Source organism: Mustelus asterias, chromosome 27 (genome assembly GCF_964213995.1).
Source record: "Mustelus asterias chromosome 27, sMusAst1.hap1.1, whole genome shotgun sequence".
Taxonomy (NCBI): Eukaryota; Metazoa; Chordata; class Chondrichthyes; order Carcharhiniformes; family Triakidae; genus Mustelus; species Mustelus asterias.
Genome location: NC_135827.1, coordinates 35,742,970 through 35,887,148, shown reverse-complemented (window position 1 = coordinate 35,887,148; position 144,179 = coordinate 35,742,970). Strand labels below are relative to the sequence as shown.

At 46.1% G+C, this 144,179-nt stretch overlaps 3 protein-coding genes and 1 non-coding gene across 4 annotated transcripts in view; 3 read left to right on the top strand and 1 right to left on the bottom strand.

Moving 5' to 3' along the window:
- Positions 1-3,084, top strand: part of ttc12 (tetratricopeptide repeat domain 12) — a 47,083-nt gene extending 43,999 nt beyond the window's left edge. The window contains exons 20-21 of the mRNA XM_078199022.1: positions 1-4; positions 1,754-3,084. The exon at positions 1-4 is cut by the window's left edge and continues 222 nt beyond it. Of these exons, the coding sequence (XP_078055148.1) occupies positions 1-4; positions 1,754-1,823 (74 nt within the window). The 3' untranslated portion in view covers positions 1,824-3,084. The remainder of the gene's footprint in view (positions 5-1,753) is intronic.
- Positions 3,085-27,121: 24,037 nt separating this feature from the next.
- LOC144480081 (U2 spliceosomal RNA) lies at positions 27,122-27,320 on the top strand. Its single transcript, XR_013495615.1, has one exon. It is a non-coding gene; the product is annotated as a U2 spliceosomal RNA (small nuclear RNA).
- A 2,625-nt stretch (positions 27,321-29,945) lies between these two features.
- On the top strand, positions 29,946-59,093 carry ankk1 (ankyrin repeat and kinase domain containing 1). The gene is made up of 8 exons (XM_078199020.1): positions 29,946-30,183; positions 31,477-31,768; positions 38,501-38,643; positions 40,974-41,023; positions 44,275-44,430; positions 48,522-48,637; positions 53,170-53,245; positions 55,756-59,093. The coding sequence occupies exons 1-8, from the start codon at positions 29,981-29,983 to the stop codon at positions 57,048-57,050; spliced, it is 2,331 nt and encodes a 776-aa protein (XP_078055146.1). The 5' UTR covers positions 29,946-29,980; the 3' UTR covers positions 57,051-59,093.
- A 2,645-nt stretch (positions 59,094-61,738) lies between these two features.
- On the bottom strand, positions 61,739-117,677 carry LOC144479944 (transmembrane protease serine 5-like). Its single transcript, XM_078199023.1, has 13 exons — positions 117,594-117,677; positions 108,267-108,654; positions 101,531-101,629; positions 84,482-84,598; positions 83,517-83,652; positions 79,499-79,612; positions 77,062-77,105; positions 74,270-74,432; positions 72,917-73,095; positions 69,038-69,136; positions 68,803-68,945; positions 65,471-65,623; positions 61,739-64,097 (listed from the first exon to the last, which is right to left on the bottom strand). The coding sequence occupies exons 1-13, from the start codon at positions 117,594-117,596 to the stop codon at positions 64,050-64,052; spliced, it is 1,686 nt and encodes a 561-aa protein (XP_078055149.1). The 5' UTR covers positions 117,597-117,677; the 3' UTR covers positions 61,739-64,049.
- Between the last annotated feature and the right edge of the window lie 26,502 nt (positions 117,678-144,179).

Genomic DNA, 144,179 nt, shown 5'->3' with positions numbered 1-144,179 from the left:
CCAGGTAAAGCTTAATATTAACTCTCCACATTCAGGGATTAGCACATCTACTCTATTCCCTTCATAATCTTACATGTTTCTGTAAGACCTCCCCTCATTCTTCTGAATTCCAATGAGTAGAAATCATTTCTATGATTTCTACTCATTGGAATTCAGAAGAATGAGGGGAGGTCTTACAGAAACATGTAAGATTATGAAGGGAATAGATAAGATAGAAGCAGGGAAGTTGTTTCCACTGGTAGGTGAAACTAGAACTAGGGGGCATGGCCTCAAAATAAGGGGGAGCAGTTTTAGGACTGAGTTGAGGAGGAACTTCTTCACACAAAGGGTTGTGAATCTGTGCAATTCCCTGCCCAGTGAAGCAGTTGAGGCTACATCATTGAATGTTTTTAAGGCAAGGATAGATACATTTTTGAACAGTAAAGGAATTAAGGGTTATGGTGAGCGGGCGGGTAAGTGGAGCTGAGTCCACAAAAAGATCAGCCATGATCTTATTTAATGGCGGAGCAGGCTCGAGGAGCCAGATGGCCTACTCCTGCTCCTAGTTCTTATGTTCTTATGTCTGAGTTTCATACGGACTGCAGTGTAAATGAAACTGATGGGATTCGACTTTTAAAAATTTCCATTTCATCATTGTGAACCATCTTCATAATCATGCAAATCATTTCAACTGACCATTTAATATTACCAGAGATCTAATCATGCTATTCACACTTTAACATTAATCTTTAGCCAACCTTTTGATGTGAAGTTCTTAAGGTGATTCATTACGAACATTACATCAAGTTGACTGTATGGAGCCAAGCCATTGGGCTCTATTCGGTTGTTCTGCTGTTATGATAAGTGGCAGAAGCTATAGAGGGGACATGAGGAAGAAGCTATAGAGGGGACATGAGGAAGAACTTTTTTACGCAAAGCGTGGTGGGTGTCTGGAATTTGCTGCCCAAGTTGATGGTGGATTCAGAGACCCTAAACTCTTTTAAGAAGAACCTGGATCCGCACCTTAAGTGCTGTAAGCACAGGGCCGGGAGCAGGAAGATGGAATTAGAAAGGGTACCTGGGTGTCCCTGGGCTAGCAAGGATAAGATGGGCCGAATGGCTTCCTTCTTTGCTGTAACTTTTCTATGGTTGTATGAGTCTCCACCCATCCCATCCATTCGTGTGAATAACTTCACAGGATCGGTGATAAATTGATTTGATTTGATTTATTATTGTCACATGTATTAACTCACAGTGAAAAGTATTGTTTCTTGCGCGCTTTACAGACAGAGCATACCGTTCATAGAGAAGGAAACGAGAGAGTGCAGAATGTAGTGTTACAGTCATAGCCTAAGGATCGCCAAATCTGTAAGAAGTTGAATTAAAGCATTGTTACAGAGTTTAAAAGAGTTAGAATAAAGTTTTAGAAGCATAGAACAAGAGTAAAAGATAGAATTAGAAGGTATGCTGGGCACAGCTTGCAAGAAGCCGCCTCACTCCAGCACTATTTTGAAAAAAACTGTCCCACATGTTCATGCTCACATCCCATGAATGAATAAAAATAAAATTCCCCTGGCTGGAGAGCACTAATGTCCGCAGAGCTGCTCAGATCAGGCACCATCTCAAGTTGGTACATTTGATATAACCATTGTCTTAAAGAGTGAAAACCTGCCAAAGATCCTGACTTTAATATTACATTTTGACAACAAACAGCTTTTGGTGAAATTGACAAATGAGTTTTCCTTCTGCCGAACATTTATCTTGCTGTGTGCAGGCACAGGGCTGAACTCCGGGAACTAAATGGATTGCAAATTCTGACGATCTGCATGAAGTACATAAAGTGAGGATGTAACGTTCGTTACCAGCTATGGCTCAGAGAGATTACCTATCTGAAGACAATGCCTCTTGGGGACTAACAAAAGAGACTGGTTACGTTTATGGACGTTTTGCAACGTGGATTAATTGCGGTCGAAGAGATTCAGCCTCAAGCTCGTTAATGTTTAATGCATTCTGACTTAATTTCATCAATATTGCTACGGACAATGCTCCTATAACTTTGCAGATTTATTCTTTCTAAGCTGTAAGATCAACATCTTGCAAAGTCCTGCTCACTGCATCACTCTGTGCTCTGACCAGGGTTCATTGTTACAATCCCTTTTCTCATTTATTCATGACCTCTAAAATTTGGAATGTTTTCCCTTGATTATCATCCCATCCAGCCAATTATCTACAATATTTTCAGTTCTAATCTTAGCTAGTGTTTCTTTTCGATTTGCCCAATCTGTGTTGTGTGTTTTCCAATCTTTATAATATCCTGAACACCACAGTGCCTAAACTGGGTTTCTCAATTTAAAAAATAAAATTAATCTTAATTTGTGATGATCTGTTTTATAATTTTAAAGATAATACATCAGTGTATCAAAGAAAAGACTGGTAAACCTTATAATCCTGTCTTGTTTTTAGATATTCTCACCTCATCTGCCATTATTCTTGCCCTATCCTCAATTTTTACTGTTTACAAAAATGCATTTACTTGTACATTGAATCAATTTACATTGTCTAGTTCAGAGGCAATTTATTCCACAGGTCCGCTGCTATTTGATTGTGAAATTTTGCAGTCTGAGCACTTGGTGCTATTTCACTCGAGCAGTTGATCCATTTAAAATATGATTTACATTTCCATTAAAACAGAGGATAAAAAGATCACACACAAATGCACGTTTGTAAGCTAAGATTTGCATAGAATAATTTTAAGGTTTTTTGTGGAACTGCAGTCCAGATTTGTATGTATTAATGACTCTCTGCTAGATGACTCCCACTGGTATTAAATCCTGTTCTTTCAGGGATTAACGCTGGATAATAGAGAATGCAAGCTTTTATTTGTATTGTAACTTGTTTGCGAACAGAGTCTTTGCAATTCTCAGCTCTCATCGCAGATGTTGGAAAGTTAGACCAGTGGAAGACTCATTTGAACTGTTGATGTCAGATTTTTCTGTTATCTCCATATATGGAACCAATCCTTCCATCTTTAGTGCAATTGTTACGACTGAAATTTAATTTTTTGTGTATAACTAGTTAACTCAATAAATATTAGGAACTAAGTACATTTCTGTTGTTCACGGCATTTTTATTTCAACAGCAGAGTCTAAACTTACCGCGATACTGTTCAAAGGTGTTTAAAAAGAAAGTCCCAAATGTTTCATAGCCATGATTACTTTTTTGAAAGCTTGTCACTATTATGCAGGCAAATGTGCCAACCAGTTTGCCTGCAGCTAAATCTCACAAAATAAGAAAAGGAGACGAACAACCACCAGTTAGTTCATTTTATGGTTGTGTCAGTTAGAACCCCTACCGTGTAGAAGGAGGCCATTCAGCCCATCGAGTCTGCACCAACTCTCCAACTGAGCATCTTACCCAGGCCCTATCCCCGTAATGTCATGTATTTATCCCGCTAATTTCCCTACCCTGCACATCTTTGCACACTAGGAGGTAATTTAAGAGGATGTTCCCGATGGTGGGGGAGTCCAGAACCAGGGGTCACAGTCTGAAGATTCAGGGTTAGACCATTCAGGACAGAGATGAGACATTTCTTCACCCAAAGAGTGGTGAGCCTGTGGAATTCATTACCACAGGAAGTAGTTGATTCCAAAACATTGAATGTATTCGAGAGGCGGCTGGATATAGCACTTGGGGCGAATGGGATCAAAGGTTACGAGGAGAAAGCAGGATTAGGCTGTTGAGTTGGATGATCAGCCATGATCGTAATGAATGGCGGAGCAGGCTCGAAGGACCAAATGGCCTCCTTCTGCTCCTATCTTTTATGTTTAGCATGGCCAATCAACCTAACCTACACACCTTTGGACTGTGGGAAGAAACTGGAGCACCTGGAGGGAACGCACACAGACACGGGGAGAATGTGCAAACTCCACATTGACAGTCACTCAAGGCTGGAATTGAACCCAGGTCCCTGGCGGTGTGAGGTCGCTAACTCTGCCACTGAGTTGCGGGAGTATTGTTGGAACAACAGGTGAACTCCTTTTTTCACATAGTGCCATGGGACTTTTTGCATTCACCTGGACACAGTGTTTGTTTGACATTGGATATGAAAGGCAGCACCTAGAATTAACATTCTCCACACATTCCCTAAGCTCAGGGACACTAAGATCAACCACCATTGAGCTCTGATCCGTTACTTTGATAACATGCCTGGGATCCAACTGCTCTGTCTGTCTCACTGGGCAGCTCACCTAACCAACTGAGCAAGTGTGGATGGTGGTGTCTCATCAACATCTGCACATCTGAAGGCACAGAAACGGGGTAAAAGCAAATTACTGCAGATGCTGGAATCTAAAACCAAAAGAGAAAATGCTGGAAAATCTCAGCAGGTCTGGCAGCATCTGTAAGGAGAGTAAAGAGCTGATGTTTCGAGTCCAGCTGACCCTTTGTCAGAGCTAAAAGGCATAGGAAGTGGGAGATATTTATACTGCAGGGGGAGGGAATGAAAGATGAGTCATAGCTACAGAAACCAGGGGAAAAGACTGCTAATGGCAGCCCACAGAGAGAATAAAGGGTGTGAATGGCCAAATGGCAGAGAAGCTGAAATGAAGATGTTGGGTGGTGGTGCGGGGGGAGGGGGGGGGGGGGAGGAATGGATGGGACAGATGTAAAACTTAGAAAAGGGGAAGCAAAGGGGGAGAAAAGGTGAGGGAAAGGGGATAAAGTCGGGGGAAAGAGTGGGGGGGGGGAAGAAAACTGAAGAAAGACAATAAAGAAATAAAAGGTAGAGAACAGTAAAACTTTAAACAAAATAGAATGGAAACAAAGGGGTGGAGGTGGAGTAGAGTTAATCATCTGAAGTTGTTGAATTCGATGTTGAGACGGGAAGGTTGTAAAGTGCCGAGCCGGAAGATGAGATGCTGTTCCTCCAGTCCCTCCAGAAACAGGGAGTGGAAGTTTCACTTTCAAAGATCAAGCTGCCTTTGGCTGTGACTGACAGTCTGCCAGCTTCAATTAACAAGTTTCTTGATTGTCTGTGAGATGCCTTGCTGCTGCTGAACACAAATCCACTAGTGATTGCTGCAAACATCACATCAGTTTACTTTCAGCAAAGCCTAAAGGCTTCGAATATTCAATTACAGGATTACTTGTTCTTAACTGATATCACGGCATAAGATAAAATCTGCAAATTCAAAGAACCTTTTGCGGTTATAACTTATGGCGAAAGAACTTCATCTTGTGAAGCTATTGCAGATTACTGAAAATTTGCAATGATAAGAGTGAAATAATTGAGTAATTTAATTAAGCAATGTAACTAACAGGAAACATCGGATTTTAATGCTAAAAGTAATTAGTTTATCAGATTATTTGTATCAACCAACTTTGGTTAGTAGACTGTATAAATGTTTAATGGAGAAAGTCATGGGCTTGTTGCTAGATATGATCAAGTAAACTGCTGTCATTCTCCATGAGAACTGTGTTCACTGTGGCTCAGAAGTTAGCACCTTAGCCTCCAAAGGCTGTAGCTTTGTGTCCATTCCAGAGACCAGAGTGTTAATTCATTCTGAAGCCAGATGGTGAAGTAGAAAGTCAGATGCAAATCTTTTATTTCATACCAGATTTATTTACAGAGTGGAACATTACATATGTCTGCCTCCTCCCCAACTAACACCCAGTGCCCTGGACACTTTGGCTGGAATTTTACCTCGGCCCATCGAGTCTGCACCAACTCTCCAACAGAGCATCTTACCCAGGCCCTATCCCCGTAACGTCACTGAAGAAAGACAATAAAGAAATAAAAGGTAGAGAATTGTAAAAAAAATTAGATAAGATAGAATGAAAACAAAGGGGGGACGGGGACGTGGGGTAGAGCAAATCATCAGAAGTTGTTGAATTCGATGTTGAGACGGGAAGGCTGTAAAGTGTCTAGCCGGAAGATGAGATGCTGTTCCTCCAGTCCCTCCAGAAACAGGGAGTGGAGGTTTCACTTGCAAAGATTTACCCCCACTAATTTCCCTAGCCCACACATCTTTGCACACTAGGAGGCAATTTAAGAGGATATTCCCGATGGTGGGGGGAGTCCAGAACCAGGGGTCACAGTCTGAGGATTTGGGTAGACCATTTAGGACGGAGGTGAGGAGACATTTCTTCACCCAAAGAGTGGTGAGCCTGTGGAATTCATTACCACAGGAAGTAGTTGATGCCAAAACATTGAATGTATTCAAGAGGCGGCTGGATATATATATATATATATTTTATATATATTTTACCTCACACGGGGTGTGCGAGGCTCGCAGAACAGCATTGTCTGTTGGTCTTGGGTGGGATTTTACGAGCCTCGGGTGGGCAAGGCGGTAAGATTCTGGCATCTGTGTCCATACTCCTTTGGAGAAAATCTGTGAGAAACAAAAACAAAATGCTGGAAAATCTCGAGTGGAGATAAACAACGCAAGTTTGCTTTTCCAATCGGTCACTGGGAGAAATCCAAGATGGAAGATTGACATTATTTGGCCTTGAATCTTTTAAGCACAGCTGAGCTAGAGAAAGTAAGAGTTTAGACTACTTTAGCTAGTACCTTGTTTGTTGGGATCACAGCCACTATTTAAAAAAAGTTTATTTATTTGTTAGTCACAAGTAGCCTTACATTAACATTGCAATGAAGTTACTGTGAAAATCCCCATGTCACCACACTCCAGCACCTGTTTGGGTACACTGAGGGAGAATTTAGCATGGCCAATGCACCCTAACCAGCACGTCTTTGAACTGTGGGAGGAAACCAGAGCATCCAGAGGAAACCCACACAGACACGGGGAGAATGTGCAAACTCCACACAGACAGTGACCCAAGCCGGGAATTGAACCCAGGTCCCTGGCGCTGTGAGGCAGCAGTGCTAACCACTGTGCCACCGTGCCACCCTCTGTCTAGCTCCCTTCTTAAATTGTTCCTGATCTGAAACTATCTTAGACAGATTTTGATCATAAACGTTGAGATCAACAGGAGGGTTACTATGCAGTGAGCAAACAAGACACAAGTAATTCCTTCACTGTTTTGTACTTGGACAGTGTAGAAGGAAATGCAAAGCACAATACCTCTGTGTCTAGTACGTTCTCTTCAGCAGTGACAAATACTTACGGTTTTAAAAGAAATCAATCAGTGTTGAGCAGTTCCAAAATAACAGCATGTTGACAGAAAGGCTGGCTTAATTAGCCTTATAAAACTCAAAACCACATGTCCATTCAGTGGCACACGGACTCTTCATTATTGTTGCCCTCTTGTTAATCCCTTAATGGAACTTTGCAACCGTCAGAAGGAGCAACGGACCCTTAAGATGCTAAAGGACTTTGCCGAATTGCAAAGCAACTTCATTCAATGTTTACAGACACCTCTGTGAATGATAAAGGAGACGTTCTGTCAGACAGGTCCAAGGGTGTTTCATAAGCTTATCTAATCAGGGGGCTGGATCCTTCGTAATGAGTCTAACTGTAGATAGCAACCACAGGAATCCTCTAAATGGAACAGGTGCAATGGCCAAATAAATTCCTGCAAATAAAGATTTTGACATTGAAGTGGAGATGCTCAGTAGAAACAGGTATTTCACACAATTTCTGAAGGGCCCCAGCCAAGGTGAGACTCTACAACCATCACAGGAGTACAGACTGGAAATGAGATAGAGAGTAGATAGAGATAGAGAATCTGGTGAACTGGTGCGGCAACAATAATCTCTCCCTCAATGTCAACAAAACGAAGGAGATTGTCATCGACTTCAGGGAGCGTAAAGGAGAACATGCCCCTGTCTACATCAACGGGCACGTCGTGGAAAGGGTCGAGAGCTTCAAGTTCTTCGGTGTCCAGATCACCAACAACCTGTCCTGGTTCCCCCCATGCTGACACTATAGTTAAGAAAGCTCACCAACACCTCTACTTTCTCAGAAGATTAAGGAAATTTGGCATGTCAGCTACGATTCTCACCAACGTTTACAGGTGCACCATAGAAGGCATTCTTTCTGGTTGTATCACAGCTTGGTCTGGCTCCTGCTCTGCCCAAGACTGCGAGGAACTACAAAAGGTCGTGAATGTAGCCCAATCCATCACCAAACCAGCCATTCACCCTGTCTACACTTCCCACTGCCCCGGAAAAGTAGCCAGCATAACTAAGGACCCCATGCAACCCGGACATACTCTCTTCCACCTTCTTCTGTTGGGAAAAAGATAAAGAGGTCTGAAGTCACACACCAACCGACTCAAGAACAGCTTCTTCCTTGCTGCCATCAGACTTTTGAATGGACCTACCCCACATTAAGTTGATCTTTCTCTACACCCTAGCTATGACTGTAACACTACATTCTGCAGTCTCTCATTTCCTTCTCTATGAACGGTATGCTCTGTCTGTATAGTGCGCGAGAAACAATACTTTTCACTGTATGTTAATACATGTGACAATAATAAATCAAATCAAATCAACCAGGCTGTGGGTAAACATGCCAGTGGGTGGATGAAGGACCAGGCAGTGAATCAAGTGATGGCAGTGTCGATGTTCAAAAACAGTGAATCGGTGGGGTCAACACACACAAAAAAAGGAGCTTCTTGGAGTTGGGAGAAAACATTGCTTAATAGGGCTAATAGCTACTTATCCAATATCTTTACTTCTGGTAGGAAAGAAAGATAGCTGTGGGAGCAGTGGGGGGATGGGGGTGTGGGAGTGGGGGGCGTTGGGCGGTGGGGGGAGGGGGATGGTCCACAGTGCCTGGAAGTTTAAAATTACCATCAATATATTCAAGGCCAACCGGAAATGGAAGTGTGAAGTTGACATCAATTAGCATTGGAGCAACAGACAAGTCAACGAGGAACATTGCACCAAGTGCCATAGAAACATAGAAGATAGGAGCAGGAGGAGGCCATTTGGATCTTCGAGCCTGCTCCGCCATTCATCACGGTCTTGACTGATCATCCAACTCAATAGCGTAATCCTGCTTTCTCCCCCTGACCTTTGATCCTGTTCACCCCAAGTGCTATATCCAGCCGCCTCTTGAATACATTCAACTTTTTGGCATCAACTACTTCCTGTGGTAATGAATTCCACGGGCTCACCACTCTTTGGGTGAAGAAATGTCTCCTCACCTCCGTCCTAAATGGTCTACCCTGAATCCTCAGATTGTGACCCCTGGTTCTGTTCTCCCAGTAAGAGTTTTAACAACACCAGGTTAAAGTCCAACAGGTTTATTTGGTAGCAAATGCCATTAGCTTTCGGATCGCTGCTCCTTTGTCAGAGGAGCAGCGCTGTGAAAGCTAATGGCATTTGCTACCAAATAAACCTGTTGGACATTAACGTGGTGTTGTTAAAACTCTTACTGTGTCCAACGCCGGCATCTCCACATCATGACTGTTCTCCCCCACCATCAGGAACATCCTCCCTGCATCTACCCTGTCTAGTCCTGTTAGAATTTTATAAGTCTGTATGAGATCCCCCCCTCCATTAATTAAGTTAGCTCATCCCAAAATGTTTTTAAGGCTCTGTCTTGCAGCTTTTGAGAAATACAATGACAGTGCCTCCTGAATCGCAAATCGTATCCTAAAGTACAGGCTGCAAGTACAGCACAGTCATTATCACTGTTCCACCCCAACAAGCATCAGCAAACTCATTGAAAACATCTTCAACTTCTGACATTGCCATTTTAAAAAGAACAAAGCAAAGGCTTTTTATCAAGATGGGCCCGAGAGACATTTTGCACTCGCTCAGCTATTATCAGCAGTGCGACAAAATATAATTCCAGGTACAAAATACATGTATGTCCTCCAATTCCTTCCCCTCGCTGTCACAGTGCACAATTCCATTATTTCGGAATCGGAGAATAATAGCCACTTAGCTTCACAACATTCGCTGCAATAAATTATTTTCACAATGCTGGAATATCTCAGAAAGGATCTCCAGCAATTATACAGATAAAACAAACCATCTGAAAAAACCTTCAGCACATTTATAAACTGGAAAGGACTTACTTTCAACGGCAGTATCATAGAATCCTACAGCGTAGAAGGATGCCATTCGGCCCATCGAGTCTGCACCGACCACAATCCCACCCAGGCCCTATCCCTATAACCCCATGCATTTACCCTTGCTAGTCCCCCTGACACTAAGGGGCAATCTAGCATGGCCAATCAACCTAACCCGCACATCTTTGGACTGTAGGAGGAAACCGGAGCACCCGGAGGAAACCCACGCAGACACGGGGAGAATGTGCAAACTCCACACAGGCAGTCACCCGCGGCTGGAATTGAACCAGGGTCCCTGGCACGGTGAGGCAGCAGTGCTAACCACTGTGCCACCGTGCTGCTTGATTCCATATAGTCAACTTTACGTAATTTTTGTAATGATACATCTGAAGAGCTCCACTCACTCTTTTCAAAAGGTTTGCTAAACATTAGTGTTAAAGTGCGGACAGCACCCAAGCCGGGAATTGAACCAGGGTCCCTGGCACGGTGAGGCACAGTAAGAAGTTTAACAACACCAGGTTAAAGTCCAACAGGTTTATTTGGTAGCAAAAGCCACACAAGCTTTCGAGGCTCTGAGCCCCTTCTTCACACTCACCTGAAGAAGGGGCTCAGAGCCTCGAAAGCTTGTGTGGCTTTTGCTACCAAATAAACCTGTTGGACTTTAACCTGGTGTTGTTAAACTTCTTACTGTGTTTACCCCAGTCCAACGCCGGCATCTCCACATCATGACGGTGAGGCAGCAGTGCTGACCATTGTGCCACGGTGCCACTCTTGTCCTTTATCATAGAAATCATAGAAATCATAGAAACCCTACAGTACAGAAAGAGGCCATTCGGCCCATCGAGTCTGCACCGACCACAATCCCACCCAGGTCCTACCCCCATATCCCTACATATTTTACCCACTAATCCCTCTAACCTATGCATCTCAGGACACTAAGGGGCAATTTTAGCATGGCCAATCAACCTAACCCGCACATCTTTGGACTGTGGACTGTGGACATCTATGGACAAGGGGGGAGAGCTAAATTGAAAACCTTGTAACCTTTTTCTTACTCTGTAATCAGTGTGGTTTTGGAAAGGAAGATGTATGTGATTTTTAGCCTCCGACATGTGTGGTCAATTTAAAAGTAACAGCAACAAGCTTTTGTGGGTTTAAATAAAGGGGTTATTTATTTACACATTCAACCTGAAATGCTAAACGCTACGTCAATCACTCCCAAGTACACAATCAGGATACAGTCAAAGAAAACATTATTCTTCTCCAAATTGTAAATAAGCAGAATAATAGAATAATTCACGGTTTACGTTTTGGGCCGATGGAAGGAGAACAGTTGATGAGGGCCCAATGGAAAAAGGAGTCTTTTTGCACTCATGAATTGGAGTTCAGATGGGTTTAAGTAGCTGAAGTTGGATATCAGGATTATTGCAGGATTCCCTCAAAGATATGAATGTTCAGTCGGTCACGAAACTGGCACTTGCGGTACCTGTACCAGTATGTCCAAATTCTTTACAGGTGGACCTGGAGTTTTGGAATCAGGCTGGGAGGCTCTTATAAGATGTAGATTCTTATAGGCAAATATGGCACCATCTTTTGCCATGATGTGGAGATGCCAGCGTTTGCCTGGGGTAAGCACAGTAAGAAGTTTCACAACACCAGGCTAAAGTCCAACAGGTTTATTTGGCAGCACAAGCTTTCGGAGTCTCGCTCCTTCTTCAGGTGAGTGAGGAGTTGTGTTCACAAACAGGGCACATACAGACACAAACTCAATTTACAAGATAACGGTTGGAATGCGAGCCTTTACAGGTAATCAAGTCTTAACGATACAGACAATGTGAGTGGAGAGAGGGTTAAGCACAGGTTAGAGAGATGTGTATTGTCTCCAGCCAGGACAGTTAGTGAGATTTTGCAAGCCCAGGCAAGTCGTGGGGGTTACAGATAGTGTGACATGAACCCAAGATCCCGGTTGAGGCCGTCCTCATGTGTGCGGAACGTGGCTATCAGTTTTTGCTCAGCGATTCTGCGTTGTCGTGTGTCGCGAAGGCCGCCTTGGAGAACTAAGGCAACCACAGCAATGTGGTTGACTCTCAACTGCCCTCTGAAATGGAGGGCAGGTACGGATGGGCACTATCCCGTAGAAATGAATGAATAAAAATCAGCATTCATTTATCACGCTGCAAAACAACCAATGCCACTGTCCAAGGCAGCTGGATGGATGTCTGTGAAAATGCTGCAATATGTGAAACATTCGACACTATCGGGGCAGCACTGTGGCTCAGTGGTTAGCACTGCTGCCTCACAGCAAGAGTTTTAACAACACCAGGTTAAAGTCCAACAGGTTTATTTGGTAGCAAATGCCATTAGCTTTCGGAGCGCTGCTCCTTCGTCAGATGGAGTGGAAATAATTCCACTCCATCTGACGAAGGGGCAGCGCTCCGAAAGCTAATGGCATTTGCTACCAAATAAACCTGTTGGACTTTAACCTGGTGTTGTTAAAACTCTTACTGTGTTTACCCCAGTCCAACGCCGGCATCTCCGCCTCACAGCACCAGGGGCCTGAGTTCAATTCCCGGTTTGGGTCACCATTTGGAGTTTGTATATTCTCCCCATGTCTGTGTGGGTTTCCTCCGGGTGCTCTGGTTTCTTCCCACAGTCCGAAAGATGCGCTGGTTAGTTGCATTGACCCGAACAGGCGCCAGAGTGTGGCGAATTTCACAGTAACTTCATTGCAGTGTTAATGTAAGCCTTACTTGTGAAACTAATATTAAACTTTAAACCATCATGGCTGTCCTCTTTAACACCAAATGATGCCTCTCAACTTCCGACAGCTTCTTATTTTTCACTTAATAAGCCCTGGAGTGTAACCAGAGCTCAACACGGCACAGACAGCATTGTACACCCCAAACACTTTTAAGTTGAATAAAACTGAAGAGGTAATGGAGGCAAAATGGGTTCTGAGTGCGCTTTGCCAAGTACTTACTGTAGTGAGGAAAACAGAAGTGGCTCGAGTGACCTCCAAACAACTGCTTTTCCAGAGAGATCAAGAGTAAATACAGGGTTTACACCAAAAGAGAATGAAGATAAAAGCACAAGGCATGACGATGATGTCAAACAGTAATTCCCTTGGTTGCCTGAGCACTAAATAACTATTCATAAAATTCATAGAAAAACATCTGTCCACTCTCCATGTGGGTCTATATGGTGATGTAGCTTCACAAACTGATACAACACCTTTCAAGAATCCTAAAACCCTGACCTAATCAACACCAAAGGAGAACACTCCTATAAATGCAGTGTTGTCCCAGTTAGATGTAAACTAACTTCTAGGTTTTCTTATGCACAGTAGCCAAACTTCTCCAAAACCAAGCAATACCACAGAGGAATCAAATGGGGCCACCTCTATTCAAAGAACTACACATTCCAATTTGAGAGGAACTGACAAAAAGTATGTGATGTTAATCATAGAATCCCTACGGTGCAGAAGGAGGCCATTTGGCCCATCGGGTCTGCACTGACTTTCCAACGACGCTTCCTACTTAGGTTCCATCCCTGTAACCCCACACATTTACCCGCTAATCCCCATAACCCACACATTTCGGGCCACTAAATGACAATTTAGCATAGCCAACCCACCTAACCCTCACATCGTGGGGCGGCACGGTAGCACAGTGGTTAGCACTGCTGCTTCACAGCTCCAGGGTCCTGGGTTCGATTCCCGGCTCGGGTCACTGTCTGTGTGGAGTTTGCACATTCTCGTCGTGTTTGCGTGGGTTTCCCCCGGGTGCTCCGGTTTCCTCCCATAGCCCAAAGATGTGCGGGTTAGGTTGATTGGCCAGGTTAAAATTGTCCCTGAGATGCGCAGGTTAGAGGGATTAGCGGGTAAATATGTGGGGGTAGGGCCTGGGTGGGATTGTGGTCGGTGCAGACTCGATGGGCCGAATGGCCTCCTTCTGCACTGTAGGGTTTCTATGATTTCTATGATCTTTTTGTTAGAATGTAACTGGTGACAATTTTGTATCGGACATAATATGACCGATGGTAACAAGCCGTAAGAGTCAGCTGACCCAGTAAACCAAGGTACCAATTACAAAATGATGTGATGGTCAGATGACCAGCTGACTCACTATAAATAAGAACCTGTTGGGAATTGTGGGAAGCTTGTATTGGTCCAGGGCGAGGCCCCATGTTTGGAGTAATGATGTTTCTTTATTAAACTATTTCTTTGATTTATTATTTGGAGTAAGTTTTGTTATATTTTTATTGTCTGCATTTGAAAAATTCCTTCCGACGAAGGACTTTGAACTGTGGGGGGGTGGGGGGGGGTGGGGGGGAACCAAAGCACCCGGAGGAAACCCACGCAGACACGGGGAGAATGTGCAAACTCCACACAGACAGTGACCGGAGGCTGGAATCAAACCCGGGTCCCTGGTGCTGTGCTAACCACTGTGCCACCATGCCACCCAGCTACAGCTGACACTCCAGAAATAGTGAATCATACAGATTTACACCTCCCCAGTAAATTGTATTTCTCTCACTTTATTGACAACAAGCATGCCCAAAAAGCCCAAAACTTAAGTTCTTGGATCCTGGGAGCAGCATTAACCATCCGGTTGAAGAAAGAGACATCTTGGAGGCAACGAGACTATGAATTCATGGCAGGGAGCATCCATGGAGAGAGGAACAGAGTTCATGGGTGGAATTTTCCCGTTCCACCCACCACGGGAATTGTAGCGGGCGGGGCAGGACCATGCAAGGGTCCGTTGACTTCAGGTGGGATTTTCCAGTCTTGGGGCGAACGCAACTGTCGTGCCTGTCCTGCCATCCTAGCTAAGATCAAGCCTGGTGATTAGCAGTGGAACCATCCTGTTCTGTGTGTTTCAGTGTAACCGTACTAGAGAGTTAACGTGGCGGTTTATGCTACTGAGTGTTTCGCTTCAGTTCGCAAAACTCGGAAAGGCAGGCAAAGGCGGAAAGGCAGGTGAATAGGTTGGTGAAAAAGGTATAAGGCACACTCGGTTTTATCAATTGGGGTACAGATTACAAAAGCAGAGAGGTCGTGATGGAGTTGTATAGAACTATGGTGAGGCCACAGCTGGAGTACTGTGTGCAGTTCTGGTCACCACATTATAGGAAGGATGGGATTGCACTGGAGGGGGTGCAGAGGAGATTCACCAGGATGCTGCCTGGGATGGAACATTTAAGTTATGAAGAGAGGTTGGATAGGCTTGGGTTGTTTTCGTTGGAGCAGAGAAGACTGAGGGCCGACCTGATTGAGGTGTTCAGGTTGATGAGGGGCATGGACAGGGTGGATAGGGAGCAGCTGGTCCCCTTAGTTAAAGGGTCAGTTATGAGGGGACACAAGTTAAAAGTGAGGAGTGGGGGGTTTGGGGGGATTTGAAGAAAAACTGTTTTACTCAGAGGGTGGTGACGGTCTGGAATGCGCTGCTGGGAGGGTGGTGGAGGCGGGATGCCTCACATCCTTTAAAAAGTACCTGGATGAGTACTTGGCACGCCATAACATTCAAGGCTACGGGCCAAGTGCTGGCAAGTGGGATTAAGTGGGCAGGTCAGGGCCTTTCATGTGTCGGTGCAGACTCGATGGGCCGAAGGGCCTCTTCTGCACTGTAGTATCCTGTGATTCCGTGATTCTTATGCCTCTTTGGCAATTCGGTACCCAGTTCAACAAGTGACTCTGCACAGAGTGAGTTTATTTTAGTTTATTTGATGGTTTGAGTTTATTCAAAGGAGATTCATGAGGATGTTGCTGGGAACTGGAAGTTTTAACTTTGAGGAAACAGGCTGGGATTGTTTTCTTTGATGAAGCTGAGAGGAGACAAGGTTAGGAGGCGATTTGGTTGTGCTGTTTGGTGGTTTCAATTGAATAAATACGGAAAAGCTACTTCCAGTGGCGGCAACAACCAGAGGTCACGGATTCAAGACAGATGATTGAGAAGATCAATCAATAGTGGTGTACCGCAAGGATCTGTTTTGGGGCCACTGCTGTTTGTCGTTTTTATTATTGACCTGGATGAGGGCGTAGAAGGATGGATTAGTAAATTTGCGGATGACACTAAAGTCGGTGGAGTTGTAGACAGTGTGGAGGGAAGTGGCAGGTTACAGAGGGATATAGATAAGCTGCAGAGCTGGGCTGAGAGGTGGCAAACGGAGTTTAATGTGGAAAAGTGCGAGGTGATTCACTTTGGAAGGAGTAACAGGAATACAGAGTACTGGGCTAATGGTAAGATACTTGGTAGTGTGGATGAACAGAGGGATCTGGGTGTCCATGTGCATAGATCCCTGAAAGTTGGCACCCAGGTTGATAGGGTTGTTAAGAAGGCGTACGGTGTGTTAGCTTTTATTGGTAGAGGGATTGAGTTTCGGAGCCATGAGGCCATGCTGCAACTGTACAAAACTCTGGTGCGGCCGCACTTGGAGTATTGCGTACAGTTCTGGTCGCCGCATTATAAGAAAGATGTGGAAGTGTTGGAAAGGGTGCAGAGGAGATTTACCAGGATGTTGCCTGGTATGGTGGGAAGATCGTATGAGGAAAGGCTGGGGGACTTGAGGTTGTTTTCGTTAGAGAGAAGAAGGTTAAGGGGTGACTTAATAGAGGCATACAAGATGATCAGAGGATTAGATAGGGTGGATAGTGAGAGCCTTTTTCCTCGGATGGTGATGGCTAACACGAGGGGACATAGCTTTAAATTGAGGGGTGAGAGATATAGGACAGATGTTAGAGGTAGGTTCTTTACTCAGAGAGTAGTAAGGGCGTGGAATGCCCTGCCTGCAGCAGTGGTGGACTCGCCAACATTAAGAGCATTCAAATGGTTATTGGATGATATTGGAATAGTGTAGGTTAGATGGACTTTAGATTGGTTTCACTGGTCGGCGCAACATCGAGGGCTGAAGGGCCTGTACTGCGCTGTAAAGTTCTATGTTCTATGTAAGAGAACCTGGAGGTACTTGAACAAACATTTTGTGAGGTAATTGTTCGTTAGGATCTGGACTGCGCTGCTTGAAAGGATGGTGGAAGCAGATTCATGGTGATGTTCAAAAGAGAATTGAATAAATACTTTGAGAAAACATAGAAACATAGAAACTAGAAACAGGAGGAGGCCATTCGGCCCTTCGAGCCTGCTCCGCCATTCATTTTCATCATGGCTAATCATCAAATTCAATATCCTGATCACGTCTTCCCCCCCCCCATAAGGGTGGCATGGTGGCTTTGCTAAAGCTTTGACAAAGGGTCATCTGGACTCGAAACGTCAGCTCTTTTCTCTCCTTACAGATGCTGCCAGACCTGCTGAGATTTTCCAGCTTTTTCTCTCTTGGTTTCAGATTCCAGCATCCGCTGTAATTTGCTATAATCCTAACTGACTTCATCTCTCCTCATATGACAGACCTGCCATCCCAGGACATCCTTCCTCAGATCAGGACACCAAAACTGTACACAATACTCCAACTGTGGCCTCACCAATACCCTATACAATTGCAGTAAAAAATGCCTAGTCCTGTACTCAAATCCAGTCGCTATGAAGACTAACGTACCATTTGCATTCTTTACAGCGCAGTACAGGCCCTTCAGCCCTCGATGTTGCGCTGACCAGTGAAACCAATCTAAAGTCCATCTAACCTACACTATCTGCATGCTTACTTTCAGTGACTAATGCGTGAGAACACTAAGGAATTGCTGAGTATCCACTTCCCTCAATTTACACCCATTCAAATAATAATCTGTCTTCCTATTATTGCTACCACAGTGTATAACCTCACATTTATCCACATTATACTGCATCAGAATATGGGGCGGCACGTTGGCACAGTGGTTAGCACCGCTGCCTCACAGGGACTTGGGTTCGATTCCTGACCCCAGGAACCCGGGTTCGATTCCCGACTTGGGTCACTGTCTGTGTGGAGCCTGCACGTTCTCCCCGTGTCTGCGTGGGTTTCCTCTGGGTGCTCCGGTTTCCTCCCACAGACTGAAAGACGTGCTGGTTAGGTGCATTGGCCATGCTAAATTCTCCCTCACTGTTCCTGAACAGGCGCCGGAGTGTGGCGACTAGGGGATTTTCGCAGTAACTTCATTGCAGTGTTAACATAAGCCTACTTGTGACACTAGTAAATAAACTTTAAAAACTTGACTATGAGCAAAGAGCAGGGGAGTGGGGCTGATTGGAATGTTCTACCAAGAAGCTGGCACAGGGACAATGGGCCGAATGGTCTCCTTTTGTGCTGTATCATGCTGATTGTCTATTTACCAACTGGTTTCTCTGCCTGTCAATCTTTACATGACCAACAGATGGCGATGTCCATCCATTTCTCTTTTCCCCTTGTGAACTCCGCCGAATTTAATCCACTCCCAGATAGAAACATAGAAACACTACAGCACAATACAGGCCCTTCAGCCCACAAAATTGTGCCGAACATGTCCCTACCTTAGCGATTACTAGGCTTACCTATAACCCTCTATCTTACTAAGTTCCATGTACTTATCTAAAAGTCTCTTAAAAGACCCTATCGAATCCGCCTCCACCACCGTTGCTGGCAGCCCATTCCACACACCCACCACCCTCTGAGTGAAAAACGTACCCCTGACATCTCCTCTGTACCTACTCCCCAGCACCTTAAACCTGTGTCCTCTTGTGGCAACCATTTCAGCCCTGGGAAAAAGCCTCTGACTATCCACTCGATCAATACCTCTCAACATCTTATACACCTCTATCAGCTCACCCCTCATCCTTCGTCTCTCCAAGGAGAAAAGTCCGAGCTCACTCAACCTATCCTCATAAGGCATGCTCCCCAACCCAGGCAACATCCTTGTAAATCTCCTCTGCACCCTTTCTATAGCTTCCACATCCTTCCTGTAATGAGGCGACCAGAACTGAGCACAGTACTCCAAGTGTGGTCTGATCAGGGTCTTATATAGCTGCAACATTATCTCATGACTCCTAAACTCAATTCCTCGATTGATGAAGGCCAGTACACCATACGCCTTCTTAACCACAGCCTCAACCTGCACAGCTGTTTTGAGCGTCCTATGAACAAGGACCCCAAGATCCTTCTGATCTTCCACTCTGCCAAGAGTCCTACCATTAATATTATATTCCACCATCCTATTTGACCTGCCAAAATGAACCACCTCACACTTATCTGGGTTGAACTCCATCTGCCACTTCTCCGCCCAGTCTTGCATCCTATCAATGTCTCGCTGCAACTTCTGACATCCCTCCACACTATCCACAACACCTCCAACCTTTGTGTCATCAGCAAACTTACCAACCCATCCCTCCACTTCCTCATCCAGGTCATTTATAAAAATCACAAAGAGTAAGGGTCCCAGAACAGATCCCTGGGGCACTCCACTGGTGACCGACCTCCATGCAGAATATGACCCATCTATAACCACTCTTTGCCTTCAGTGGGCAAGCCAGTTCTGGATCCACAAAGCAATGTCCCCTTGGATCCCATGCCCCCTCACTTTTTCAATAAGCCTTGCATGGGGCACCTTATCAAATGCCTTGCTGAAGTCCATATGTACTACATCTTCTGATCTTCCTTCATCAATGTGTTTAGTCACATCCTCAAAAAATTCAATCATTCTCGTAAGGCAAGATCTGCCTTGGACAAAGCCATGCTGACTATTCTTAATCATATTATACCTCTCCAAATGTTCATAAATCCTGCCTCTCAGGATCTTCTCCATCAACTTACCAACCACTGAGGTAAGACTCACTGGTCTATAATTTCCCGGGCTATCTCTACTCCCTTTCTTGAATAAAGGAACAACATCCGCAATCCTCCAATCCTCCAGATCCTCTCCCGTCTCCATTGATGATGCAAAGATCATCGCTAGAGGCTCAGCACTCTCTGCCCTCACCTCCCACAGTAGCCTGGGGTACATCTCATCCTGTCCCGGTGACTTATCTAACTTGATGCTTTTCAAAAGCTCCAACACATTCTCTTTCTTAATATCTACATGCTCAAGCTTTTCAGTCCGTTGCAAGTCTGCACTACAACCACCAAGATCCTTTTCCATAGTGAATACTGAAGTAAAGTATTCATTAAGTACCTCTGCTATTTCTTCTGGTTCCATCCAAACTTTCCCACCGTCACACTTGATAGGTCCTATTCTTTCATGTCTTATCCTCTTGCTCTTCACATACTTGTAGAATGCCTTGGGGCCTGCCAAGGCCTTCTCATGATCCCTTCTGGCTCTCCTAATTTCCTTCTTAAGATCCTTCCTATTAGCTGTATACTCTTCAAGATCTCTAACATTACCTAGCTCCCTGAACCTTTGTAAGCTTTTCTTTTCTTCTTGACTAGATTCATTACAACCTTTGTACACCACAGTTCCCGTAACCTAACATAACTTCCCTGTCTCATTGGAAATAATTTTATTAAATAAATATTATTTTGTAAATTGAGTTTGTGTCTTTATATGCCCTGTTTGTGAACAGAACTCCCACCTACCTGACGAAAGGGCAGCGCTCCGAAAGCTAGTGGCTTGTGCTACCAAATAAACCTGTTGGACTTTAACCTGGTGTTGTGAGACTTCTTACTGTGTTTACCCCAGTCCAATGCCGGCATCTCCACATCATGATTACAAAGGGAGGGAGTGCAGGCTCAGACAACCCTTGGAAAGACACAAGTGTGAGGGGGGAAATTCATGTGCAAATGGAATTTAAAGAGATTCACACAAGTAAAAGGTACAGCACAGAAAGTGGCCCTTTGGCCCATCACATTTGTACCAGCCATCAAGTACCTATTTATTCCAATCCCATTTTCCACCACTTGGGTCCATATGCTATGGTGTTTCAAGTGCTCATCTAAATTTTTTTTTGATACTTTTCCAATTCAATCAAATCAAATCCAATTCAGAGTCTCAACAAGTTGAGACATTTCAGATCCAGGCTGACAAGACAGGGCGAGCGACCAAAATCACCCTGTCCTGGGCCTGATCTACATGAGCCAAGCTGATTGGAGAAGGGGGAGGTTCCTCCTCCAAGACTTGAGCTAATTTGCATCTTAGCCAAAAGGCCGAGATGCCGCTTTTAAAAATTGCTTCATATGAAACATATAAAGCTTCAATGTAACCTAATGACCTCAACCAAGTGCAGCATCCTATCCATACTACACTTGATCTTAGCCAAAAGGCCGAGTGCTCATCTAAATGCTTCTTCAGTGTTGTGACACACTGCTACCGGTTTCGTGCGTGCCTTGATAATGTCTACCCCACAAACCACTGGCTTGTTCAGGTCCTCCAGGAAATGGTGACCACGCCAAATATGCAAATCTCCACCTCCGACAGCCAATCAGCAATGCCGTTCTGCTGCCCTCTGCTGGACAGCAGATGTGAGGCGATGCGAGGAAAACAGTTTTCACCCAGAGAGGGTGGTGGGAATCTGGAGCTCACCACCTGAAAGGGTGATAGAGGCAGGAACCCTCACAACACTGAAGAGGCATTTAGATGAACACTTGAAACACCATAGCATATGGACCCAAGTGCTGGAAAATGGGATTGGAATAAATAGGTGCTTGACGGCTGGCGCAAACATGATGGGCCGAAGGGCCACTTTCCGTGCGGATGGTTCCCTGAGCAGACTGCCAATGTTATCTGGCAGAATGCCTCATCACCAGAACTCACAAACAAGCACCAAGACCTGGCTTGGCTGGTGGTGAGAAGGGCACTCCCCATCAGATCCTTTATGCACCCTCGAGGTCTCAACCTCACCGCACGCTGCCCTCGAAGCGGCTGCGGGGGGTGATGAGACGGTCGCACACCTCCTTGTGGAATGTGCCTTTGCAAAGAAGGTCTGGAGTGAGATGCAGTGGTATTTGTCGCGGTTTGTCCCGAGCAGCTCGGTGACGCAGGGCTCTGTGCTCTCCGGGCTGTTCCCGGGGACGCACACCGAAACAAATATCAACTGCTGCTGGAGGGTCATCAACTCGGTGAAGGACGCGCTTTGGTCCGCCCGAAACTTGCTGATCTTCCAGCTAAAAGAATTGTCCTCGACCGAGTGTTGCAGACTGGCACATTCCAAGGTCCAGGACTACGTGCTCAGGGACGCGCTCAAGCTTGGGGCAGCCGCCGCCAAGGCACAATGGGGAAAGGCCACCGTGTAACGCGTCTCAACCGAGGCAGACCGAGGGCCGGGTAACTGCAGAATACCCTCAGCCTGCGTAACTGTGTGCCAACCTGAACAATAACAGCACACAGTAAACTCTGATGTATGTACACAGTTTTAAGTAATGAAACGTAATGATTGTCATGTTTTGTAAATAAGCACTGTATTGTACTGTAAAAATGATTCTTTTTTTGCACTGTTTGTAACTTTTGGATCTGTCATTTTGCAATGTTTTATTTGTGTGGTGAACCATCGTTGGTTCACCACTGGGGGTTGTTACTATGTTACTGTTGGGCTAGGGTGTTGTTACTGTGGGGGTTGTACAATGTTGTTGGGTTAGGGTGTTTACCTGTTATAAGAGTTATCATGGCACATTCCAGTGGGGTCCCGCCTCCGGTGGCGAGGTATAAGACCCCCTGCTCCGGCAGGACCCCTTCAGTCTGAACTGGTGTATTCGTGTTAGTAGTTCCATTGTTACTCTATTAAAGCCTTCAATACCGAAGCCTTGGTTCCATGTGCTTATTGTCGCGCATCAATTTAATAGAGTAAACAGAAAACTCACAGCTGTACAACAAGAAGAAAAAAAAAAACAGAGAGTATGGAACAGATTCTAAAACCGGATCGTCTGACACTGGACCCACGTGCGGTCGGTGCAGCTAACACATTCGACCATTGGTGGAAGTGCTTTGAGGACTACCTGGCAGCCTCGGTAGCTATCACTACAGACAGTGATAAACTCCAGGTCCTCTACGCAAGGGTAAGCGACACGATTTACCTAGCCATTCGTGCAGCTCCCACTTACCTGGGTGCCGTCGAGCTCCTAAAAAAAAGATACACTATGCCACCCAACGAGATACATGCTCGTTACCTCCTCGCTACACGACGTCAGCAGTCGGGCGAAACCATGGAGGACTATGCCAATGAGCTCCTGCAGCTTGCCAGGGGTTGCGATTGTAAGGACGTATCAGCCGAACAGTATATGTACGACCTCGCCCGAGACGCGTTCGTAGCAGGGGTAGGGTCCTCGTACATCAGGCTTAAATTGCTGGAAAAGGGGAAACTCAACTTGACCCAAGCAATGGAGATGGCCGTGAGGTTGGAGGCGGCGTCGAAGAGCTTGGCGCTGTACCCCGAGGACCACGTGCAGTCAACGTGGTTGGAGCAAGCTCAGCTCCCTCCTCGCCCCGCTAACCCGCGCTCCCAGATCGATTCGACGACGGCGGCAGCTCCAGGTGGCCAGCGATGCTATTTTTGTGGTGGGGCCAAGCATCCACGGCAACAGTGTCCGGCAAGAACGGCAATCTGCAGCCAGTGCGGTAAAAAAGGCCACTACGGCAAAGTCTGCAGGTCCAAACCTAAAAACGGCAGTGCAGCTTGTAACCCTCCAGAACGGAGACAATCTCCTTCGGCGTCGCAGTACCCACGAGGTCTGACCACGTGCGATCCCAGGACGGCGCCATCGTGGCTGACAGAGGAGGAGGAAGACCACCAGGAGTCGCTGCGCTTGGCGCCCTCGCCCACGTGCGATTCATGGGGGCGGCCATCATGGTCCACGACGACTAGGAGCGACCAGCAGGGGTCCTCAGCATCCACATCGGCAGCATGCAGTGACGCCCAGGGGCCAACGGTGGCGTCGATCTCCCTGGATCAGACCAGGCACTACAGACTGGAACATTCTATGATGGATGTAAAGGTTAGTGGTAGAACTGTGAATTGTCTGTTTGACAGTGGAAGCACCGAAAGTTTCATACACCCTGAAACTGCTAAAAGGTGTGGACTCCGGGTTCTCCCTGCCAAACAGACAATTTCCATGGCATCACGGTCCCGGTCTGTACCGATCCAAGGACGATGTATGGTAACTCTTGAGGTACAGGGCACAATTTACGAGCAATACAGGCTCCTTGTGTTACCTCACCTTTGCGCGCCAATTCTCCTCGGACTAAACTTTATGGTCCACATGAAGAGTGTGATCCTACAGTACGGTGGGCCACTCCCTTCACTGGCAGTAGGGAATCAGCCGCAGCCTCCAAATTGCCCAAAGCGCCCCGCATGCAATCTATCCACCCTGAAAATCACTACACCATCCCTTTTTAAAAATCTGGTACCTGGCTGCAAGCCCATCGCTACTAAAAGTAGGCGTTACAGCGCTGAGGACCGGATCTTTATTAGATCTGAGGTTCAGCGGCTCCTCAAGGAAGGGATCATACAGGCCAGTGCTAGTCCGTGGAGAGCGCAGGTTGTGGTAGTCAAAAGCGGGAACAAACCTCGGATGGTCATCGACTATAGTCAGACCATTAATCGTTATACGCAGCTGGATGCGTATCCTCTCCCGCGCATTTCTGATATGGTCAATCAGATTGCGCAGTACCGAGTGTTTTCTACCATAGACCTTAAGTCCGCCTACCATCAACTCCCCATCCGCCCAGAGGACCGACAATATACGGCTTTTGAGGCGGATGGTCGTCTATACCAATTCCTCAGGGTTCCATTTGGTGTCACCAATGGGGTCTCGGTCTTCCAGCGTGCTATGGACCGAATGGTGGACCAGAACGGGTTGCGGGCTACCTTCCCGTACCTGGATAACGTCACCATCTGCGGCCATGACCAGCAGGACCACGACACGAATCTCCAACACTTTCTGCGCACTGCATCTCGCCTGAATCTGACCTATAACAGGGAGAAGTGCGTATTCCGTACGCGTAGGTTAGCCATCCTCGGATACGTGGTGGAAAACGGGGTCATTGGCCCTGATCCAGACCGTATGCGCCCACTCACTGAACTTCCCTTGCCCGCTAGCACGAAAGCACTGAGGAGATGCCTCGGGTTCTTTTCGTATTATGCACAGTGGGTCCCCAACTACGCGGACAAAGCTCGTCCGCTCATTAAGTCCACGACCTTCCCACTTACGCCGGAGGCCCAATTGGCCTTCAAGGTTTTGAAGAGCGACATCTCGAAAGCCACGATGCACGCGGTGGATGAATCCATTCCTTTCCAGGTGGAGAGTGATGCATCTGACTTCGCCCTAGCCGCCACACTAAACCAGGCAGGCAGGCCCGTCGCGTTTTTTTCCCGCACCCTTCAAGGCCCAGAAATTCGTCACTCAGCAGTGGAGAAGGAGGCTCAGGCCATTGTGGAGGCAGTCAGACACTGGCGCCATTACCTGGCAGGGAAGCGGTTCACCCTGATCACGGATCAACGATCCGTGGCGTTTATGTTCAGTAACACGCAGAGGGGCAAGATCAAGAACGATAAGATCTTGCGGTGGAGAATTGAGCTCTCCACCTATAATTACGATATTATGTATCGTCCAGGGAAGCTCAATGAGCCCTCGGATGCCCTCTTGCGCGGAACATGCGCAATCATGCAGGAGGACCGCTTGAAGGCTCTCCACAATGATCTGTGTCATCCTGGAGTCACCAGACTCTACCACTTCGTCAAAGCCCGCAACCTGCCTTACTCGGTGGAGGATGTCAGGTCAGTGACTAGAAGCTGTCGGATTTGCGCAGAATGCAAACCACACTTTTATCGACCAGACCGGGCACAATTGGTCAAGGCCACTCGCCCTTTTGAGAGGCTGAGTGTGGATTTTAAGGGCCCCCTTCCCTCAACGGACCGGAATGTCTATTTCCTCAACATAATAGACGAGTATTCCCGGTTTCCGTTTGTTGTCCCCTGTGCAGACACGTCGACTGCCACCGTCATCAAGGTTTTCAGTGAACATTTTACCCTGTTCGGGTACCCCTGCTACATTCATAGCGACAGGGGCTCGTCGTTCATGAGCAACGACTTGAGGCAATTCCTGCTCTCATTCGGGATTGCCTCTAGTAGAACCACGAGCTACAACCCTAGGGGTAACGGACAGGTGGAAAGGGAGAATGCTACAGTCTGGAAGGCTGTCCTACTGGCACTGAAATCCAGGGGCCTTCCAGTCTCCCGTTGGCAGGAGGTCCTTCCAAATGCGCTCCATTCTATCCGCTCCCTCCTGTGTACGGCAACCAATGCTACTCCCCACGAGAGGATGTTCCCATTCCCTCGGAAGTCGTCCTCGGGAACCTCATTGCCAGCCTGGTTGACGTACCCAGGACCCGTCCTTCTGCGGCGACATGTGAGGGCTCGCAAGTCCGACCCCTTGGTCGAACCGGTCCAACTCCTCCACGCCAACCCTCAGTATGCCTATGTGGCATATCCTGACGGGCGAGAGGACACTGTCTCCATTAGAGACCTGGCGCCCGCAGGGGACGTAGCAACTCCTGTCGCTCCTATTCCCCCAGTCACGAATCCACTACTCCTCATTACTTCCCCAGACGTGGCGCGGTCAGCACCGGGACCAGTGCATAACACTTTTACTCCCATGTACAGCTTGCCTGAGACTCGGAGATCGGCGCCACCATCATCACCACCACCACTACCACCAAACGTTCCAGGATCCCCTGCACCATCGCCTCACCAGGGCCGGCCGGCCCGGGAGTCCTTGAGGGGACAGCCAGACGTTGCTTTGGAAAGGCCGCCACCACAAGCACCTGCTCCGGTTTCGCAACCGGTGTTGAGGAGATCGCAGCGTCGGTGCGGTCCTCCAGACCGTCTGGACTTGTGAATCCTGTGATTTGTCTGTTTATATGACCTGTTTTTCGTGCACCCCGCCACCTTTTGTTCTTAAAGGAGGGGTGAATGTGGTGAACCATCGTTGGTTCACCACTGGGGGTTGTTACTATGTTACTGTTGGGCTAGGGTGTTGTTACTGTGGGGGTTGTACAATGTTGTTGGGTTAGGGTGTTTACCTGTTATAAGAGTTATCATGGCACATTCCAGTGGGGTCCCGCCTCCGGTGGCGAGGTATAAGACCCCCTGCTCCGGCAGGACCCCTTCAGTCTGAACTGGTGTATTCGTGTTAGTAGTTCCATTGTTACTCTATTAAAGCCTTCAATACCGAAGCTTTGGTTCCATGTGCTTATTGTCGTGCATCAATTTGAGAGATTCTTTTATGAATAAAGTATATTTTTGAAATAAAAGAAAAGATGCTAAGAGGCTGGATCGCTTCTCGGCCTTTTGGCTAAGATCAAGTGTAGTATCGACATGTTGTGCTTGGTTGAGTCATTAGGTTACATTTAAGCTCCATTTGAAGCAATTTTTAAAAGCGGCATCTCGGCCTTTTGGCTAAGATGCAAATGAGATCAAGCCTTGGAGGAGGTGAGTCTGCACCTACTCCAATCAGCTTGGCTCATGTAGATCAGGCCCAAGACAGGAGTGGAGGCCCTGTCTTGTCAGCTTGGATCGGAAATGGCTCAACTTGTTGAGACTCTGAATTGGACTTGATTTGATTGAATTGGAAAAGTATATTAAAAAAAAGATGCTAAGAGGCTGCTGTGTGACTTGGACAGGCTGGTTGAGTGGGCAAATACTTGGCCAATGCAAAATAATGCGGATAAATGTGAGGTTATCCACTCTGGTGGCAAAAACAGGAAGGAAGATTATTATCTGAATGGTGGCAGTTTAGGAAAAGTGGAAGTGAAACGTGACCTGGGTGTCATGGTGGAACAGTCGCTGAAGGTTGGCACCCAGGTACAGCAGGTGGTGAGGAAAGCTGATGGCATGCTGACCTTCATAGCAAGAGGATTTGAGTATAGCAAGACATCCCTACTCCTATACTCAAATCCTCTTGCTATGAAGGCCAGCATGCCATTAGCTTTCCATATGTACAGTCACCCGAGGCCGGGATTGAACCCGGGTCCCTCATGCTGTGAGGCAGCAGTGCTAACCACTGTGCCACTGTGCTGCCTGTGAAGATTGATTCGGTTGGCAGATGCCAACAATTCAGTGAGGGACACGTTTGTTCTACAGGCACAGCCACTCACTCAGGGCGGTTAAGTATTCACAGTGCTCGTGGAGTAATCACACCTCATATCTCATCACATAAGGCAATCTTGTATTCCTGCTCCTACGAATGCCTAGAGAATTAATTATAAGATTAACACTGAATCCAGGTGTCAGGTTTGTGGTTTGTGTCAATTGGATGCATGTCTAGCAAGTTGTTCGCTGTGTGTAGCTCTGATGTCAGATAAGGGCTGATTCTAACCTGGTGCCATTTCCCCAACGTAGGTACAAGTGATAAGATCCCAGCCCGACACAATTTCATTTTCCAGCATTGCAAGTGTGTTATAAGCAGGAGGCAGTGTCACAGATTATATAACGGGGGCGATTCTCCCAGCGCAGCGGGCTGGGAGACATCAGTAGACAGCCCAAAGATGTGCGGGTTAGGTTGATTGGCCATGCTAAATTGCCCCTTAGTGTCAGGGGGTTAACAGGGTAAATAAATGTGGGGTTACTGGAATAAGGCCTGGGTGGTTGATTCAGAGTCAATGGGCCGAATGGCCTCCTTATTGGGGTATTGGGAGATTGGGACTGCCAGTGGGGGAGGCCAGGGATAGGAGGGCTGCATTGCGGGGTCGCGGGGCTAGCAAGCAATTGGGAGATCGGAGGCTGACAGATTGGCGCATGCTCAGTGGCCCACTCAGCGCTATGCTGCCAGCCTCTCCAGCAGGAATAGGCCTTGCCCACTGATTTTCAGTGTGATTCACGCTCCGGCTCTCGGTGATGCACAGAGTGTGGGAGATTCATTTTGAATTGCTGAAAAAAGCACTCTGATTTACTCCAGTTTTCATGCGAATTCGACACTTAGAATTGTTTTGGGAGAATTCATTTTAAGATCTGTTTGCTGCATTCAAAGTTTGCTTTGATCTAAAGCTCTGGCTCAATTCTATTGGTTCTGAGTCAGAAGGTTGCACCGCGGACATTCTCTCTTCCACCCTCGTCCATCGGGAAAAAGATACCAAAGTCTGAGGTCACGGACCAACAGATTCAAGAACAGCTTCTTCCCTGCTGCTGTCAGATTTTTGAATGGACTTACCTTGCATTAAGTTGATCTTTCTCTGCACCCTAGCTATGACTGTAACACTGCATTCTGCATTCTCTCGGTGGCACAGTGGTTAGCACTGCTGCCTCACAGCGCCAGGGACCCGGGTTCGATTCCTGGCTTGGGTCACTGTCTGTGTGGAGTTTGCACATTCTCCCCGTGTCTGTGTGGGTTTCCTCCGGGTGCTCCGGTTTCCTCCCACACTCCAAAGATGTGCTGGCTAGGTTGATTTCCGATGCTAAATTGCCCCTTAGTGTCAGAGGGATTAGCAGGGTAAAAACGTAGGGTTACAGGGATAGGGCATGAGTGAGATTATCGTCAGTGCAGGCTCGATGGGCCAAATGGCCTCCTTCGGGATTCTATGATGAACATCCTAATGATGACCGTGAAACCATTGTCGATTGTCAGAAAAACCCTTCTGGTTCACCAATGTCCTTTCGGGAAGGAAATCTGCCGTCCTTACCTGGTCTGGCGTACATGTGACTCCAGACCCACAGCAATGTGGTTGACTCTTAACTGCCTTGAGAAATGGCCTAGCAAGCCACTCAGTTGAAGTGTAACTTGGGAAGGACAACAAATGCTACATGTCTGCTTTCTATAAATTAATGTTTAAAAAGTAATACATTTTTGGGAATTAAGGAAATGGAGGTGAGGTAGAGCATCAGCCCTAACCAGAATGGCAGAGCACGCATGAAGGACTAAAGACCTGTTCCATCTCATGCTCTTGAAGGGGAAATTTCTCAGCAGTCCAGCTATGTAATTGTAGTAAATTAATGGGTTTTATTAATGGGAACAGTTTGGCAGCAAGTTGCCTGCCGTTGATGCTGCCACGCCCACCATAGTAATGACCTTGAGTTACAACATTCCTGTTTGACAGGCTGTACGCTTCGTGTTACACTGAATGCTCCACCCCGCAGCCTCCGGAGCAGGAAGTTCACCCGGCAACGAACTGTCCTCAGAGCTGTTTTCTCCCCTCGCAATGGCAGGTGAGAGAAAGAGCCCTTTCCTCCGGCAGCCTTGCGCTAACGTCAGGTATTTCACAGAGGATGACTTTCTGCCTTTCGACAGGATTGTGTCAGGAGGGTTTGCAAATGTCTTCAAAGCAAAACACAAGCTGTGGAGGCTGAGCCTGGCTGTGAAGTGCTCCCACTTGTTACGTGAGGAATCATCTTCATTTGAGAGGTAGGTGCCAGCGATTACAGCTAATGGTCTGATCCAGGCTCATAGACCGAGGCAATATGATCAAAAGAAGACCATAAGAAACTAAAGTTAAGTTAAGTTAAAGTTAAGTTAAGTTTATTTATTAGTCACAAGTAAGGCTTACATTAACACTGCAATGAAGTTACTGGGAAATTCCCATAGCTGCCACACTCCGGCTCCTGTTTGGGTCAATGCACCTAACCAGCACGTCTTTCAGATTGTGGGAGGAGGTTCTCAAGAATGATTACGGAATGAAGGGTTTGAAATATGAGGAGCGGTTGAGGAGCCTGGATCTATACTCGATGGAGTTTAGAAGGATGAGGGGGAATCTAATTGAAACTTAAAGAATGCTGAGAGGCCTGGATAGAGTGGATGTGGAGAGGAAGTTTTCACTAGTGGGAGAGACTAGAACTCGAGGGCACAACCTCAGAGTGAAGGGACGCTCCTTTAAAACTGAGATGAGGAGGAATTTCTTCAGCCAGGGGGTGGTGAATCGGTGGAAGTCATTGCCACAGAGGGCTGTGGAGGCCAGGTCATTGAGTGCCTTTAAGACAGAAATAGATAGGTTCTTGATCAATAAAGGGATCAAGGGTTATGGGGAGAAGGTAGGAGAATCACAGATCCCTACAGTGCAGAAGGAGGCCATTCGGCCCATCGAGTCTACACCGGCAACAATCTCATCCCTACCCATAACCCCACATATTTACCCCACTAATCCCTCTAACCTACGCATCCCGGGGCACTAAGGGGCAATTTAGCATGGCCAATCAACCTAACCCACATATCTTTGGAGTGTGGGAGGAAACCGGAACACCCGGAGGAAACCCACGCAGACATGGGGAGAACGTGCAGACTCCGCACAGACAGTGACCCAAGGCAGGAATCAAACCCAGGTGCCTGGCGCTGTGAGGCAGCAGTGCCAACCCACTGTGCCACCATTCGCAACTTTTGCTTTAATTATAATTTTATAATTAACTTGTGCGTGCATGTTTCTTATAACTTTAGCAAGAAATTCAGCATTCAGACTTGCTGGTCCTGATTTGATCAGTACAAACTAATGAAGTCCATTAAGCAGTTGCTAACAGCATCTTCCCAAGGGGAAGTAGAAGGAATAAATAAAAGCTGGTCTTCCTAGCAATGCTTTCCCTTCATGAATGACTATTTAAAAAGACCTAGGAGAGCTAATATTTCACGTATGGCAAAAGAGAGGTTTATGGCGGGATTGCGGCTGGGAATTGGTAATTACAGCTCTCTTTCCTCATTAACTTGTTCCAGGAACATGAGCCATCTGGTGGAGGAGGCCACAAAGGTGGTGGAAATTAAGTTCAAGCATATTTTGCCAATCTATGGGATTTGTACAAGGCCGGCTGGGATTGTGATGGAATACATGGAGAACGGTTCCCTGGATAAGCTGCTTGTCAGGTACACTTTAACCTGGCTGATGAAGTTCCGTATTATTCATGAGATGGCAATGGGAATGAACTTCCTGCACTGTATGGACCCACCTCTACTCCACCTGGATCTGAAACCTGGAAACGTACTCGTGGATGAGAACCTTCATGTCAAGGTTGCCGTATTAAATAGTCCGTCTGGCGTGTATTATATCTGATATTTTAAAGATATTCAGTGTGAAATAGGGGCCTGATAGAATCATAGAATCCCTACAGTGCAGAGGAAGGCCATTCGGCCCATCAAGCCTGCACTGTCAGCAATCCCACCCAGGCCCTATCCCCGTAACTGCTGGTCCCTCTGACACTAAGGGGCAATTTAGCATGGACAATCCACCTAATGTGGAGATGCCAGCGTTGGACTGGGGTAAACACAGTAAGAAGTTTAACAACACCAGGTTAAAGTCCAACAGGTTTATTTGGTAGCAAAAGCCACACAAGCTTTCGAAGCTCTAAGCCCCTTCTTCAGGTGAGTGGGAATTCTGTTCACAAACAGAGTTTATAAAGACACAGACTCAATTTACATGAATAATGGTTGGAATGCGAATACTTACAACTAATCAAGTCTTTAAGAAACAAAACAATGGGAGTGGAGAGAGCATCAAGACAGGCTAAAAAGATGTGTATTGTCTCCAGACAAGACAGCCAGTGAAACTCTGCAGGTCCACGCAACTGTGGGCGTTACAAATAGTGTGACATGAACCCAATATCCCGGTTGAGGCCGTCCTCGTGTGTGCGGAACTTGGCTATCAGTTTCTGCTCAGCAACTCTGCGCTGTCGTGTGTCGCGAAGGCCGCCTTGGAGAACGCTTACCCGAATATCAGAGGCCGAATGCCCGTGACCGCTGAAGTGCTCCCCAACAGGAAGAGAACAGTCTTGCCTGGTGATTGTCGAGCGGTGTTCATTCATCCGTTGTCGCAGCGTCTGCATAGTTTTCCCAATGTACCATGCCTCGGGACATCCTTTCTTGCAGCGTATCAGGTAGACAACGTTGGCCGAGTTGCAAGAGTATGTACCGTGTACCTGGTGGATGGTGTTCTCACGTGAGATGATGGCGTCTGTGTCGATGATCCGGCACGTCTTGCAGAGGTTGCTGTGGCAGGGTTGTGTGGTGTCTTGGTCACTGTTCTCCTGAAGGCTGGGTAGTTTGCTGCGGACAATGGGTAAGCGTTCTCCAAGGCGGCCTTCGCGACACACGACAGCGCAGAGTCGCTGAGCAGAAACTGATAGCCAAGTTCCGCACACACGCGGACGGCCTCAACCGGGATATTGGGTTCATGTCACACTATTTGTAACGCCCACAGTTGCGTGGACCTGCAGAGTTTCACTGGCTGTCTTGTCTGGAGACAATACACATCTTTTTAGCCTGTCTTGATGCTCTCTCCACTCCCATTGTTTTGTTTCTTAAAGACTTGATTAGTTGTAAGTATTCGCATTCCAACCATTATTCATGTAAATTGAGTCTGTGTCTTTATAAACTCTGTTTGTGAACAGAATTCCCACTCACCTGAAGAAGGGGCTTAGAGCTTCGAAAGCTTGTGTGGCTTTTGCTACCAAATAAACCTGTTGGACTTTAACCCAATCCACCTAAGCCACACATCTTTTCCCTCAGGTAGCTATAAAAGATCCAACGGCACTATTCAAGGGGAACAGGGCAGATCTCCCTAGGGTCCTGATAATATTTATCCCTCAATAAACACCATTTTCTTTTTATTTATTTGTGGGACATTGGCGTCGCTGGCTGGGCCAGCATTTATTGCCCATCCCAAGTTGCCCTTGGAGGGCAGTTAAGAGTCAACCACATTGCTGTGGTTCTGGAGTCACATGCAGGCCAGACCAGGTAAGGGCAGCAGATTTCCTTCCCTAAAGGACATTAGTGAACCAGATGGGTTTTTCCGACAATCGACGATGGTTTCCTGGTCATCAGTAGATTCTTAATTCCAGATTTCTAAAAAAATTATTGAACTCAAATTGCACCATCTGCTGTGATGGGATTCGAACCCGGGTCAGCTGAGTTTCTGGATTAATAGTCTAATATAATAACATTAAAACAAATTATCCATTCAGCATCACATTGTTGTTTGTGGGAGCTTGCTGTGCACAAATTGGCTGCTGCAGTTCCTACACGATAATTGCAGAGAAGTGCAGAGAAGGTTTACTAGACTGATTCCTGGGATGTGAGGAGAGACAAAGTCAGTTAGGATTATATTCATTGGAGTTTAGAATCATAGAATCCCTACAGGAGGCCAGTGGCCCATCGAGCCTGCACTGACAACAATTACATCCAGGCCCTATTCCCATAGCCCCTCATTTTGTTTTACCCTGCTAGCCTCCCTGACACTAATCCAGCATGGCCAATCTACCAAACCTGCACATCTTTGGAGTGTGTGAGGAAACCGAAGGAAACCCACATAGACATGGGGAGAACGTGCAAACTCCACACAGACAGTGACCAGAGGCCGGAATTGAACCCGAGTCCCTGGCGATATGAGGCAGCAGTGCTAACCACTGTGCAACTGTGCCGAGACTGAGAAGAGTGAGAGGGGATCTCATAGAAACTTATAAAATTCTAACAGGGTTAGACAGGGTAGATTCAGAAAGAATGTTCCCAATGGTGGGGAGAGTCCAGAACTGGGGGGGGGGGGGGGTCATAGTTTGAGGATAAGGGTTAAACCTTTTAGAACTGAGGTGCGGAGAAATTCCTTCACCCAGAGACTGATGAATGTGTGGAATTCACGACCACAGAATGTAATGGAGGCCAAAATGTTGTGTGATTTCAAGAAGAAATTAGCTCTTGGGGCTAAAGGGATAAGAACAGAAGAAATAGGAGCAGGAGTAGGCCATCTAGCCCCTCGAGCCTGCCCCGCCATTCAATAAGATCATGGCTGATCTGACGTGGATCAGTACCACTTACCCGCCTGATCCCCATAACCCTTAATTCCCTTACCGCTCAGGAATCCATCCATCCGCGCTTTAAACATATTCAGCGAGGTAGCCTCCACCACCTCAGTGGGCAGAGAATTCCAGAGATTCACCACCCTCTGGGAGAAGAAGTTCCTCCTCAACTCTGTCTTAAACCGACCCCCCTTTATTTTGAGGCTGTGTCCTCTAGTTTTAACTTCCTTACTAAGTGGAAAGAATCTCTCCGCCTCCACCCTATCCAGCCCCCGCATTATCTTATAAGTCTCCATAAGATCCCCCCTCATCCTTCTAAACTCCAACGAGTACAAACCCAATCTCCTCAGCCTCTCCTCATAATCCAAACCCCTCATCTCCGGTATCAACCTGGTGAACCTTCTCTGCACTCCCTCCAATGCCAATATATCCTTCCTCATATAAGGGGACCAATACTGCACACAGTATTCCAGCTGCGGCCTCACCAATGCCCTGTACAGGTGCATCAAGACATCCCTGCTTTTATATTCTATCCCCCTCGCAATATAGGCCAACATCCCATTTGCCTTCTTGATCACCTGTTGTACCTGCAGACTGGGCTTTTGCGTCTCATGCACAAGGACCCCCAGGTCCCTTTGCACGGTAGCATGTTTTAATTTGTTTCCATTGAGATAGTAATCCCATTTGTTATTATTTCCTCCAAAGTGTATAACCTCGCATTTCTCAACGTTATACTCCATTTGCCATATCATCGCCCACTCACTCAGCCTGTCCAAATCTCTCTGCAGATCTTCTCCGTCCTCCACACGATTCACTTTTCCACTTATCTTTGTGTCGTCTGCAAACTTCGTTACCCTACACTCTGTCCCCTCCTCCAGATCATCTATATAAATGGTAAATAGTTGCGGCCCGAGTACCGATCCCTGCGGCACGCCACTAGTTACCTTCCTCCAACCGGAAAAACACCCATTTATTCCGACTCTTTGCTTCCTGTCGGATAGCCAGTCCCCAATCCACTTTAACACACTACCCCCAACTCCGTGTGCCCTAATCTTCTTCAGTAGCCTTTTATGGGGCACCTTATCAAACGCCTTTTGGAAATCCAAAAACACCGCATCCACCGGTTCTCCTCCATCAACCGCCCTAGTCACATCTTCATAAAAATCCAACATGTTCTTCAAGCACGACTTTCCCCTCATGAATCCATGCTGCGTCTGATTGATCGAACCATTTCTATCTAGATGCCCTGCTATCTCCTCTTTAATAATGGATTCCAGCATTTTCCCTACTACAGACGTTAAGCTGACCGGCCTATAGTTACCCGCCTTTTGTCTCCTTCCTTTTTTAAACAGCGGCGTAACATTAGCCGTTTTCCAATCAACCGGCACTACCCCAGAATGCAACGAGTTTTGATAAATAATCACTAACGCATCCACTATTACCTCTGACATTTCTTTCAATACCCTGGGATGCATTCCATCCGGACCCGGGGACTTATCCACCTTCAGTCCCATTAGTCTACCCAGCACTGCCTCTCTGGTAACATTAATTGTATTAAGTATTTCTCCTGCTGCCAACCCTCTATCGTTAATATTTGGCAAACTATTTGTGTCCTCCACCGTGAAGACCGACACAAAAAACTTATTTAAAGACTCAGCCATATCCTCATTTCCCACTATTAACTCCCCCCTCTCGTCCTCCAAGGGTCCAACATTCACTCTAGCCACTCTATTCCTTTTTATATATTTATAAAAACTTTTACTATCATTTTTTATATTAATTGCTAGCCTAGCTTCATAGTCTATCCTTCCTTTCTTTATCGCTTTCTTAGTTTCTCTTTGTTGTTTCTTAAATTTTTCCCAATCACTTGTTTCTCCACTATTTTTGGCCACTCTGTACGCAGCTGTTTTTATTTTAATACTCTCCTTTATTTCCTTCGTTATCCACGGCTGGTTCTCCCTTTTCTTACAATCCTTGTTTTTTGCTGGAATATATTTTTGCTGAGAACTGAAAAGGATCTCCTTAAAAATCCTCCACTGTTCCTCAGCTATCCTACCTGCCAGCCTGCTCTCCCAGTCTACCTTAGCCAATTCATCCCTCATCCTATCATATTTCCCTCTGTTCAAACAGAGGACACTGGTTTGGGACCAAACTTTCTCCTCTTCCATCTGAATCAGAAATTCGACCATATTGTGGTCACTAGACCCAAGAGGGTCCTTCACAATAAGATCCTTAATTCTACCTACCTCGTTACACAATACCAGATCCAAAATAGCTCGTTCCCTCGTCGGTTCCGTAACATGCTGTTCAAGGAAACTATCCCGACAGCATTCTAAGAACTCTTCCTCCATTCCACCCTTACCGACTTGAGTCTGCCAGTCAATGTGCATGTTGAAGTCCCCCATGATTATTGCCGTTCCGTTTTTACACGCATCCCTTATCTGCTTGTTTATAGCCCTCCCTACCTCAACATTATTATTTGGGGGCCTATATACCACACCTACTAGTGTCTTTCTCCCTCTACTATTCCTCATCTCTACCCATAATGATTCCACGTTTTGTTCCTCAGAGCCTATGTCATCCCTCAGTACTACCCTGATATTATCTCTTATTAATAGCGCGACCCCACCACCTTTTCCTTCCTGTCTATTCTTCCTAAACGCCTGATACCCCTGGATATTCATCTCCCAGTCCTGGTCACCTTTCAGCCACGTTTCTGTAATGGCCACTAGATCGTACCCACTCGTGCTGATTTGCACCATCAACTCATTTACCTTGTTCCGAATGCTTCGTGCATTCAGGCAAAGTGTCCTTATTCCAGCTTTTATCTGGACCCGCTTTGATGAGTCGCGAACACCCTCTCTGACCTCGGATCAAGGGATATGGGGGGAAGGGGGATCAGGATATTGAATTTGATGATCAGCCATGATCAAACTGAATGGCGGAGCAGGCTCGAAGGGCCGACTGGCCTACTCCTGCTTCTATGTTTCTATTAGGTATAAGCTTTGGCTCACTGATCACACTCCCATCAGAAGGCTGTGGGTTTAAGTCCCACTGCAGACAATTGAGGATACGATGCTGGCTGGCACTCCAGTGCAGCAGTGAGGGAGTGCTGTTCGGTCACATATACTGCCTTCAAGGAGATTTGAAACTCAGCCTCAGCTGCAAGACCAGTTATATTTACAGGTTGACATCATGGAGAGATGTAGGAGGAAAGGTTTGTTTGGCGAACGTTGATTCTAGCGATTTCCCATGGCGTTAGCAGAATGGTGTTCTTCCATATCCAGTGATCGAAAGTGGTGCTGGGCTATTGCAAGAGATGAGATCAGCTGTTAAAATTGAAACTTTTACTTCAGTTTATCATGGCTTCCTTGGGGCTTTCGCATGCAGATCAGAATGTAGCTGTGAATTGAACTCAATAATTGAGAGGATTCGAATTCTGGCAAGTGGGGAGAGGCCACATCAGGTAGATGCATCAATACTGGTGCGATAAATGTGAAACCATCACTTAAAACTGCAGGTGAGCAAAGTGGCCTGTACAAAGAGGTCTGTACAGAGTGGCCTGTATAGAGTTACATGGAGATGAGATACAAACTTGCTGCTTGTTTCTCTGCACTTTTCTTAATGATAATCGCAAGAAATCCCACAACACCAGGTTAAAGTCCAACAGGTTTATTTGGAATCACGAGCTTTTGGAGTGCTGCCCCTTCATCACTCACCTGATGAAGGAGCAGCGCTCCGAAAGCTCGTGATTCCAAATAAACCTGTTGGACTTTAACCTGGTGTTGTGAGACTTCTTACTGTGCCCACCCCAGTCCAACGCCGGCATCTCCACATCATCTCTTTCTGATGTTGAAGCAATACATACCCACAGTAGAACAGAAATCAGGAGAGGTTTTTATTGTTGTGAGGACATTTCAGTTCAATATTTCGGTTAAAGGAATTATATCTTTTAGATTGCGGATTTTGGATTATCAAAGTGGGAAGATTGTTTGAGCAGTATGGAACAAGTTGAAAGGTCTGTGGTCAGAGGAACCATCAACTACTTGCCACCTGAACTACTGAACGGACCTTCTGGAGTCAAGCACGATGTTTACAGGTAAAAATTCAATCAGACACAGATGTTTTCAGGTTGTACTCCAGAGGTTTGAGCACATCAGTGCAGTACCGGGGGTGTGCTACACTGTTGGAGTGCTGTCTTCCAAATAAGACATTAAACCAATACCTTGTCTGCTCTCCGAGGTGGACGTAAAGGATCCAAAGGTACTATTCGACAGAGAGCAGGGGAGCTCTTGCTGATGTTCTGTCAAATATTTGTCTCTTAATTAACATTGAAACAGATTACCTGCGCAGTATCAAGTTGGGGATTTTCACAGTAACTTCATTACAGTTTGCTTGTGACTAATAATAAATAAACTTAAAACTGTATGTGGGAGCTTGCTGTGCACTTACTGGCTGTTACATTTCCCACAATACAACTGTGACTACATTTTAAAACTATTTCATTCAGTGTAAAGTGCTGGGAATGTCTTGAGGTTGTGAAAGGCACTTTACAAATGCAATTAGTTCTGTATGTCCTTAATTTCTCCATTAACTATTTGGTTTATATAAGTTTTGTTTACATTTCTCCATTGGCTTTAGCTCCACTAGCGAAGGGTAACTCCTAATTTTACATTTGTTTGGAGAGAGAGAGATGAAAGTCTGAAACCTACAGGCAACTGAATTCTATCAGTCATGCTAGTTAGAAACTAGAATCATTACCATTCACCATTTGTATTTTACAGCTACTGTCAATTATCAGTAGAGATTTAAACAGTTATTGTAGAGTTTGTTTATTAAGCTTACACTGCCTTCTATGTAATAAACACAGAATAGTGCAGAGGTATTAAACTCTCACCAAGCTCCATTCATTCATCACCCTTGTGCTCGTTGACTTACACTGGCTCACAGTGAAGAAATGTCTCAATTTTCAAACGTACATCTCTGTTTTCAAATGCCTGATGGCTTTAACTGCTCCCTATCTCTGTAATCTTGTCCAGACAACAACCCTCTGAGTTATTTCTACCTCTCCAATTATGTGCTTTTTGTGTAATTATAACCACTCCACCATTAGTGACCAGATCTTTATCTCTGGAATCCTCCGTCTACACCCCTCCACCTAAATATGTCTGCTTTAATCTTTAAATGACCTCGGATAAAGACTCTGGTTCCTGTTCCAATGTCTCTTAATCTGGCTTGATGTCAAACTTGTTTGATACTACTCCTTTGGAAGCATCTTGGAATATTGCATTATGCTTAATACGCTGCATGGATACAAGTTAGGGGAGGCAGAGGCATAATTGCTGGATTAGTAATCCAGAGATCCAGCGTATTTGGATTATTGTGATCAGTTTTGGGTCCCATACCTAAGGAAGGATGTGCTGGCCTTGAAAGGGGAGCAGAGGAACTTCACAAGAATGATCCCAGGAATTAAGGGTTTGTCATATGAGGTTGAGGAGTCTGGGTCTATACTTGACGGAGTTTAGAAGGAGGAGGGGAGATCTAATTGAAATTTACAGAATACTGAGAGGCCTAGATACAGTGGACGCGGAGAGAATGTTTCCATTAGTGAGAGAGATTAGAACTCGAGGGCACAACCTCAGAGTGAAGGGACACTCCTTTAAAACTAAGATGAGAAATTTCTTCAGCCAGAGAGTGGTGAATCTGTAGAACTCATTGCCACAGAGGACTGTGGAGGCCAGTCATTGAGTGTCTTTAAGACAGACATAGATAGGTTCTTGATCAACAAGGGGATCAAGAATTACGGGGGGAAGGCAGGACAATGGGGATGAGAATCATATCAGCCAAGATTGAATGGTGGACAAGACTCGATGTGCCGAATGGCCTAAATTTCCTCCTATATCTTATGGTCTTATGGTTTAATACTTTGCTAAAGCGGGTTTGAATCCCTCCACGGCAGATGATGGAATCTGATATTAAATGTCCGATGATAACCATTGCCGGTTGTTGTAAAAACCCAGACCCAGAAAATGCTGGAAAATCTCAGCAGGTCTGACAGCATCTGTGGGGAGGGAATACAGCCAATGTTTCGAGTCTGGATGAAACGTTGGTTCTATCCTCTCTCTATAGATGCTGTCAGACCTGCTGAGATTTTCCAGCATTTTCTGTTTTTGTTTCAGATTCCAGCATTCACAATATTTTTGCCTTTATCTTAGCTGTAAAAACTCATCTGGTTTGTGCTTTCGGGAAGGAAATCTGTCATCCTTACCTGGTCTGGCCTCCATGTGCAACGTCATTTAGGGATGGCCAAACCCCATGAAAGATTAAATAGAGGTTGTATTCAGAAAGGTCATTTGTTCATTCAATTTAAAATATCACAACTTGCCTTTCTGTCACAAAGAAGCTTACTGGAAACATTTATTTTTGCAGCTTTTCCATTGTCGTGTGGGAGATCCTGACGCAGCAGAAGTCCTATGCAGGTAGCACTGCCTCTGATACTTCATACACCCAGACCGCTCCAGTAAATGTGTTAACTGCTAATCCCTTTTTGGAATACTTAACAGACCTGGAGGAAGGTCAACTTTCCTTTCCCCTCACCATGGGATTATGGGTGTATTCATTATTGTCATGACATTTAGTCACAGCCACAAATTTTAATGTGTACAGTTTTGGTCTCCCTACTTAAGGAAAGATATGCTTACATTAGAAGAAATTCAGAGAAGGTTCGCTAGATGGGCAGCACAGTGGTTAGCACTGCTGCCTCACTATGCCAAGGACCCGGGTTCGATTCCCGACTTGGGTCACTGTCTGTGCAGAGTCTGTATGTTCTCTCCGTGTCTGCGTGGGTTTCCTCCGGGTGCTCCAGTTTCCTCCCACAGTCTGAAAGGCTGGGTGCATTGGCCATGCTAAATTCTCCCTCAGTGTATCTGAGCAGGTGCCAGAGTGTGGTGACTCGGGTATTTTCACAGTAACTTCATCTAAGCCTACTTATGACACTAATAAATTAACTTTAGACTGATTCCTGGGATGAAGTGGTTGTCTTGGGAGGAAAAGTTGAGCAGGTTTGACCTATATTCATTGGAGTTCAGAAGAATGAGTGGTTGTTTTATTGAAACGTGTAAGATGCTGAGGGAAGTGATAGGGTAGACACTGAGAGGATGTTTCTTCTCATTGGGGAATCTCGATCTTGGGGGCATAGTTTAAAAATAAGTGGCCTCCCTTTTAAGATTGAGATGAAGAGGAATTTATTCTCTCAGAAGCATTTAGTTTTCTTCTACAGAGAGCAGTGGAGGCTGTCTCATTGAGCATATTCAAGGCTGAGTTAGGGAGATGTTTGATTGATGACTCCAAGATATGGGGAACAGGCAGGAAATTGGAGTCAAGGCCTCAATCAGAGCAGTCAAGATCTTATCGAATAGCAGAGCAGGCTTGAGGGGCCGAGTGGCCTACCCCTGATCCTATTTCTTATGATCATGAGATCCTGTTGTAGAAGGTGGATGCGTTTGAATATGTCGGTCTCTTTGATTTGTGTAATCATCACAGTGGTACACAGTGACACCGGAAGAGGTTATGCACCAATGGTCCTTGGCAAAGCAATTGATGCTTTGTGATTCATGAGCCTTCAAGAGTTTTGTGAGGATTGGTTAATCCCCTTGTGCATGTACAATTCTAACACGCTCACTGAGATAAGTGGCTTAGTGGCTATGTTACAGAAATACTAAAAGAAATTATACACAAGTATGTTAACCAGCATGAGGCCACAACCATGAACCTCCACCATGGGTAAGATAAAGTAAGTATGTTAATGGAAGCTCAGCAATCCCTGGATTCCAGCCAGCACCTCAGTTATTGTTTCTTTGTCCCTGGTTCTTTAATTCATTGTGGAGAATTAATTGCTGCATTTCATAATCACTAAAGACATAGAAAGATTTACAATACAGAAGGAAGCCTTTCGGTCTATCCTGTCTGTGAATCCATAAAGAAACAAAGATTTGAGGTCACGTACCAACTGACTCAAGAACAGCTTCTTCCCTGATGCCATCAGACTTTTGAATGGACCTGCCTTGTATCAAGCTGATTTTTTTGGACACCCTAGCTATGACTGTGACACTACATTCTGCACTCTTTCCTTTCCTTCTCTGTGAACGGTATGCTTTGTCTGTATAGTGCACAAGAAACAATACTTTTCACTGTATGCCAATACAATTGGTGGCACGGTGGCACAATGGTTAGCACTTCTGCCTCACAGTGCTAGGGACACGGGTTCAATTCTCGGCTTGGGTCACCACCTGTGTGGAGTTTGCACGTTCTCCTCATGTCTGCGTGGGTTACCTCCGGGCACTCAGGTTTCCTCCCACATTCTGAAAGACGTGCATTGACCCGAACAGGAGCCAGAGTGTGGTGACTAGGGGAATTTCACAGTAACTTCATTGCAGCGTTAATGTAAGCCTTACTTGTGACTAATAAATACGTTTTAACTTTTACATGTGACAATAATAAATCAAATCAAATCAAATCAAAGAGCTATCGACCTAATCCCACCTTACAGGCTAAGGCACCTCAAGTGCATATCCAAGTCCTTTTTTTCAAAAAATGTAGCTCTTGCAAGCAGTCTGTCTTTATTTACAACTTAACATGTAGAATTTGATTTGATTTATTATTGTCACATGTATTAATATCCAGTGAAAAGTATTGTTTCTTGCGCGCTATACAGACAAAGCATACCATTCATAGAGAAGGAAAGACGAGATTGCAGAATGTAGTGTTACAGTCATAGCTAGGATGTAGAGAAAGATCAACTTAATGCAAGGTAGGTCCATTCAAAAGTCTGACAGCAGCAGGGAAGAAGCTGTTCTTGAATTGGTTGGTACGTGACCTCAGACTTTGTATCTTTTCCCGACGGAAGAAGGTGGAAGGAAGAATGTCTGGGGTGCATGGGGTCCTTAATTATGCTGGCTGCTTTTCCAAGGAAGTGGGAAGCGTAGACAGAGTCAATGGATGGGAGGCTGGTTTGCGTGATGGATTGGGCTACATTCATGACCTTTTCTGGTTTCTTGCGGTCTTGGGCAGAGCAGGAGCCATACCAAGCTGTGATACAATCAGAAAGAGCACTTTCTATGGTGCATCTGTAAAAGTTGGTGAGAGTCGTAGTTGACATGCCAAATTTCCTTAGTCTTCTGCGAAAGTAGAGGGGTTGGTGGGCTTTCTTAACTATAGTATCAGCATGGGGGGGACCAGGACAGGTTGTTGGTGACCTGGACACCTATGAATCAATTCCAGCCTCCCAGATTGCCTGCATTCACTACATCCGCAACAGGTCCACAGCAGACACCATCTCCCTGGCCCTACACTCAACCCTGAAGGTGCCTATTTGGTGAAAGGAGAAACCAGAACTAGCCTTTACTTTAATCACGGAATGAAATCTTACAACTATTTATTTCCTGATTCCATTCTATTCCTGTATTAGTAAGTGGCTCTTTAACTATCCAAGCAATGCCCTCCAATTCTATATACTTAACCTCAATTTTGCAATTAATAACAGGTATGTATGTGTGCATGTTTGGACATGTTTGTGTGCATGAAATGGTGTGTGTGAATGTACAATTATTTAGCTGGTACCGTACTTGTGTGTCTAAGCAATGGTAGAATCAACTCTGGCCTTAGTTTGCTTTAAGACAAAATTGATTTTTTCTTACATCTGAATCATCCTGATTGCTCCTTCTTATTCCAGGGATGAATGTGATGGCTGTGTTTGTTAAAGTGGTGGCAGGAGAGAGACCGTGCCTTAAACTCATTCCAGAGAATTCTCCACATGAATGTGCACAGATGGTTGACTTGATGAAGAGATGCTGGGATCAGGAGCTAGAACGCCGGCCTGCATTCTCAGGCATGAGATTGATTTATAATGCACCAAAGCATCTTGAAAAGTGTCTTGAGCCTGCAGATTAATGAACGTTTGTTACAGACAAAATATAGGTCAGGGGTTAGAGGGGTGTTTGGATCTGATGTGTCCAAGTTGCGCATGGGAGTTCTTAACATATAGTTCAGTGTATGTTCAAACCTTTGATAACCTGCCAACATATTCTTGGATTCCAGTCAACAATTCAACATCTGTTGCTAAACAAATTTCAAATAACTGTATTAAAGGTACCCTGTATTGAGTACCTGTTCCCAGTAGCTCTATCACTGCCCTTAGATCTATGGCCAACAACGTCCTTTACGACCCTGCAATATGCCAAGAAAATGTGCTTTTACAGGTGGTTCAACACTGTGCCAATGTCACTCAAGCGGAGAAGGAGATGTTAGGACAGGCAATCAAAATGTTGGGCAAAGCGGTAGGTTTTCTGGCATGTCTGAAAAGAGGAGATAGAAGGATAGAGAAGTAGAGAGAGAATTCCCGAATTGATGTCCTCGGTTGCTGAAGGCACAGCTGCCGATGGTGGGATGAAAGGATTGGAGAGATCAACGTGACTGGAGTCGGATGAGCACAGAGTCCTTGGCTTACTGGAGGAACTTGTGGGTGGGCGGGGGGAGGCACAGAGGGAGGAGACTATGGAAGGATTTGAGCATGAGGATGAGGATTTTTAAATCGAGCCATTGTCAGACTAGGAGTTGATGTAGGCCACTGACAACAGGGATGATGAATGAATGCTACTTAGTGGAAGTTAGAAACAAGGCAGCAGAGATTTGGACGAACCCTCAAACCACTCTGTCGGTAGGACAGAAGAACAAAAGAACTAGGAACAGGAGAAGGCCATATGGCCCCTCGAGCTTGCTCTGCCATTCAGTAAGATCATGGCTGATCTTTTCATGGACTCAGCTCCACTTACCCACCCACTCACCATAACCTAATTTTACTGTTCAAAAATGTATCTATCCTTGCCTTAAAAACATTCAACGAGATAGCCTCAATTACTTCACTGGGCAGGGAATTCCACAGATTCACAACCCTTTGGGTGAAGAAGTTCCTCCTCAACTCAGTCCTATATCTGCTCCCCCTTATTTTGAGGCCATGCCCCTAGTTCTAGTTTCACCTGCCAGTGGAAACAACCTCCCTGCTTGTATCCTATCTATTCTCTTCATAATTCTATATGTTTCTATAAGATTCCCTCTCATTCTTCTGAATCCCAATGAGTATAGTCCCAGTCTACTCAGTCTCTCCTCATAAACCAACCCTCTCAACTCCGGAATCAACCTAGTGAATCTCCTCTGCACCCCCTCCAGTGCCAGTATGTCCTTTCTCAAGAGACCAAAACTGTACACTGGAGTCCAGGTGTAAGCCTCACCAGCAACTTATACAGCTGCAATATAACCTCCCTATTTTTAAACTCCATCCCTCTCGCAATGAAAGACAAAATTCCATTTGCCTTCTTAATTACTTGCTGCACCTGCAAACCAATTTTTTGCGATCCGTGCACAAGGACACCCAGGTCCTTCTGCACAGCAGCATGCTGCAATTTTTTACCATTTAAATAATAGTCCATTTTGCTGTTATTCCTACCAAAATGGATGACCTCACATTTACCAACACTGTACTCCATCTGCCAGACCCTTGCCCACTCACTTAGACTATCTATATCCCTTTGCAGACCTTCAGTATCCTCTGCACACTTTGCTCTGCCACTCATCCTAGTGTCATCTGTGAACTTTGACACACTATACTCGGTCCCCAACTCCAAATCATCTATGCAAATTATAAACAATTGCGATCCCAACACTGATCCCTGAGGCACACCACTAGTCACTGATCGCCAACCAGAAAAGCACCCATTTACCCCTACTCTTTGCTTTCTGTTAGGTAACAAATCCTCTATCCATGCTAATACATTACCCGTAACACTGTGCACCTTTATCTTATGCAGCAGCCTTTTGTGTGGCAGCTTGTTAAGTGGCTTCCCTTAAAGCAACCGATGAGTTTAGGATCAGAAGAAATGCTTGAAATGGGTTTTTCTGCAGTCTAACGGCAGCTGTAATAAATCTCGTTGCGCTCCCATTTCTCATGTCAGTTTAAGAATTCTGCCATCAAAGTTTTACTGAACCAACCAGTTGACTGGCCAATAGAACATCTACTCACTTGACTGGTGGAGAAGTTGGCTGTTGGCCTGGTGTTTCAGGTCTTCTGCTACTTACCAAGCACATACCAGACCCTTCCCCATAGATAATGAGTAAGAGAGAGCGAGAGAGATGGACAGGCAAAAATCTGAGATCAATGGTTCAAGTAAGATAACAACTGGTTATATATAATATATATAGAAAAACTCCAATCAATGCACTGCTGGTTTTGTTGACTCCAACTGCTTAAGATGAGCCAGTGGCATTGGCAAAGTGTTAAACAACATTTAAAAACAGCTCATGGTGGCACATTAAAGGATCCTAAAGGATGTTATTTTCACTAAAGTAATATGATGAACAATAAGGGATATGGAGATAGTGGAGTTGAGGTAGAAAATAATTCTTGATCTAATGGAATCTTGGAGTGGGCCCAAGGGGCTGTATGACATGGTCCTTCCCCAATTACTGGGTCAGACTGTCCTCAATCTGACTCACACCGATGCTACGCTGCGATTGACATCAGCTTCCACTGCATTAGCTTTCCTGGGAATCTTAGCAGCCCCATCCGAGCACAAACCCAGCATTAAGCAAACGGAAATCAGAGTTAGCAACTGGTCCACGAGTGGATAGTCAGATGCTATTTCCTGGGGTAGAAAAGTCAAGTGCTAGGGGACATAGGTTTAAGGTGCTTGGGGAGAAGTTTAGAGGAGATGTGCGAGGCAAGTGTTTTACTCAGGGGGTGGTGAATGTCTGGAACGCGCTGCCTGGGGAGGTGGTGGGAGCAGGTACGATAGCGGCATTTAAGGGGCAACTAGACAAATACATGAATGGGATGGGAATGGAAGGATACGGACTCTGTAAGTGTATACGGTTTTAGTTTAGGCAGGCATCATGATCAATGCATGACGGAGGTTGAAGGGAGATCAGTGCGGGCTTGGAGGGCCGAAGGACCTGTTCCTGCGCTGTACTGTTCTTTGTTCTTTGTTCAGTGGAAAGCACAGAACAAGTATTATCCCTTTCTTTCAGTCCTTCTTTTACTTACAGGAGTTATGGAAATTAAAGCTTTTAACCGCTGAACCGTAATTAATGCACATTATTTATCAAGATGTAATTATGAAAGTGTTTTTGTTTGTAATGTAACAGATTGTGGTGCCATTAGAATATTTACAGGAGACCAGAAGGCAGATCTCAATAATGAAAGAAAATTTGCGAAACATTTGCGGTAAAATACCAGAAGTGGTGACTTTTGGGTGTGGTTGTGTTTAAGTTTATATCCGTACAGAACTGACGCAGACCCAGGAATCTCTCTGGTCTTCTATGCATGGGTGCACATGGGGGTGAAGAGCAATGTTTGTGATTTGAATAGAGCTCGGAAGGACATGATTTGGGAAACGTGCAAATGACTGAGGAAATTCATATACAGCAATGTTCTGCTGTAGAGCTAACACAAGCTAGTTATGTGTAAATTACCTGGGGAAAAGACATGGTACAGCTTTGCTCCATAGGACGGTAAGATATAGGAGCAGATTTGGACCATTTGGTCCATCGGGTCTGCTCCGCCATTTGGTCATTCAAATGATGTTTCGCATTCCCATTCTCCTGCCTTTTCCCCATAGCCTTTGATCCCCTTAACAATCAAGAACATATCTACCTCCGTCTTAGATACACTCAATGACCTGGCCTCCACAGCCTGCTGTGGCAATGAATTCCACAGATTCACCACCATCTGGCTGAAGAAATTCCTCCTCATCTTGATTCTAAAGAGTCATCCCTTTACACTGAGGCCTTGGATCCAAGCCTTTCAGTATTCTCTAGGTTTCAATGAGATACACCATTCTTATACTGAAAATTGCCAGGGAATTCAGGCTAATGAATCTGTCAGTCCTAAACTAATGAAAACTAATTTGCAAGTATTTTCTTCTTCAGAAATCGTTATGGAAACTGAAATGCTGTATGGCTTGTTAAAATTTCCAGATATTCAAATCAGCAGTTCAACAAAAATGCCAAAGTTGACTCCTCCATCGTCAAGTATCAGTGTCCAGGTATGATGATCTGTCTCTTATTATCATGATATGCAGATACTGGCATTGGACTGGGGTGGGCACAGTAAGAAGTCTCACATCACCAGGTAAAAGTCCAACAGGTTTATTTGGAATCACGAGCTTTCAGAGCGCTGTTCCTTCATCAGGTGAGTGGAGAAGTAGGTTTCACAAACACGGCATATATAGACAAAGCCACAATAACAAGATAATGGTTGGAATGAAAGTCTTTTCAGGTAATCAAGTCTTTACAGGTACAGACAATGCGAGTGGAGAGAGGGATAGTCACAGCTTAAAGAGGTGTGAATTGTCTCAAGCCAGGATGGTTAGTAGGATTTTGCAAGCCCAGGCCAAATGGTGGAGGTTACAGATAGTGTGACATGAATCCAAGATCCCGGTTGAGGCCGTCCTCATGTGTGCGGAACTTGGCTATCAGTTTCTGCTCGGCGATTCTGCATTGTCGTGTGTCTTGAGGGCCACCTTGGAGAACGCTTACCCCAAGATCGGAGACTGAATGCTCTTGACTGCTGAAGTGTTCCCCAACAGGAAGGGAACACTCCTGCCTGGTGATTGTTATGCAGTGTCCGTTCATCCATTGTTGTACCATCTGCATGGTCTCGCCAATGTACTATGCCTCGGGACATCCTTTCCTGCAGCGTATCAGCTAGACAACGTTGGCAGAGTTGCAAGAGTATGTACCATGTACCTGGTGGGTGGTGTTCTCACGTGTGATGGTGGTATCCGTGTCGATGATCCGACACATCTTGTAGAGGTTGCCGTGGCAGAGTTGTGTGGTGTCGTGGTCACTGTTCTCCTGAAGGCTGGGACGTTTGCTGCGAACACAGGTCTGTTTGAAGTACTTATTACTTTGGAAAGAGCTGTGCTTGAGTGGAGTGAGTTCTGTTGTTCTAATCAAAATAGATGCAGATAAGGTAAAGTGAAAAGGGTGCAGTGAGGCATAATGACTGGCACAGATCAGTGTGTTCCTGTGCTGTGAATTGGATGTAATTTTATGAACTAGCTTCATTCAGATTTAGTAGACAAGTAGCAGGGTATTTGCTTCCTCTGGGATGAGGAGTGACAACCAGAGGCCATAGATATAAAATGTTTGAAAAAAGGGGAAGTGAGAAAATTCTTCACACATCATTGTTAGGATTTGGAATGTGCTACCTGAAAAGTTTTAAGTTCAAGTTTAAAGTTTATTTATTCGTGTCACAAATAGGCTTACATTAACACCGCAATGAAGTTACTGTGAAAATTCCCTAGTCGCCACACTCTGGCGCCTGTTTGGGTACACTGAGGGAGAATTTAGCACGGCCAATGCACCTAACCAGCACCTCTTCCAGAAAAGGTGTGAGAAATAGATTCCAATGGAGTTTCCAAAAGGCAATTTGACATCCACTTGAAGAGGATTCACCTGCAGGGTTATAGGGAGAAACGTGGGCAATGGAATTAAACTGGACCGCTCTTTCAAAGAGCTGGCACAGGGGTGGCATGGTGGCACAGTGGTTAGCACTGCTGCCTCACAGCTCCAGGGACCCGGGTTCGATGCCAACCTTGGGTCACTGTCTGTGTGGAGTCTGCACGTTCTCCCCATGTCTACGTGGGTTTCCTCTGTGTGCTCCGGTTACCTCTCACAGTCCGAAAGAAGTGCAGATTAGGTGGACTGGCCATGCTAAATAGGTAATACGGTCATGTGGCTAAGTAGATGAGGTAACTGTGTAGGATGGGTGAGGAAGGTGAGTGGGAAGGTGGGTTGGGGTGGGAAGGTGGGTTGGGGTGGCACGGTAGCACAGTGGTTAGCACTGCTGCTTCATAGCTCCAGGGCCTGGGTTCGATTCCCGGCTTGGGTCACTGTCTGTGTGGAGTTTGCACGTTCTCCCCGTGTCTGCGTGGGTTTCCTCTGGGTGCTCCGGTTTCCTCCCACAGTCCAAAGATGTGCGGGTTAGGTTGATTGGCCATGCTAAAATTGCCCCTTAGTGTCCTGAGATGAGTAGGTTAGAGGGATTAGCAGGTAAAATATGTAGGGATATGGGGGTAGGGCCTGGGTGGGATTGTGGTCGGTGCAGACTCGATGGGCCAAATGGCCTCTTTCTGCACTGTAGGGTTTCTATGATTCTATGATTCTATGAATCATGGCAACTTGGGTAAATGGGGCAGTCAGGTATTCGGGATAGTTGGGTCTAGAGGTTGTGAGTGTAGAGTGGTCAGGAGGGTTGTGTGGTCTGGAGGGGTAGTCGGGTCAGGTTGGCTTTGGGCTGATCAGGGGCTTTGGGTGTGTAGTCAAGAGGTTATGGGGTGCAGTCGTGAGCTTCAGTGTGGGTGGTTGTGCATTCTGGTCTGTAGTTACCCAAGAGTTTGAAGAGGATTTTTCTGCCCAGCATTTCCTGGGCATCTATCAAGGTAGATATGTTGGAACTACCCAAAGTCTCTGACTCTGACTCAGAGGGTCCTGGGGGGCAGGGGTATTACCTATCTGAAGTTTAAACTCAGGGCAGCACGGTGACACAGTGGTTAGCACTGCTACCTCCCAGGGACCCGGGTTCGATTCCTGGCTTGGTAACTGTCTGTGTGGAGTTTGCACATTCTTCCCCTTTCTGCGTGGGTTTCCTCCAGATGCTCTGGTTTTCTCCCACAGTCCAAAGATGTGCGGCTTAGATGGAATGGCCATGCTAAATTGCCCCTTAGCGTCAGGGGGACTAGCTAGGGTAAATACAGAGGGTTATGGGTAAGGGCCTGGATGGGATTGTGGTCAGTGCAGACTCGATGGGCAGAATGGCCTCCTTTTGCACTGCAGGGTTCTCTGATTCCCCAGGTAATTCTCACACAGGTTGGGAAGTTCTGAAACTCGTCTTGTGTTTTACACCTGGTGTCCAATGATTTGGCGACCAGAAGATCGGGGCCGCTGTTCCTGGGATTTATTTTTCTGTTGCACCACGAGTGAGTTTGTGCTTTTATTTTTCTAACAGAGAGAGGGCTACATGGTGAGGGTATCGCTGCAGCCGCTGCGGTATCTGATAGTGTGATGCTTGTGTCTAATGTTTATGCTTTTGTGAAAGAACATTTTAGTTAAAAAGAAGCACTATCCAAAAACCTGCCTGTAGGGTGCACTAAAAACAAAGTCCCAGGCATACCCTTGTCAGAGGGAAAAGAATAAAGGAGCCTTTGGAAAGATCAGTTCAGGAGCAGATGTGTGTACTCTTAATCGATTAGAAGTGACAAAACACTTCCTATAGTGTAAGGACATAAGAAATAGGAGTGGGAATAATTCACACCTTCACTTGAGCCTGCTCTACCATTCAAAGAGATCACTGATAATCTTCTCTCTCAACTCCATTTTCTGGCCTCGATTCCTTTCAAAAATCTCCTCCTTTTCTTCTTTTTTCAGTTTCTCCTGTTTTCCTGGGATCGTCACAATGCTGGTTGGTCACCTTCTCCACCTCCTCCCATCAGTCATTCATTTCTTTTCCAATCCCACCGTATCCTTCTGTTTGGTCTTCATCCTCTCCTGCTAGACCCACCTCCATCATTCACCTCCCTACATGACCCTTCTCTCTCTCTCTCTCTGCAATGAATGACCATATCATTTTAATCTCTTCTCGGCTACTTTCTTCCATGCCCCTGCAATCTTCACTGACCCCCCCTGGTGTATTGGCTCCTGGGCTTGTTATCTCATTACTTCAAACATCCATCGCAGCATCTCAGTAGGATCCAGCTGTTGCTCCTGTCAGCATAGCCTTGAATATATTCAATGACTGAGCATCCACATCCTCGGAGGTAAAGGATTCCAAAGATTCACAACTTTCCAGGGAAATAAATCCTCCTCACCTCAGTTGAGACCAGGGAGAGGTCAGCCATGATCTGATTGAATGGTGGAGCAGGTTCCAAGAGTTGAATTTGCCTATGTCTGCTCTTAATTCCTATGTTTCTATGTCTTAAATGGCTGACCCCTTGCCTTCAGACTATGGCCCCTAATTCTGGACTCTACAACCAGAAGAAGTAACCTGTCAGCATCGACCTTATAAAGGCCACAAATTAATATTTGGGGGCAGAACAGTGGCACAGTGGTTAGCACTGCTGCCTCACAGCGCCAGGGACCCGGGTTCGATTCCAGCCTTGGTCTGTGTGGAGTTTGTACATTTTCCCTGTGTCTGTGTGGGTTTCCTCCGGGTGCTCCGGTTTCCTCCCACAGCCCAAAGATGTGTGGGTTAGGTTGATTGGCCATAATAAATTGACCCTAGGGATTAGCAGGGTAAATATGTGGGGTTCCGGGGATAGGGCCTGGGTGGGATTGTGGTCGGTGCAGACTCGATGGGCTGGGTGGCCTCTTTCTGCACTGTATGGATTCTATACCTTAAACTCGGGAAAGTGTTACACTTCTCAACACTGACGTTAGTCACCTTGGTATGTACGGTAGTTCAGGCAGTGTACACTCACAAGACAAACACCAATTTATTTAAGTGTTGCTGAAGCAAAAAAATAAGTTTGAGAATTTCCCTACAGTTGGTCAACATTTTATTTCTCCCTTCTTGCAGAACGGAACAATAATTGCAGAGATCGCAAATAGTGAACTGCAGAAGTTGAATCTGTTATCAGAGATTGACAGCAGTGGTGAGTATATGAGTCGAAAACTTGAAATAGAAGAATTTCTGGAAATACTCATCAAGTCTGGGCAGCATCTGTGGAGAAGGAAACAGAGTTAATTCTTCATGTTGAATATGATTTCTAGCATCTGCGGTGCTTAGAAAATAAGTTAAAGTTTATTTATTAGTCACGTGTAGGCTTAGAGGCGGGTACAATTTTGTCTTTTAAAAAGCATTTAGACAGTTACATGGGTAAGATAGGTATAGAGGGATATGGGCCAAATGCGGGCAATTGGGACTCGCTAAGTGGTAAAAACTGGCTGGCATGGACAAGTGGGCCAAAGGGCCCGTTTCCATGCTGTAAACCTCTGCATTAATCATACAAAATCATACTAACCCTACAGTGCAGAAGGAGGCCATTCAGCCCATCGAGTCCGCACCAACAACAATCCCACCTATGCTTGTAACCCCATATATGTACCCGCTAATTCTCTAACCTACGTATGCCAGGGCATTAAGGGGCAATTTAGCATGGCCAATGCACCTAACCTGCACATCTTTGGACTGTGGGAGGAAACCCAGAGACTGCAATGAAGTTACTATGAAAATCCCCGAGTCGCCACATTCCGGTGCCTGTTCGGGTCAATGCACCCTAACCCGCACGTCTTCCGGACTGTGGGAGGAAACCAGAGCACCTGGAGGAAACCCATGCAGACACAGGGGAGAACGTGCAGACTCCGCACAGTGACCCAAGCTGGGAATCGAACCCGGGTCCCTGGCGCTGTGAGGCAGCAATGCTAACCACTGTGCCACCGTGCCGCCCTGTGTTACTTCTGCGTTAGTGGATTTATTTTAAAATTCTTCATGGGCTGTGGACGTTACTGGCTGTTCCCCAGGATTTCCAGCACTTTCTGTTTTTGTTTCAGATTTCCAGCATCTGCAGCATTTTATTTTTATTTTGGTGTTAAAATCATGCAACGAATCACAAAAGGCTGGTATGGAGATACAGCGAGTATTTTGGAGAGCTATTAGAATGTTATCGGTTTTTTTTGCGAGGGAAATTGATTGCGAAAGTAGGGAGGTTTTGCTTCAGTTGTCCAGGGCATTAGTGAGACCACATCTAGAGTATTGTATACAGTATAAGTCTCCTTATTTAAGGAAAGACGTAAATGTGTTAGAAGCAGTTCAGCTGTTTAGACTAGTAGCAGAAAGTTTAGACTAGTAGCAGAAATAGATGGGTTGTCTTATGAGGAAAAGTTGGAGAGGTTAGAAGAGTAAGAGGTGACTTGATCGTACCCCTTCAGATTCTGAAGAGTGGAGCAGGTATGGAGTGGATGCTTTCCCTTGTCAGAGGATCTAGGACTAGGGGTCACTGTTTAAAAATAAGGGGCCACTAATTTAAGACACTGTTTCTCTCTCAGAGGGTCCTGAGTATCTGGAACTCTCTCCCTCAAAAGGCAGAGGTTGCAGAACCTCATTGCAGTGTTAATGGAAGCCTACTTCCTACTTCAGATAAAGCTCGGCACAACATCGTGGGCCGGAGGGCCTGTTCTGTGCTGTACTGTTCTATGTTCTACTTGTGATGAATAAATGATTTTACTTCACTTTGGCTATTTTTAAATCAGTGGTGGGCACCCTGAGGCTGGGGAGTGAGGGGGGGTGGGGGGTGGGGGGGGGGGGGGGGGGAGGTGGGGGGGGTGGGGGCACATGCATCCATCTGAGTTCTGAGTGCAGCTCACGAGACATTTTGTTGACCGTGGTCCGTGCGCAAGGTTGCCAGATTCCGCTGATTTCCCACTGGTGTGACTGAAGTGATTCGCATGCAAAGCAAGGGCAAACAAAGTGAGGTGTGTTGCTGACTGCTCACAACACTGACTGTGAGAGCCGTGCGCTCCCTCTGTGTCCAAAATGTCAATATTTCTTTTGTTTTTACCATTTGAAATTGATGACAGTTCTATAACTGATTAAGCATTTTCTATAACTCATCATGAAATATTTGGCGTGTATTATGTATATTTAATCTTATTCATGGGGTCATGGTTAGGGAACAAGTTGATTTCAATCTTGTGGCCCACAAGATGGACCTCATGCAGCCCACGCACCAGCTTAGCTGATTTAACTGAATGACAAAACAGGCTGGAGGGGTAGAATGGACTCTTCCTGTTCCTATGTTCTCTTGTAGTCTGTTCAATGCTTTCCACTATTCATATGTTAGTCTTTTCAGTCAGTCTGGATTTGAAAATTCAGATTTGTGCCACATTTACACTGAGTATTAATCCCAAATACCGACATGAGTTCATGGTGAACCAAAATCTTCACATATGGTTCAGATGATTTTCCCTATAAAACAGCACCCAGGGCCCAGCCAGTAAAACTGCTTGCTGCACTTTCATTTCTGAGTTTTGATAATCAGGCAGCGTGAAGATCAGATACAAAGGAGCAGGCTAATTTAGTGCAAATTTCAAATTAGTGATTCCAGCGATCGCAAGAACAGTGCACCATTCATCTACTTACACTAATGATGTTTTCTCACTGTAGATGAACTCTCCATAGAGTGTAGAAGAGAACTACTACAGCTCCTACTGGAAAACGACATCAGTAAGTTGAAGAAGAGGTTACGAAAGGAACATGTCGCCCTGAACTTTGTGGAGGACTACACTGTGTTGCACCTGGCTGTTTTCACTGGAGATGTGCAGTTTGTCAAACTTGTACTTGAGTACGGAGGCTCTGTGAATGCCCAGACATCCAGGGGGTTAACACCCCTGATTGTAGCCGTTCAGAACAGGTTTGCGGACTTGTCCCTGTTACTGATTGAAGAAGGAGCCGACGTGAATCAAACGGACGAGGACAACTGGTCGCCTCTTCATTTTGCATCTCAAAATGGGGATGATCGGATTGGCCGTCTGCTGTTGGACAATGATGCTCACGTCAACGTGAAGGAGCGCGATGGCTGGTCCCCTCTCCACCTGGCGTCTCAGAATGGCCATGAGAGTGTGGTCCGAGTTCTCTTCAGCCGCCGAGCCAATGTCAACCTCCAGGAGCGTGACAATCGTACCTCTCTTCATCTCGCGGCCTATCATGGCCAATACAATATCGCCAAGCTTCTGATTGGACAAGGAGCTAATTTAAATGAAATGCAGGTTGGGCTCAGGACCCCACTCCATTTGGCCGCTGAAAGGGGTTTCTTCCGAGTTGCGAGGCTACTGGTGAACAGTGGTGCTGATGTTGACTGTCTGGATGACTCCCATTTCACCCCTTTGCATTTGTCCGCTCTGAATGGTCACACGGGAATCTGTCGACACCTCCTGAAGCATGGGGCGAATATCAATCAAAAGACCTCACAGGATTGGACACCTCTGCACCTGGCCTCCATGAAGGGGCAAATAACAACTGTTCGCCTGCTAATTGAAAGTTTCTCTTACCTCGATGTTGCTGGAGATATGGAATGGACTCCTCTGCACCTGGCAACGTGTTACAACCATGAGGACGTTGTCTCGGAACTGCTGGACAGCGGCGCCAATCCCAACGTGACCGATGTGTCTGGCTGGACACCACTCCACCTTGCTGCCCACAGAGGCAGACTCTGTTGTCTAGTGAAGCTACTCGATCACAAAGCCAATGTTAATGCTGCCAATAGGTTCGGATGGACCTCACTGCACCTGGCAGCCCTGAACGACAATGCTGCTATTGTAAAGACGTTGATAAGGCACAATGCAAGTCTGCAAGCTGAAGACACGTATCAGAACACACCACTCCAGCTGGCCATGAAACACCAGAAACAAAGTGTGATCAGTGTACTTACAGGGGCAGAGTTCTCAAAGGCTGATTCATAGCCTTAATTCGTATGTTATCCACTCCACTATTTCTAAGCTCAATGACCTTAAATGCAACAACCGAAGAAGTGCATTGAAATATGCAATAGTTTTTTTTTTGGATCTGCGACCTAGGCTTCAGTTCAGACTGGACCATTAGATCGAAGCCCCCCTTATGTCAAATCAGCTTTGGGGATACATCAGCCCAGAGAACTCCCAGTAAACCTGTCACCCATCGAACCAAACTGTTCATTAGCAATGGGAGCTGGAAGCAGCCATACGCCCCTTCAAGCTTGCTCCACCATTCAATGAGATTATGCTGACAATCTGGGGGGGAGCGTGGGGGCACGGTGGCACAATGTTTAGCACTGCAACCTCACAGCGCCAGGGACTGGGGTACAATTTTGGCCTTATAGGTGACTGCCTGTGTGAAGTTTGCACGTTCTCCCCATGTCTGCGTGGGTTTCCTTCGGGTGTTCCGGTTTCCTCCCACAGTCCAAAGATCCCACATGTTAGGTGGATTTGCCACACTATATTGACCCTTATGCCGGAATTTTCCCGCCTCTCGCCCGCCCGCCATGGGAATTGGAGCGGGCGAGGGGTGGACAATGGGAAGGTTCGTTGACCTTGGGTGGGATTTTATGGTTTTGGGACGAGCGAGGCCGTAAATTCCCACCCGTAGTGTCAGGGGTAAATATGTGGGGTTATGAGGATAGGGTCTGGGTGGGATTGTTGTTGGTGCAGGCTCAATGGGCTGAATGGCCTCCTTCTGCACTGTCGGGATTCTATGATCTCTCACTCCACTATCCTGCACTTTTAAAATATTCATTGATGGGATGTTGTTGTCGCTGGATAGACCAGCATTTACTGCCCATTTCTAGTTGCCCTTGAGAAGGTGGTGGTGAGCTGCCTCCTTGAACCCACTGCAGTCCGAGGTATAGATGCATCCATAGTGCTGTTAGGGAGGGAATTCCAGGATTTTGACCCGGTGACAATGAAGGAATGGCAATATGGCCAAGTCAGGATGGTGAGCAACTTGGTGGAGAACCTCCACGCACTATCGCCACGCATCTCAATTTCCTTTGTACCCATAAAGCACTGCTTCATAATCTCACAGAAAGTAGCACTGAGGTTTGAGAGGTCCATCTCTCAGACTGAGCACAAAACTGTGAATTTTGTTAATGGGGATCATCTTGTCTTTGAAAAGTCTCTAATTTCTCACTTCCAGAGTTGGAGCAAAGATCCCTCAACTTCCTCCCCTTCCACCATTTTTCTCTCCCTCTCTCCTGTAACCCTGCAGGACTAATTCTCCCGCTGTCCCTATCCAGCCCGTCTGTGTGCTGAGAGTGTGGGAATGGTGATGATCGAGAGCAATAAAAAGAAAAACAGACACATGGGAGTGAAGCGAAGATGAATAAAAGAACAGTTTATTTAGAATAAACTTTGGTGCGGCACGGTGGCACAGTGGTTAGCACTGCTGCTTCACAGCTCCAGGGACCTGGGTTCGATTCCCGGCTTGGGCCACTGTCTGTGTGGAGTTTGCACATTCTCCCCGTGTCTGCGTGGGTTTCCTCCGGGTGCTCCGGTTTCCTCCCACAGTCCAAAGATGTGCGGGTTAGGTTGATTGGCCATGCTAAAAATTGCCCTTAGTGTCCTGAGATGTGTAGGTTAGAGGGATTAGTGGGTAAATATGTATGGATATGGGGGTAGGGCCTGGGTGGGATTGTGGTCGGTGCAGACTCGATGGGACGAATGGCCTCTTTCTGTGCTGTAGGGATTCTAAGATTCTAAGATTTATTTGTATTCCAAAGAGAAATGATAAACAATGAGAACATTCCAGTCAGCAAGGCACTCCTGGGGGAATGGAACGTAACAAAATTCTGCCCTTTCTGGGGAGAACTACATTGATTGCATGGGGGCTTTTTTGATATAAGGGGCAGAAGTCCTTTCAACACTTTTGTGGAAGAACCATATATTTTCAAATTTTGCAACTAATATCTTTAAATATTAATTCTGCACTTTTGTATTAATGAATTTTGTATTTCTTAATAATAATCTTTGTTTTCCCTCTGCCTGCAATAACTTGCATTTATATGGAATTGTGAAGTTATTGTGACCCGGAAGGAGACCATTTGGCCTATCGGGTCGTGCCAGTCAGTGCCATTCCTCCATAAGCCCTGCAAGTTTATTTGCCTCAAGGGCATAGTGGTTAGCACTGCTGCCTCACAGCATGACAGACCCAGGGTTCAATTCCGGCCTCGGGTGACTGTCTGTGTGGAATTTGCATATTCTCCCTGTGTCTGCGTGGGTTTCCTCCAGTTCCCTCCCACAGTTCAAAGATGTGCGGGTTAGGTCGATTGGCCAGGCTAAATTGACCCTAGTATCAGGGGGATTAGCAGGGTAAATATGTGGGGTTACGGGAATAGGGCCTGGATGGGATTGTGGGCGATGCGGACCCGATGGGCTGAATGGCCTCCTTCTGCACTGTAGGGATTCTATGATGATTCTATGAAGTCCTCATCTGACTTCCTTTGGAATTCATTAATTAACCCTGCTTCCAGCACCCTCATAGTTCAACAGGTTCCAGGCCAACACAAGTATAAATACATGTATATACCACTGTTAAAATGTGTTTAACATATTAGCGTAACCAGACAAAATCTGACACTGAGCCACAGAAAGCGTGATTAGGGTGGGAAGACCAAATACCTGGGCAAAGAGGTTTAAAGAGGCTTCCAAAAGGATGGTTAAGAGGTAGCGAGTGCATGCAAAGAAATCCTGAGTTTCAGGATCTCTGGAGCTGAAGATGAGGTTGCCAATTGGAGAGTGCTGAAAGTCAGTCTAGTAAACCTTCTCTGCAATTACTGTAGGAAACACGGCAGCCAATTTGTGCACAGCAAGCTCCCACAAACAACAATGTGATACTGAGCAGATTATTTGTTTTAACGTTGTTATATTAGACCATTGTTATACAGCTTTAATTTAAACATCTTCCAAGCATTCCAGTTTAATGAGACAAACAAGGACAGCAATTCAATTATTTCTTTATTTAACACTTCCAGTATCAACCCAAATATCAACAATTGCAACTCATTAACTCTTTACTGAACTTTAACTCTGAAACTACACTTTAACTGAACATCAACTTTAACTATTTAACTGAAAATAGATACTACTGAGTTTAGGAAAACCTTGGCCAAGAAATGACCTCGCTGTAGAATCTATCTTCATCTTTTCTGAAGTATTCTTCAGGGTACATGCTTTGTTGCGATGTTTGGTCTCTTCTGAGCTATCGCTGCCAAACAAAGAACTCACGTGTCTTTTATTCACAATTCTCTACTTGCTTCCAGAACATTCTCTGTCATCCAACAAATTGTGTCACCAGAAACTGATCACATGGCTCGAATATCCAGTGAAATTACTTTTGAACGACGCCATTAGCTCATTTTACATGTCCCGCACATAGCAGCCATAAAAATCAGAGCCACGCTGTTTCAGTCAATGTAAACAACTTCCCTGATCTGACCAACACAGGAAGCTTCAGATCACAGCTCCCAGACCACAGCCTCTTTATGACCTGCATCTGGTTTCAATCTATAAATTGACCAAAATTCCCAGCATGCTTAGCTCTCAGCCAGAATAGCCAATTTAAAGCCATTATTGCCATTATTGTTGTTAATGCAATTCTTTCTCCGTCCACACCATTAATCCAGAAACTCAGCTGACTCGAGTTTGAATCCCGCCACGGCAGATGGTGGAATTTGAATTCAATAATTTTTTTAAAAATCTGGATTTATGAATCTACTGATGTTCATGAAACCATTGTCGATTGTCGGAAAAACTCATCTGGGTCACTAATGTCCTTTAGGCAAGGAAATCTGCTGTCCTTACCTGATCTGGCCTACATGAGACTCCAGAGCCAAAGTATGTAGTTGACTTTCAACTGCCCTTGGGCAACGAGGGATGGTCGAAAATGCTGGCCAGCCAGCGACGCCCATGTCCCACAAATGAATTTAAACAAATAAAAAAATGTAAAAGAGGCCAGCATTGGAAAGAAAGAAAAGACTTGAATTTCACATCGCTTTTCACAATTACCTGACGCCCCCAAGTATTTTACAACCAATGAATCACTTTTGAAGTGTTATAATGTAGGAAACAGAACAACCAACTTGCACACAGTTAACCTGCATTCACTGCAATGCGACAGTGACGGGTTTTTCTGATATTGATTGGCCAGGTCAACACGGGAGAAATCCCCGTTCATCTTTGAAATATCACCATTCGATCTTTTGCATTCACCCGAGAGGGCAGGTGGGACCTTGCTTGGATGCCGCATCCAAAAGACAGCACCTCCCTCAGTGCTGCACTGGAGTGTGAAAAGAGCACAGACCTACTGGAACAGCACGGCCAGAGTAGGCAGTGCTCAGCTGAGATTATCAAAGCATGTTTTTTATTAATTCATTCGTGGGACATGGGCGTTGCTGGCTGGCCAGCATTTGTTACCCGTCCCTAGTTGCCCTTGAGAAGGAATGGCTTGCTAGGCCATTTCAGAGGGCAGTTGAGAGTCAACCACATTGCTGTGGCTCTGGAATCACATGTAGGCCAGACCGGGTAAGGACGGCGCTTTTCCTTCCGTAAAGGACACTAGTGAACCAGATGGGTTTTTCCGACAATGGTTTCATGGTCATCGGTAGATTCTTAATTCCACATTTTTAAAAATTGAATTCAGATACCACCACTTGCCATGATGGGATTTGAACCCGGGTCCTCAGAATATTAGCTGAGTTTGTGGATTAATAGTCTAGCGATAATACCACTAGGCCATTGCCTCCCCCAGGTCTCTATAGTACAGCAGGAATTTAGGACAATTGGCATCCGACACTTGGGATTATTCCAGATAAGTTCAAATCAAATTCTTTCTTGAACATTTTGACAGCTTTTGTAAACAACTAAACCTCATGACATTTTCCCTTTGGAATTTTTGATTTTAGAGATCAGTATCCAATGGAGGTAAACAGCACTAAATATTCACCTCCACTTTCCAATTCTTCTGTCATTGGAAACTCTGTATCGAAATGTAAAATTTAGTATTTCCAGATGCCACTGCTCACAGAAATGTTTGCCTCAAATTTTACTAAACTGTGATTTCTTGGTACTGGAGTTAATCAAAAATCTTTAGCCTGGTGAAATTCTTTGACCATAAGATATAGGAGCAGAATTAGGCCATTCGGCCCATTGAGTCTGTTCCCCATTCTCCTGCCTTTTCCCCCCTAACCTTTGATCCCTTAATCAATCAAGAACCTATCTACCTTTGTCTAAAATACATTCAATGACCTGGCCTCCACAGTCTTCTGTGGCAATGAATTCCACAAATTCACCACCCTCTGGTTGAGAAAATCCCCCCTCATCTCGGTTCTAAAGGATCGTCCCTTTACTCTGAGGCTGTGCCCCCAGCTCCTCGTCTCTCCGACTAATGGAAACATCTTCCCCACGTCCACTCTATTCAGGCCTTTCAGTATTAGGTAAGTTTCGTAGATCCCCCCTCATCCTTCTATTCTCCATCGAGTACAGACCCAGAGTCCTCAAACACTTCTCATACATCAAGCCTTTCATTCCTGGTTTCTTTGTTCTTTTGTTCAATGTATTACTACCACACTCTGATAAAAATTGTCTCTCACCTACAGGGTGTGTAAAGGCCAATGCTTTGGCACCACTCTCTCATCCTATTTCAACACTGAGGCCCACAGCAATACACGCGACCAAAGTGAGATTTATTTTATTATTTATTCGTGGGACATGGGCGCCGCTGTCTGGCCAACATTTATTGCCCACACCTAGTTGCCCTTGGGAAGATGGTGGTGAGCTGCCTTCTTGAATCGCTGCGGTCCATGTTCTGTGGGTTGACCCACAATGCCGTTAGGGTGGGAATTCCAGGATTTTGACCCAGTGACTGTGAAGGAGCGGCAATATATTTCCAAATCAGGATGGGCTTGGAGGGGAACTTGCAGGTGGTGGTGTTCCCATTTATCTACTGCCCTTGTCCTTCTAGATGGAAGTGGTCCTGGGTTTGGAAGGTGCTACCTAAGGATCTTTGGTGAATTGCTGCAGTGCATCTTGTAGATAGTACACACTGCTGCTACTGAGCGTTGGTGGTGGAGGGATTGAATGTTTGTAGATGTGGTGCCAATCAAGCGGGCTGCTTTGTCTTGGATCGTGTCAAGCTTCTTGAGTGTTGTTGGAGCTGCACCCATCCAGGCAAGTGGAGAGTATTCCATCACACTCCTGACTTGTGCCTTGTAGATGGTGGATAGGCTTTGGGGAGTTAGGAGGTGAGTTACTCGCCGCAGTATTCCTAGCCTCTGACCTGTTCTTGTAGCCACTGTGTTTATGTGGTGAGTCCAGTTGAGTTTCTGGTCAATGGTAACCCCAAGGATGTTGACAGTGGGGGATTCAGTGATGGCTACACCATTGAATGTCAAGGGGCGGAGGTTAGAGTGTCTCTTATTGGCTGCAATACCAATGTGCGTGATTTCACTTTTCCAGGTAGTTGCTTAAGGCAGCCACCCTGAGCAACGCCCTCCATCCCACAATATTCCGTCCAGTTTGTGCTGGAAATGGGAGACAGATTCTCAAACAGTGGATTTGGGAGTTGTGCAAAAACTCTTCTACATTTTGATGAGATAAATGTCAATATGCTCAGACACAAACAGCTAAAGAATATTGAACCCTGTTCACTTGGCGGGTTTTAGTTATGTGAAGGACAGTCTTGTGTAAGTGGAGCTTATTGTAGATCTGACTGCATCATCTACTCTAAATATCCCATTATGAGAAAACCAGATTACTGGGCTTTTTTTCTAAAAAAAAAACACACACAATTAATCTCACTCAGTGAGCCTGGGGTCCAAACAATAATGTTTTGACTTTCCTCATGCTGAGAAAATAACCCAGACAGATTTCCCAGGTCTAAACCTTCCAATCACTCCGAGTCACTGGCTGCCCCTGTTCCTTGCATCACATTTCTCACGGTCTTTCGAAGATTCTTTTCCAAGAAGCAGGAGTGTCTAAAGGCTGCGAGAGAACAAAATGCACAATCACGATTTGATTTCTTCTATTAGAAACCCAATGACAGCAGGAGGCCATGCAGCCAGCTCCAATCAAATCATTGTCCATCTACATCTCAACAAAAAAATTATCCTGCCTTAGTTCCATTGCCCTCCATTCCCCAATCAATTTGGTCATAGAATCATCGAATCCCTACACTGCAGAAGAGTCCAGAAGAGGCCTCAAGCCAGGCTTATAAAATCCCACCCGAGGCCAATGGAGAATTCCGTTCTGTGAACTTTGTAGTAAAATTCCAGCCCTAGAATCCCTACAGTGCAGAAGGAGGCCATTTGGCCCATCAAGCCTGCACCGACAACAATCCCATCCATGCCCTATCCCCATAACCTCATTGCATTTACCCTGCTAATCCCCTTGATACTAAGGGGCAATTTAGCATGGCCAATCAACCTAACCCACACATCTTTGGAATTGATTCGCTCAGAGGTGGAGAATCTTTGGAATTTTCTACGCGGAGGACTGTGAAGGCTTGAGCCTATTCAAAGATGGAGATCGATAGATTTCTAGATGTCAACGATATCAAGGAATATGGCAAAAGTCTGGAAAATGGCACTGAGGCGTTAGATCAGCCATGATCCAGCTGAATAGCAGAGAAGGCTCAAGGGGTTGTATGTCTTATTCCAATTTCCTATGTTCCTAACGTCCAATTTACACGAAACAAGTTTAGAGAAAAATGCTGTTATGACAATCCTAGTCATTGCCCTTGATGCTAAGCTTTTCATTTCAGATCTATGGAATTTCTCAGCTGTCATGGTGGAATTTGAACTCAGATCTCTAGCCTCCGTATCACAAGACCCAGCAACATAACCACTATGCCCCCATCTAGAATGATAGAATCAGAGAATCCCTACAGTGCAGAAGGAGGTCATTTGGCCCATCGGGTCTGCACCGACCACAATCCCACCTAGGCCCTGTTCAATCTACGAGAGTATAAGTACAGCTATAGCAGTTCCAGTGTTAATGAGATGTTATTCACTCAGATTTGTCCTTGCATTCACTGCATCTTAACAAGGAGCAAACCAATAAATAAGCCTAGCAACTTTTGCCCAAAATAAACACAGTTTTTAAGATTTAATAGCAATGTTGAAATTGCAAATGCGTAACAGTCAGTGTTACTTTATGACTGATAAAAACCACTGCTTCTTTTAAAGTGGAAGTTTTAAGTTACAGGAACAGTATTAAAAAACTGCCCATTATTCAGTCATTGCCCAGCTGAGTGAGAGACAGGTAGAGGTAACCTAGGCGTAACTGAGAATCTATTGCTAAAGAACAAGACTGATAGTATCATTCTTTAGTTCACCAGGAGTCAGCGAAATGCTTACCTCAATCACACTGTATATCCAGTCGAGGAACTCGGACACTTTTGTGTAAACTCCCGGGTGATTGGCTTCAGCACATCCAATGCCCCAACTCACCACTCCCGTCAGATGCCAGGCTTGGACATTCTCACATACCAAAGGGCCACCGCTGTCTCCCTGTAATGTACATTCACAGTCACTGTTCAATAGACATGCGAAACTGCCCACTATCAAATGCAAACTGTCAATCTCACTCAGACAGGTCGTAGAGGGAGGTCTTGTGACGCAGTGGGTAGCGTACCTGCCTCTGAGCTTAAAGTTCTGGGTTCTAGGCAGTGGCACAGTGGTTAGCACTGCTGCCTCACAGCACCAGGGATCTGGGTTCAATTCCAGCCTCGGGTGACTGTCTGTGTGGAGTTTGCATGTTCTCCCCGTGTCTGCGTGGGTTTCCTCCGTGTGCTCCGGTTTTCTCCCACAGTCCAAAGATGTGCGAGTTGGGTTGATTGGCTATGCTAAATTGACCCTAGTATCGGGGGATTAGCTAGGTTAAATATGTGGGGTTACGGAAATAGGACCTGGGTGGGATTGTGGTCGGTGTAGACTCAACGGGCGAATGGCCTCCTTCTGCACTGTAGAGATTCTATGATTTCAGGACTTGAAGGTCAAGGAGGGTGGGCTCATTATTTTGCTCCAGTTGTTATTCACCAATGTGCCTAGTAACCAAAGAACACAGATCTAATGTGCTGGGTAAAATATCCAGACAGGCCACGTAGCTGAGAGTAGAATCAGAATCCTACAGTGCAGAAGGAGACCATTCAGCCCATCGAGTTTGCACTGACCACAATCCCACCCAGGCCCTATTCCCGTAACCCTAGCTAGTGCCCCTGACACTAAGGGGCAATTTAGCATGACCAATCCGCCAAACCTACACATCTTTGGACAGTGGGAGGAAATCGGAGCACCCGGAGGAAACCCATGCAGACATGAGGAGAACGTGCAAACTTCACACACACAGTGACCCAAGCAGGCATCGAACCTGGGTCCCTGGCGCTGTGAGGCAGCAGTGCCAACCACTGTGCCTCAGTGCTGCCCCAAGGTGTGGGCAGTGGAAAATTCACTTTGGAATGCTAGAGGCAGTATTTTTCAGGCTAAGGTGAAAAACTACAGTGACCAGGCAGAGGGGGAGAACTCACCCTCTATCTCCCTCTTAGGTATCATGCTTTGTGTCTGTCGGCCCTATACCTAACCTGGAAGTGCTTCATGTTGCTGCCAAGGTGGAAAATATGTTACACCTCCCAATCCTGGGATCTTTTTCCTTCGACATCATATTAAAAAAGAATAATTTACATTTCTACACCTCATAAACTCAGATCATCACAAAGTGTTTTACTTCTGAAGTGAAGCTACTGTTGTAATGTAGGAGACGCAGGAGCTAATTTACACACAGCAAGATCCCAAGAACAGCATGTGGTTAACGGCCAGATAATCTGTCCTAATGATATCAAATGAGGGATAAGTATTGGCCTAGACACTTCACAGACCATAAAGTCAAAATGCTGCTGATGCTGGAATCTGAAACAAAAACAGAAAATGCTGGAAAATCTCAGCAGGTCTGACAGCATCTGTGGAGAGAGGATAAAGACAAGGTTTGACTTGAATCGATAGTGATTTGATTTGAAAGTCTGAGGTCACATACCAAACGACTCAAGAGCAGCTTCTTCCCTGTTGCCATCAGACTTTTGAATGGACCCACCTTGCATTAAGTTGATCTTTCTCTACACCCTAGCTATGACTGTAACACTGTATTCTGCACTTTCACCTTTCCTTCTCTATGAATGGTATGTTTTGTCTGTATAGTGCGCACGAAACAATACTTTTCACTGTATGTTAATACATGTGACAATAATAAATCAAATCAAATTGATCTTAGCTCTGACGAAGGGTCATCCAGACTCGAAACGTTGACTCTATTCTCTCTCCACAGATGCTGTCAGACCGGCTGAGATTTTCCAGCATTTTTCTGTTTTTGTTTCAGATTCCAGCATTCACAATATTTTTGCCTTTATCTTAGCTGTAAAAACTCATCTGGTTTGTGCTTTAGGGAAGGAAATCTGCCATCCTTACTTGGTCTGGCCACCATGTGCAATGTCATTCAGGGATGGGCAATTTTATTTTTGTTACCACAGAGGCCTTCTAAATGGAAAGAAATTACAACATGCTGCTGTGCAGAGGGACCTGGGGGTCCTTGTGCATGAGACGCAAAAACCCAGTCTGCAGGTGCAACAGGTGATCAAGAAGGCAAATGGGATGTTGGCCTATATCGCAAGGGGGATAGAATATAAAAGCAGAGATGTCTTGCTGCATCTGTACAGGGCATTGGTGAGGCCGCAGCTGGAATACTGTGTGCAGTATTGGTCCCCTTATTTGCGGAAGGATATATTGGCCTTGGAGGGAGTGTGGAGAAGGTTCACCAGGTTGATACCAGAGATGAGGGATGTTGATTATGAGGAGAGACTGAGCAGATTGGGTTTGTATTTGTTGGAATTTAGAAGGATGAGGGGGGATCTTATGGAGACTTATAAGATAATGCGGGGGCTGGATAGGGTGGAGGCGGAGAGATTCTTTCCACTTAGTAAGGAAGTTAAAACTAGAGGACACAGCCTCAAAATAAAGGGGGGTCGGTTTAAGACAGAGTTGAGGAGGAACTTCTTCTCCCAGAGGGTGGTGAATCTCTGGAATTCTCTGCCCACTGAAGTGGTGGAGGCTACCTCGTTGAATATGTTTAAATCACGGATAGATGGATTCCTGATCGGTAAGGGAATTAGGGGTTATAGGGATCAGGTGGGTAAGTGGAACTGATCCACTTCAGATCAGCCATGATCTTATTGAATGGCGGGGCAGGCTTGAGGGGCTGGATGGCCTACTCCTGCTCCTATTTCTTATGTTCTTAAAATGTTGCCATGGGATCTTTGATGTCCAACTGAAGGGGTAGAGAAGGCTCCGGCTTCTCACCACACGCAAAGACGTCACCTCAGAAAACGCAGTGTAGTGGAGTGGCTGAGATGAAGCGTCAGATCAGGCCTAGGATGGGGGTGCAGTGTCTCATCTTGTTGGCTTGGATCTTGCCTGTCCCTCTCATGGGGGCCATGAATTGGATTCAATTTCAATTTGGCTTTTTGGATGGAATAAAAGAAAGACAGTCCAGAATTTTGTGCTGCAATGGGACTTAAGAACTTCTAATTCAGTGGCAAGAATACTCCACACCCATACCGCAGTAAGTAACACAGAATTGGCTTATTAGAATGAGAAGCAAAGTCATTCCCAATCCAGATTCTTTTTCTCTGATCTCAGCTCACCTGGCAGGCATCAACTTTACCCTCCTTGTATCCTGCGCACAACATTCTCGGAGAGATGGCACCATTGTACATACAGCTGCTATTACATCTCTCCGTGCTTACTAAGGGGACAGACGCTTCCTTTAAAACATTTTCCACCTGATCTGGAACAAAAGAAAATTGAGAATGAATGAGTCAAATCCAAAGAGTTCACTGCTGTAGAAACAATCTTCATCGTGGTGTCTCTAATCCTTACAGGCATTTGCTTTTGCATGTCCCCAACCAGATATCCAACACTCTTTTCCCGGAGTAAACTGTTGATTGTACACTGGCAGGCAGACTGCCCTCACCGTATCTGTAAAACAGGAGATGGTGAAAAGACGCTACAAGTGTTAGGAATCTGAAATGAAAAGAGATGGTAATCAAAAAACCCAGCCTCTGCAAAAGGAAAATGTTGCTGGTGGAAATGCTACTAAAACATTTAGTGGAATTTTACCATTCCACCCGCCGCGGGAATTGAAACTGGCGGAACACGGACTATACAAATGTTCGTTGACCTTGGGGCAGGATTTTCCAGCCTTGGTGTGGAGGGTATTAGCTATGAGGAGAGATTGAATAAACTGGGATTGTTCTCCCTGGAAAGATGGAGGCTGAGGGGCGACCTGATCGAAGTTTATAAAATAATGAGAAGTGTAGATAGGGTGAACAGTTGGAAGCTTTTTCCCAGGGTTATTGTGGTCCCAATGACAAGGGGGCACAAGTTCAACACAAGGTGGGAAAGATTCAGTGAGGGACGTTTTCTACACAGAGGGTGGTGGGGGCCTGGAATGCACTGCCAAGTGAGGTGGTTGAGGCAGATACATTAGGTACGTTTAAAACTTATCTTGATAGGCTTATGAACAAATGGGGAATAGAGGGATATAAGCGTTTGGTTAGATAGGTAAATGTGATTGGCGCAGGTTTGGAGGGCCGAAGGGCCTGTTCCTGTGCTGTACTGTTCTTTGTTCTTTGGGCGAGCACTGCTGGAAACTCCCGCCCATTAACCTTTCTCTTCACTCATTACAAAAGCTGGAAGCCCTCCCATGCACTTCCTTCATTGTTTTATTCTTATGAAAGAAAGATTGTTTTGATATGATATTTTAATGCTTCTCTTGGATCTGTCTCCTCACCCAATAAATGACTTCGCAGTGTGTTCACTGCAGGAACATTTGGTGGCAGTTTTGTGCACACAAGATTGTCTCATAGATCGCAGTCAACAATTGCTAGTTTCTGTTTGTTAGAGTTAGTTGAAGGAGGAATATTGGCAGGGACATTCCGCTGTGAGGGATGCAATGGACATCATTGAAGGTGATGACTCCCAGAAACATAGGAACAGCAGGGGGCCATTCGGCCCCTCAGACCCATTCGACCTTCTAATTTCAAGATTTGCAAATGATACAGAACTTGGAAGTGTTGTAAACTGTGAAGAGGATAGTGTAGAACTTCAAAAGGACACAGAGAAGATGGTGGAATGGGTAGACAGATGGCAGATGAAGTTCAACACGGAGAAGTGTGAGGTGATTCCTTTTTTTAGGAAGAACATGGAGAGACAATATAAAATAAGGGGGAAAATTCATAGGGGGGTGCAGGAGCAGAGGGACCTGAGTGTATTAGTGCTTGGATCAATGAAGGTAGCAGGACAGGTGGAGAGAGCAGTTAATAAAGCAGAGACTATCCTGGACTTTATTAATAGGGGCATAGAGTATAAAAGCAAGGAGTTTATGCTGAACCCATACATCACGCTAGTCAGACCTTAGCTGCAGTATTGTGTGCTTATAAAATTCTAACAAGACTAGACAAGGTAGATGCAGGGAGGATGTTCCTGATGGTGGGAGTGTCTAGAACCAGGGGTCACAGTCTGAGGATTCGGAGTAGACCATTTAGGACGGAGAGGAGAAGACATTTCTTCACCCAAAGAGTGGTGAGCCTGTGGAATTCATTACCACAGGAAGTAGTTGATGCCAAAACATTGAATGTATTCAAGAGGCGGCTAGATATAGCACTTGGGGCGAACGGGATCAAAGATTATGGGGAGATAGCAGGATTAGGCTGTTGAGTTGGGACGATCAGCTATGATCGTGATGAATGGCGGAGCAGGCTCGAAGGGTCAAATGACCTCCTCCTGCTCCTATCTTCAATGTTTCTATATTTCTATGTACAGTTCTGGGCACCACACTATAGGAAGGATGTGAATGCATTAGAGAGATAGCAGAAGAGATTTACAAGAATGGTTCCAGTGATAAGAAACTTGAGCTATGAGGATAGATTGGAGAGGTTGAGACTGTTCTCCTTGGAGAGGAGAAGGCTGAGTGGAGATTTGATAGATATGTTCAAAATCATGAGGGGGCTGGACAGAGTAGATAGAGAGAAACTGTTCCCGCTTGTAAAAGGATCAGGAACGAGAGGGAACAGATTTAAAGTGATTTGCAAAAGAAGCAAATGTGATGTGAGTTTTTCTTTCACTGAACGAGTGGTTTGGGTCTGGAATGAACTGCCTGGAAGTGGGGTGAAGACAGGTTCACTCGAGGCATTCAAGAGGGCATTGGATGATTATTTGAATAGAAACAATGTGTAGGGGTACTGGGAAAAGGCAGGAGAATGGCACTAAGCCATGAGCCAGTGTAGACACGATGGGCCAAATGGCCTCCTTTTGCATCGTAACAATTCTATGATTAACTCATGGTGTTTTGCACCTCAACTCCCTAATTTAAGGTTGTCCAAGTTAAAGTTTTTTAAAGTTTATTTATTAGTCACAAGTAACAAGTAATTAGTCACACTGCAATGAAGTGACTGTGAAAGTTGTCCTGGAATCTCCAGGAATTAAAGATTAATCTTGTGGACAGGTGCTAAGAGTGATATCGGAGAATAATCACGTTGGTATTAAAGAAGTAATTACCTTTTCCTCAATTTATTTGAACACTTGCGTTATGAGTAATAAAAAGATTGGAGTGCGTGGTGGGGGCGGGGGGTTGGTGGTGGGGGGGGGGGGGGGTGGGGGGGGTGGGGGGTGGGGGGGATAAAGACTGGCTTTAGGGGTAGGACTGACCGAGGCAGGAGGTCATATAATGACTTCTCCAAGAATCTGCCCAATCAGAATTGGCACCATTACTTTTGCTCCAATCCCACGATACCCACACAGGATGAAAATCTATTGATCTCAGGTTGAAAAGTTTATTGCTTCCCAAAATCCATCGCATTCTGGGGAAGAGAGGGTTCCAAATTTCTGCAAACCTTTGCGTTCAAAAAATACTTCCTGATTTTACCCATAAATAACTTGGCTCTGATTTTAAAATTATTTCTCTGATTTCCCCTACCGGAGGAAATACTTTCTCTATATCTACCCTTTCAAACTGTTTTAACATTTCAAACACTTCCATCGGATCACCCCTCAATATCCTACACTCAGGGTGATATAAACACACTTTGTGCATTCACAACCCACCAACTATTTTACTTTTGTTTTATAACGTTATTTATTATTGTCACGACTAGGCTTACATTAACACGGCAATGAAGTTACTGTGAAAATCCCCTAGTTGCCACACTCCAGCGCCTGTTCGGGTACACTGAGGGAGAATTTAGCATGGCCAATGCACCCTAACCAGCACGTCTATCGGACTGTGGGAGGAAACCTTGCACTAAATTGATCATTCTCTGCACCCTAGCTATGACTAACACTGCATTCTGCACTCTCTCCTTTCCTTCTCTATGAACGGTATGCTTTGTCTGTATAGCGTGCAAGAAACAATATTTTTCACTGTATACTAATACATGTGACAATAATAAATCAAGTCAAAACTGAAGCACCTGGAATAAACCCACGCAGACACGGGGAGGACGTGAAGACTCCGCACAGATAGTGACCCAAGCCAGGAATCGAACCCGGGTCCCGAGAGGCAGCAGTGCTAACCACTGTGCCACCCCTTTAGTCATTAATACTTCAGCAATGTGATGACTGGGGCCTATCAGTTTATATTTGGCTGCTGCACAAAACTCGGAAGTTTGCTCACAAGTTGTCCCTAATAAAACGCTCTGCTGCATTTTACGAGGAATCCATTGTCGAGATTCTGACTGAGGTTTAACAAAACGTTCATACTTGAAAATTCAATCGGTTTCTTTAGCTTCATGAGGGCGATGTCGTAGTCGTGAGTGTCGGCATTGTAGTTTCTGCTGTAGATGATTTTCTCAACCGCGTAGCTGGTCACGCCGCTGAACAGAATGAGCTGTCGGTCCAGAATCCCAGCATATACGAGCCAACTGTAAGCATGTGGTGACCTGCAGCAGAAAGATACTATTAGTTGTCCTGTAGTTCCAGAAACTCCCGCAGCTCGTGGTAAAATGCCTCAAGGTTCTTCACAGAAACGATTATCAAACAAGATTTGACGCCAAGGCACATTATGAAATATTAACATATGGGACAAAAACCTTGGTTGAAGAGGTAGATTTTTATCCTTGATCTCATAGAACAAGGAGGTGGAGAGATTTAAGGGGGGAATTCCAGAGCTTAGGACCTCTACAGCTGAAGACCTTTGGTGGAACAATGGACCAAATTTGATTTGATTTGATTTTGATTTGATTTATTATTGTCACATGTATTAAGATACAGTGAAAAGTTTTGTTTTTTGTGCGCTATACAGACAAAGCATACTGTTCATAGAGAAGAAAACGAGAGAGTGCAGAATGTAGTGTTACAGTCATAGCTCGGGTGTAGAGAAAGATCAACTTAATGCAAGGTAAGTCCATTCAAAAGTCTGACGGCAGCAGGGAAGAAGCTGTTCTTGAGTCGGTTGGTACGTGACCTCAGACTTTTGTATCTTTTTCCCAAAGGAAGAAGGTGGAAGAGAGAATGTCCGGGGTGCGTGGGGTCCTTAATTATGCTGGCTGCTTTGCCGAGGCAGCAGGAAGTGCAGACAGAGTCAACAAATGAGAGGCTGGTTTGACAGGGGCAATAAGGGCAGCATGGTGGAACAGTGGTTAGCACTGGTGCCCTTCAGCACCAGGGATCCGGGTTTGATTCCCGACTTGGGTCACTGTCTGTGCGGAGTCTGCGCATTCTCCCTGGGTCTGCATGGATTTCCTCCGGATGCTCCAGTTTCCTCCCACAGTCTGAAAGGCGTGCTGGTTAGGTGCATTGGCCATGCTTAATTCTCCCTCTGTGTAACTGAACAGGCATCGGAGTGTGGCGACAAGGGGATTTTCACAGTAACTTCATTGCCGTGTTAATGTAGGCCTACTTGTGACACTAATAAATAAACTTTACAGCAGTATGATCTGGAGCCTCGAGTGACAAGAATTAGCTGTCTCCATTATGACCAGGAAGAGTAGTTCAGCCATCAGAACCCTAAATCATCAAACCCACTCCAGAACATGCATTAAAATGTAAATATTCCACAAAACACTATTTAATTTTTATCACCCATGCATCAAGTAGAACCAAAGGTTGACGTACCTGTGTACACAGTGTGCTGCAGTTATGACCCAGTAATGGTCTATGATGGAGCCTCCACACACATGCTTGTAGTTATTGTACAATGTGACCTGCCAGGGCCAGCTCCCCATTTCGGCTTCCTTTCCCCCAACTATCATGAAAAAGTCGTGCTTCTCCCCACAGTCTTCATGTTGAGAAAGAGCAAGGGAAAGATTAGAAAAACGTGCATTGGTATAACCCTTCACACAACGGAGTGACACCTCAAAGGACTTAATGATTAATTAAGCACTTTTGAAGTGCAGTCCCTGTTGTATTTTAGAAAATGGGGCAACCACGTGGCGTGCAGAAAGCGTGGGTTTCCTCCGGGTGCTCCAGTTTCCTCCCACACTCCAAAGATGTGCGTGTTAGGTTGGTTGGCTGTGGTAAATTGCCCCTTAGTGTCAGGGGGACTAGCAGGGTAAATACATGGGGTTACGGGGATAGGGCCTGGGTGGGATTGTTGTTGGTGCAGGCTCGATGGGCCAAATTGGCTTCTTCTGCACTGTAGGGATCCTGTGATTAAATTAAATGTGTCTGGCTGCAGCAGAATAGTTTAACAAGCAAATGTAAAAAGAACTGAACCGTTGGGAGTCCTTGGGCGGGTTTTCTTGGCTACACTCGCCTCAAGCCTGGGAACTACAGGCCAGTGAGCCTCATATCATTGCTGGTAAGTTGTTGGAAGGTATTTTGAGAGACAGGATCTACAGACATTTAGAGACGCAAGGATTGATTACGGACAGCATGGCTTTGTGGGTGGAAAATCATGTCTCACAAATTTGATTGAGTTTTTTGAAGGGGTAACCAAGAACATAGATGTGGGCAGTGCAGTTGATGTTGTCGATATGGACTTTAGCAAGGCCTTTGACAAGGTACCGCATGGCAGGTTGTTGCAGAAGGTTAAATCTCAGGGGATCCAGGGTGAGGTAGCTAAATGGATACAAAGTTGGCTTGATGACAGAAGCTAGAAGGTGGTTGTAGAGAGTTGTTTTTCAAACAGGAGGCCTGTGACCAGTGGTGTGCCTCAGGGATCAGTGTTGGGTCCACTGTTATTTATCATTTATATCAGTGATTTGGATGAGAATATAGGAGGCATGGTTAGTAAGTTTGCAGATGACACCAAGATTTGTGGCATAGTGGACAGTGAAGGAGGTTATCTCAAATTGTAATGGGATCTTGATCAATTGGGCCAGTGGGCTGACGAATAGCAGATAAATGCGAGGAAATGCATTTGGTAGATTGAACCAGGGCAGGACTTACTCAGTTAATGGTAGGGCATTGGGGAGAGTTACAGAACAAAGAGATCTAGGGGTACAGGTTCATTGCTCCTTGAATGTGGAGTTACAGGTCTCACAACACCAGGTTAAAGTCCAACAGGTTTATTTGGTAGCAAATACCATAAGCTTTCGGTGTTCACCCCAGTCCAACGCCGGCATCTCCACATCATGAGTTACAGGTGGACAGAGTGGTGAAGAAGACATTCAGAATGCTTGGTTTCATTGGTCAGAACATTGAATACAGGAGTTGGGATGTCTTGTTGAAGTTGTACAAGACATTGGTAAGGCCACACTTGGAATACCGTGTACAGTTCTGGTCACCCTATTATAGAAAGGATATTATTAAACTAGAAAGAGTGCAGAAGAGATTTACTAGGATGCTACCAGGACTTGATGGTTTGAGTTATAAGGAGAGGCTGAATAGACTGGGGCATTTTTCTCTGGAGCATAGAAGGCTGAGGGGTGATCTTATAAAGGTCTATAAAATAATGAGGGGCATAGATCAGTTAGATAGTCAATATCTTTTCCCAAAGGTAGGGGAGTCTAAAATTAGAGGGCATAGGTTTAAGGTGAGAGGGGAGAGACACAAAAGGGTCCAGAGGGGCAATTTTTTCACACAGAGGGTGGTGAGTGTCTGGAACAAGCTGCCAGAGGTAGTAGTAGAGGTGGGTACAATTTTGTCCTTTAAAAAGCGTTTATACAGTTACATGGGTTAGACTGGTATAGAGGGATATGGGCCAAATATGGGCAATTGGGACTCGTTTAGGGGTTTTTAAAAAAAGGGCAGCATGGATAAGTTGGGCCGAAGGGCCTATTTCCATGCTGTAAACCTCTATGACTCTAAGACTGGAAATCCTCGCCTGAGAGCAACATGGCTTTGCATGGCCCGCCGAATTTTCTGTCCTGCCCACTGTAATTCCCATGGCACAGTAAGAAGTCTCACAACACCAGGTTAAAGTCCAACAGGTTTATTTGGTAGCAAATACCATAAGCTTTCGGAGCACAGCTCCTTCGTCAGATGGAGTGGATATCTGTTCTCCAACAGTGCACAGACACAGAAATCAAGTTACAGAATATTGTAACTTGATTTCTGTGTCTGTGCACTGTTGGAGAACAGATATCCACTCCATCTGACGAAGGAGCTGTGCTCCGAAAGCTTATGGTATTTGCTACCAAATAAACCTGTTGGACTTTAACCTGGTGTTGTGAGACTTCTTACTGTGCTTACCCCAGTCCAACGCCGGCATCTCCACATCATGATTCCCATGGCAGGCAGGACAGGAAAATTCCTCCCCTTGTTACACTGAGGTCACCATGATAGATTTTAATCCAACAGTGATGAAGGAACAGCCAATATTTGTTGAATTCAGCGAGGTGTGTGACTTACAGAAAAATTGGAACGTTGCCAGAGCGGAGGGACATGGCCCACGTTTCCCAGTTCGGGAACAATGAACTGAAACAATGTCTATGAAACTTTCTATTTTGAACAACTGCACTCACCAGAGCATTTCAGTTTGATTACTTTTCCAGATGCACAACTGGCCCTAGAGAAAGAAACAAGAAGAATCCATCTTCAGTAAGATGCAGGGAGGATTGCAAATACCTGTCGCCAAAGGGAGTTAACAAGTAAGTGTCAGGCTGTTCTGTTGATTCAGGCTGACGCTAACAAGAGTGTTGTTGGGAAGAACGGAAGATTTTGCATTGGCATGCCACCTTTTACAGCCTCAGGACTTCCTAAAGCACTTTGCAACCAATTTTTGAAGTGTAGTCACTGTTGTCAAGAATGCAGCGTGGGAACCAATCTGTCCAAACCCCTGCAAACCCCTGCAAACAACGATTTGATACATAGAATAGACTCCAGTTCATAGAATCAACAGTGCAGAAGGAGGCCGTTTGGCCCATCGAGCCTGCACCGACAACAATCCCACCCAAGTCCTATTCTATCCCCATAACCTCACATCTTTACCCCCCTCCTAATTCTCCTGACATTAAGGGGCAATTTATCATGGTCAATCAACCTAACCTGCACATCTTTGGAGTGTGGGAGGAAACCAGAGCACCCAGAGGAAACCCACGTAGACACGGGGAGAACATGCAAACTCTACACAGGCAGTGACCGAGGCTGGAATTGAACCTGGGTCCCTGGCGCTGTGAGGCAGCAGTGCTAACCACTGTGCCAACATGCCGCCTACCTGTTAGACTGTGTTTTTGTGATGTGGGTAAATATTGGCCAGGTGAGCTCTCCTGCTCATCTTCACACGAGCCATATCTTATATTAAATGAAAGGGCCTGGAGGGGTGGAAGGGGGTATTGTCTTATTTTTAACATCCCATCTGAGAGACAGTACCTCTGACAGTGCAGCATTTCTGCTGTATAGCACTGGAGACTCAACCTAGATTTTGTGTTCGAGTCTGTGAAGGGGGGACATGAGCTGACTCCAAGGCAAGAGCACTACTCACTGAACCACAGAAGGTGCCTGTGATAGAGTAGCCAGCACAATTACACAGGACTGACAAGTGAGTTGCACCCTCCAGACACATTCAGTGAATGGACAACCGATTGTAACAGCTGATCTATTTGTCAATTTTCAATCATACACTCCTGTGGACTTTCTACCAGAGGAATTGGGAGTATTTAAGATCATTGTCCAGTAAAATGTTGGGACCCCAAAGAGAGATTTTCAAAGGACTCCCACAAGGCAAATATTTCTCAGCGCTAGTTGAAGAGGAACCGTCCATCACAATATCCTGGCCAACTTTCCTTCAATGACCAAAATAAACCTCAGTTTATTTCGCTGTTCACTGTTGATGAGATGTTAAATGGTTGTCAAATTTTCCTGCTTGATGTTCGCTACAATCTGAAAATAATTAATTAGCACATTGGGACATGAGAATGTGCTACATGAAGTGTGACTTCACCTTGCTTCATCAGTAATTTGCTTCCTTGAGGTGTAGTTTTGGATGCACTCTGACTCCCTTCGACCTGCCTGATCTACTCTCCTGGTTCAGACTTCACCGTCCCATCAGGAATTGCCCGTGCCTTCCAGTCAATTTCCCTTCTGAAAGCCATGATTCAATCTGCCTCCAGCACATTCTCAGGCAGTTCACCCTCATTGCTCACTGTGTGAAAACACTTTCCCCCATGACTCCTTTCATTCTTTTGCCAATCATTTTAAATGTGTGCTTTGGTTCTCCACCCTTCTGTCACTGGGAATAGTTAATCTCTCAGCCTAGAGCTCTCATGATTATGAAGAGCTTTATCAAATTTTTTTTATTCATTCATCAGACATGGGCGTCGCTGGCTGGCCAGGATTTATTGCCCATCCCTAGTTGCCCAAGGGCAGTTGAGAATCAACCATATTGCTGTGGCTCTGGAGTCACATGTGGGCCAGACCGGGTAAGGATGACGGATTTCCATCCCGAAAGGACATTAGTGAACCAGATGGGTTTTTCCGACAATCAACAATGGTTTCATGGTCATCCTTGGATTCTTAATTCCAGATATTTTTTAAAATTGAATTCAAATTTCACCATCTGCTGTGTTGGGATTTGAACACAGTAAGAGTTTTAACAACCCAGGTCTCCAGGGCATGAGCTGAGTTTCTGGATTAATAGTCTAGCAATAGTACCACTGGGCCATCACCCCCCGATGAATGAAAGGCTCTCCTCACATGAGAGCCTTTTCATCTCTAAGTAGAATAACCCCAGCTTCTCCAAAGGCCCAGGAGGCAAGATGGCAACAAGCCACGAGATAAGGGCAAGGCGTCACAGGGAGCAACAAGGGTTGGACGTGAGCAGAAAAAAAAGTGGCTGAGCACAAAGAAAAGGGGACATGTCCTCTCTCTGTCCAACCCCAAAAATCTATCCATGTAAGTGAAGTCCCCCATCCCAGGAACGAGTATAACTAAATTTACACACATCTGGGGGAAGATGCAAACCTGTAGCTCCAAATCTTTTCAAAATTCTTGTCCTGTCGCCCAGTGATTTCCGCGAATCCTTGTGTGTAATTGGATCCAATCTCACTGATACTGATGACGCTGAAATTCTGGTACCTGCAAAATAAACCACAACTCTTTGGATTGATGTTCCATCTTCTGGAGTTTATTTAATCCCTGTTCATTTAAAATATCAGTAACCACAGCGGCTTAAAAACAGGCACCAGCACTGGAAATAACAACCCCCAACGCCACCTGATAATTCCTTCATTTGCAACACTGATGGCAAAAGCTGCCCCTCACGGACTGGCCTATTCCGCATCAGCAGAAATAAACCATATGCAGCTACCCCATTGCCAATGGATTTCATTTACTGAGATATAGATAGGGTGGCGAGAAAGTCAATTTACAACCAAAATTCACCGACAACCCGTCAACACTATTTCTCACCCTCTGGCTGAGATTTGTGTTTAAAGCTAATTCATTCATGTCACAAATAGGCTTCTATTACTCTGCAATGACGTAACTGTGAAAATCCCCTAGTCGCCACACTCTGGCACTCCGGGGCAGCACGGTGGCACAGTGGTTAGCATTGCTGCCTCACAGCGCCAGGGACCCAGGTTTGATTCCCATCTTGGGTCACTGTCTGTGTGGAGTTTGCACGTTCACCCCGTATCTGCGTGGGTTTCCTCCGGGTGCTCTGGTTTCCTCCCACAGTCCAAAGATGTGCGGGTTAGGTGAATTGGCCATGCTGAATTTTCTCTCAGTGTTCCCGAACAGGTACTGAAGTGTGGCGACTAGGGGATTTTCACAGTAACTTCATTGAAGTGTGAATGTAAGCCCACTTGTGACTAACAAATAAACTTTAACTTTACTGTTTGGGTACAGCATAATTAAGGACCCCATGCGCCCCGGACATTCTCTTTTCCACCTTCTTCCATTGTGAAAAAGATACAGAAGTCTGACTCAGCCGACTCAAGAACAGCTTCTTCCCTGCTGCCATCATTACCTTGCATTAAATTGATCTTTCTCTACACCCTAGCTATGACTGTAACACTATATTCTGCACTCGCTCATTTCCTTCTCTAGAACGGTATGCTTTGTCTGTATAGCACGCAAGAAACAATACTTTTCACTATAATACTGATACATGTGACAATAATAAATCAAATCAAATCACTGAGGGAGAATTTAGCGTGGCCAATGCACCCTAACCAGCACGTCTTTCGGATTGTGGGAGGAAACCGGAGCACCCGGAGGAAACCCATGCAGACACGGGGAGAACGTGCAGACTCCACACAGACAGTGACCCAAGCTGGGAATTGAACCCCGATCCCTGGCACTGTGAGGCAGCAGTGCTAACCACTTGTGCCGCCGTGCCGCCCAGGGTACAACACTTCGCACGGGGGCAAATCAACTTTCCATTCTGATTGGAATCTTTTTTAACTACTTAGTTTTTGAAAAGTGAGAGCGAAGTTTCTGGACCTTTCTGTGTTTAACATTTGAAGTGTCTGCGATGAGATTGGGGGTGTGATGGGCACCAGCTGTGATAGTTTCTCACTAAGCTGCTAAATAAACCACAATGTCACGCTTTGCTAAGTTGTGAAGTTGAAGTGTTGCAGGCTGTCTAGTCACTGGTGGCTTCTCTTTTGTAATTTGGTGATCTCTGTGGAATCTTGCTAAAGTACAATGTCAATTAAGCCATGTTATTCTGCATATTACACACCACAGGCTGTGCATTATACACCAGTTTATATTTCTATAGCATCTTTAACATAGTTAAACTTCTCAAGGTGTTTCATCATAGCATTATAAAGCAAAATTAGACATTGAACCTCATGAAGCCATATTAAGGCAGGTGACCAAAAAGTAGGTTAAGTAGGCAAGTGTTAAACATAGAAGATAGGAGCAGGAGGAGGCCATTCGGCCCTTCCAGCCTGCTCCACCATTCATCACGATCATGGCTGATCATCCAACTCAACAGCCTAATCCTGCTTTCTCCCCATAACCTTTGATCCCATTCGCCCCAAGTGCTATATCCAGCCGCCTCTTGAATACATTCAATGTTTTGTCATCAACTACTTCCTGTGGTAATGAATTCCACAGGCTCACCACTCTCTGGATGAAGAAATGTCTCCTCACCTCCGTCCTAAATGGTCTACCCTGAATCCTCAGACTGTGACCCATGGTTCTGGACTCCCCCACCATCGGGAATATCCTCCCTGCATCTACCCCGTCTAGTCCTGTTAGAATTTTATAAGTCTCTATGAGATCCTCCCTCATTCGTCTGAACACCAGCAAAAACAATCCTAACCTAGTCAATCTCTCCTCATACATCAGTCCCGCCATCCCCGGAATCAGCCTGGTAAACCTTCTCTGTACTCCTTCGAGAGCAAGAACATCCTTCCTCAGAAAAGGAGACCAAAACTGCACACAATACTCTAGGTGTGGCCTCACCAAAGCCTTGTATAATTGCAACAACACACGTACTCAAAACCTCTCGCAATGAAGGACAACATACCATTTGCCTTCTTTACCGCCTGCTGCACCTGCATGCTTACCTTCATTGACTGGTGCACAAGGACACCCAGGTCCCACTGCACACTCCCCTCTCCCAATTTACAGCCATTCAGGTAGTAATCTGCCTTCTTGTTTTTGCTTCCAAAGTAAATAACCTCACATATAAGGAATTAAAGAACGTTAGGGAATGTCTTCAAGTATGAATGAGAGTTCTTGAGGCATAGAGGATTAGGAAGGAAATTCTTGAGCTTAGGGACCAGGCAGCCAAAGACACAACCCCTTGTTGAAGTGATTGAAATTGGGGGTGGTGGGGGGGGGGGGGGGCTGTTCAAATGGTCAGAATTAGAAGATTGCAGAAATCTCAGAGGCTTATGGGGCTTGAGGAGATCACAGAGGTAGCGACAGAAAAAGCCTTGAATGCATTTTAAAAGAAGAAAGAGATTTTTTTTCAAATCAAGGTATTGTTTAACCAGGAGACAGTGTACAATCAGGGAGCACAGGGGTGATAGGTGCAAGGGGCTTAGTGTGAATTAGGACATGGGCAGTAGAGCTTTGGAGAATTTTACAAAGGGTAGAATGAGGGAGGCCAGCCGAAGGTGCTTTAGAATAGTCGAGTGTAGAGAAAACAAGAGCATGGGTGAGAGATTCTGCAGCAGATGATCGGAGACAGCGGTGAAGTCGAGGTGAGCGCAGGTGATCCCTTGTCATTGCGTGGACACATGGTTGAATTAGTTCCTACGATGCAATATTCTGTACACACCATCCATGTTGGACATAACACTCCTGAGTCTGTTTATTCATCCTTTATATAATAATTTTCAAAGCATCACTTACTACAAATTATTGATTATTCTGCTTCTAACATCCTGCAGCCTGAATATCATCCTGCAATGATGGGACAGATTATTCCCTTCTATTTCACACTCTGTAGTTCTGACAGGAGTCTGTTGGAGGCCAGAACAAGGCTAAGAACCTGATAAGCTGACCTTGTCCAGTCTCTGTTTGACCCTCACTGTGGCACGGGGCCTGGTCATAGGGACAGGGACCTCCTGGCTTTGGGAGTTCCTGGGACTTTCAGAGGAACCTGTTGATGACCTGTGGAGGTTTGCCTGATTAGCCCATGTGGTGAACCATAGATGGTTACCACTATGGGTACTGAACCATAGATGGTCATCACTATGGGTACTTGTACATATGTTACTCTTGTTACTGTTGGGGTTAGGGTTGGGGTGTTCCACCTGTTGGCATTGTTCTGTGGTACACTCCGGTTGGCTCCGCCTTCCTATAGGAGTATAAAGGTCACTGCACTTCCGAGTGACCCTTTAGTCTGGGATTGTATTGTTAAGCAGTATGCTCTATTCTTGTTGCTAATAAAAGCCTCCCGAGTGAATTAATCGCGCATCAGCCCAGTTGTATCTCCAACGGGAATGTGGAGGGGATAGCGCGAGTTTAAAATGTTCTTATTGTGCAGTAGTGTATCAAGCAAACAATCACAGCCTACTTGATATGTCCCATGTATCTGCATATCAGTGTAGCCAGCGAGGTGTTCCACTTCTCCTCACACACAGGCAGCCATACTTGCCACGACTGGTGACGTATCTCCAGTAAAGAATTCTCACTGTTAATCCTGAAAGAGACTGATCACAAATCAATGAAAGTCAAAGCAGATTTCGCTCCGTGCCGCCAATAGATTCCTCTTCAAATTCATCTCTACATTCCAAAGGAATACTGAGAGTATCTTCTCAGGAACAGGCCAAAACCAGGAGCAGACTAACACCAGGAGCAGACTAATACCAGGAGCAGACTAACACCAGGAGCAAGCTTACACCAGGAGCAGACTAAATTCAGGATTAGACTAAATCCAGGATCAACTAACACCAGGGACAGACAGACACCAGGTGCAAGCTTACACCAGGAGCAGACTAACACCAGGAGCAAATTTACACCAGGAGCAAACACCAGGAACAGTCTAACACCAGGAGCAAGCTTACACCAGGAGCAGACTAAATTCAGGATTAGACTAAATCCAGAATCAACTAACCAGGAACAGACTAACACCAGGAGCAAGCTTACACCAGGAGCAGACTAATACCAGGAATATTTAGGCACCAGGAGCAAGCTAAGAGCAGGAGTAGACTATATCCAGGATCAGAATAAAACCAGGAGCGGACTAAATTCAGGAGCACACTAACTCCGAGAGTGGAGTTACATCCGGAGCAGACTAAATCAGGATCAGACTAACACCAGAATCAGACTACCATCAGGACCAGGCTAACATTGAGAGCAGGGTAACTCCAAGGCTTTTTAAATATCAGCTGTTTCTCGTCATTCAAGTGTAGAAAGAGAATCATTAACTGAAATATCGACAGCTATCAGGAATAGACAAACTATCTCCAGTCCAGTGAACCTTCATTTTGTGTTTACAAGTAATACCTAAGACTACAGAAACGATAAGAAAACACCAACCTGTGCTTGATGTTGTGTTGTTAATATATACGTCGGTCTCATTGCAGCGAGTTGTTGGTGCGTTGCCTCCAGCTGGGATTGAGGTTTTATTTTCAATCGGTCTCTCCAAATGTCTCACTAATGTCAAAAAAAAAGGAAAGACAGCTTGTTGGGATAGTGTCTCCATGTCTCACTGCTCATGGGCATTCCCATAATCAGAAAATGAGGAAGATAAAATATATCGGATGATAATAATGTTTCTATGTTGACTTATTGGCCTATCAGACATTGCGTGGATTTTTTTTTCTCCCCTATATCTCTGACAACGTCCCTCAAACAGCAATGAGGTAATGATCAGATCACCTGTTTCAATGTTAGTTGAGGAATAAGGTTAGATTACAAAAGCTGAGAGGTCATGTTGGAGTTGTACAGAACTTTGGTGAGGCCACAGCTGGAGCACTGTGTGCAGTTCTGGTCGCCACGTTATAGGAAGGATGTGATTGCACTGGAGGGGGTGCAGAGGAGATTCACCAGGATGCTGCCTGGGATGGAACATTTAAGTTATGAAGGGAGGTTGAATAGGCTTGGGTTGTTTTCGTTGGAGCAGAGAAGACCGAGGGGCGACCTGATCGAGGTGTTCAAGATTATGAGGGGCATGGACAGAATGGATAGGGAACAGCTGTTCCCCTTAGTTGAGGGGTCAGTTACGGGGGGACATAAGTTAAAAGTGAGGGGTGGGAGGTTTAGGGGAATTTGAGGAAAACCTTTTTCACCCAGAGGGTGGTGATGGTCTGGAATGCGCTGCCTGGGAGGGTGGTGGAGGCGGGATGCCTCACATCCTTTAAAAAGTACCTGGATGAGCACTTGGCACGCCATAACATTCAAGGCTACGGGCCAAGTGCTGTCAAGTGGGATTAGGTGGGCAGGTCAGGGCCTTTCATGCGTCGGTGCAGACTCGATGGGCCGAAGAGCCTCTTCTGCGCTGTGGTATTCTGTGATTCTGTGAATAAAGATTGTCCAGGACTGTTTGTCTTTGAATAGTGCCTCGGGAACTTTAACTTCCACCTGACAGGGCTCTAGTTTAATATGATATCTAACAAATACTACTTCCAATAATGCAGCTCTTCCTCAGTGCTGCACTGGAATGTTGGGCTTAGATTTTGTGCTCAAGTCTCCAGTGTGCCACCCACCGAATCACTGCTGGGACCTCAGGTTCGAGGATGACTTGTTTCCACTCCGGGGAAGTGGAGGAGGGCGCAGTGGTTCTGCAGTGACTGAGTAGACCAACCCTGGAGCTCCAGAGTCTGCCACGGGTGGGGGAGGTGGTGCTTGAAGAGGTGGGTGGGTAGGTGGAACATTCTAGATTCTGCGCTCTCTTTCCATTTTTTGTGCCTGCTCTCCAAATCCTCAGCTTAGTAACGCTCGAGGTGATTGGCACATTCATGGATGCTTCTTCTCCAGTTTGTGTGTTCCAGGCAAGCGAATCCCATGAGGGTGGTGAATATCCGGAATGAGCTGCCAGAGATAGTAGTAGAGGCGGGTACAATTTTGTCTTTTAAAAAGCATTTGGACAGTTGCATGGGTAAGATGGGTATCGAGGGATATGGGCCAAACGCGGGCAGCTGGGACTAGCTTAGTGGTAAAAATTGGGTGGCATGGACAAGTTGGGCCAAAGGGCCTGTTTCCATATTGTAAACCTCTATGACTCTATGTGTCGATGGGGCTGTTGCACTTATTGATGGAGGCTATCAGAGTGTCCTTGTCATGTTTCCTCTGCCCTCAAGCTCAGAGTACAGCACTTGTTTAGGGAATTTTGTGTCGGGCATACAGCCAATGTTGTCCATCCATCTCAACTGGTCGAGGGTGACCAGTGCCTTGATGTTGGGGATATTGGCCTGGGAGATAATGGACTTGTTGGCATGCCTATCCTGCCAGTGGATTTGTGGAGTGTTAGTGATATCTCTCCCAGGATTTGAGGTGTCTGCTGTACATTGCCCTTGCTTCTGATGCATACAGGAGGGCGGAGACCACGGCTGCTCTGTAGACCATGAGCTCGGTGCTGGATTTGAGGTCTCGGTCTTCCAACACTGTTCCTCAGACATCTGCAGACTGCACTGGCGCGTTGGAGTTGCACTGGCGCGTTGGAGTTGGTGCTAGATTTCACCACTCATGTCTGCTCGTGCCGAGAGGAGGCTCCCGAGGTATGGGAAAGATCTACATTGTCAAGGGGCTCACCATGGATCTTGATGGTCATTGGGAGGGGAGGTGAGGGCACTGTTGTGTGGCAGGAGGAAGTTGGTGGTGAATCCTTGTTTTCCGGATGTTTAGTCTGAGGCCCATTCTCTCATGTGCCTTGGTGACTGCGCGGCAATGGTTTGTAGCTCGGCCTCTGAGTGTGCGCACATGTGGGCATCATATGCACACTGCAGCTTGGTGACTGAGGTTGGGGTGGTCTTGGTTCTGGCCTGGAGGTGTCGGAGGTTGAACAGTTTCCTGCTTCCTCTGTAGATTAGCTCAACTCTGGAGGGGAGCTTCAAGGTGATGGGGTGGAGTGTTGCAGCAAGGAAAATGGTCAAGAGAGTTGGTGCAAAGATGCGACCCTGCCTCGCGCCAGTTTGCAGTCGCCTTGGGCCTGTGATGGTTCCGTTGGTGAGAGTGACGGCTTGCATGTCATTGTGGAGCAGGCAGTGGGTGGTGATGACTTTCTGTGGGCAACAAAACCTGAGGAACATCAAATTGCTCTGTGGTCTGCATGGTCAGGGTGGTATTGATCCATTATGACTGAGCTAAACGGCTAGAATAGAAATCAGCCAGAGTTCCTCTGAAGATGAGTCAGATGGACTGAAAATATTGGGTGGGATTTTCAACTCCCTCCGTAGCATGTTTTGCGATGGCATTGGAGGACCGCCATTGCTTGGTGGCAGAATCTTCCCCTCCTGCCCCTGTCAACAGGAGTTCCTGTTGTTTAACATCTCCACTACCGGGGAATCACTATCGGTAGGGCTGGGTGACCCCACTGGCGGGAATGGCCGAATAATCCCACCCATTAACTTGGTTTCTCTCTACACAGACGCTGCCAGACCTGCTGAGTTTTTCCAACATTTTTGGTTTGTCTTTCAGGGTTCCTCCTCTTCTTGACTGAGAGGGGAGGTGATGGCCTAATGGTATTATCGCTCGACTATTAATTCAGAAACTCAGCTAATGTTCTGGGGCTCTGGGTTCGAATCCCGCCACAGCAGATGGTGGAATTTGAATTCAATAAAAATTGTCTGGAATTAAGAATGACGATGAAACCATTGTCGATTGTTGGAAAAGCCCATCTGGTTCACTAATGTTCTTTAGGGAAGGAAATCTGCTGTCCTTATCTGGTCTGGCCTACATGTGACTCCAGAGCCACAGCAATGTGGTTGACTCTCAACTGCCCACTGAAATGGCCTAGCAAGCCACTTAGTCCAAGGGCAACTAGGGATGGGCAACAAATGCTGGCCCAGCCAGCGACGCCCATGTCCCACAAATGAATTAAAAAAAACTTCTGTTGGGCAATGTATATTCTTCCTGAAGAATGGATATTTGAGTGGGAGCCAATTGAATAGTTCAGTACAAAGCAATTGTTTAATTGACAGCCTTTCCACCACCATAAACATTGATTCCCTTCAGCACTGACACAGCGGCTGCAGTGTGCATTATACACCCAGGACGCACTGTTGCAACTCACTAAAAGCCCAGTCTGCAGGTACAACAGGTGATCAAGAAGGCAAATGGGATGTTGGCCTATATTGCGAAGGGCATAGAATATAAAAGCAGGGATGTCTTGATGCACCTGTACAGGGCATTGGTGAGGCCGCAGCTGGAATACTGTGTGCAGTATTGGTCCCCTTATATGAGGAAGGATATATTGGCATTGGAGGGAGTGCAGAGAAGGTTCACCAGGTTGATACCGGAGATGAGGGGTTTGGATTATGAGGAGAGGCTGAGGAGATTGGGTTTGTACTCGTTGGAGTTTAGAAGGATGAGGGGGGATCTTATGGAGACTTATAAGATAATGCGGGGGCTGGATAGGGTGGAGGCGGAGAGATTCTTTCCACTTAGTAAGGAAGTTAAAACTAGAGGACACAGCCTCAAAATAAAGGGGGGTCGGTTTAAGACAGAGTTGAGGAGGAACTTCTTCTCCCAGAGGGTGGTGAATCTCTGGAATTCTCTGCCCACTGAGGTGGTGGAGGCTACCTCGCTGAATATGTTTAAAGCGCGGATGGATGGATTCCTGATCGGTAAGGGAATTAAGGGTTATGGGGATCAGGCGGGTAAGTGGTACTGATCCACGTCAGATCAGCCATGATCTTATTGAATGGCGGGGCAGGCTCGAGGGGCTAGATGGCCTACTCCTGCTCCTATTTCTTATGTTCTTATGTTCTTACTAGGGTTCCATTGACAGCACTTTCCAAACTCCAGACTTCTACCACCTAGAAGGACAGGACAATAGTGGCATGGGAACACCACCACCTGTAAGTCAAACACATCCTGACTGGAATCCAACGAGGAAAAATAAACAAGGAAATACTGGTCCAAACTGGTCTAGTATACATGAAAATGCAACACCAATAAAAACTGGGAAATAAGAATACTGGTCCAAACTGCTTTTTTTCCTATTGGGTTCGCTTATCATCACTGGGTCACAATCCTAGAATTCTATCCTGAACAACACACGGACTGTGATGGTTGAAGAAGGCAGCTCACCACCACCTTCACAAGGGCAATTAAGATGGGCAATAAATGGTGACCTTGTTATCGTCACCACATCACATGAATAAATACATTGAAGAAAAGGTACCTGTAATGACTTTAATCAGGCAATTGAGGTGGGCCTGTTAGAATGTGAGCTCCCTGATTAAGGACCAAATTGATGGGCCAATCAGGGAGCCTCTTGCTTTGTATTTAACCAGGAGTGCCAGTTTCTCTGGGACTCCGAGTGTAGACTGCTAACTGAAAGCACGCTGTCAGACTTGTAAATAAAGGGATTTTGATGAAGGGACTTCTGCCTCTGAGGACTTATTGCAGTGCCCCAGAAAATGCTAGTACCTCCAGGAGGGTGTGGCAGGATTTGGGGGAAAATACTGATCCAGATGAATTTTATTAGGAGTCAAACACTGTGGTATAATTCTGTGTACAAACACTCCTTCACATTAGTCATCTAATGAAGGGAGTGTGTGACATTTAAGTTTCGTTGATGTTAACATTGATGTTGCATCATTCAAAGGTGAAGCTTTGAATTCCTTTGCCAATCCTTTGTGAAGTCCTAAACTTGGGCACTTTTAAATAAGATAATTGAAGACCTTTGCTCGGTGTACCTTTTTACTTGATTATTTTTGGATTCTTACTCACAATTAAATAAAACTTGATAGCTGAAACTCAGTTTGAGCTGATACTACAAGCACATTCTTCCTGTTTGCCCTCAGGGTGAGCCACACGCTGGGAAATATAAATATGCAATTGATCTCTTTCAGAAGTAAGGATATTTCTTGGGTTGAAAAATTCACCAGGTTTTTCCCTGTAAAATCACAAACCCGTTTCCTGCGCGTTTTCTTGGTTCCTCTGTTGGTTCTGAGCCAGAGGTAGTGGATTCGCACCCTGTACACGGTCTACATTGACACTTCATAAGAACATAAGAAATAGGAGCAGGAGTAGGCCATCTAGCCCCTCGAGCCTGCCCCGCCATTCAATAAGATCATGGCTGATCTGACGTGGATCAGTACCACTTACCCGCCTGATCCCCATAACCCTTAATTCCCTTACCGCTCAGGAATCCATCCATCCGCGCTTTAAACATATTCAGCGAGGTAGCCTCCACCACCTCAGTGGGCAGAGAATTCCAGAGATTCACCACCCTCTGGGAGAAGAAGTTCCTCCTCAACTCTGTCTTAAACCGACCCCCCTTTATTTTGAGGCTGTGTCCTCTAGTTTTAACTTCCTTACTAAGTGGAAAGAATCTCTCCGCCTCCACCCTATCCAGCCCCCGCATTATCTTATAAGTCTCCATAAGATCCCCCCTCATCCTTCTAAACTCCAACGAGTACAAACCCAATCTCCTCAGCCTCTCCTCATAATCCAAACCCCTCATCTCCGGTATCAACCTGGTGAACCTTCTCTGCACTCCCTCCATGCCAATATATCCTTCCTCATATAAGGGGACCAATACTGCACACAGTATTCCAGCTGCGGCCTCACCAATGCCCTGTACAGGTGCATCAAGACATCCCTGCTTTTATATTCTATGCCCTTCGCAATATAGGCCAACATCCCATTTGCCTTCTTGATCACCTGTTGTACCTGCAGACTGGGCTTTTGCATCTCATGCACAAGGACCCCCAGGTCCCTGTGCACGGTAGCATGTTTTAATTTGTTTCCATTGAGATAGTAATCCCATTTGTTATTATTTCCTCCAAAGTGTATAACCTCGCATTTCTCAACGTTATACTCCATTTGCCATATCCTCGCCCACTCACTCAGCCTGTCCAAATCTCTCTGCAGATCTTCTCCGTCCTCCACACGATTCACTTTTCCACTTATCTTTGTGTCGTCTGCAAACTTCGTTACCCTACACTCCGTCCCCTCCTCCAGATCATCTATATAAATGGTAAATAGTTGCGGCCCGAGTACCGATCCCTGTGGCACGCCACTAGTTACCTTCCTCCAACCGGAAAAACACCCATTTATTCCGACTCTTTGCTTCCTGTCGGATAGCCAGTCCCCAATCCACTTTAACACACTACCCCCAACTCCGTGTGCCCTAGTCTTCTTCAGCAGCCTTTTATGGGGCACCTTATCAAACGCCTTTTGGAAATCCAAAAACACCGCATCCACCGGTTCTCCTCCATCAACCGCCCTAGTCACATCTTCATAAAAATCCAACATGTTCGTCAAGCACGACTTTCCCCTCATGAATCCATGCTGCGTCTGATTGATCGAACCATTTCTATCCAGATGCCCTGCTATCTCCTCTTTAATAATGGATTCCAGCATTTTCCCTACTACAGACGTTAAGCTGACCGGCCTATAGTTACCCGCCTTTTGTCTCCTTCCTTTTTTAAACAGCGGCGTAACATTAGCCGTTTTCCAATCAACCGGCACTACCCCAGAATGCAACGAGTTTTGATAAATAATCACTAACGCATCCACTATTACCTCTGACATTTCTTTCAATACCCTGGGATGCATTCCATCTGGACCCGGGGACTTGTCCACCTTCAGTCCCATTAGTCTACCCAGCACTGCCTCTCTGGTAACATTAATCGTATTAAGTATTTCTCCTGCTGCCAACCCTCTATCGTTAATATTTGGCAAACTATTTGTGTCCTCCACCGTGAAGACCGACACAAAAAACTTATTTAAAGACTCAGCCATATCCTCATTTCCCACTATTAACTCCCCCCTCTCGTCCTCCAAGGGTCCAACATTCACTCTAGCCACTCTATTCCTTTTTATATATTTATAAAAACTTTTACTATCATTTTTTATATTAATTGCTAGCCTAGCTTCATAGTCTATCCTTCCTTTCTTTATCGCTTTCTTAGTCTCTCTTTGTTGTTTCTTAAATTTTTCCCAATCACTTGTTTCTCCACTATTTTTGGCCACTCTGTACGCAGCTGTTTTTATTTTAATACTCTCCTTTATTTCCTTCGTTATCCACGGCTGGTTCTCCCTTTTCTTACAATCCTTGTTTTTTGCTGGAATATATTTTTGCTGAGAACTGAAAAGGATCTCCTTAAAAATCCTCCACTGTTCCTCAGCTATCCTACCTGCCAGCCTGCTCTCCCCCAGTCTACCTTAGCCAATTCATCCCTCATCCTATCATATTTCCCTCTGTTCAAACAGAGGACACTGATTTGGGACCAAACTTTCTCCTCTTCCATCTGAATCAGAAATTCGACCATATTGTGGTCACTAGACCCAAGAGGGTCCTTCACAATAAGATCCTTAATTCTACCTACCTCGTTACACAATACCAGATCCAAAATAGCTCGTTCCCTCGTCGGTTCCGTAACATGCTGTTCAAGGAAACTATCCCGACAGCATTCTAAGAACTCTTCCTCCATTCCACCCTTACCGACTTGAGTCTGCCAGTCAATGTGCATGTTGAAGTCCCCCATGATTATTGCCGTTCCGTTTTTACACGCATCCCTTATCTGCTTGTTTATAGCCCTCCCTACCTCAACATTATTATTTGGGGGCCTATATACCACACCTACTAGTGTCTTTCTCCCTCTACTATTCCTCATCTCTACCCATAATGATTCCACGTTTTGTTCCTCAGAGCCTATGTCATCCCTCAGCACTACCCTGATATTATCTCTTATTAATAGCGCGACCCCACCACCTTTTCCTTCCTGTCTATTCTTCCTAAACGCCTGATACCCCTGGATATTCATCTCCCAGTCCTGGTCACCTTTCAGCCACGTTTCTGTAATGGCCACTAGATCGTACCCACTTGTGCTGATTTGCACCATCAACTCATTTACCTTGTTCCGAATGCTTCGTGCATTCAGGCAAAGTGTCCTTATTCCAGCTTTTATCCGGACCCGCTTCAGTGCAGTTCCTGATAGGCTTCTGCCTTTTTGAGGTTTGGTCTATTGCGGTAGATGTTAAACTGTGGCTTTTTCCCTTGGTTCTACTTGAAGGAGATTAATGAGCCTTCCTGCTCCCAAAGTCAGACAGCATCCCTCCCCTAACCAAGAACAAAATGGGGTCAATATTGCCTTTATGTGAGATGAAGATACAGGTGACAACAAATCACCAGCCAGGTTACATCTCTTTTGTAAAAGATTGCTTGTAAGTGTCGCTGGTGAGACCAAATTTGGTGTCCCCCGTGATTGCCTTTGAGAATGTGGTGGTGAGCCCCCTTCTTGAATTGTCATCCATGTGATGTAGGTACATCCACAGTGCTGATAGGGAGTTCAAGGATTATGACCCAGTGACAGTGAAAAACATTGGTATAGTTCCAAGTCAGGATAGTTTAAAAAAAATTCATTCCTGGTTTGAGGACCTCGCTGTCTAGGCCAGCATTTATTGCCCATCCCTAATTGCCCTTGAGAAAGTGGTGGTGAGCCACGTTCTTGAACTGCGGCAGTCCCTGTGCTGTAGATACACCCACAGTGCTGATGGAAGGGAGTTCCAGGATTTTGACCCAGTGACAGTGAAGGAATGACAATATATTTCCACGTCAGGATGGTGAGTGACTTGGAGGGGAACTTCCATGTGGTGGTGCTCCCATGGTGTTTTGTCCTGGATGGTGTCAAGCTTCTTGTGTGTTGTTGGAGCTACACTCATGCAGGCAAGAGATGATTATTTCATCACTCTCTTGACTTGTGCCTTGTAAATGGTGGAAAGTTTTGGGGAGTCACGAGGTGAGTTGCTCGCTGCAGGATTCCCAGCCTCTGACCTGATCTTGTAGACACAGTATTTATATGACTAGTCCAGTTCAATTTCTGGTCAATGGTGACCCCCAAGATGCTGATAGTGAGGAATTCAGTGATGGTAATGTCATTCAAAGTCAAGGGATGACGGTTGGATTCTCTCTTGTTGGAGATGGCCATTGCCTGACACTTGTGTGGCATGTTAGTTGCCACTTGTCAACCCAAGCCTGGATATGGTCTGGTAGTACTTCAGTATCTGAAGAGCTGCGAATGGTGCTGAACAGTGTCTTGGAGGGGAACTTGGGACTGTTGGCGATCCCATGCTCTGAATTATTTGTCTTGGTGGTAGGTGTCGTGAGATTGGAAAGTGTTTGTGATGACTTTAACCAGGTAATTGAGGTTGGCCTACTTGCGTATGAACTCCCTGATTGAGAACTCAGGCTGTGGACAACTTGCAACGCATGCTAGCTATTCGTCATTATGCTTCGTGTGTACCATTGTAGTTAAATGTAATTAACATGATTATTTGTTGATCGCTAAATGTAATCTTTGTAACTTGTAATGTACTTTTGCACCTGCATTTTGTCCTGTTTTGTAATAAAAAGGGTTCACTGATTGATTCCTAATTGATGGCCCAATCAAGGAGCCCCATGTCCTGTATTTAAACAGGAGTGTCAGTCTCTCTGGGCTCCTGACGCAGATAGCACACTGTGAGCACTCTGTATGGTATGGTAGCACAGTGGTTAGCACTGCTGCTTCACAGCTCCAGGGTCCCGGGTTCGATTCCCGGCTTGGGTCACTGTCTGTGTGGAGTTTGCACATTCTCCTCGTGTCTGCGTGGGTTTACTCCGGGTGCTCCGGTTTCCTCCCACAGTCCAAAGATGTGCAGGTTAGGTTGATTGGCCAGGTTAAAAATTGCCCCTTAGTGTCCTGGGATGTGTAGGTTAAAGGGATTAGCGGGTAAAATATGTGGGGGTAGGGCCTGGGTGGGATTGTGGTCGGTGCAGACTCGATGGGCCGAATGGCCTCCTTCTGCACTGTAGGGTTTCTATGATACAAATTATCTATGATGGTGGAATCTTGTAGATAAAGGAACTTTGGTGACGGGACTTACGCTTCCGTGAATTTATTACAGAGTTGTCACAAGAGGCTTGGAGAGTGGTTGCAGAGGCTGATTTTTGTCTGTGACAACCACATCCCATGGATGAATAAATTAAACAATCTTAAATTTGAGCCTTGTTTCTGTTTTTTGATTTTTGCATTTTTAGGTCTCCATTTGAAACTGACAATCAGTGACCTAGACTAAGCTAAGAAGTGGCTGCTTTTGGCCAATACATCTCTCAACAACTAACATAGAGCGCTTCGCTCCTACATGGTGCAGTGTTCATTTGTATTCTCTCTGGTTGTGGTTTTGTTTTTGTTACTTCAGAAATATTATGGAACTGAGAGGGAGTCAAGTTTAATTTGAACTAACCCGGGCTAATGCTATCAACATTAACCCAACATTGACCAATGTGGCTTGCATCGGTGGGGAACACTTAAAGCATTTTATTGGATTGGAGAAAGGTCACATCTTATAGAACAAAATAGGTGTGAGGAACTCTGTCTGACACAAACTGGTTCATACTAGCTCCTTAATCATTTAAAATTGGGGATGGGTAGGTTTTGGCTAGCTGGAGGCCCAGGTGGATGGGTGAAGCTAAGGTCCAGATCAGTTGCGGTGTCATTAACTGACAGAAAAGAATAAATGGGCTGAATGGCCTCTTTCTACATTCCTGTGTGTAATTGATCTGGACCCAGTTAACTGGTTTATGTGGGGAAACTGCAGAAGAAACTCAAGGCTCCAGTAACCTGTATTTTTATTTTTTCTTAATAAACACCCAGCATTTATTGGCCATCTTGAGTTGCCCTTGAGAAGGTGGTGGTTGTAATAAGTCTTCGAAGGCGGAAGTCCCTTCTCCAGAATCCCTTTATTTACAATTCCAACAGCAGTGCACAGAGTGCTAGCAGTCAGCAGTCGACCTTCGGGGTGTGCCAAAGGAACTGACACTCCCGGTTAAATACAAGGGAAAGACTCTCTGATTGACCCATCAATTGACTCCTTAATCATAGCTCATATTCCAATGGCCTGATTGAAGTCATTACAGTGGTGAGCTGCCTTCTTGAAAAGCTGCAGTCCACTTGCTGTGGGTTAATCCATAATGCTGTTAGGGAGGGAATTCCAGGATTTTGACCCAGCGACTGCGAAGGAATGGTGATATATTACCAAGTCAGGATGGTGAGTGGCTTGGAGGGAACTTGCAGGTGGTGGTGTTCCTATATATCTTGTCTTTCTAGATAGAAGTGGCTGTGGGTTTGGAAGGTGCTGTCTAAGGATCTTTGGTGAATTATTCAACCATTTAACCCTGACTCTGGTGGTGCCATGTATCCAACGCTGTGAGGGGATACCTGACATGGAACCCTGAACGAGAAAGGTAATAACACTATCTCACTTATATTACAGTGCTGCTGGTCTCTGAGATACTCTCAGTGGCCATGCTGTAACATAAATACAGCACATTACACAGGCCTGTAAGGTAATGAAAGAATTTGATTTGGTCAATGGATAGAAATGGGGCAGCACGGTGGCACATTGGCTACCATTGCTGCCTCACAGTGCCAGGGACCTGGGTTCAATTCCCGGCTTTGGTCACCGTCTGTGTGAAGTTTGCACATTCTCCCCATGTCTGCGTGAGTTTCCTCCAGATGCTCCAGTTTCCTCCCACACTCCAAAGATGTGCGAGTTAGGTTGATTGGCCATGCTAAATTGCCCCTTAGTGTCAGGAGGTTAGTAGGGTTAATAAGTAGGGCTATGGGGATGGGAGCTGGGTGGGATTGTGGTCGGTGCAGACTCATTGGGCCGAATGGCCTCCTTCTGCACTGCAGGGATTCTATGCAAATATATGTATTTGTGGAGGAAATCTATTGTAGAGGTTTTAAAGCCACTAATCATTGCATTGGAAAATTCAAGAGCAGGTTTTGACCCAAAGAATCGTCAGAATGCAGCATGCGCTACCACAGATGGTAAATATCATAGGTACATTTAAAGGGAACTCAGATGGGCGGCACAGTGGCACAATGGTTAGCACTACTACGTCACAGCGCCAAGGGGAACTAGCTAGGATAAATGCATGGGGTTATGGGAATAGGGCTTGGGTGGGATTGTGATCGGTGTAGATCTGATGGACTGAATGGCCTCCTTCTGCGCTCTAGGGTTCTATGAGGGAGAAACAAAATGGAAGGAGTGAAATGAAGTAAAGTGGGAGGAGCTCACGAGGTGTCCAAGCGCCAGTACAGACTGGCTGGGCTGAAGGGTCTTTTGCTGTGCTGCACACTTGATGTAACACCTTAACAAATGGAAAAAGTCCTGAAGCAATTTCCTTTTCTCATCTGGAAGAAGCTAGTGTCAGTGTGAAAGTGAGGAAGAAATTCTGTTGGAATTCTCAAAGGCTGCACTGGGTGTGGGAGCTTTGATGGGAATATTTATCCTTGTTTATTGCGTGATAGTTGGGTAGGAATGAGAATATTGAAACTTCTGCCTCACCTTTTGTTGTAGATCATCTGACTGCAGTCATTAAGCTAAGCCTTTAAGTGGCAAAAGAACAAAACTAAAAGACAAGCCAAATAAATTCCAAAATCCTGTTCATCTGGTTTAGGTTCTGACTCACTAAATTCAACAATTTTCAGATCGTAATCCCTGCTCTCATGTTTTTTGGACTTCAGTTTGAATTGATTTGATTTGATTTATTATTGTCACATGTATTAGTATACAGTGAAAATTATTGTTTCTTGCGCGCTATACAGACAAAGCATACCGTTCATAGAGAAGGAAATGAGAGAGTGCAGAATGTAGTGTTACAGTCATAGCGAGGGTGTAGAGAAAGATCAACTTAATGCAAGATAGGTCCATTCAAAATCTGACAGCAGCAGGGAGTTCTTGAGTTGGTTAGTACGTGACCTCAGACTTTTGTATCTTTTTCCCAAAGGAAGAAGATGGCAGAGAGAATGTTTCTTTGGGGGGGTCCTTAATTATGCTGGCTGCTTTGCTGAGGCAGCGGGAAGTGTAGACAAAGTCAATGGATGGGAGGCTGGTTTGCATGATGGATTGGGATTGGTTGTTGGTAATGATTATCTTGTTATCTTGTTGGCAATTACTTCTCCTCTGGACCCACCTTTTGTAAGGATGGCAGATTTCCTTCCCTAAAGGACATGAGTGAACCAGATGGGTTTTTGCAACAATCGACTAAGGTTTCATGATCATCAGTAGATTCTTAATTCCAGATATTTTTGATTGAATTCAACTTCCATCATCTGCTGTGGCGGGATTCGAACCAGAACATTAACTGAGTTTCTGGATTAATACTCTAGCAATAATGCCACCAGGCCATCGCTTCCCCAGAGGGTATGGATGGTTGGTCAGCATGGATCCGGGGCTCAGATGGGCCCTTGGGGATGGGAGGACGTGGAAGTAGTTGGGGAGGGGGTCGGAAGGGCAGTTTGGAGCTGGACGTAGTTGGATGGTCTGTTGGGGTGGGGGGGGGGGGGGGGGGGTAGTTGGAGGGGTGGTGAGGTAGTGGGAAATGTGGGGTGGCGAGGTATTTGGGGTATTGCCGGATGGTTGGGGGGCTGAGAAAGTGGTTGGGGGTGCAGGAATAATCAGTAGGGAATGTGGGAATAGCTGGGGTTGTGGGGTGGTCTTGTACAAGTTGGGAGGGGGGGAGTGGTTAGTCGCATAGTTACCCAGGAATTACATATGGTTTTCCTGGATAGCTATTTTGCTAAAAGAGTTGGAACCATCCAAAGTGTCTGATTTAAATCCAAATATCTAATGATTCCAGGTGCAGGGTAATTACTCATTGGATGTTCGAGCTTCCCGGGCAGTTCCTGTGCAGTCTTTGCCTGAAGACTTCTAGGAAAGAGCCCCCAGTGCATCTTCATGGGTGTCTGAATACAATACCTGCTACCTCGTGACCACCTCCCCCACCCCCAAGCCCCATGCACCCCCCCCCCCCATCTGCCACAGAGAGCAGATGTTCTGGGCCAATAACACTGTTTCTTTCTCCACAGAAGCTGCCTGACCTGCTGAGCATTTCCAACACTCTCCGCTTCCATTTCCGATTCCCAACGTCCGATGTATTTTGCTTCTGTGTTCCGGTAAGGAATATAATTGGTGGTTCCACGCCAATGCTAGCTGTTGTCCACTTTTCCAGGTGGTATGGGTAAGGTGCAAATATTATTCACAGACCAAAGAGGATCCCAGGATTGGTCACCAGGCTCTGAGGTAACTGATAGAATCCTTAGAAGAGTGTAATGGGGCTGGGGTGAATGTTCTAGAATTGGTTTCTACCCTGCCCTGGGCTGGGAGGGGTGGTAAACTCAGATTTTTTTGATTTGATTTATTATTGTCGCATGTATTAGTTTACATGTCCCTTTGAATGCCAAGGCTGGTGCTGTGAAAAGTGTGGACAAAGGTCTGGGAAGGAGGGGAAGGGGGCAGGATAAAAGTGTGGGAGATGGCAGAGAGCCTTGTTAGCCACAGTGGGAGGAAGTGGGGGGGGGGAGGTGCAGAAACGTCAGCTGAGGAAGAAGGAAGATGTGTAGGAAATACTGTTTTGGAAGGTAACATCTTGGAACAGATGTGATGAAGGTGGAGGAACAGGGAGAATGCAATGGAGTCAAGGTAACTATAGCAATCGGTGGACTTGTAATGAATATAATGGCATTCCACTATCTCCAGAATGGAGAGAGAAAATTCAAGGAAGAGATGTGTCAGAGATAAACCATGTGAAGGTGAGAGAGCGGTGGAAATTGGAAGCAAAATTGCTGATTTTTTTTTCCCCAGGTCCAGATGAGAATGTGAAGCGGCACTGATACAGTCATTGACGTACCAGAAAAGGAATTGTGTGAGGGAGCCTGAGTAAGATTGGAACAAAGAATGTTCCTTATACCTTACAAAAAGCCAGGTGTAATTGGGGCCTATGCGGGTAGCCATGGTCACACATTTTATTTGCAGGAAGTGAGACGAGTTAAAGGCGAAATTGTTCAGTGAGAGAACAAGTTCAGCCAGGCAGAGGAGAGTGATGGTGGATGGGGATTATCTGGGCCTCTGTTCAAGGAAGAAGCTGAGGGCTCTCAGGTTTAGAGAAATTGGACATCCATAGTGAAGAGGAGACAGTGAGGTTCAGGAAATTGGAAATTCATAAAATACCATAGGGTGTCAGAGGAATCACAAAGGTAGGTGGGAAGAGATTGGACAAGGGGAGAGAGGAGAGAATCATAGAACCCTACAGTGCAGAAGGAGGCCATTCGGCCCATTGAGGCCGCACCGACCACAATCCTACCCAGGCCCTATCGCCATAACCCCATGCATTTACCCTCGCTAGTCCACCTGACACTAAGGGGCAATATAGCATGGCCAATCTACCTAACCTTGTGGGAGGAAACTGGGGCACCCGGAGGAAACCCATGCAGACACAGGGAGAATGTGCAAGCTCCACACAGACAGTGACTCAAGCCGGGAATCAAACTCGGGTCCCTGGAGCTGTGAGGCAGCAGTGCTAACCACTGTGCCACCGTGCCACCCCTTTTGGAGTCCAGATAGGAAGAAATGAGTTCAGTGGAACAGTAACAGGCTGAAGTGATGGGGCTACCATGACAGTCCTGTTTGTGGATTTTGGGAAGGAGGTAGGAGTGGGCTGTGTGCGGGGTTAGGGGAACAATGAAGTTGGAGGCTGTGGAGGGAAGATCTCCAGGGGAGATGAGGTCAGTGACAGCCCTGGTTTGATGTTCAGTGGTGGGGTCATGGTCCAGGTAGGAGGAAGGGTCTGAGAGCTGGTGCTTAGCCTCTGTGAGGTAAAGGTCAGTGTGCCGGATAACAACGGCACCATCCTCATCAGCAGCTTCGAAAACTGTCAGGGTTGGACCTGAAAGAATAGAGTGCTGCAAGTTCAGCAGACAGGTTAGAATTGGTGAGGGGAGCAGAGAAATTGAGAAGGCCAATGCCACATCGACAGTTCTCAGTGGAAAGATCAAGAACAGGTGTGCGGCCAGAGGGAGGGGTGCAGGTTGAGGGAGAAGACTGGAGGTGGGTGAATAAGTCTGTTGAATTGGGGGTGGGGGGCGGGGGAGGAGGTGGTGGGGGTGGGGAGATAACACCATTAAGAATTGTGCATTGTGATGCTTCATAACACAAGGGCTCACAATTTAGAGCTACGTTTACTGCTGATCTGTTAACTTATATGGTGATACTGTTGCAGAGTGTAAATGATATACTGGGATGTCAGCCCTTTAGGAGTGCAGAACAGAAAAAAGGAATGGCATTGCCTGATCATAGAATCATAGAATCCCTACAGTGCAGAAGGAGGCCATTCGGCCCATCAAGTCTGCGCTGACCACCATCCCACCTGGCCCTATTCCCGTAACCCCACATAGTTACCCTGCCAATCCTCTAACACCAGGGTCAATTTAGCATGGCCAATCGACCTAACTTGTACATCTTTGTACTGACGATGTGACAGTATAAGAATGCACTAGTAAATATAGAAAAGTTTAAAATTAAAGATGGTCACTTTAAAAATCCCCAGCTTACGCAGTTCTTAGTCAGAGAAACATGTTGTTGTCTTACCTATGAAATATATTGCGACTACAATTGCGGAGAAGATGGTGACTGCACACAGGAGTACCAGAATCCTCTTGGTTGCCCGGGGTGGCCGCCTGCGGGGTCCTAGGGAACAAGATGACAAGTGAATTTAACACCACCGTCCCTGACTTAAAGCAGGAAATCTGCCTGTAACCAACTTTAACTTGATGCACAACAACTTGAACTTGTAGGCCGCTATGAGCACAGTAAAACATCCCAAGATGCTTCAGAGCAATGAAATTGGACACATAAAGAGATATTAGGATAGCAGGCCAAAATCTTGGTCAAGGACATGAATTTTAAGGAGCATTTTAAGGGATGGCACAGCAGCACAGTGGTTAGCACTGCTGCCTCACTACGGCAGGGATCCAGGTTGGAGTCCCGGCTTAGGTCACTGTCTGTGTGGAGTTTGCACATTCTCCCCGTGTCTGCGTGGGTTTCCTCCGGGTGCTCCGGTTTCCTCCCACAGTCTAAAGATGTGCAACTTAGGTGGATTGGCCATGCTAAATTGCCCCTTAAGTGTCAGGGGGACTAGCTAGGGTAAATGGATGGGGTCATGGGGATGGGGCCTGGGTCGGATTGTGGTCGGTGCAGACTTACAAAGAACAAAGAACAATACAGCACAGGAACAGGCCCTTCGGCCCCCCAAGCCCGCGCCGCTCCCTGGTCCTAACTGGACCATTCTTTTGTATCCCTCCATTCCCACTCCGTTCATGTGGCTATCTAGATAAGTCTTAAACGTTCCCAGTGTGTCCGCCTCCACCACTTTGCCCGGCAGCGCATTCCAGGCCCCCACCACCCTCTGTGTAAAATACGTCCTTCTGATATCCGTGTTAAACCTCCCCCCCCTCACCTTGAACCTATGACCCCTCGTGAACGTCACCACCGACCTGGGAAAAAGCTTCCCACCGTTCACCCTATCTATGCCTTTCATAATTTTATACACCTCTATTAGGTCACCCCTCATCCTCCGTCTTTCCAGTGAGAACAACCCCAGTTTACCCAATCTCTCCTCATAACTTCCATACCAGGCAACATCCTGGTAAACCTCCTCTGCACTCTCTCTAAAGCCTCCATGTCCTTCTGGTAGTGTGGCGACCAGAACTGGGCGCAGTATTCCAAATGTAGCCGAACCAACGTTCTATACAACTGCAACATCAGACCCCAACTTTTATACTCTATGCCCCATCCTATAAAGGCAAGCATGCCATATGCCTTATTCACTACCTTCTCCACCTGTGACGTCACCTTCAAGGATCTGTGGACTTGCATACCCAGGTCCCTCTGCGTATCTACATCCTTTATGGTTCTGCCATTTATCGTATAGCTCCCCCCTACGTTAGTTCTACCAAAATGCATCACTTCGCATTTATCTGGATCGAACTCCATCTGCCATTTCTTTGCCCAAATTTCCAGCCTATCTATATCCTTTTGTAGCCTCTGACAATGTTCCTCACTATCTGCAAGTCCAGCCATTTTCGTGTCGTCCGCAAACTTACTGATCACCCCAGTTACACCTCCTTCCAGATCGTTTATATAAATCACAAACAGCAGAGGTCCCAATACAGAGCCCTGCGGAACATCACTAGTCACAGGCATCCAGCTGGAAAAAGACGCTTCCACTACCACCCTCTGTCTTCTGTGACCAAGCCAGTTCTCCACCCATCTAGCCCCCTCCCCCTTTATCCCATGAGATCCAACCTTTTGCACCAACCTACCATGAGGGACTTTGTCAAACGCTTTACTAAAGTCCATATAGACGACATCCACGGCCCTTCCCTCGTCAACCATTCTAGTCACTTCTTCAAAAAACTCCACCAGATTAGTGAGGCATGACCTCCCTCTCACAAAACCATGCTGACTATCGTTAATGAGTTTATTCCTTTCTAAATGCGCATACATCCTATCTCTAAGATGTGGCTTGATGGGCTGAATGGCCTCCTTCTGCACTGCAGGATTCTATGATCTCAGAAGACGAGAGGGAAGGAAAGGTTAAAGGAAGGAATTCCGACACGTTGTACCAAGGAAGATTGAGGCATAACCACTGTCATTAGAGTGGTTAAAAAGGCTTACGTGGTGACTGACTCAGTGACAGATACTAATTGTTAAGATTAACAAATCTATTATCATTGTATCAAATATTGCCCAGGATGGTAGAAGGACAACTAAATAGATCTTAGTTTCTCATCGTCCGATATTTCCTACATTTGCAATCTGCACATGTTCAGGAGCTGGTGGAATGAAGACGTTTTTCTATGTCTGGACTAAATGATGATAGAAAAGAATAATAGTCAATCCAGAGTAAAAATAATTCAGTTGGAGAGAGCCGTCTTCAATGGGGCAAGAACGGATCTGGGTGGGTTAGACTGGAATGAAAGGTTGGCGTCAAAGTCTGTAGCTGAACAATGAGCTACCTTCAAAACACCAATGATCCAGACGCAGTCAAGGTATACTCTCCTGAAAGGGACAGGTAGGGCAAACTAATCTTTTGATTTGATTTGATTTATTACTGTCACGTATCAGTATAGAGTGAAAAGTATCGTTTCTTGCGCGCTATACAGACAAAGCATACCGTTCATAGAGAAGGAAAGGAGAGAGTGCAAAATGTAGTGTTACAGTCATAGCTAGGGTGTAGAGAAAGAGCAACTTAGTGCAAGGTAGGTCCATTCAAAAGTCTGATGGCAGCAGGGAAGAAGCTGTTCTTGAGTTGGTTGGTATGTGACCTCAGATCTTTGTATCTTTTTCTTGATGGAAGAAGGTGGAAGAGAGAATGTCCGGGATGCGTGGGGTCCTTAATTACACTGGCTGCTTTGCCGAGGCAGTGGGAAGTGTAGACGGAGTCAATGGGTGGGAGGCTGGTTTGAGTGATGTATTGGGCTACATTCATGATCTTTTGTAGTTCCGTGCTGTCTTGGGCAGAGCAGGAGCCATACCAAGCTGTGATACAACCAGAAAGAATGCTTTCGAGGCTGCATCTCTAAAAGTTGGTGAGAGTGTAGCTGACATGCCAAATTTCCTTAGTCTTCTGAGAAAGTAAAGGCCTTGGTGGGCTTTCTTAACTATACCATCGGCATGGAGGGACCAGGACAGGTTGTTGGTGATCTGGACACCTAAAACCTAAAGCTCTCGACCATTTCTACTTCATCCCCATTGATATAGGCAGGGGTATGACCCCCACTACGCTTCCTGAAGTCGATGACTATCTCCTTCATTTTGTTGACATTGAAGGAGAGATTATTGCCATCGCACCAGTCCACCAGATTCTCTATCTCATTCCTGTACTCTGTCTCGCCATTGTTTGAGATCCGACCCACTACGGTGGTGTCATCAGCAAACTTGAAAATCGAGTTGGAGGGGAATTTGGCCACACAGTCATAGGTGTATAAGGAGTATAGTAGGGGGCTGAGGACACAGCCTTGTGGGGCACCGGTTTTGAGGCTGATCGTGGAGGAGGTGTCATTGCCTATTCTTACTGATTGTGGTCTGTAGATTCGGAAGTTCAGGATCCAGTCGCAGAGGGAGGAGCCGAGTCCCGGGCCATGAAGTTTGGAGATGTGTTTTGTGGGAATATTGGTGTTGAAGGCTGAGCTGAAGTCAATAAATGCGAGTCTGACATAGGTGTTTTTGTTATCCAAATGTTCCATGGTTGAGTGCAGGGCCAGGGAGATGGCGTCTGCTGTGGACCTGTTGGGGCGATAGGCAAATTGCAATGGATCCAGGCAATCTGGGAGGCTGGAATTGATTTGTGCCATCCAGAGCTTCCTGGATGAAAAAGGAGATTGAAGTTAAGATAAGTAAGAAAAAGTGTGCTGAAGTGTGCTAAGAAAAGGTGTCAGGGAGAAAATACAGTTGAGAACCAAGGGGAATACAGAAGGTTCAGAGGAGAGGTGAAAAAGCACTTTAGAGAAGCAAAGATGAATTATGAGTGAAGACTGGCAGCTAACATAAAGGGGAATGCCAAAGTCTTCGATGGACACATAAATAGTAAAATTTTAAAGTTTATTGATTAGTGTCACAAGTAGGCTTACATTAACACTGCAACGAAGTTACTGTGAAAATCCCCTAGTCGCCACATTCCGGCACCTGTTCGGGTACACTGAGGGAGAATTCAGCATGGCCGACGCACCTAACCAGCACATCTTTCAGATTGTGGGAGGAAACCAGAGCACCCGGAGGAAACCCACGCAGACACAGGGAGAATGTGCAAACTCCACACAGATAGTGACCCAAGCCGGGAATCGAACCCCCGTCCCTGGCATTGTGAGACAGCAGTGCTAGAGTGGTAAAAGGAGGAATAGAGTCGATTAGGGACCTAAAACAGAATTTACACGTGGAGGCTGGGGGCATGGCTGAGGTATTAAATGAACACTTTGCATCTGTCTTGACCAAGGAGGTTGATGCCACCCAGGACACGGAGAGAAATCTCTGACGCTAGAAGATTCAAATCTGTTAAGGCGGAAATGTTGAATAGACTGTCTGTACTAAAGGTTGAAAGCCAGCGCGACCAGGTGAGATGCATCAAAAGATATTGAAGGAAGTGAGAATGGAAATTGCAGGGGTGCTGGCCATAATCTTCCAGTCTCCTCCAGACTCAGGGGAGGTGCCTGAGGATTGGAGAATTGCAAATGTTACAGCCTTGGTCAAAGAATGTTGTGAGGATAGCCCCAGCTACAGGCTGGTCAGTTTAACAACAGTGGTAGGAAAGTTTCTAAAACAATTGTTCAGGATAGAGTTAGCCACGCAGACTACTAGCCTGGGTTGATTAAGAAGGGCCCCTTTATAAAGGGGAAATCATATTTCAATAAATTGCTGGAGTTTTCTGAGGAAGTAACAGAAAGGCTTGGGAAGTTAGAATCATAGAATCTCTGTACTGCAGAAGGAGGCCATTCAGCCCATCGAGTCTGCACCAACCAGAATCCCACCCAGGCCCTATTCCCGTAACCCCACATATTTACCCTGCTAATCCCCCCTGACACTTGAGTCAATTTAGCATAGCCAATCAAGCTAACCCGCACATCTTTGGAGTGTGGGAGGAAACAGGAGCACCCGAAGAAAACCCATGCAGACACAGGGAGAATGTGCAAACTCCGCACAGACAGTGACCCGAGGCTGGAATTGAACCTGGGTCCCTGGTGCAGTGAGGCAGCAGTGCCGCCCCAATAATGCTGTTGATGTGATATACTTAGACTTTCGGAAGGCATTCGATACAGTGCCACACAACAGAAAAGTTATAGAAAAGTTATAGCTCATGGAATAAAAGAGATGGTAACAACATGAATACAAAATCAGCTGAAGAATAGGAAGCGAAGAGTAATGCTCAATGGATATTTTTTGGACTGGAGGAAAGAAGGCTTGTCCCGGTGTTCCCCAGGGATTGGTACTAGGACCCTTGTTTTTCCTGATTTATGAATGAACCTAGATGTTGGTGTGAAGGCAACAATTTAAAACTTTGTGGATGACACAAAACTTGGAAGTACTGTATTGTAAACTGTGAAGAGGGCAGTAGAGGACTTCAAAAGGACATTGACAAGTTGGTGGAGGGGTAATAGGTGACAAGTGAAGTTCAATATGGAGAAGTGTGAGGTGATGCATTTTGGTAGGAAGAACATGGAGAGAGAATATAAAATAAGGGATAAAATTCTCAAATTGGTTCAGTAGCAAAGGGGCCTGGGTGTATTAGTGCTTGGATCATTGAAGATGACAGGACAGGTGGAGAGAGCAGTTAATAAAGCGTATAGCATTCTGGGCTTTATTAATAGGGGCATAGAATACAAGAGCAAGGGGGTTATGCTGATCTCATACAAGACACTAGTTAGACCTCAGCTGAAATATTGTGTACAGTCCTGGACACCACACTATAGGAAGGATGTGAACACATTGGAGAGAGCGCAGAAGAGGTTTACAAGAATGGTCCCAGTGATGAGAAACTTCAGTTATAGAGATAGATTGGAGAGGTTGGGACTGTTCTCCTTGGAGAGAAGGCTAAGAAGATATTTGATAGAAATGTTCAAAATCATGATCCAAAGAAGTGTGGGTTAGGTGGATTGGCCAGGGTAAATGTGAGGGATTATTGAGATTGGGCGGGAGGGTCGGCCTGGGTAAGATGCTCTATCGGAAAGTCAGTGAAGATTTGATGGACCAAATAGCCTCCTTCTGCACCGTAAGGATTCTGTAGTTCTATGAGGGGGTTGGACAGAGTAGATAGTGAGAAACTGTTCCCAACCGTAAAAGGATCAAGAATGAGAGGGCACAGATTTAAAGAGATTTGCAAAAAAAAACAAATGGGATGTGAGAAAAAATCTTTATCACACAGCGAGTGGGTGGTGTCTGGAATGCACTGCCTGGAAGTGTGGTGGAGACAGGTTCAATCGAGGCATTCAAGAGGGTATTAGATGATTATTTGAATAGAAACAATGCACAGCAGTACAGGGAAAAGGCAGGGGAATGGCACTAATGATGTTCATTTGGAGAGCCGGTGCAGACACGATCGCCGGAATCCTCCAGCCCTGCTCGCTACAGGAGTCGGAGCGGGCGAGGGGCAGACAATGGAAAAGTCTGTTGACCTCGGGCGGGATTTTCCGGTCTCAGGTCAAGCGGTGCTGTAAAATCCCGCTCGATGGGTCAAATGGCCTCCTTCTGCATTGTAATTATTCTGTGAACATTGAGCCATTGAAAGGAGATATTTTAAAGGACGGGTGATCACTCGCTTTTCCGGACTTACTCAATCGTTTGCGCCAGCGTCTGCGACGGACAGATTCCGAGGGGCCCAATGGTGACAGAGCTGGTGGCACGTCTGATGTTGGCGCGTCTAACAAGGGTGCACCCTGCCCCTGGGGCTCAGCCTGTGAAGAGTCATCCTTTGAATCCACAGCTATCAATTCAGATCCTAGGGTGGGGCTTTCTGAGCAAAGCTGAGGTGAACCTTCCAATCTTGTCACTGGTAAGAAGGGCACTCTGAATTCCTGGGACTCAGCGCCTTCAGATGTCAGATTGGCGTCTTCTGAGAATTGTGTCGGTGATGCTCCAGATACTGCCGGTTCTAACAAGGGTATCATCTCTCCCTGGGGTTCAGCAGGTCTCACAGTTCCAGACGGTTCAACATTTAAGTTCTGTAACATTGATTCAGAATTTTGAAGCTTAATAACCAAATATAATAGAAGTGTACGTGCATATTTTAAGTTCTTTTGACAATGATGGCTTGGATTTGAAAAGCACCTACCAAGTAACCAAATGCAGATCTCAAGGTACTACATGGGAGCATTATCAGACTAAATTCTATGTGCGTATTAAGGCAGGTAACCAAAAGCAGGACGGCATGGCGGCACAGTGGTTAGCATGGCTGCCTCACAGCGCCAGGGACCCGGGTTCGATTCCCGGCTTGGGCCACTGTCTGTGCAGAGTCTGCACGTTCTCCCCGTGTCTGCGTGGGTTCCCTCCGGGTGCTCCAGTTTCCTCCCACAGTCCAAAAGATGTGCTGGTTAGGTGCATTGGCCATGCTGAATTCTCCCTCAGTGTACCCAAAAAGGCTGGAGTGCGGGGACTAGGGGATTTTCACAGTAACTTCATTGCACTGTTAGTGTAAGCCTACTTGTGACAATAATAAATACATTATAAATATGCTTTACATTCACAAGTTATAAAGACTATATTGCAGGAGGGGAGAGAGATAGAAAGGCAAAGTAGTTAAGGGAAGGTTTAGGGCCTGGATAGCTAAGGGTATGGCTGCTAATGGTGGAGCGATTATTGGGGATGGACCATTCCGGAATTGGATGGGTGCAGAGTTCTAAGGACATTAAAAATTCCAGTTTCAAAGCCTCACTTTCTGAGTTACTAGCTTTGGTCCACATCATTGTGTCAATATTTAGCAGTGTAAATTCCTGAGTCAACATTTCCCATTCAATTTTGCCATGTCAGTTGTCACAGGCTCTGAAAAGTGTGTCTAACTTGTCTCTCCAAACATCATTGCAATCCCCTACATTAAAACAAACTGAATTGCATCAAATGATTGTGGGCATTGCCACAGGCAATTTACAATTATTATCATAAACCTTTGGTTATAGATGCAAGCTCCGAAGACTTGAGAACAAAATCCAGGCTGACCTTCCGACGCACTGCTGAGGGAGCTGAAGGTTCCACCATTCAGATGAGATGCTAAACCAAGGCCTAGTTTTTCTCGAAGGTAGATTTTGAACATTCCTTTGGCACGACTTCAAAGATTACGGGTGGCATGGTGGCACAGTGGTTAGGTTAGCACTGCTGCCTCACAGCTCCAGGGACCTGGGTTCAATTACAGCCTCGGGACACTGTCTGTGTGGAGTTTGCACATTCTCCTCGTGTCGATGTGGGTTTCCTCCGGGTGCTCCGGTTTCATCCCACAGTCCAAAGATGTGCGGGTTAGGTGCATTGGCCATGCTAAATTGCCCCTTAGTGACCCGGGTAAGAGGGATTAGTGGGGTAAATATGTGGAGTTATGGGGATAGGGCCTAGGTGGGATTGTTGTCGGTGCAGACTCGATGGGCCAAATGGCCTCCTTCTGCACTGTAGGGTTTCTATGATTCTATGGTTAGGGGTGGAATTTGGCCACTGTTTATCTCTAACCAGCTCCACATGGTCATTCAGACATTGTTGTTTGTGGGAGCTTTCTGTATGTAAATCGGCTGCGGAATTTCCCACATTACAGCAGTTCAAAAGCCCTTATTTAGCTGTTAAGCACTTGGAATCTCCTCAGGCTGTGAACGGTGCTATATAAATTAAAATTATTCCTTTACTTTGGACCAAACTCTGCCAGCAACCTTGGAACAACAGGCGCAGTTGTTCAAAAATGATCATTTACTAATATCTCAGGTTGGTGATATAATTTCTAAGATAAAGGCAAAATACTGTGGATGCAAGAATTGGAAACAGAAACAGAAAATGCTGGAAAATCTCAGCAGGTCTGACAGCATCTGTGGAGAGAGAATAGAGTCAACGTTTCGAGACCCTTCAAAGGGTCATCTAGACTCGAAACGTTGGCTCTATTCTCTCCCCACAGATGCTGTCAGACCTACCGAGACTTTCCAGCATTTGCTGTTTTTGTTGCTGATATAACTTCTTGTCTGGATTTAGGGTTTATCCACCAATGTCCATCCCAAGCCCACTGGCAGGCAAAGCTCAGACAGAACAGGCCAGTCAAATATAAGTACACATAGTATGTAAATTGCCTGAGCTTCAAAGTGCGACTCCAGAGCTTGCAAGAGGATGGAGGAAAGCAGAGGAAGGAAAGGGAGAGGGGATGACGATAGGAGAAAAGTGGAGAGAGAGGAGGCTTTATAGATAAAGGGAGGGTAGGAGAGTGAGTGAAAATGGGGAGGAAGAAGGGTGGGTGAGAGAGGAGGGGAGAGGTCAGGGGAGTGAGGGACAAGGCAGAGAGAGAGGGACAGGTGGGAGAAAGAGAGAGAATGATGGAGAGAATGATGGTGGGAGAGAATGGGGAAAGTGGGAGAGGTGGAGCAAGGGGGAGCAACATCAGGCATTGAACTCTCTTCCAGAATGGAATAAATTTTTTGTAATGATGCTGATTTTCTGCAAGATATGTTCCTTATTATTTACATCTTCCTGTTCTCATCTTAAGCTCTACATTCAAAGGCTTCAGCACGTTCACTCTCATAGGAACATAGTAACATTAGAAATAGGAGTAGGAGTAGGCCATTCAGCCTCTCGAGCCTGTTCTGTCATTCAACTCAACCATGGATGATATTTTACCTAAAAGCCATTTCTCTGCACTATCCCCATATTCCTTGATATTGTTACTATCTATAAACCTATCAATTTCCATCTTGAACATGCTCAATAACTGAGACCTTCCGGTCATCGGGGCTGGAGAATCCCAAAGAATCATCACCATTGGAGTGAAGAAACTTCTCACCTCAGCCCTAAATGGCTTACCCTTTATCCTGAGACTGCATCCCCTGATTCTAGAACCCCCCTCCCCACCCCCTCCCCATCCTTCTGACATTTAGGGTCGGATTCTTCCATCGCAACACGTTAGTTTTTTGGCACGTTGGGTTGGGAGATGCACGGGTCGGCCATTTCACGGGATTCGCGCATGCGTCTGGAACGCATGCACGTCTCCCACGGCCTGAGAGCATGTGCGGTCGAGACCAAGCTGGCGAGAACTGGCGGGAAGACCAGGTAAGTCATTTTAATTCATTTTAATTTATTTTTCATGTGATTTAAATGTGATTATCGGGCCCGGGACTGAATTCTCCAGGCCTGATAACATCTCCCACCCCGCCAGGAGTATTTCGCTCCAGTGGGGCTCGGACTAGCTCCCCATGTTCGGGGAACTAGCGGGAGACCTCACTGAAGTGAAGGGGAGCAATTGGGGCCCCCCAGGGGGTCGGGCAGCTGGGGATGGTGCAGTGCCAGCCTGTGCCCTTGGCACTGCCCAAGGGGCAAAATGCCAATGCCCAGGGGGCACATTGCCACTGCCCACCAGGCATGGGGCAGTGCCAAGAGGGTGGGGCCTATTGTGGGTGAGGCCTCGGGGCGATTGGTGGGGGGTGTGGTGTCCCACTACCACTTTGCGTTGGGATTGGAGGGAGGCCAGGTATTGGGGCGAGCTGGGTGGGGGCGGGGGTTTGGCTGGTGAGGGGGGTCTGCCTCCTGGGGTGGGGGGGATCATCACTGCCAGGGATGGGAGGTGCTGGAGATTGGGGCGCTCCAGGATGGGGTGGGGGGGGGGGGGGGGGATGTGTCGGGGCTGGCCCGGGAATGGCTGTAGGAGCTGTGATCGGGCTGTGGGAGGGGCAGCACTGCGGGAGTCCCGGGCTGGCCAGCGATCGAGCCGGCAAACAGGAGGCTGACAGTGTGGAACCACTGCGCATGCACAGAGTTACAGAACGGTCAGACTCCGGCGCGAATAGGCCCTGCCCCCCACAAGCTTTTAATGAGATTCACGATTGTGACCACTGTAGTGCATAGATTTTGGCAGATTCAAGTCTGAACTCCCACTGCAAAAACAATTGTGAATGACACCATTTTCCCCGCCAATTTAGCACTTGGAATTTTTTGGGGAGAATCGGGCCCCTACTCTTTGGAGCCTTGTAAGAATTTTGTAAGTTTCAATGAAATCACTTCTCATTCATCAAAGACAATACAAACCCAGTCTCCTCAATTTCTCCTGATACAACAATCCTGCCATCCCAGGATGATGCAATCTGATGCATCTTCGTTGCACTCCCTCTATGGCAAATATATCATGTCTGACAAAGAACAAAGAACAGTACAGCATAGGAACAGGCCCTTCGGCCCTCCAAGCCTGCGCCGATCACATTGTCCTATCTCAACCAATCACATATCCCTCTATTCCCCGTTTGTTCATATGCCTATCAAGATAAGTCTTAAATGTGGCGAACGTAACTGCCTCAACCACCTCACTTGGCAGTGCATTCCAGGCCCCCACCACCCTCTTCCCCACACATCTCCATGGTAGGTTGGTGCAAAAGGTTGGATTTCATGGGATAAAGGGGAAGGTGGCTAGATGGGTGGAGAACTGGCTTGGTCACAGAAGACAGAGGGTGGTAGTGGAAGGGTCTTTTTCCGGCTGAAGGCCTGTGACTAGTGGTGTTCCGCAGGGCTCTGTATTGGGACCTCTGCTGTTTGTGATTTATATAAACGATCTGGAAGAAGGTGTAACTGCGGTGATCAGTAAGTTTGCGGACGACACGAAATTGGCTGGACTTGCAGATAGTGAAGAATATTGTCAGAGGCTACAGATGGATATAGATAGGCTGGAAATTTGGGCAAAGAAATGGCAGATGGAGTTCAATCCAGATAAATGCGAAGTGATGCATTTTGGTAGAGCTAATGTAGGGAGGAGCTATACGATAAATGGCAGAACCATAAAGGGTGTAGATATGCAGAGGAACCTGGGTGTGCAAGTCCACAGATCCTTGAAGGTGACGTCACAGGTGGAGAAGGTGGTGAAGAAGGCATATGGCATGCTTGCTTTTATAGGACGGGGCATAGTGAAGGGGGGCAATTAGGGCCCCCGAGGGGGTCTGATGTTGCAGATGTATAGAACGTTGGTTCGGCCGCATTTGGAATACTGCGTCCAGTTCTGGGTCGCCACACTACCAGAAGGACGTGGAGGCTTTAGAGAGAGTGCAGAGGAGGTTTACCAAGATGTTGCCTGGTATGGAGGGGCTTAGTTATGAGGAGAGATTGGGTAAACTGGGGTTGTTCTCAATGGAAAGACGGAGGATGAGGAGAGACCTAATAGAGGTGTATAAAATTATGAAAGGCATAGATAGGGTGAATGGTGGGAAGCTTTTTCCCAGGTCGGTGGTGACGTTCACGAGGGGTCATAGGTTCAAGGTGAGGGGGGGGAGGTTTAACATGGATATCAGAAGGACATATTTTACACAGAGGGTGGTGGGGGCCTGGAATGCGCTGCCGGGCAAGGTGGTGGAGGCGGGCACAGTGGGAACGTTTAAGACTTATCTAGATAGCCACATGAACGGAGTGGGAATGGAGGGATACAAAAGAATGGTCTAGTTTGGACCAGGGAGCGGCGCGGGCTTGGAGGGCCGAAGGGCCTGTTCCTGTGCTGTATTGTACTTTGTTCTTTGTTCTTTGTTCCACTGAATTTTCCCCCTTTATTTTGAACTTGTGCCCCCTTGTAATTGTCATTTCTGCCCTGAGAAAAAGCTTCCAACTATTCACCCTATCTATACCCCTCATAATTTTATAAACTTCTATCAGGTTGCCTCTCAGCCTCTGTCTTTCCAGGGAGAACAATCCCAGTTTATTCAATCTCTCGTCATAGCTAATACCCTCCAGACAAGGCAACATCCTGGTAAACTTTTTCTGCACTCTCTCCAAAGCCTCCACGTCCTTCTGGTAGTGTGGTGACCAGAATTGGACACAGTATTCCAAACATGGCCCTATACAAATGTAACATAATTTGCCAACTTCCATACACGATGCCCTGTCCGATGAAGGCAAGCATGCCATATGTATGGGCAGCACGGTGGCACAGGGGGCAGCACGATGGCACAAGGGACAGCATGGTGGCACAGTGGTTAGCACTGCTGCTTCACAGCGACAGGGACCCGGGTTCAATTCCCGGCTTGGGTCACTGTCTGTGTGGAGTCTGCACATTCTCCCCGTGTCTGCGTGGGTTTCCTCCCACATTCTGAAAGACGTGCTGGTGAGGTGCATTGACCCAAACAGGCGCCGGACTGTGGCGACTAGGGCAATTTCACAGTAACTTCATTGCAGTGTTAATGTAAGCCTTACTTGTGACTAATAAATAAACTTCATAATTAAACTTTAGATGCTTTCTTCACCACCTTTTCCACCTGTGCTGCCACATTTAAGGATGTGTGGACCTGTACTCGCAGCCTGAATGACCTCTTCTGTCACCTTCATTTCTAAACCATTAACATAGCAAAGATAAAAAGTAGTTGCCATAGTCCCAGGAGTCCAAAGGTTGTTATGCCCTTTGAGGGGGAGAGGTGACTGGTGGTGATTTAACCTGAGGATCAAAACACCTCAGAGAGGGGCAAGGCTGGGAAAGTGGGGCATTCCTAAATAACCTCAGCCGATACAGGAATTGAACCCGTGCTGTTGGCATCGCTCTGCATCACAAACTTGCCGTCTGGCCACCTGAGGGGGAGGCAATGGTCTCGGGGTATTATCGCAAGACTATTATTCCAGAAACTCAGCTAATGTTCTGGGGACCCGGGTTCGAATCCGGCCACAGCAGATGGTGGAATGTGAATTCAATTTAAAGAATCGGGAATTAAGAATCTACTGATGACTATGAAACCATTGTTGATTGTCGGAAAAATCCATCTGGTTCACTAATGTCCTTTGGGGAAGAAAATCTGCCGTCCTTACCCGGTCTGGCCTACATGTGATTCCAGAGCCGCAGCAATGTGGTTGACTCTCAACTGCCCTCGGGCAACTAGGGATGGGCAATAAATGCTGGCCAACCAGCGACGCCCATGTCCCACGAATGAATAAAAAATAACTGAGCTAACCAACTCCCCATTAACAAAGTGAGAGATATGTGTTTGTTTTGCTATCTAAGACATTCAAATTGCAGAAGCTACACATCAAGGGCACGTCATTGAGCCCAATTATTCTGTGCTTGACATGAGCCTCCACCCATCCTACTTCATCTCACTCTCTCAGCGCAACCTTCCATTCTTTTCCCCTTGAATATATCTACACGAATCACTTCAACCACACCCTTGTGCTGGCAAGTTTCACATTTCAATTACAAATTGCATGATAAATTTGAGCAATAACAGGTTAACATTGATTGCTCACCGGCCATTATCTAACAAGATAAAAACTTGGGCTGAAATATGTTAGAAATGTTAGTCAGTGCACCATGTGGCAGAGAGATGCAGACACCCATTGCTTGGTTAAAAACTTCGAAAGCTACAGAATGTGTCCAAAAATAAAATTATGAGATGATGATGCCTTGGGAGTGCACTGAAAGTATCAACAAGATTTACTAGATCCAGTCCCTTGGGCAATCTGCAAGGAATCCCTGTCATTAACACACTAAGCTGTAAAATATATATACTGAACATTGTGTCGGAAACCTGTGCTTAGTAAGTACTGTAAAAAAACATTCCAATTACATTACACCTTTCACAATTTTCAGGCTTCACAAGACACTTGAAGTACATCTGTCATTGCGAGCCTGGAAACCTCCCCTTTTTGGAGTAGGTCCATGGGATAATTTATGTCCAGCTAAAGGGTGGGGAGAGCCTTGACATGTCAACAGAAAGGCAGCATGGCACTCCCTCAGTACCGCACTGGAAGTACCAGCTTCGATTTTGTGCTCGAGCTGCTGAGCTACGTCAGATAGCTTTATCATTCAGCATGATTTCAATATAATTCTGCGAATACACAGCAGGTAACTCAGAAATCATAGAATCATAGAATCCCTACAGTGCAGAAAGAGTCCATTCGGCCCAGCGAGTCTGCTCCGACTCACCCCAGACCACCCCCCCCCACATTTACCATTGCTAATCCACCTTACCTACACATCTTTGGACTGTTGGAAAACACCCAGAGGAAACCCTCACAAATATGGGGAGAACGTACAAACTCCACACAGTAAGAAGTCTCACAACACCAGGTTAAAGTCCAACAGGCTCATTTGGAATCACGAGCTTTCGGAGCGCTGCTCCTTCATCACCTGATGAAGGAGAGCGGCACAGCGGCACAGTGGTTGGCACTGCTGCCTCACAGCGCCAGGGACCTGGGTTTGATTCCCGACTTGGGTCACTGTCTGTGTGAAGTTTGCATGTTCTCCCCGTGTCTGCGTGGGTTTCCTCCGAGTGCTCCGGTTTCCTCCCACAGTTTGAAAGACATGCTGGTTAGGGTGCACTGACCCGAACAGGCGCCGGAGTGTGACGACTCGGGGAATTTCACAGTAACCTCATTGCAGTGTTAATGTAAGCCTTACTTGTGACTAATTAATAAACTTTAAGGAGCAGCGCTCCGAAAGCTCGTGATTCCAAGTAAACCTGTTGGACTTTAACCTGGTGTTGTGAGACTTCTTACTGTGCCCACCCCAGTCCAATGCCGGCATCTCCGCATCAAAACCCCATACAGACAGGCACCCAAGGCCAGAATCGAACCTGGGTCCCTGGCACTGTGAGGCAGCAGTGCTGACCACTGTGCCACCGTGCTGCCCCAAATGTTAAGAAATGTTAAGAGATAGGTGAATAACCTAGTTATACAAAAAGAACCTGAGACAGAACTTTGCAAGAGAGTGCTCAGGCTGCACAAAGTTCTGAACAGAACTCAAGAGAAAAGAGCAACTTTACACTTCAGGTACAGGCCAGCTGTTAAAACCAGTGGGTACAGAATGAGTGGACAGTGTCCACCTGAGCTTATCTGTGCCATTTCAAAAGCAGAATGCCTTATTGTGTACATCCAACATTTTCTATTTAAACTACTGTAAAGAAAAGTTTTTAAAAAAATATAATAATGATAACTTCAGAAACACGGATTTAAATTTCTCATTTTTGAGTCTTACCATTGTGGAAAGCTTTCAGCACACACAACTCAGTGGCAGTGGCAGTGGCTGCTGTGTTTCGGTGGCCGGTTTTTACACTCAGTGCTGTGACGCACTGACAGATGCTGTAATCAGGATGAGTTCTGTTTTAATAGAGCAATCACAAAACTTATTCAGCCGGTATAACCAGTCGCCCAGTGTCATATGCAGGCAAATTCTACACATATATAAGCTGAGCTGTTGCTGGGCAACCACTTAATTTTTGCTGATAGTAACTAAATGCATCTCAGAAAGTTATTTTAGGAACGGCAGTTACCCTGATGGCGAGGACCAAACAGACTGATATTGAGATATGAAGACCAAAGTATTTCTGATTCCATCCCAGGCTTTGCTCAGTCAGCTGCTCTTACCTGCAGTGACTGGAGAGAAAGAAAAGTTTTCGGTTAAACAGATCCTTCCTTAACCTCCTCCTGATGTCCTAAAGCTCTTTACAACCGATGAAGTGTTTATGGAGCCACTGTTACGATGTAAGAGGCAATAGTTGACTTCAGAGCACTCAAGGGGAGAAGATGGTGACGGATCGCAGTCTGCAGTGTCCAATGGGCACTTGTGCATGTGTGTGGACTTTGGGCTGAATACGATTGGATTTGGCATCCTCTCCCCAGCATTGCCCCTCAGTAGCATAATGGGCGTGATCATTCCAGCCTTTCACACCCCGCTGCTGCTGCAAGCGAAGATGGAGAATTTGCCGCTCAGTTAAATCTCCGTTCACTGCAGCGGGACCAGAAAATCCCACTGGCGTGAATGGCCGGTAAATTCCACCCAACGTGTTGGAGGTGATGGCCAGGCGGTCTTTGGGGCTGGGTTTCCCCACTGGGGAATCAGAAGGCGGGACTAATCGTACACCTTGTTTCCTGCCTCTATCAGCACTGCTGCCTCACAGCACCAAGGGACCAAGTTTCAAATCCGGCCTCGGGTCACTGTCTGTGTGGAGTTTGCACATTCTCCCCGTGTCTGCGTGGGTTTCTTCCGGGTGTTCCTGTTTCCTCCCACAGTCCAAAGATGTGTGGGTTAGATTGATTGGCCACGCTAAATTCACCCTAGCGTCGGGGTATTAGCAGGATAAATAGGTGGGGTTACGGTTACGGGAATAGGGCCTGGGTGGGATTGTAGTCAGTGCAGACTCGGTGGGCCGAATGGCCTCCTTCTGCACTGTAGGGATTCTATGATTCCAGCCAGCTGGCAAGTGCAGTTTCCATGGGATTGGGGGTCTTGACAACCCATGAGATGGGTCTGTCACTCAGTTACTGGCTCCGCGGAGCAGGGGGTGGGAATGGAGGCGAAACTGTAAGTAAGTGAGCAATGTTCTGGACCGAATCAGCAGTCTTCGCTGTGGCTGTCATCTGTGTACGGTCTTAAAAAAATGAGGATTTTTCCAAAGTGAGCAGGGAAAGTGGAGAGCTGGGACCCAGGGTGGGACAGGGAAAGATTGGTTATTAAAACGTCATTGATGTTCAGTGGTATCTTTCTGAAACTTTCACTTTTTTACAATGAATAAAACTGCTGCCCCCCCCCCCGCCCCCCCCCCCCCCCCCCCCCCCCGCTCCCCCCCAACCTTCCCACCAAGCTACAGCTGGTCAGTTTTACAAAGCTTCTGATGTTCGCCAGGAAATGCTTTGATTATCAGAAGCTGAGCAAATGGCCTCACCGTGTCCAGTTTAGAGAGAGGCAGCCTCACTTCCTGCTCGCCACCACCCTAACCCACCCCCTGCTTCCCCACGCATCCTCGGGGATGTTCGCACCGCCATCCCACCTCTGTCCTGATTTTGAATGGGAAATGCTGGCCCTTGTTATATATTATGTTTGAGGTCTGACATCGAGATGAATAATAAACCGCGTGGTCAGTGGAAGTGAACTAACTGGAACATAAGTTCATAAGATATAGGAGCAGAATTAGGCCATTCAGCCCATCGAGTCCGCTCCGCCATTTGATCATGGCTGATATGCTCCTCATCCCCATTTTCCTGGAACAGTTTATTAACATGTCTTTATCCTAGCACAGTCAACATAAGGCTGGCCAAGCATTTCCTTTTATGCCAACCTAATGGGCTGCACGGTAGCACAGTGGTTAGCACTGCTGCTTCACAGCTCCAGGAACCTGGGTTCGATTCCCGGCTTGGGTCACTGTCTGTGTGGAGTTTCCACATTCTCCTCGTGTCTGCGTGGGTTTCCTCCGGGTGCTCCGGTTTCCTCCCACAGTCCAAAGATGTGCGGGTTAGGTTGATTGGCCATGCTAAAATTGCCCCTTAGTGTCCTGAGATGCGTAGATTAGAGGGATTAGCGGGTAAAATATGTAGGGATATGGGGGTAGGGCCTGGGTGGGATTGTGGTCGATGGGCCAATGGCCTCTTTCTGTACTGTAGGGATTCTATGATTTCTATGATTTCTAATAAACTAAATTAAACAAATCCAGGGACAGAGCAAAAAGGTCAGCTCCCCCCAACAAAAAAAGGAATCACCCGAAACAAAAAACAAAACAGAAAGGAAACCTAAAACATCAAACCAAAATGTGATTAAAGAGGTCAACAATATGCCCCAGCCCCTGTGGTGCCCAGCGGGCATGGAAGGCCTGAATGGTGCCCATGGACTCCCCGTGCTCCCTCTCCAGGGATACCCGTGGATGTAGCTGCAGTAGAGGGGCAGACAGTCGGGTCGGACTTGCCCCTCAGTCACCCGGTGCCTGGACCTGTTTATGGCAAGTTTGGTCAGGCCGAGGAGCAGGTCCACGAGGAAGTCCTCCTCCTTCACTGCCCTCCTCCACACCGGGTGCCCTCAGATCAGGAGTGTGGGGCTGAAGTGCAAATAAAACATCACTAAAATGTTTTTTAGATAACTAAAAAGGGAGTGTAGTCTGTAACATTTAATGTCAACATAGTCCACGGACTCTGCCAAAATAATCTATTCCTCAATGTCAACAAAACGAAGGAGATAGTCATCAAATTCAGGAAGCGTAGTGGAGAACATGCCCCTGTCTACATCTGGGGGGATGAAGTAGAAATAGTCAAGACTTTCAGGTTTTTCGATGTCCAGATCAGCAACAACCTGTCCTGGTCCCTCCATGCTGATGCTATATTTAAGAAAGCCCACCAACACCTCTACTTTCTCAGGGGACTAAGGAAATTTGGCATGTCAGTTACAACTCTCGCCAACTTCCACAGATGCACCACAGAAAACATTCTTTCCAGTTGTATCACAGCTTGGTATGTCTCCTGCTCTGCCCAAGACCTCAAGGAACTATGAACTGTTGTGAACGAAGCCCAGGCTATCACGCAAACCAGCCTCCCATCCATGAACTCTGTCTACACTTCTCGCTGCCTCGGCAAAGCAGCCAACATAATCAAGGACCCCACTCACCCCGGACATTCTCTCTTCCACCTTCTTCCGTCAGGAAAAAGATACAAAAGTCTGAGGTCACGTACCAACCGACTCAAAACCAGCTTCTTCCCTGCTGCTGTCAGACTTTTGAATGGACCTACCTCGCACTAAGTTGATCTTTCACGACACCCTAGCTCTGACTGTAACACTACATTCTGCACTCTCTCCTTTCCTTCTCTATGAACAGTATGTTTTGTCTGTATAGTACACAAGAAACAATATTTTTCACTGTATACCAATACATGTGACAATAATAAATCAAATCAAATCAAGTGGTATCTATGCAGGGGGCCTACGATGAGGGGACATGTTGGGGGTCACGATGGGGGCACATGTCCGGGGACAGGCAACGGGAATCATTGGGAGGGACCCGATGCCCCGATGCCAGTGACCCGTGTTGGGGAGGAGTTGGGGGAACATGCCACCGATGAGGGGGGTGGAGGTTCCCGATGTCCATGGGGGGAGGGATGGGTCTCCCATTGCCGTAACAGTCCCTGAGTGCTCTGCAGCCGGGCTCACTGGCCTGATTATGCACCACCCACCCCATCCCCAACCCAATATGGTGCCCAACTCACCACTAGCCAAAACAGTGACTGAGTATGAGATAATTGAGGTGCGGATCGCACCTATTTACTTGCCATTATGACACTTAGGGCCCGATTTTACCATTGCGTTACGCCCGTTTTTGGGCGCAAAAACTTGGTAAATTCGGGTGTGAAGCGAATAGTGCAATCCGCGCCCACGCAGATTCCCACTTTACCAAGGCCCGAAAATGGCCATGATGGGAACCGGGCCCGAAACAGGCGCGATGTCAATTTAAATGCATTTGCATGTATTTAAATTGACTTAATGAGCTGGACACCCAATCTTACCGGCACTTCCCCCTTTACCATCGCGTTCGCCCGACCAGATTCGGAGCGAAACAGACATGCTCGGTAAAGGTCTGTTTCGGCTACCCCAGCTTCTGAAGAGTAAGTTCAGAGCGTCCAACGGCTCTCTGACTCAGATCGGTGGTGGGGGGAGGGAGGAGGAAGGGGTCAGATGGTTCTCTGGTTGGGGGGGGGGGGGGGTGGGGGCGGAGGGAGGCCAGATCGCTCTTTGGTGGTATGGGTGGGGGGAGGAGGGAGGCCCGATCATTCTCCAGTTTGGGGGGGGGAGGGAGGCCAGGTAGTTCTCTTGTAGGGGGGGCTGGTGGTGGAGACGGAGGCGTGATCATTCTCTCATGGGGGGGGGGAGAAGAGGAGGAGGAGGCCAGATCGCTCACTGGTGGGGTGGGGGAGGAGAGGAGGAGGCCAAATGGATCTCTGGTGGGGGGGGCGGGGGAGCAGGAGCAGGGTGGGTCTGCTGCCACTCTGTGGGCGATTGGTGGGGGGGAAAGGGAGCAGGGGGTCATGATCGGTCTGGGTAGTGGGAGGGGGGTGGGTGGATAAGGGGGACAGTTATGTTATAGGGGTGGGGTGATATCTGTGGGGGCCATCACTCCTGGGCCGCTTTATCTGCTTTTTGCAGCCCGGGAATGATGTGACGGGGCGCATTTTTCAAATTTTTTTCAATGCGCATTCGCAGTTGAAGGCTCTGATTGGGGCTGTTGCGTTTCGGGCGCGATAAGCCCAGCCCACAGTGCGAATCAGACTCGTGATTTTTCTTTCAGGCTAAGTGCGCATGGGGGCGCCTGAGAACAGCTTTCCAAGTCGGATCTGAATTGCGCCCAGTTTCGGCACTTAGAATCAAAATGGTAAAATCGCCCCCTCAGTCGTTTTTCGGAAGAATTGCACCTTCGGTTTCTTGCCTGTTCAGTGATCTTCTGTTTATCTTGTGAAATCAGTAGAAGTACAAAATTTGAAGCTTGTTGTCTTCATGAATCAATCCAAAGGCTGATTCTGTTCCCTCAAGTGCATAGCAACCTCATTCAACCGGAATCATCATGATCTATGGTGGAGTTGTCGAGTGGAAGGGTATCCGTTGGGTCAATCCACTTAGACATGAATTGAATTAAATCTTTAATACGTGTACTCATTTATTTTCTACACATTAAATCCACAGGAAATCAATGTGTCTGCTGCTAAAAGTGAAGGTAAAATAAAGTAATTGAAGTCTTAATAATATTTTGTCCCTCAATCAACACCGCAACAGCAGATACTCTGGGTATCATTGCCTTGTTTGTGGGAGTTTGATGCGTGCTGTGTTTCCTACATTACAACAGTGCCTACACTTCACAATAAAGTACTTGGTTAGCTATTAAGGACTTTGACACACACAGGTCATGAAAGGTGCTACATCAATACAAGTCCTTCTTTCAATGGAAGAGATGACCACTGACCTGGTTCCATATTGAACTCATCCTATACACTTTGAGTTAAATAAACTGAATTCTTGCACATCGCCAGGATCTATCGGACAATGGCATTCTGCGGTTTGTTTTCCTGTTCGTTCATTCTTGGTATGGAGCTGAGGAGATCTGAACTCTCCAGAACTTTCCTGTAGCCTCCAGTGTTAGGGACCAGATGAGAAGCCCCAAGGTATTTATGAAGTTAGATTAGACCCCAACTATTTGTTTTATTTTGGCATTAGTGTGAGCATAAGGTGTTTCACTCCAGGTGTGATTCTATCAATTCCCGGCTTGGGTCATTGTCTGTGTGGAGTTTGCACATTTTCCCCGTGTCTGCGTGGGTTTCCTCCGGGTGCTCTGGTTTCCTCCCACATTCTGAAAGACTTTCTTGTTAGGTGCATTGGCCGTGCTAAATTCTCCCTCAGTGGACACAAACAGGCGCCGGAGTGTGGCGTCTCGGGGAATTTCGGAGTAACTTCATTGTGCTTAAACAAAGGAGACTACAAAGGGATGAGGGAGGAGTTGGCTAAGATAGACTGGGAGCAAAAACTTTATGGTGGGACAATTGAGGAACAGTGGAGGACTTTCAAAGCGACCTTTCACACTGCTCAGCAAAAGTATATACCAGTGATAAGGAAGGACTGTAGAAAAAGAGAGAATCTGCCATGGATATCTAAGGAAATAAAGGAAGGTTTCAAATTGAAAGAAAATGCATACAAACTGGCAAAGATTGGTGGGAACCTCGAGGAGTGGGAAATCTTTAAAGGTCAGCAGAAAGCCATGAAAAAAGCCATAAAGAAAGGTAAGATGGATTATGAGAGTAAAACTAGCTCAGAATATAAAACAGATAGCAAAAGTTTCTACAAATATATGAAACGAAAAAGAGTGGCGAAAGTAAACATTGGTCCTTTAGAGGATGAGAAGGGGGATGTAATAACTGGAAATGAGAAAATGGCTGAGGCATTGAACAGGTATTTTGTGTCAGTCTTCACAGTGGAAGACACAAATAACATGCCAAAACTTGATGACAGGAAGGCTATGGCAGGTGAGAACCTAGAAACTATCATTATCATGGAAGAGGTAGTGTTGGGCAAGTTAATGGGGCTAAAGGTAGACAAGTCTCCTGGTCCTGATGGAATGCATCCCAGGGTACTAAAAGAGATGGCGGGAAAAATAGCAAATGCACTAGTGGTAATTTACCAAAATTCGCTGGACTCTGGGGTGGTTCCCATAGATTGGGAAACAGCAAATGTGACGCCACTGTTTAAAAAAGGAGGTAGACAAAAGGCAGGTAACTATAGGCCGGTTAGCTTAACTTCTGTAGTAGGGAAAATGCTTGAATCTATCATCAAGGAAGAAATAGCGAGACATCTGGATATAAATTGTCCCATTGGTAAGACGCAGCATGGGTTCATAAAGGGCAGGTCATGTTTGATTAATTTGGTGGAATTCTTTGAGAACATTACATGTGCAGTGGACAATGGGGAACCTGTGGATGTGGTGTATCTGGATTTCCAGAAGGCATTTGACAAGGTGCCGCACCAAAGACTGCTACATAAGATAAAGGTGCACAGTGTTACGAGTAATGTATTAGCATGGATAGAGGATTGGTTAACTAACAGAAAGCAAAGAGTGGGGGTAAATGGGTGTTTTTCAGGTTGGCGATCAGTGACTAGTGGTGTGCCTCAGGGATCAGTGTTGGGACCGCAATTGTTTACGATTTACATAGATGATTTGGAGTTGGGGACTAAGTGCAGTGTGTCAAAATTTGCAGATGACACTAAGATGGGTGGAAGAGCAAAGTGTGCAGAGGACACTGAAAGTCTGCAAAGGGATATAGATAATCTAAGTGAGTAGGCGAGGGTCTGGCAGATGGAGTACAATGTTGGTAAATGTGAGGTCATCCATTTTGGTAGGAATAACAGCAAAATGGACTATTATTTAAATGGTAAAAAATTGCAACATGCCGCTGTGCAGAGGGACCTGGGTGTCCTTGTGCAGGAATCTCAAGGAGTTGGTTTGCAGGTGCAGCAGGTAATTAAGAAGGCAAATGGAATTTTGTCCTTCATTGCTAGAGGGATGGAGTTTAAAAACAGCGAGATTATGTTGCAGCTGTATAAGGTGCTGGTGAGGCCACACCTGGAGTACTGTGTACAGTTTTGGTCTCCTTACTTGAGAAAGAATATACTGGCACTGGAGGGAGTGCAGAGGAGATTCACTAGGTTGATTCTGGAGTTGAGAGGATTGGCTTATGAGGAGAGACTGAGTAGACTGGGGCTATACTCATTGGAATTCTGAAGAATGAGGGGAGATCTTATAGAAACATATAAGATTATGAAGGGATTAGATAAAATAGAAGCAGGGAAGTTGTTTCCAATGGCGGGTGAAACTAGAACTAGGGGGCATAGCCTCAAAATAAGAGGAAGCAGATTTAGGACTGAGTTGAGGAGGAACTTCTTCACACAAAGGGTTGTGAATCTGTGGAATTCCCTGCCCAGTGAAGCAGTTGAGGCTACCTCATTAAATGTTTTTAAGGCAAAAATAGATAAATTTTTGAACAGTAAAGGTATTAAGGGTTATGGTGAGCGGGTGGGTAAGTGGAGCTGAGTCCACAAAAAGATCAGCCGTGATCTTAATGAATGGCGGAGCAGGCTCGAGGGGCCAGATGGCCTACTCCTGCTCCTAGTTCTTATGTTCTTATTGCAGTGTTAGTGTAAGTCTTACTTGTGGCAAATAAATAAATAAACTTTAAACTATTGACCAGGAAGCTTTCAGCAAAATAAACTTTTTTTAACAATGCAGTTTAACTATGACAAAATGAACTTTTACCAGTTGAAATACTTAAACATGACAAGATTCAATTCTTAACTGCTAACCTATCTCTTGATAGATAGAGATTTAAGTTCCGATTTAACCAACATTTCTCTTATAGACTTAAACTCTTCTTCAGAATCAGTAAGCAAAAAAACACAGGGTTACGTGGGCCGCCAGACCTCAGCCTCCACAACACCTCTGGAAAGAAAGAATTATTTTCTAGCAGGTACCAAACAGCCAATTCCAGAAAGCGAGAAAGTGAACTCCTGCTCCTTGTGGACCCAAGCAGAGGCTAAACTGGTTTTCCCCTCTAAGCTTAACTCCTCCCAGTCACATGATGGACTCTTATCAATCAACCCTACTCTGAAACTCCAGGGGAAAACCCAAAAAATAAACAAAAATGCATTAGTTCAGATTAAAACAATCACCCCAGTATCTAGGATCAATTATTCTTCGACATTCTCAGCACGTGGGTTGCCTGGAGCAGACAGATTGGCACTGGGTAATCCAGAGCTGAATTTTAAACATACCCTTCAAGAAAGATGATATGAATGCATTTCTTAAAAGCATAGCATCGCCACACCAGAAAGTGAAAATTAACAGCCTAGTGTACCTCTGTGGCCAAATGGATAAGGCACTGGCATTTCAAGCCAGTGATCATGTGTTTGAGTTGCATCTGGGATACAATAAGTTCTAAATACCTCAACTGGAGGGAAAAAAATTATGCATTAAAATAATAATTTCAAAAGAGACTTCAGCACAAACCTAGCTGCAGGTGAGCTTTCCATTGTCTTAAAAGAAGTGGCTAGGGAGATAATTGATACATTGGCCATGATTTTATGACCTCATTGTGCCCGCTTTTTGGTGAGTTAAGGTCACAAAATAGGGAGTGAGCCGACTGGCGGGAGTGGTGCCCGATTTTGCACCCATTCCCATCGTACCAGCAAAACAAAGGGCGGATTGAGACCTCACCCAAAATGGACGAGACATCAATTAGCATTTTTTTTGCATTCACGTTAATCTCAGTTTCACTCGCAATCGTCCCACTTCACCTGTCTCAGCAACCTTGTTCATAGCGGCTGCAATCAGCGAGTAAAACACCTCCTGTATAAAAGGTGGCGGGGGGGGGCGGGGGGGGGGGGGGGGGCGGGGGCCGGTGGGGGGGGGGGGGTGTGTGGGGGGGCAGGAGAATAAGGGAAATTCCGAATGCAAGTGTCCTCCAAACAGTTATCGGACATTGTGTGCCGCCAACGGCTCCGCCTACAGAAGGAGACATTGCGTCACCAGTGCCATGTGCTGCAAGACTTGGCACCTCAGGGGCACAGTGGGGGGGGGGGGGGGGGGGGGGCACCCAGTCGCAGTGGCTTTGAAGGTTACGGCTGCCCAGCGGGGACCTTTGTGGCATCTTGCAGTTCTCCATACACAAGTGCCTGAGGGAAGCCACGGATGGCCGATAGGCCTGGCCAGTCCAGTATATCAAACTCGAAGTGGGTCAGGCCCAGCAGGAAGCCGGGGCTGCAATATTTGCGGCCATTGCTGGAACGCCGAATGTGCAGGAGGCTGTAGACTGCCTTGACTCTGTCTCCATTTCCGGCAATAGACTATCTACCAATATCCATTACAAGCCCTCTGACTCCCACAGCTATCTGGACTGCAGCTCTTCATCCTGTAAGGACTCCATCCCTTTCTCAGATTCTTTGCCTCCGTCGCATTTGTTCCGATGATGCCACTTTCCAAAGTGGTGCTTCTGATATGTGCGCCTTCTTCCTCATCCATGGTTTCCCACCTACAGTTTTCAACAGGGCTCTCAACAGCGTGCAGTCCATCTCCCGCGCCACGACCCTCACCCTCTCCCCTCCCTCCCAGAACAATGATAGATTCCCCCATGCTCTCACATTTCACCCTAGCAGCCTCTGCACGCAAAACATAATCCTCTGCCATTTCCGCCAACTCCAACGTGATGCCACCACCAAGTACATCTTCGCTTCACTCCCTCTGTCAGCATTCTGCAGAGACCGTTCCCTCCGGGATAACCTAGTCCACTCCTCCACTATACCCAACACCTCTCCCATTACCCATGGCACCTTCCCATGCAATTGCAGAAGATCTAACACCTGCCCCTTTACCTCTTCCATGCTCACCATCTAAAGTCCAAAACCCTCATTCCAGGTTAAGCAGCGTTTCACTTGCACTTCTTCATGAACAGGAAGAGGTTCCATTCCATCAATGTGCAGTTGGTGTGTGACCATCAGTTGCACATCATGCACGTCTGTGCCGGACACACTGGCAGCGTGCAGGACAGTTTCATTTTGTGGAGGTCTGATGTTCCAGGGGTCTTTGAGGAGGAGCCCAGGTGCAGGGATGGCTCGTGGGGGACATGGGGTATCCACTTCGGACCTGGCTGGTGATGCCTGTGCGGAGGCCTGTGACTGAGGCAGAGACCTGATACAATGAGGCCCTCGCTGCCACATGATCAATCACGGAGAGGTGCATCGGGCTCCTTGCAATGCGGTTCAGGTGCCTGGACTGCTCTGGCGGGGCCCTCCACTGTAGCCCCCTGACAGTGTCCCACATTGTGGTGGTCTGCTGTGCCCTACACAACCTGGCACAGCAGCAGCAGGGTGACCTCCTAAAGGAGGAGTAGGTGGAGGGTGACCAGCTGGGCATCACTGGGGAGAGGCCACCCAGGAGGATGTTGAGGAGGATGAGGAGAAGGAGGAGGAGAAGGGGCAGGAGGACGATGATGACCAACACCGCCCAGGCGCCGAAGGGTTGGCAGCAGCAAGGGTATGGCATGTGAGGGCGGCTAGGGGGGCCCTAATCAACACACAATTTGGCAAGCAGAGGACCTGTGTCACTCTGTTCCAAGTTCCAAACTGCCCCCATCCCTCTTGTGTACCCCTACTCACTCCTACACCATTGAGGCACTGGCTTCCCTTTCTCCTTGCCAGTGCTCTCGCACTGACACCGCCACCCAGGCTGCATTACCGTCCTTCCCCTGGAGCGACATCCCTCCGGGGGGGAATAGGGTGTCCCTCTTCTTCTCTGCCGCCTCCAGCAATCTGCCTAGCTCTACATAATAGGGGGCCATTTCTCTTGTGGACATCTTCCTGCACTGCCTGCCTCTCTGGCCATCCTTGGGCTTTTACGGAGCTCTCTCTTGTCAGGGCAGATCAACCACACGTAGTTTTGGCGAATCTCACGCCCGCTAGAGCATTCCAGTGAGATTAATGCAGTTTGCCTTGTTGTCATGGAGGGGAAGCCAAGTCAACACTTGCAGGTGTGCTAATGCGGGGTGTGTGGGACTGGAGGGGGGGTGGGGGGAGGAATGTGCCTCTGTGATTGGGTACAGGGGAGAGAGAGGGTCATGTCACTCAATGATTGGGGGCAGGGGAGTGATGAGAGGGACCATATGCGAGAGGAGGCCGGGGGAGGGGAGGGTGAGATTGGGGGGATGGGTCCCATGTCCATGGGGTGGGGGGAAGGGGGCTGTATCTACATGGTGGGAGAGGGGGTGTCTGTGAGGAGAGCTGGCGTTTCAGTCCATTTTTCGCGCATACACATTTTGGCTCCGATCCGAGCTGCAGGCTTGCTGGTGAGTTAAGCTCCGCCCACTCCATCTAGTGACTAGAAACATTCCAGCCCATTTTTTTGCTGTCTAAGTGCATAGGATTACGCTTTCGAACTCCCCAAAAAACGGATTGGAAACTCTCCCTATTTTCACATTAATTTGGCATTGGCTTTTAGTGTCCAAAATTCTCTGGATTCGGGGCAGTTCCACCAGATTGGAAAAAAGCAAATGCAACTTTGTTATTCAAAAATCGAAGGAGACAGAAAGCAGCAAAGTACAGGCCAGATAGATTAACATCTGTCACAGAGAAAATGTTAGAAGTTATTATTATAGATGTTATGGCAGGACACTTAGAATAATTCAAGGCAATCAGGCAGAGTCAACATAGTTTTGTGAAAAGGAAATTGTGTTTAACCAATTCATTGGAGTTCTTTTGAAGGAATCACATGTGCTGTGGATAAAGGTTCTTAGATTTCCAGAAGGTATTTGATAAGATGTCACATAAAAGATTGTTGCAGAAAACAAAAGCTCATGATCTTAGAAATCCTACAGCACAGAAAGAGGCCATTCGGCCCATCGAGTCTGCACCGACCACAATCCCACCCAGACCCTACCCCCATATCCCTACATATTTTACCCACTAATCCCTCAACCTCAACCGGATATTGGGTTCATGTCACACTATCTGTAACCCCCACAACTTGCCTGGATGTGCAAAATATCACTAACTGTTCTGTCTGGAGACAATACACATCTCTTTAACCTGTGCTTAATGCTCCCTCCACTCACATTGTCTGTACCTTTAAGACTTGATTAGCTGTAAAGACTCGCATTCCAATCATTATTCATGTAAATTGAGTTTGTGTCTTTGTGCCCTGTTTGAGATCAGAACTCCCACCCACCTGTCGAAGGAATCGCCTGTTCCGAAAGCTAGTGGCTTTTGCTACCAAATAAACCTGTTGGACTTTAACCTGGTGTTGTTAGACTTTTTACTGTGTTTACTCTTACATCAGACAGGGATGTACAGTTGTTGAAATTTATCCATGTGTTCTTTAAATGTCTGCCATTGCCTATCCACTGTCAACCCCTTAAGTATCCTTTGCCAGCTTACCCTAGCCAATGCATGTCTCATACCATCCAAGTTAGGTTTCCTTTCAGTTCAGGGCCCTAGTCTCAGACTTAACTGTGTCACTCTCCATCTTATAAATAATTCGACCATATTATGGTCACACTTCCCCAAAGGATCTCGCACCTCAAGGTTGCTAATTAATCTTCTCTCATTACACAATACCCAGTCTCGGGTGGCCTGTTCTTTAGTTATTTCCTTGACATATTGGTCGAGAAAACCTTCCATGACCAATCATTCATTCATTACTGAGAATCAAGCCGTGATTTTCTGGCCCTGATACCCATTGTCAAATTGTCAAAATTTGGAGAGCCCATTCTGGTGGCTGCTTGTGATGGGATCAGGAAATTGCCCCCTTTTTTTTCCAAGATGGAGCAGGAGCGAGGCGACTTCTTGCAAGCTGTGCCCAGCATACCTTCTAATTCTATCTTTTACTCTCATTCTCTAAAACTTCATTCTACATTCTGCACTCTCTCGTTTCCTTCTCTATGAACAGTATGTTTTGTCTGTATAGCGCGCAAGAAACAATACTTTTCACTGGATGTTAAATACATATGACAATAATAAATCAAATCAAATTAAAATCTGATCTTTGTTTCTCTACTGATGCTGTCTGCTGAGATTTTCCAGCATCTGCAATTTTTGGCTTTTATTTCAGTGACTGAGAGATATTCCTTATCCGGACATTTTTAAATTTATTTTTGGGGTTGTCCTTGAACTGAATGGTGGCTTGCTAGGCCCAGGTAGACCAGGCCGAGATGACAGATCAGTGAACTTGATAGTTTTTTTATATATAGCATGGGTTTTTAATTCCTGATCACTGGTTAATTCAAATTTCACCATCTGTGTTGGGATTTAGACCAGGCCCCCAGAGCATTATCCCGGATTATTAGCCCAGTGACAAATTCCCCTCCAACTCGATTTTCAAGTTTGCTGACGACACCACCGTAGTGGGTCAGATCTCAAACAATGACGAGACAGAGCACAGGAATGAGATAGAGAATCTGGTGAACTGGTGCGGCAACAATAATCTCTCCCTCAATGTCAACAAAATGAAGGAGATTGTCATTGACTTCAGGAAGCGTAGTGGAGAACATGCCCCTGTCTATATCAACGGGGAAAAAGTAGAAATGATCAAGAGCCCCAAGTTTTTAGGCGTTCAGATCACCAACAACCTGTCCTGGTCCCCCCCATGCCGACACTATAGTTAAGAAAGCCCACCAACGCCTCTACTTTCTCAGAAGACGAAGGAAATTTGGCATGTCAGTTACGACTCTCACCAACTTTTACAGATGCACCATAGAAAGCATTCTTTCTGGTTGTATCACAGCTTGGTATGGCTCCTGCTCTGCCCAAGACCGTAAGGGACTTCAAAAGGTCGCGAATGTAGCCCAATCCATCATGCAAACCAGCCTCCCATCCATTGACTCTGTCTACACTTTCCGCTGCCTCGGCAAAGCAGCCAGCATAATTAAGGACCCTACGCACCCCAGACATTCTCTCTTCCACCTTCTCCCATCGGAAAAAGATACAAAAGTCTGAGGTCAGGTACCAACCATCTCAAGAACAGCTTCTTCCCTGCTGCCATCAGACTTTTGAATGGACCTACCTTGCATTAAGCTGATCTTTCTCTATACCCTAGTTATGGCTGTAACACTACATTCTGCACTCTCTCCTTTCCTTCTCTATGAACGGTATGCTTTGTCTGTATAGCGCGCAAGAAACAATAATTTTCATTGTATCCCAATACCTGACAATAATAAAACAAATCAAAAACCTCCTCCTGACATTGATCATGGCAGTTTCTCCTTGTGTTTGGAAATTCTTCACTTCATGAACAGGATTGACTGCTGATTCTGCACAAATCGTCAAAACAGATTCAAAATCCCAAGCCCTCTGAATCCTAATGGGAGAGGTTGGCATTCAGCTGCAATGATGATTGAACTGTCTAAGTCCGGTGCCCATACTTAAATGTGATGGATTTTTGTCCCATGGTGATATACGCAGTGCTGAGCTGACTGCACGGTGCACAAGGTTTATTTTTAAACTGCAGGGCAACCACAATTTATTTTCCCCATGAATAAGGGGCACAATCGTAGGTGAAAGGGGTTAAAGAAGGAGTTTTTTGGGGTTTGAGACCTCAGAAAGGATACTCAGTGTCCAAATCATCAGACGGGGGAGTGGAGATCAGCGCATTTGTGAAAACCTTTTGTATTTAAGTGTTAATTCCCAAAAGCTCTCGATCATACTTAGAAGCAAATGGGAAAATTGGTTTTTATTTAAAACTAAATCTTAAACGTGCAGTTTAGATTTTAGAAACATCGGGATAGACTATTCGATAAACCAGACTGTCAGGTTTGAAGCCCCGAAGAGCATTCTGAATGGGCAGTGCTGTAATTGTTCTAGTTTTTTTCACTTTATAGAATAGGAGATAGCGTTTATGTATTTAAATTCAATCTACATCAATTTGCATCATCGGTCTGCAGCCTCCAGTTATTCTTGTGGCCTGTTCTCCAGTGGGCATTGATAACTTTTTCTGCATCTCATTTGCACAAATCAGTATTCCTCTCAAGATGTCCAGCTACACGTTCAAGGGACAGCCTCAGTTATAAATCCTAAAGCGCAATTTCTCCTCATGAACGCTCCCCAAGACCAAAGTTTGTTTCTTTGTTCCATTTTTTCTTTTCCCAATGCACACCCTTTTCCCAAACACTTGCATCCCACTACTCTCGCACACTTATCCCCCTTCCCCACGCACACATCTCCCTTTCTTTCCTTCAGATACATACCCTTTGTACCCCTGTGGTGAACCATCGTTGGTTCCCACTGTGGGATTGTTCTAATGATGTTGTTGGGTTGTTCTAATGTTGTTGTTGGGCTAGGGTGGGATTGATACACCTGTGGTTGTTACTGTTGTGGCACATCTCAGTCGGGCTCCGCCTCCTGGGAGAGGTATAAGACCCCTGCTCGGGCGGGACCTCTTCAGTCTGGGATAGTGTGTTAAAGTTCTGATAGTTCCATTGTTAGTTAATAAAAGCCTTCTTTTACCGAAGCTTTGTGCCTCATGTCCAATTGATGCGCATCAACCCCGACACATCTCCCTCATACCCCCCTCCCTCTCCTCCACTACCCTAACCCCCCTCCTCAGTCCATGCCAAGAAAGGTATTTGAGGTTAGATGAGGGGATTTGATTTGATTGTCACATGTATTGGGATACAGTGAAAAATATTGCTTCTTACACGCTATACAGGCAAAGCATACCGTTCATGAAATACATAGGGGAAAAGGAAAAGGATAAACATTTTTTAAAAATATTTTTTTTGGGGCGGCACGGTAGCACAGTGGCTAGCACTGCTGCTTCACAGCTCCAGGGACCTGGGTTCGATTCCCGGCTTGGATCACAGTCTGTGTGGAGTTTGCACATTCTCCTTGTGTCTGCGTGGATTTCCTCTGGGTGCTCCGGTTTCCTCCCACAATCCAAAGATGTGTGGGTTAGGTTGATTGGCCATGCTAAAAAATAAATTGCCCCTTAGTGTCCTGAGATGTGTAGGTTAGAGGGATTAGCGGGTAAATATGTAGGGATATGGGGGTCGGGCCTGGGTGGGATTGTGGTCGGTGCAGACTCGATGGGCCGAATGGCCTCCTTCTGCACTGTAGGGTTTCTATGATTTTCTATGAACATTGACAGATTAACTCAATGACATGCAGAAAGTCAATAGAGGCCAATTGATTGCACCTCTCCTATTAGACACATTGAATTGCAGAGGCACATGACAGAATTAGTTATTTTGGCACAACTGATGGCACTTGTCCTCCGGCAGGCAGTCCCTGTTGCCCTCTCTCTGAAGTAAGAGTTAATTAGCTACTGTGGTGTTGCAACGCTGGCAATAGTCCATTAAATAAATCCATCATCTCATTTCTCAAAACGTCTTTGGGGAAGGAACGTACAAAACCTCAGCCAAAGATAACAGCTTCATTGTTGCTGAGGATGCATAGAATCCATGGTGCAGATTTCGGCCTCTCAGTCCATCTGATCTGTGTTGGTGTTTATGCTCCACACAAGCCTCGTCCCACTCCTTTGAATGGTTATATCATATCATAGAACCACTACAGTGCGGAAGGAGGCCATTTGACCCATCGAGCCTGCACCAAGAATAATCCCACCCTGGCACTATTTCTATAACCCCACCCCTGCTAGTCCCCCTGATGCAAAAGGGCAAGTTAGTATGGCCAATCCACCCAACCTACTCATCTCTGGAGGAAACCGGAGCACTCCGAGGAAAGCAACACAGATACAGGAAGAACATGCAACTCCACACAGTCACTCAAGGCTGGAATCAAACCAGATCCCTGACGCTGTGAGGCAGCAGTGCAAACCAGTGTGTCACTGTGTCACCCTTATATTAACCTGATCTTTCTCTTCACCATACCTGTGGCTGCAACACTATCATAGATCATAGAAACCCTACAGTACAGAAAGAGGCCATTCGGCCCATTGAGTCTGCACCAACCACAATCCCACCCAGGCCCTACCCCCATATCCCTACATATTTTAACCCGCTAATCCCTCTAATCTACGCATCCCAGGACACTAAGGGGCAATTTTTAGCAGAGCCAATCAACCTAACCCACACATCTTTGGACTGTGGGAGGAAACCGGAGCACCCGGAGGAAACCCACGCAGACACGAGGAGAATGTGCAACCTCCACATAGACAGTGACCCAAGCCGGGAATCGAACCCAGGTCCACTGGAGCTGTGAAGCAGAAGTGCTAAGCACTGTGCTACCGTGCCGCCCAAGCTGCACCCTCTCCTTTTCCTTTTCCCCTATGTATTTCATGAGCGGCATGCTTTGCCTGTATGGCTTGCAAGAAGCAATATTTTGCACTGTATCCCAATACATGTGACAATCAAATCAAATCCCCTCATCTAAACCTGATAACCTTTCTTAGCATGGACTGAGGAGGGTGCTGGGGGAGTTAGGACAGTGAAGCCGAGGGAAAGGGGTATGAGGAAGATGTGTCAGGGTACAAAGAGTATGTACGTGAAGGATAGAAAAGGAGATGTGTGCATGGGAGAGGGGGATAAGTGTGCGAGAGTAGAGGGAGGGAAATGTTAGGAAAGAGGGTGTGCATTGGGAAGAGAAAAGGAGGTGGGCGGAGTGGGGGACGATGTCACGGCATAATAAAAACAGAAAATACTGGGAAAGCTCAGCAGGTCTGACAGCAACTGTGGAGAGAGAAACAGAGTCAACATCTCAAGTCTTGGCTGAAGAAGAGTCAAGCGGACTTGAAACATTTGCTCTGTTCCTCTCTCCACAGTTGCTGCCAGACCGGCTGAGTTTTTCCAGCGTTTTCTGTATTTATTTCAGATTTCCAGCATTCGCAGTATTTCGCATTTAAATTAAAGTCAAGGGGTCACGGTGACTGACCTTTTCACCTCTTTTGCCCAGAGTTACGAAAGCAATATGCATTGCAATTTTCAAGTATTTTGCGATAATTAAACTATTATTCAGATACAAGGGGACATTAAATATGAATTTATCTGTCACACAATTCCAGAGGTGCTGAGAATTCCAAGGAAAGGGCTGAGAGTTCCCACTTCGCAGCTCTGAATCTAAATCCATTCTCAGTGCTTCAGGCTGGCTGAATATATTGAAGTTCTCTGTATGACAAAGGATTACTTGGACTTTTGCGACTGCTTTGAGATAACTTTCCACAATTCAGTTTATCTTTCTGCAAAAGCCCAAAGGTTTTGCACCTGGCTTCCAAAAAAAAGAAAATTAATTTCTCTAGAGGAAGCGCAGCAAAGCATAAACATGCTGTGACTGAAGAGTTACAATTTGGTAAAATCTGATTTATTTTTGTCACATGTATCGGGAAACAGTGGCAGATGTTGCTTCTCGCGTGCTGTACAGGCAAAGCATACCATTCATAGAGTACATAGGGGAGAAGGAAAGGAGAGGGTGCAGATTATAATGTTAAAGTCAGAGCTAGAACATTGTGTGCAGTTTTGATCTCCTTTTCTGCGGAAGGATGTTCTTGCTCTCAAGGGAGTGCAGCAAAGGTTTACCAGGCTGATTCCGGGGATGGCAGGACTGATTTATGAGGAGAGATTGACTAGGTTAGGATTGCTTTCGCTGGAATTCAGATGAATAACCGGGGATCTCATAGAGATTTATAAAATTCTAACAGGACTAGACAGGGTAGATGCAGGGAGGATGTTCCCGATGGTGGGGGAGTCCAGAACCAGGGGTCACAGTCTGAGGATTCAGGGTAGACCATTTAGGACGGAGATGAGGAGACATTTCTTCACCCAAAGAGTGGTGAGCCTGTGGAATTCATTACCACAGGAAGCAGTTGATGGCAAAACATTGAATATATTCAAGAGGCGGCTGGATATAGCACTTGGGGCGAATGGGATCAAAGGTTATGGGGAGAGCAGGATTAGGCTACTGGGTTGGATGATCAGCCATGATTGTGATGAATGGTGGAGCAGGCTGGAAGGGCCAAATGGCCTCCTCCTGCTTCTATCTTCTATGTTCCTATGTTTCTCTGCTAGGATGTAGAGAAATGTCAACTTAATATATGGTAGGTCCATTCAAAAGTCTGATAGCAGTCGGGAAGAAGCAGTTCTTGAGTTGGTTGGTCCGTGATCTCAGACTTTTGTATCTTTTTCCCAACAGAAGAAGGTGGAAGAGAGAATGTCTGGGATGCGTGGGGTCCTTGATTATGCTGGCTGATTTTCTGAGGCACAACAGAAAATGCTAGAAAATCTCAGCAGGTCTGACAACATTTGTGGAGAGAGAACAGAGCGAGCGTTTCGCATCATAAAGGGTCATCCAAACTCAAAATGCTGGCCCTGTTCTTTCCCCACAGTTGCTGTCAGACTTGCTGAGATGTTCCAGCATTTTCTGTTTTTGTTTTAGCTTCCAGCATTCGCAGTATTTTGCTTTTAGCTTCATCCATTAGTTCATTAGGGAAAATAAAACTGAAATATGCACAAGACATGTATGTTCATGATGGGTTTAAATTTAAGAAAGGAATCACACTCAGGGAAGGATTTCATTTTCTTGGGTCGGGACACTTTCACTGGGGTCAAATGGGGACCAAGGCCCCCTCCCCCACCCCACCACTGTGTGGGGAATAACTACCCAACAGTGACCTTGATTTAATTAGTGGCCAGATGGTGCATTCTTTGTATAATTAAAGATAGCGTGCGGTTGTTCAAGGGTAGAAGGCTAATAGGAAACCTTCCAGCCTGGAAGGAACGGCAGAGAAGGCGATGGCCTAGTGGTATTATCTCTAGACTATTAATCCAGAGAATCAGCTGATGTTCTGGGGACCCAGGTTCGAATCCCACCACGGCAGATGGTGGAATTTGAATTCAATAAAAAATATCTGGAATTAAGAATCTACTGGTGACCATGAAACCATTGTCAATTGTTGGAAAAACCTATCTAGTTCACTAATGCGCTTTAGGGAAGGAAATCTGCCGTGCTTACCCGGTCTGGCCTACATGTGACTCCAGAGCCACAGCAATGTGGTTGACTCTCAACTATCCTCGGGCAACTAGGGATGGGCAATAAATACTGATGTGGAGATACTGTAAGTACTGGCCAGCCAATGATGCCCATGTCCCACGTATGAATAAAATCCTTCTATTGCAGGGAAGGGTCAGATAAGGCATCACTATCTTGAAGTTCCCTCACAGAAACATTGATAAATATGAAAGAAAGATGGCCGCACCTTCAGGGCCACCATTGTGGATGAGCGAACCATCTCCTGGCAGCCCATGATCACAGTTGTGCCCAGCTAGGAGTCGGGGGGTTTGCTGGAGTGGAGGTAGGATGAGGACCTGACTTGAAGCATGGCGTCCTGATCTGCATCCAGACTGTGCCGCCAATGCCCGAGGGAACCCACAGGCTGACTGGAAAATACCAGTCAATATCTAATCAATGGCTATAAATGGGCTGTTTGTTAGTTTAATAGGCTATCCAATGCTTAGGTAGCCATTCTGATCTCAATCCAGCCTCCAGCGAAAATGACTGGGCAGGGTGGGATCGTGCAACAAACCAGCACTCCAGCAAGCAATTATGAAACTGCTCACTCACCCGCCCCTCTCGCTCCCACATCCAGGCAAGAATACTACCCTCTACTGCTGTGCAAGTCACAGTAAGAAATCTCACAACACTGTGAAAGTCAACGTACTGCTGGACATGGCAGCACTGCCCTCCCAGATAATTATAAAATATGGCCATGTTATGATGCATTTTCCAAAGTTTTGAACTCGACTCTGATTCCGTATTGAAGTCAAAAATATATTGATTATGGGATTCCACACCTGGGGATTAAATTCCTGTCATTGTGGCAGGAAAGGGCAGATCCCAAAGCCTTGGAAACGACTGTACTTGTGGTTCTCGCTTAAGCTGTTCCAAGCCTAACTATGGCCTGCCGCACTATGTTAATCCCAATAATTCTACGCTGAGGTAGAATGAGTCTGAATCTAGCCTGTACCTTAAAACAGATTTATTTCCAAGATAGCAAAACAAAGACACAGTCTCTCTCAGTTCCCCCCCTCGGACACTCGGAGTGAACTGGTTTATATTGTCTCACAATGATTCCCTGACCTTGCCCACTTGTGCTGACTTAACAATTTAAAGCTTGCATTTTATTGCAACACAAATTTAACATTAACACTAGGCATATTGTCAACCCAGACAAGACAAGGCCCCATTGCGAAATATTGTGGGATTATTAGCCAGATTGCAAATCATCCCCATGGCTACAAGCAACATTATCAATTGTCGTTGTAAAGCAACCCACTGTCGACTAAGTAACCTGCAGTGATGCCCCATGACAACTACACAAACTGGCAACTAAGCTACACACCAATTGCATTTACCTGCACAGCAACATGTATCTTTTTTTTACTCATTCATTTAAAGTTTAAAGTTTATTTATTAGTGTCACAAGTAGGCTTACATTAACACTGCAATGAAGTTACTGTGAAAATCCCCTAGTCGTCACACTCCGACACCTATTCGGGTACACTGAGGGAGAATTTAGCATGGCTAACCCAGCACCTCTTTCAGACTGTGGGAGGGAACTGGAGCACCCGGAGGAAACCCACGCAGACATGGGGAGAATGCGCAGACTCCGCACAGACAGTGACCCAAGCCAGGAATCGATCCAGGGTCCCTGGCGCTGTGAGGCAGCAGTGCTAACCACTGTGCCAGCATGTCACCTGTGGGACATGGGCTGGCCAGCATTTATTGCCCTTCCCTAGTTGCCCTTGGAGGACCAGTTGTGAGTCAACCGCACTGCAGGTTGAGTCAGGTGTAATGGCTGCAAAGGAGGTTTTACGTTCGTTGCAGTACTTGCGGTGGAGCTCCCAGGTTGGTTGCACTCACCTATGATCACCTTCGCAGATGTGAGAACAAGTCTAAAAAGAGAGAATGGAAACTTGCTGCTAATTAGACTCAAAGGCCTCAAGCCTGGCTCCTTCGGTCTTGCGTCAATACGAAACAAAGGGCAAACTTCTTCTTTGCAAATGCGATTAATACTATCCTGCAGCAGGTAAGGAAAAGATGATTTGCTCTGTCAATCTGACCTGTGCGGTCTCCCGAAAGTCCTCATGCGCGATGTGGTACCTGGTTACAAACTCGCAGCGGCACAGAGGGCTGATTTGAAGTGTTACAGTTGAGCAAGCAGCCGCGCTGTAGGTTAACCTGTAAGGCACAGTTACAGCTATCGCTTTTTTCATGGCAATGGGTGAGAGAGAGAGGTTCATTTCTATCGAGATGTGGGAATTGCATCCCTGTGATTGGCTCAGGCGAAGAACCTGTAGCTTGCTTCCAAAGGCTGCAAGTTGTTTCCTGAAGATATTATCGGTTTTCTACAGCCCTTTAATATTTAACCTGGGGATATTTCAATTCAGCCTCCACGTAGCTAATCTAGATTAGTATTTTGAATTGGTGCACTTATCACTTAAACATGTAGAACTTGGGCGGGATAACTTTATTCTGCGGTTTGTATGTCACAGGTCCCATAGTAACTGCACATTTTGGACTTTGAGCAGGTCAATAGTAAATGCTGTGTTGCAAATTTATACCCTAAGCCCCCATTTGTGACATTGCTTCTCAAACAAGTGTTTCTCGATTTGATTTGATTTATTATTATCACACGTATTGGGATACAGTGAAAAGTATTATTACTTGCATACAGACAAAGCATACCATTCATAGAGTACATAGGGGAGAAGGAAAGGAAAGGGTTCAGAATATAGTTTTACAGTCATAGCTAGGGTGTAGAGAAAAGTCAGCTTAATATATGGTCGGTCCATTCAAAAGTCTGATGGCAGCAGGGAAGAAGTTGTTCATTGGTTGGTACGTGACCTCAGACTTCTGTTTCTTTTTCCCAATGGAAGAAGGTGGAAGAGAGCATCTCCGGGTGCGTGGGGTCCTTGATAATGCTGTCTTATTTTGGATGGGGCTGGTTTGTGTGATGGACTGGGCTATGTTCACAACCCTTTGTGGTTTCTTGCGGACTTGGTTAGAGCAGGAGCCATCCCAAGCTGTGATACACCTGGAAAGGATGTTTCCTATGGTGCATCTGTAAAAATTGGTGAGAGTCGTAGTGGAAATGCCAAATATCCTTAGCCTTCTGTGCAAGTAGAGGCATTGGTGGAGTTTCTTAACTATAGCGTCGGCATGGAGGGACCAGGACTGGTTGTTGGTGATCTGAACACCTAGAAACTCCATAAAGTCATTAACATGTTCCTTCTGTACATTTACAGATATCTCCAGGTGCGCTCACATTCCTAAACTGAGATACGAACCTGGTGAAGAAACAACATGGGATCACTTGTATGATAAACAGTGGAAGCAGAATGCTACAGAGCTAAGCAACCCCACAACCAAAGATTAAGGTCAAAGCTCTGCAAGTCCTGTCGCAGCCAGCCATGAATTCTGGTGAAACAATTAACAAGAGGAGGAGTCTTCAAAAATACCTCCATTCTCAACGATTGGGAAGCCCAGCACATCAGTGCAAATAGGAAGACTGAAGCAGTTGCAACCATCTTCAGTCAGAAGTGCCTGATGGATGATTGATTTTGACCTCCTTCGGTGATCCCCAACATCACGTTCTTCAGCTAACTCGATACACTGCACGTGATATCATAGAATCATAGAAACCCTACAGAAGGAGGCCATTCGGCCCATCGAGTCTGCACCGACCACAATCCCACCCAGGCCCTATCCCCACATATTTACCCGCTAATCCCTCTAACCTACACATCTCAGGACACTAAGGGGCAATTTTTAACCTGGCCAATCAACCTAACCCGCACATCTTTGGACTGTGGGAGGAAACCGGAGCACCTGGAGGAAACCCAAGCAGACACGAGAAGAATGTGCAAACTCCACACAGACAGTGACCCAAGACGGGAATCGAACCCAGGTCCCCGGAGCTGTGAAGCAGCAGGGCTAACCACTGTGCCACTGTGCCGGCCCCACGGTAGCTATTTCTATATCAAGAAATAGTTGAAGGCACTCGATACTGCAAAGGCTGTGGGCCCTGAAAACAGCCTAGACTTGTGCTTCAGAACTAGCCATGCCCCTAGCTAAGCTGTTCCAGTACAGTTACAACCAGCTGGTAATATGGGATGCTCTGCCCACTAAAAGCAGGACCAATCCATTTTGACCTATTATCACCCCAGTCTACTTTTAATCATCAGCAAAGTGATGGAAGTTTTCACTGGCAGTGCTATAAAGTGACGCCTACTCAGCAATAATCTGTTCACTGATGCTCAGTGTGGGATCTGCCAGGCCAGACCACATGGCTCCTGATCTCTTGACTGAATGGTCTAAACATAGACCAAAGAGTTGAACTCAAGAGGTGAGGTCCTTTAACATCAAGGAGGCGTTGGACTGAGTGTGGCACTGTGCAGAGGAACATCACCACTGGCAAGTTCTCCTCTAAGTTACACGGCCACCTTTGACCAATATTGCTGTTCCTTCAGGTTCTTCTATGATGTCCTATCTACTCGATGACAAATCCGGCAACACAAGGAGGCAGAATTCCTGCAAAACTCCACAGCTGCGATTCTCCTGGCCCGCTGCGGTGCTCGAGCAGTTCAATCTGGGGGGCCGGGGGGGGGGATTGTTGGGGCTGGCAATCTGGGGTGGAGGGTCGGGTTTCATAGAATCATAGAATCCCTACAGTGCAGAAGGAGGCCATTTGGTCCATCGAGTCTGCACCGACAACAATCCCACCCAGGACCTATCCCCATAACCCCTTGCATTTACCCTAGCTAGTCCCCCTGACACGATGGGGCAATTTACCAGAGCTAATCCACCTAAACCACACATCTTTGGAGTGTGGGAGAAAACCGGAGCACCCGGAGGAAACCCATGCAGACACGGGGAGAACGTGCAGACTCCGCACAGACAGTGACCCAAGCTGGGAATCGAGCCCGGGTTCCTGGCACCAGGAGGCAGCAGTGCTAACCACTGTGTCACCGAACCACCCTGGGTTTGGCCATGGAGGGAGGGGGGTGAGATCGCGGGGGGATGGCTGAGTGAGTGGGCGAGGATCTGGCAGGTGGAGTATAACGTTAACAAATGCGAGGTTATTCACTTTGGAAGAAATAATAGCAAATTGGATTATTATCTAAATGGAAAGAAATTACAACATGCTACTGTGCCGAGGGACTTGGGGGTCCTTGTGCATGAGACGCAAAAACCCAGTCTTCAGGTGCAACAGGTGATCAAGAAGGCAAATGGGATGTTGGCCTATATCGCAAGGGGGATAGAATATAAAAGCAGAGATGTCTTGCTGCATCTGTACAGGGCATTGGTGAGGCCGCAGCTGGAATACTGTGTGCAGTATTGGTCCCCTTATTTGCGGAAGGATATATTGGCCTTGGAGGGAGTGCAGAGAAGGTTCACCAGGTTGATACCAGAGATGAGGGGTGTTGACTATGAGGAGAGACTGAGCAGATTGGGTTTGTATTTGTTGGAATTTAGAAGGCTGAGGGGGGATCTTATAGAGACCTATAAGATAATGAAGGGGCTGGATAGGGTAGAGATGGAGAGATTCTTTCCACTTAGAAAGGAAACTAGAACTAGAGAGCACAGCCTCAAAATAAAGGGGGGTCAGTTTAGGACAGAGTTGAGGAGGAACTTCTTCTCTCAGAGGGTGGTGAATCTCTGGAATTCTCTGCCCACTGAAGTGGTGGAGGCTACCTCGTTGAATATGTTTAAATCACGGATAGATGGATTCCTGATCGGTAAGGGAATTAGGGGTTATAGGGATCAGGCGGGTAAGTGGAA

Excerpts from the sequence above, each read along its gene's own strand:
- ankk1 (XM_078199020.1), top strand. The coding sequence starts at position 29,981 with ATGGCAGGTGAGAGAAAGAGCCCTTTCCTCCGGCAGCCTTGCGCTAAC. Across the intron at positions 31,769-38,500 it reads ATGAGAACCTTCATGTCAAG|ATTGCGGATTTTGGATTATC; the intron begins GTTGCCGTATTA and ends TATATCTTTTAG. Across the intron at positions 38,644-40,973 it reads GTCAAGCACGATGTTTACAG|CTTTTCCATTGTCGTGTGGG; the intron begins GTAAAAATTCAA and ends TTATTTTTGCAG.
- LOC144479944 (XM_078199023.1), bottom strand. Across the intron at positions 84,599-101,530 it reads AGTCGCAATATATTTCATAG|TGAGACATTTGGAGAGACCG; the intron begins GTAAGACAACAA and ends TTTTGACATTAG. Across the intron at positions 69,137-72,916 it reads GAAACCGATTGAATTTTCAA|ATACGGTGAGGGCAGTCTGC; the intron begins GTATGAACGTTT and ends CCTGTTTTACAG.